The 144,179-nt window shown below is 42.6% G+C and overlaps 1 protein-coding gene and 1 long non-coding RNA gene across 6 annotated transcripts; both read right to left on the reverse strand.

The window, feature by feature from the left end:
• Positions 1 to 38,859: 38,859 nt before the first annotated feature.
• Positions 38,860 to 105,357, reverse strand: nkx2.1 (NK2 homeobox 1). Of its 4 annotated transcripts, none has more exons than XR_013579486.1 (4): positions 104,852 to 105,357; positions 103,265 to 103,888; positions 84,461 to 84,725; positions 38,860 to 38,940 (listed from the first exon to the last, which is right to left on the reverse strand). XR_013579486.1 is itself a non-coding variant. In XM_078562776.1 (3 exons), exons 1-3 carry the CDS (start codon positions 105,228 to 105,230, stop codon positions 84,718 to 84,720), a joined length of 1,011 nt encoding a protein of 336 aa, XP_078418902.1. In that variant the 5' UTR covers positions 105,231 to 105,357; the 3' UTR covers positions 84,335 to 84,717. The 4 variants fall into 4 exon arrangements, 2 of the variants coding, with proteins under 2 accessions (XP_078418902.1, XP_078418901.1); XR_013579485.1 differs by lacking the exon at positions 38,860 to 38,940 and adding an exon at positions 53,522 to 54,057; XM_078562776.1 differs by lacking the exon at positions 38,860 to 38,940 and having other exon boundaries at positions 84,335 to 84,725.
• On the reverse strand, positions 92,473 to 101,989 carry LOC144693204 (uncharacterized). 2 transcript variants are annotated; one of them, XR_013579487.1, is made up of 4 exons: positions 101,742 to 101,989; positions 99,201 to 99,339; positions 98,788 to 98,893; positions 92,473 to 93,076 (listed from the first exon to the last, which is right to left on the reverse strand). It is a non-coding gene; the product is annotated as an uncharacterized LOC144693204 (long non-coding RNA). The 2 variants fall into 2 exon arrangements; XR_013579488.1 differs by lacking the exon at positions 92,473 to 93,076 and adding an exon at positions 93,909 to 95,160.
• Positions 105,358 to 144,179: the final 38,822 nt, after the last annotated feature.

Consider the following 144,179-nt stretch of genomic DNA (forward strand, 5'->3'; position numbering starts at 1 on the left):
GCTGTCCTCTTTTGAAGGGCATTGGTGCTGATCACCACTGCCACCCCACTGCCTCCCATGCTGGATTAGTGATGTTGTTGCACTCCCTGCAGCCAGAGCAAGGGTACAGGACATCACAGTGGGCCTCTGTGACATCCAAAAGGCTTTCCAGGGAAGCGTCACTGAATCAGGGGGCTGCAGTCTTCTTGCCTTTTGGGGCTATGTCTTCTGTGCAGCAGTCCTGGGCTGTAAGCACTGAGAGGTGTGCACACGGCTACACTTTAAATATGGCGGCCGGTGTGATGAAGTGGCGAGGTGATGGCATGGTGAGCGAATGAGAGCCCACCTGCCATCAAAACAGCGTGTTTCCAGAAATGCATGATTAATAAGGTGAGATTGGGATGATACAGCGTGAAAACCCACCATTGCAGCTGGTGGGAAAAATGTTCTTTTTCCCGCCCACTACCATACTAGTGCAAATCTGGGACGAATCCACCCTTTGTCACTTTATAGTCTGAAAATGTATTCACTTTCACTGAATAATGTGTGATGGTGTCTTTCAACTTCATTTACAGGCTTCCCAAGGCCTCCTCCTCCATCCCCGCCCCAACTCCCAACTAACAGTTCAGCTGCACACATCCGGCCCACAAGTGATTCTGGAGGGAAAAGTGTGTATGTGGCAGGGCCTTTCAGAGCCTTGTGCAAGCACTCTCTCTGGGTGCAGAGCCTACTTCCATCACACTCATCTCAGTGTCCCGAGCATTTTCAATGCTGCCTGCTGGGATTCTCTTTCAGTTGTCCATCTGAGCTGACCTGCATCTCCGCCCATCCGCTGACCACATTCCCATGCAGCACCTGTGCCCGCCTATCAAGAGGCTTCTTTCACTTTCGATTTTACAAGATGGTTGTTGTGAAGTATGTTTTCAGCTGCCACATCCTTTCCCCTCCCCCAGTCACCCATGTCCTGTCCCCCATCTGTTGAACCCCCACCCTGGCATCACTTTCCACCTCCCCACAGACACCTACCACCCAGAACCCTTTTCTTTTCGGGATGCCCAGGTCAATGTGCATATTCCCCATCTTCCCGAGAACCCTATCCCCATCCACATTGATCTCCCCAATCTCCTCCTTCCCACTCCAGGGTCCATGTCTGCCTCCAAGTCCCCACCTACCGCCCTCGCTGTCCCTTTGACTGCTACCGTCGCACCTTCACCCTCCCACCCTACTACCTCACTCTGCCCCCTCTCATTCTCAACATTCTCTCCGACCACGCCCACCCTCATTTCACTCCCAGGAGGCAGTCATTGTCACAGACCCCTCCCTTGCACATTCACCTGGACATCACCCCCTTACTCCTTCCTCTGCCTTTACTCCTTCCTCCTCCTTAACTCCTTTGCCCCTCTGAACTCCTTCCTCCCCGCGGAGCCCTTCCCCCCTCTGAACTCCTTCCCTCCTCCAAACTCCTTCCCTTACACCTTCCTCCCCCTTACACCTACCTCCTCAGTTGCTGCATTCTCCCCCGTTACACCCTCCTTCACCTCCCTCCCCCCATCCCAACCTTACCCCCGACACCTTCATTCCCATCTCCCAACCTCATCCCCTGACACCTTCATTCCCCTCTCCCAACCTCATCCCCCAATACTTTTATTCCCCACTCCCAACCTCACCCCCCTGACACTTTTTTTCACCCTTCCCAACCTCAGCCCCCTGACACCTTTGTTCACCCCCTCCCAACCTCACCCCCAGGCACACCTTCCTCTCCCAATCAAACCTCGACCTTCCTCTCCACTCCTCAATGAACATCCATAGCAAACCATGGCCAAGACACTGATGTCCCGAAGAAGACCCCAGACATCAACAGTGACCTTCCACCTTCACTGAGCTGCTTCATAGAGGAGCCATGTCCATCAGAATCCACACAGCATGCAATTCCCGTTCCTCCAGGGTCCGGTAGTTCTAGGGCTCCAGCATCTTCTTGCTTCTCAGATGTCTGTGATGTAAGCATGCCCTAACAGTAAGTCCCAACTTCTGCACGTCACTCTTGTCAAGACGTGTTCTGTGCCGGCATGTTTTCCCGCCAACGTGGGTGGTAGATTTGACGTGGGGGGATGCTTCCGGTGAGCAGGGCTTATAATTAGATGCAGATGTATTAAAATGACATTCCTGACGTGCAGTGGTGGGAAACACAGCCCGCCATTGACAGGTTTAGTGGACGATCACAAACTGGTTTCATGACGTCATGAAACCGATTTTTGGCCTTGCTGCCCCTTGGTCCACTCAAGCCCACCATGACACCCGACGCCAAGGGGGATGGAAATTTCCGGTCATATCAAACTTAAACAAAAAGCATAGAATTGGGCAAAGATGGGCGCAAGTCAGAAGATTGGACAGAATATAAAGAACAGTAAAGAATGTGGAACAGATTAATAAGGAGGGAAATATTAGAGTTTCAGAGGAAGCTAGCTAGGAATATAAAGATGGATAGTAAGAAGTTTTGTAGATATTTAAATAAGAAAAGAGTTTAAAAAATGAGCCTTGGTCCTATAGAAAGTGGGTCCAGGGAATTAATGATGGAAAATAAGGAGGTGGGAGATTTTGCATCAGTCTTCACTATAGAGGGTCAAGTAATGTACCAGAAATAGCTGTAAATCAGGAAACGGAAGCTAGGGAGGAACTCAGGAAAATTGCAATCACCAGGGAAATGGTATTGAGAAAATTGTTGGAGCTTCGGACTAACAAATCCATGGGTCCTAATGGACTCCATCCTAGGGTCTTGAAAGAAGTGGCTAGTGATAGTTAATGCTCTGGTTTTAATTTTCCAAAATTCCCTGAATTCAGGGATGGTTCAATTAGATTGGAAAATAGAAAATGTAACTCCTTTGTTCAAAAATGGGGGAGACAGAAAGCAGAAAACTAAAGGCCAGTAAGCTTAACATCTGTCATAGGAAAAACATTAGAAGCTATTATTAAAGATGTTATAGCAGGGCACTTAGAAAAATTCAAGGCAATCAGGCAGAGTCAACGTGGTTTTGTGAAGGGGATATCATGGTTAACCAATTTATTGGAGTTCTTTGAAGGAGTCACATGTGCTGTGGATAAAGAGGAACCGGTAGATATGCTATACTTAGATTTTCAGAAGGCATCTGATAAGGTGACACATCAAAGGTTATTATGGAAAACAAAAGCTCATGGTGTAGGTGGTAACATATTGGCACAGATAGAAGATTGGTTAGCTGATAGGAGGCAGAGGGTAGCCATGAATGGGCCTTTTTCTGGTTGATGGGATATAACGAGTGGTGTGCCACAGGGATCAGTGCTGGGCCTCAACTTTTTACAATTTCTATACATGACTTGGAGGAAGGGATGAAGGTATGGTTTCTAAATTTGCTGACAACACAAAGCTAGGTAGGAAAGTGAGTTATGAAGAGGACATAAGGAGGCTACAAAGTGATAGGTTAAGTGAGTGGGCAAAGGTCTGGCTGATGGAGTATAATGTGGGAAAATGTGAAATTGTCCATTTTGGCAGGAAAAATAACAAAGAAGTACATTATCTAAATGGTGAGAGGTTGCAGAACTCTGAGATTTAGAGGGATTTGGGTGTCCTAGTGCATGAATCACAAGCAGCTGCAGTATGCAGATACAGCAAACAATTAGGAAAGCTAATAGAATGTTATAATTTATTGTGAAGATAATTGATTACAAGAGTAGGGAGATTATGATTCAGTTATTCAGGGCACTGGTGAGACCACATCTGGAGTACTGTGTACTATATTGGTCTCCTTATTTAAGGAGATTTAAGTGTTAGAAGCAGTTCAGAGGTTTACTAGACTAATACCAGGAATGGGCAGGTTGTCTTCTGAGGAATGGTTAGACAGGTTAGGCTTGTATCCACTGGAGTTTAGAAGAGTAAGAGGTGACCTGATTGAAACCTTAAGATCTTGAGGGATCTTGACAGAGTAGATGTGGGGAGGATGTTTCCTCTTGTGGGAGAATCTAGAACTCGGGGTAGTTTAAAAATAAGGCGTCATTCATTTAAGACAGATGAGTAGAAATTTTTTTCTCTCAGAGCATCGTGAGTCTTTGGAAATCTCTTCCCCAAAAGGCGGTGGAAGCAGAGTCTTTGAATATTTTTAAGGCAGAGCTAGAGAGATTCATGATTAACAAGGGGGTGAAAGGTTATTGGGAAAGGTTATAGCAGGAATGTAGGGTTGAGGTTACATTCAGATCAGCCATGATCTTATTGAATGGCGGAGCGGGCTCAAGGGGCTGAGTGGCCTACTCCTGCTCCTAATTGGTATGTTCATATGGAGGTGATCAGGAACAAATGTAGAGGGAAAGAATGGTATAGGATACACCGCTCCAGAGGGAAAGCTTGAGTCCAAACTCTGCTACAGAGAGCCCAGCCTTTAAAAGAAAACTGATCAATGTTAACTAGTAATGGCTGGGCGCATTAGAAGGCACTCCAGGGAGCCACTGCACCATGCACAGATTGTGGAGGAATCCACTACCAACTTAGATGGAGTCATCACATTCTGTAAATGAATTTTTTTTAAAATCACACGTAGTATTTTGACAATGCAGAAAACCGCAGAGCATCTGGTAGGCTCTACAAATGCTGGAGTAAGTCCCTCAATCATGGTGCCTATGGTGACAGCTCTGACAAGTCCTGATGGAAGCTCAGAGTACGATCAATCAGGTTTTGGGCGCCACTATTTCCACAAATTTCCACAGTTTGCGTGAAGGCACAGATTGTGGCTTCAATGTTGTAACACCCCTCCACAGTCTTCACTCCCACAGATCAGTGAGGTGCAGCACCATGCAAATGTCAGTGAAGCCATGGAAAGGCTTTCGCTCTTCTCTCTCACTATATATGTGGAAGTAAAAACAGCAGGAGGCATCCTGAAGGCTGATGATACTTTGCCTTCATATTCTTTAGGTCTTTGGAGGCTGAGTCAGCTAAATTTGCTGCTAATTTAACTCAGCTCTGCTCAAATTACTGCTCTGCATTGGGAATTCCCTTATTACGCTATGTACAACAGGAGGATGAAGATATAGAACAGGCTAGATAGTGATGTATTACAGAAGATATCACTTTGCTTTGTGTTGATACACACTCATCAGGGTCTGCTAACAAGGAGATCATACTTATGGGTAGATTTTGACTTTGTACAAGGGTGTAAAGTGGGTGATCAGCAATTTTAGATCTCTCCTGATTTTTAAACACATTGATTCAGGGAGCTGAGACTACTTAGGATGAGTATTTCCCAGCTTTCCCCAACCTTATATTGATACCTCAGTGCCAACCGTGCCCTCTCCCATAGGCTTGTCTGCGTGCCTGCCAGTGATTTACAGCACCTTTTCATCACGTAGCCTCAGGATTTTCAGCACTCTTTCACCTCTTTGGTTGTATTTATGCGGCATTAAGAACATAAGGAATAGAGCAGAAGTAGGCCATTCAGCTCCTCAAGCTTGCCCGTCATTCAATAAATTCATGGCTGATCTGCCAAAGGCCTCAACTCCTCTTTCATGCCAGCTCCTCATAGCCCTCAACTCCCCGATATTTCAAAAATCCATCTACCTCCTCTTTAAATACTTTCAGTGATCTAGCCTCCACAACTCTCTGGGGTAGAGAATTCCAGACATTCACTACCCTCTGAGAGAAGAAATTCCTTCGCATCTCAATTTTAAACGAATGTCCCCTTATTCTGTAACAATGTCCCCTAGTTCAAGATTCCCCCGCTAGTGGAAACATCTCCTCAACATTTACCCTGTCAAGCCCCCTCAGAATCTTGTACGTTTCAAAAAGATCACCCCCTCATTCTTCTAGACTTTAATGAATGAAGGTCTAACCTGTTTAGCCGTTCTTGATAAGTCAACCCCTTTATCCCAGGAATCAGCCTAGTGAATCTCTTTTGAACTGCCTCCAATGCCAGTATATCCTTTCTTAAATAATGGGGCCAAAACTGTACACGTATTCCAGGTGTGGCCTCACCAACACCCTGTACAGTTGTAACAAGACTTCCCTATTTTTAAACTGCAACCCCCATAGGCCAAAATTCCATTTGCCTTCTTAATTACTTGCTGCACCTACATGCTAACTTTTTGTGTTTCATGCACTAGAACACCCAGATCCCTCTGTGCTGCACTTTTTTTGGAGTCTCTCTCCATTTAAATAATAGTCTGCCTTTTGATTCTTCCTACCAAAGTGCGTGACCTCACACTTTACTACATTAAACTCCATCTGCCAAGTTTTTGCCCACTCACTCAACCTATTTTTATTCCTTTGTAGATTCCTTATGTCCTCATCATAACATGCCCTCCCACCTATTTTTCAGCAGCCAGGATTTTACATTCGGCGTGTGGGGGCAGGCTCGACACGCCAGAACGTAAAATGACATGTGATGTATCGTTCGGCAGGCGCGCAGCCCTATTCAGGCTATTAAGGAACTAAATAATTTTGAATTTATGCTGCCCGTCCAACCTAAGGTTGGCGGGCAGGCGAAAAGGCCAAGTGGCCTTTACATTTTTCAGGAAACCTCGTCCACGAGTGGGACGAGGTTTCCTAAAGCATTTACAAATTGAATAAAAACTTTTTTTGAAAATTAAAACATGCCCCATCTTATGTGACACAGTCACATGAGGGTACATGTTTCATTAAATTTTTATAGCATTTATTTATTTTTTTTGAAAGCTCTTCAATCTCCCTGAGGCAGTTCCGTGCCTCAGGGAGATTGAAGCACTCCTTCGCGCACGTGTGCTAAAGAGCGCTGGACCAGACTCTCCTTCCTCCCTCCACCCGCACAGGTAGCACTGTGCCACCACTCACATATTACGCTGGGCCGGCCTTAATTGGCCCGCCCATGTAAAATGGCAGTGTGGAGCCAATCGCGGGCGGCAGGCAGCTCTGCAACAGCCCCCACCCGCTCCTGCCGAGCCCGCCCGACGTAAGAAAAATTCAGGCCAGCAAATTTGGATACATTACACTCTGCCACCTCCTCCAAGTCATTAATATAGATAGTAAATAATTGAGGCCTAGGACTGATCCTTGTGGCACTCCACTAGTTATGTCTTTCTAACCTGAAAAAGACCCATTAATCCCGACTCTCTGGGCAAAATTTTCTGCCTGTCGGGCAGGCGGGCCCAACCCAATCTCTGGCGGGTGGGGAGCCGATCCCCGTCGGAGAAGCGGGCTGCGCTGCCATTTTATGCCAATTAATGCCCGCTCAGCGTGACGTCCGGCTATGCACTTCCTGTGCGGGTGGGGGTTTTCCCCAAAAGCGAGAGTGTGCTCTTTCGCGCATGCGCACGAAAGAGCGCACATCTCTCTGAGGCAAAGTGCAACCTCAGGGAGATCACTTCCACTTTGAAAAAGATTAAAAATAGAAAAATAAAATTCCCTAACATGTCCCCCTCATGTGACAATGTGACATGAGATGGGACATGTTCATAATTTACACTATAACTTTATTAAACTTTTTAAAACCCTACATGAAACCTCATCCCGCCGGTGGATGAGGTTTCATGTTTTATCTATTTGCTGCTGGGGCTCCTGGCCTGCCCACCAACCTTAAGGTTGGACGGGCAGGTCCTTTAATTGTATAAATGATCCTGTCAATGGCCTCAAGTGGCCATTGACAGGTTGGCGGGCCTGCCCCTGCCTTCCTGAAAATTTAAATGGGGTGGGATGACATCGGGTGTCCCGCCCGACGTAATCCCGCGTCATTTTACTCATCGGCGAGCGGGCCCTGCCTCCTGCTCGCCGATGGCAAAATTCTGCCCACTGTCCTCTGTGTGTTAGCCAAACCTCAATCCATGCTAGTACATTACTCATTAGTTATAAACCAAATTTTTCTTAAGAGGAAGAGAAGGTAATATTAAGGGCATGTGAGAGGTAGATACTTTTCCCCTTATAAGCGCATGCATGTCATAATGATATGATTTGGAGGGTCATAATCCCTTTAAATGAAGTGTCTTGAGGACTAACAGTAGCTGATGTGGCAGTCCCTTGTGTCTGGCACATATCAGTGTATTCACAGTATTCTCAGTGATCAGCTCTATTCACCCCTTCTCCAATAATGAAGTTGCCAATGCCAGCTCACAGCAGAACCTGGATAATATTCAGGCCCAGCTTGACAAGTGGCACTTGACATTCATGCCACAAAAGTACCAGCTAAGGCCTATTCTGAACAAGGGAAAGTCCAGGCACCTTCCTTCAACAGTACCATCTCACCAAATTGATAACCAATAGTATTTTGGGTGTCATCATTGACCAGCTGCTGAACTGAACAAGCTACATCAACACCATGGCTATAAGAGCAGTGGGGAGTCTGAGTACTTTGCAACAAGTGACTTACCTCATGACCCCACAAAGCCTCTCCACCATCTACTAATCTCATAGTATCAGTCTGATTAAATATTCACTCGCTCGGATGGCTGTAACCGAAGCAACACAAAAAATTCAACACCATTCAGCATAGAGCAGTTTGCCCTCCGTGGTCAGGCTAGGTACATTTTTTATCGTAAAAATATTTGGAGGTCGGCTCCATTGCTCAGGGGTTGATTGGTTGATTGCAGATGTCTGCAGATGAACAATGGAGTTTCAGTGGGTTTGGGGCAGGAGGTGCCAGGATGGACTCTAAGTGCCTGTATGCCTTGTCAAACTCTGGCAGAGTCAGCGATGGAGGACACCATGATTTTGGCATAAGAACCAGCATTGTGACCCAAGAATTTTGGGGTCTAAGTGACCTAATGATCATCCATATAGGTTAGTTGGCAAAGCAAAGCAAATCCAGCTCCTAGTGTGAGTCAGGGGAACCATCCGCAGCCAGAGTGGCATTAGGGTTTCAATACCCAGGGAAAAAGGAATAGAATATCAGTGTGAATCCCCACTCACAGGGCAGAATCTTAAGGTTTGGAGCTGGAGATGAGTACATGTAATTGGCCATCTGCTCCTGTCAGAGGCAGGAAAGAAGGAATGGAGATGAATTTATCAAAGTGGCATGGCTGCTGGCTGGCAGCTGGGTCCACACGCCGAACCTCCAAACTCCCTACTAAATGGTCACTGGCTGACAAGGCATAATGCAGAGAGTCTTTTCATCAAGTCAAGGCTATGTTCTCCCTATAGTGTGTCGATGGTAATGGAAGCAAGCTGACAATTGCCTGACAGAGGGCTCTTGCACATGGCTTTCATCATCTGGGTCAATGAACAATGTCTCCAAGTGCAGTCATGTATGAAGGGGAGGAACACCCATCAGTGGTCCTCCAGGATGTCCTTCACCTGGAAGGGGTTAGCTGGAGATGCCACATCTACACAGAGGCCAAGCCAAGGGCTTAGCACTGGCTTGTAGATAGTGGGAAACCTGTTAAGCATATGCTCAATAAATGTATTAAATAGATTCGTTCACAGTTCTAAAGTGACATCAAGGAAGCAAGCTGCAGGCAACGCTGCCTTGGTTGTGCTCTTGTAAAAATGAGGAGAAGAAGGGCCTGTTGGAGATTGGCACAGGGCCAGGAGGAATAGAGGCCTGAGGGATGGGGGCAAGAGGGAGTGGGGCCCTGAGAAGTCCAAGATTCTCCCAGGAAGGGGAAAATGCAACAACGACCATTGGACCGGATGTCAACGAGCCACATGAAGAGGCCATAGTAGGGGTACAACACAGCAGACTGGCCTGTGACAACCTGGTAGATATCAGCTTCCAGGAGGACTAAGGTGCCAACATTTTTTTTACAATTGTTTGTTTACTTGCCTTTGCTGGCTGGAAGGCCCCAGTACCTTTATGCTCACAGACGGTGAATAACACTGGTTATTCCGGCTCACCAATGGCAGGAATCGTGGCAGGCGGGGGCAGAAAATTTACTCTGATGGCAAAAGTTAGCTTTCCGTTGGCAGGAAAATAAATTATTACCCTCCTGAATTTCATGGCGGGTCAAGATTCCTGCTGCTCCAATTTGGGAACCATATTTGCATCCCTTTGCATCTCATGAATGCTCATTAAAAACCCAGCTCACCGGAATGACGTTCTCCCTCCAAATCTAATTGCCTGGCCAGTGGATAATTAGACCGGTCTGATTCATGACCGGATGTAAGTGGCTTGCACCTGGTCACCTTCACTTCATTCATGATTTGAGGTTTGGATACGCAGTGTTTGCCTACCTTTCACTGCATTGCTGCCGTATCTTGTGGCTGCTCCAACTCAGTGGCAAGGCTGCTCACTGTTAGGCAGGACCAACAGGAGGGGAAGAGGTGGAAGGCTGAGGCATGGCTGGGGGGTGTGTGACTGGAGCCCGGGAGGAAAGGAGTGGACAGTGACACATGACTGGCGGGGTGGGGGGGTGGGGGGCGGGTGGCAGTGATGACTGGAGGACAGGAGGGAAGGGGAATGGGTGAACAGAGACACATGATTGGTGGGGAAGATCTGGGGTATGCGAGGGCAGGGGTGGACAGAGACACATGACTGGTGTTCTATTGGTGGACGGGAGGGAAGGGATGAATAGAGACACATGACTGGGGCTTGATTGGAGGACAGGAGAGAAGGGGTGGACAGAGACACGTGACTGGGGGGCGGTGGTGAGTGCAGGATGGAAGGGAAGGGGTGGACAGAGACACATGACTGGGGGAGTGACTGGAGTACGTGAGGGAAGGAGTGGATAGGGACACGTGACTGGGGGGTGGTGACTGGAGGATGGGAGGGAAAGAGTGGGCAGAGACACGTGACTGGCGGGGGTTTTAAAGGAAGAGTGGGAAGAAGTGTGAGTCAGTCCTGGGGGCGGGACCACAATGTCAGGGCCAGAATGTGTCGTCACAATCTTGCGTAATGATGGCCTCATCCTTGGAAGGCTAAGCAGGCCTAAGAGGCTTGTGGCTGTTCCGTCATGGGATTAGAACTCCACCAGCACTTAATCTGCACCAAGTAGATATGGCGCAGTTCTTTCAAACATAACTGCCAACATTTCACTGCCTATGACAGCCTTCAAGAGGCAGGAACGCCACTGCAAACATCAATGCACTCATGGCACTTTGCCTGGAGCATTGCAAGGCATCTCAAGGAGAACAATCATCAGTCACTGGTTATCGCTTGACCGTGTGAGGACGGATATAAATCCAGACAGTTGCATCTCTCAAAATAGCATCCCTCATGCATGAATAATGTTCCAGCCTCATCTTGATACTGAGCCCCCAGAAAGACATTGCTCTTCAGGATACCGTGATCTGTCACTCTACATCATGCCTGCAAGTCAAGTTACCTTTGTAAGCACACAGAGAGCTTCAGCAGGACCATTGTCTGATCATTGACAAGCGCTCATGATGCCTTGGTATCTGGGAGAGACGTGGCCCAGTCAGTCTCGACACAGCATTGAATGATAACTTAGTGCTATCGCTAATACTAAAGAACACTCAGGAGAAGTACAGGAGCTTCGCTCTCATCCCATTACAGACCTCCACATTTTCATTCCACAAGATGGCAATACGTATGAAGAACTGATGGCACCCGTCACATTCAGAGATCCATGTTGATTGCCCTTCTGAGAGTTAGCACAGGGATCCTGTCAAGTTCAGGTGCAAACTAGCATCTATACATGTGGTAGGCCAGCATCATGAGGCTAGACACACACCTATAACATCGCATAGCTGTGGCCATCCAGCAGACATTTCAAGAGTTGCCAAGTGCAAACTAGGTCCATTGATTTCCATCATGCATGTGGAGAGTGGAACTAATATAAGGGTAATGTTTATCCGTAAATGTGGTTATGAGTAAATGCTGCAGGCCAACAGGAAAGGCTGAGATCCCCGACGATTACCTAAACTACACCCCATCCAAATCTGACAGTAATTACATGGAGGCCTTTGAAAAGTGCACTTGGTTGGGATGACTACAATGCCAGTTGTGATAAATACCTATAACATACACAGAAAACAGACTTCAGTGCAGCTGCATCAGGATAGAAAAAAACTTTCCGAGATCTATACTCATGAGGCTACATTATATGATCCTCTAACGCAAGGCTTACCTATGCATTGTTCAACCACCAAGTTCATATAAGAACTGGCTTTGTTCATGTCGCTTATGTGGACATAAAGCAACTGACTGAGCTGAGATTGAGCAAGACAACATAGATCTGAGGGATACAGTGGGAGATATTTGAGAATTGGGTGGGGAGCGATGTCATCTGTTACACTGGGATGATCTTGGAATATTGCATCACTTGGAAAACCCATTCACTTGCTGAGACTTTGAGGCAGAAAAGTGAAATATATTTACACATGTACGAAGTATATACAGTGAGTGAACACCCATGCCATCACTGTGCTCTCCGTACTTCTTAATTTTTCTTACCCTACTGCTACATCTAGGCTTAACTGACCACAGGACATTGAAGCAACTGTTAGGAAGGTTGAATCCATGAGACTAGCAAACGGTTAAATTCAAAATATACTTACAAGTGTGCAGACAATGAGTGTACATTCATGCCGCCTGTGTATATTCAATACTTCTTAATCTTTTTTTTTGCCAACCACTACGTCTAGCTGCAGCCCTGATATCAGCACCTGAAATGGAGGCAGCCTGCTGACTGCTATGCCCTGTTCTCTGAGATGACTCCGGCAGGCATCCTCTAGTGGCCTGATGCCTCGAGGGTCATGGCCTGCTAAAGGTATCCTGCTCAGGTGCAGACGCACCGTCCTCGGCCTGACCTGCTGGAGGTGATGGAATCACTGGCAGAGGGGAGGTGGAGTGGCTGGGCACCCTTGGAGTGTCCTGGGTCGATGCCCCCATGATGCCTGGCTGCCACACCTCCCCCTGTGGGTGCCCGAGGGCACCGCCCCTGACTCCTTGAGGAGAAGGGCACTTGGAGCGATGGAGTGCAGATCTAAGCACCCATCCAGCAGAAACTGTGCGTTCTGCTGGACCAGGGTCTCCAAAGTGTGCACCACCCTTTTCATGGAAACAGCCATATGCTCACATGCTGGAACCACAACAGCAGAAAGAATGTGGACAGACTCCTCCAGCTTTCAGTCCAGTCTGTGGACGGCCTCTGGCAACTCTGCGTGATGTTCTCCTGCCTGTCTCTGCATCTCCAAGAGGTCTCTTAGGGCCGAGTCCAGAGGTTCATCAGCCGATTCAAGCTCAGCAGGGACCTGTTCTCCAGCAGTCCTCCGAGTCAAAGACTTCAGCTGCCAATGCCTCTGTCAGCGGTGGACCTGTATCGGTGATGTGCTCACCAGATTGTGTCCCCAAGCCTACTCTAGAACCAGAACCCACTGAGGTGCGTGTATCTGCGCTGGTGGATGGTGCAGGTGAATGCCGTAATGGTGCTTCCTCTGAGGATACTGAGGCTTCCTCCTCAGAGGTAAGCTGGGGGCTGAGGCTGCAGTGGGGCCCTCTGGATATCCTCCCCCATTTCTTGCTGATACCTGGAATAGAGAAAAGAGAGATTTAGTGATTGACTAAGCAGGCTCGTACATTAAAGATCACTCACAGTCAATTTGCATATATTGGATCTGGAGACTGGCTGCATTCTCATTTGGTTCCTGGGGAGTCCGATCTCACCTTCCACTTAGGCAGGATCAAGCTCCTTCCCAGCAATCTCAACAGCCTGCTCTTCATAGATGCTGAGCGGATGAATTTCTGACGTACCCCCTCCAGTCTTGGACCATTCACATTTATTATTGGCTACCTTGTCTGGCAAAAAGGCAGAAGGATTGATTTGAGACCAGTGGGTGAATGAGCAGAAGCATACATGCCTATTGCCACAGCTGAGCCTTCCCCAGCAAGTGATTTAGAAGTCATTTGTCCTGCGACTGATATAAGATTGAGAGCTAAAAGTGGCTGGCACACATTCAGTGCTGATGTCCCATCTGCTGGTCATTTGTGACATCCCTGTGCACTCTAACCCTTAGACAGCCTGATGCCCTTATGGCAGTGTGAGTTTGCAGTGAATAGATAGTGCACTTACCCTGACAGAGTGCAGCAGATCATTCATCCTTTTCCTGCACTGCAAGTCGGTTGCTTTTTGGACCCCATGGGTGCTAAACACCCCAGTGACCTCCTCCCAGGCCACCATGGTCAAGTGGGAGAACCTCCTGCTTCCATCCCATGGAAAAAGCACCTCCCACCTTTCCTGGATGGCCTGGAGGAAAGGGAGCAATCGCTGAACCATGGGGCCATAGGTTACTTTCTTCTCTTAGACATGTTTGTTCACACAGATCCAGTGCCCCTGGCCTACAGCTAGGTGTAAAGGGGCATGTGAAATACTAATAAGTGAACTAGTATAAAGTCTCAACAGACAGGGTGTGAATGAAATTTGCATTTGAAGATCAGTGGAGAGGTTTGGTTTTCAAAGAGAGATGGTAGGGTATTTACAGCTAACAAGATAAAGAAGGAAGGTTGTTACTTTGGTTTTTCCCAGAAGTGCTGGCCATAATGATAACATAAAAGATTTTTATATTATGGGAAAAGTAAATTACAAAGACATGTGGGAATAATGGGATTTACAGATTAAAGGGGAAGAAACATATTTAAAGAAGGATAGAAGGCTGTGTGGGGGGTGGCTTTGTAATACCTGAAAGGTACACCATGCAAAACAAACTTGGGGAAAAGCCTCAGCCACTTTGCAGAAGTCTGCTGATCCAGTAACCAAAGATGTGTTAAAAGCCTTTGGAATTCCACTGTTGAGTGAGTGCTTGTGGTAACCTTGCTGGATTGTCGCCAAAATTAAAATCTATTTTGTACTGTTGCCTTAACGGGGGTGTATAGTTGGGAGTCTAGTTAACTAGGAATTTTGGGAATTGTTATAATATTAAGTAACCATGTAATTGTAATCTTGAATACGTGTTTTCTTCTTTTCTTTTGTTAATAAATGTTTTAATTTAATTTTTAAAATCTTTAATGCTGTTGGTGGACTCATTACTTCTGAATTCAGTGCACAAATCTTCTCATAATAAATACAAATTGCAAATCCATTGTGATCGTGTGGCAGGGTTTCCCTTGTGGATTTGGTCAGCCTGGCAAATACCACCTGCCATATCATAACAAAATTGGGGGCTCTTTGCGGGATATTCGAAATTCCATGACTGGCTTGGAATTGGTGAATCTTAAGGTTCTGAGTACGAGAAGAACATTGATCTCAGGAGTTGGTGTTGAGGGATTTTAAAGTGGTGAGACTGAGAATATGGCTTTAACCATTGCTAAGACTTTTCTGGGGGTAGAAGATATAACCCTGATTGGTTTACAAAAAGTAACTAAGGTTAAGTTAACAGAATTGGCAGATAAGTTGCAGTTAGGCTTAACCGCAGGGGCAAAGAAAACAGGCATCATTGAAATTATAGCGCAGCATTTGAAAGTGGAAGGGATACCGGAAGCTAGTGAGTCTGTTGAATTGGCCAAGATTCAATTGCAAATGTAAAAACTTGAATTAGAGGCAAAAGGATAAGAAAGAGAAAGAGAATTAAAATTGAGAAGGCTAGAGAAAAAGGAAAGAGAACGAGCGTTTCAAAGGGAAATGGAGGAAAAAGAAAAGGAAAGAGAAAGATAATACAAGCTTAAAAGGCTGGATTTAAAAAAGAAATCTCAGATGCTGAGGAAGGTTCTGATGTGGAAATGACCACTTTCGACTTAAAAGCCAGTTGGGAGATGTTTAAATTTGTGCAAGCACTTCTGAAGTTTGAAAAAAGGAATGTAGAGGTGTTCTTTATTTCGTTTGAGAAGATAACTAAGCAGATGAAATGGCCACAAGAAATCTGGACATTGCTTTTGCAGTCTAGGTTGGTAGGTAGAGCTCATGAAGTATATGTATCGCTGTCGGAAGAGGTATTGGTGGATTATGAGGCAGTAAAAAAGGCTATTTTGAGAGCATATGAATTGGTTCCTAAGGCATACAGACAGAAATTTAGCAATATAAGAAAACAGCCTGGTCAGACTTATATTGAGTTTGAGAGAGTAAAACAAAGTAATTTTGACCGGTGGATGTTGGCATTAAAGGTAGAGACAACATATGGAGCTCTTAGAGATGTAATTCTTTTGGAATAATTTAAAGATTCAATTCCTTCGGTAGTTAGAACTCATGTGGATGAACACAGAGTTAAAACAGCAAGGCAAGCAACAGAGATGGCTGATGATTATGAGTTAGTCAATAGATCTAAACCTTTTCTCGTCACCCTTTTAAATCTAAGAAGGATAGAAAGTGGGAAGGTGAAAGGAAGGTAGTTAATCAAGTAAGAGAAGGAGCAGTTGAAAATTTTCAGGAAGTTTTGCCTCAGACTAAAAAGGAAGGTGCTGAGCCTAGAAGTAACACTCAAAAACTTATGGGCAGAGTTTTATGTCCCATGGGCAGATGCGTGCCCAACCCGGACGGGTGTAAAATAGCGTGCGAAGACTTCGGGTAAGTGCCCTGACATCATCGCGCACTCGCATGATATTTCAGTTGGTGGGCATGAGCGGGTGCCAGAGCCGTGCCCGCCATTAATTAAGAGGCCACTCAAGGCCATTAAAAAACCAATTGACGGCTATTTTTCATTGTTTGTGCGATTTCATGTTCGTCACACAGGCAAAACGGGCAGGGGCCAACTGACAATTTCAAAAACCTCATCCATAGGCAGGGTAAAAGGGGTCAGCAGCATTGCAAGCGTCAGTAGTGAAGGGTTTGGTGCATAGTTTGCTGCTGGTGACTTACTGGCACTTGGCAGCTTCATCTCTGTTTGGGGCTTCATTGTTAGCATTTCCAGGAGCTTCATTGTACTTCCAGAGCTTCATTGTTTGCATTTCCTTCATTTCAGGTCCCCTCGGTGTCTCCAAGGCTCCCTGAGTGTTTGGACTGTGTGGACCCTTCCAGGTATCAGACAGCTTTCTGTTACGCTGGTAATGGGGGTTGTGGTCTCTGCTGGTTGCACTTCCTCTGAGGAGGAAGAGAGGAACAGAAGGAAAAGGAGGCCAGGTGTCCCAATGCAGCTTCCAGGGGAGCAACCTGTGGGAGGAGAGGCACAGGCACAAGGGGCACAGGGCCAACAGGAAGTCCAAGGCGGAAGGGGCTGCAGTAGACGCCACTATCCTGCTGCCAGGGTTTACAGGTGGTGAAGCAGCTACCACAATATGCCTGAGGTGCAATTTCGAAGGAGGCTCCGCCTCTCAAGGGAGACAGTGACCTCCATTTGTCAGATGATTGGGCCTGAGATCAGCTCCGACTGTGTGGGTGGACGTCCCATGCCAGTGGCTCTGAAGGTCACAGTGGCCCTCAACATCTATGCCTCTGGCTCTTTCCAGGGCTCAGTGGGGGATCTGTGTGGAGTCTCCCAATCAGCTGTTCACAATTGCGTCAAGCTGGTGACTGAAGCTCTGTTCAGGCAGGTACTGACCTTTATTCTTTATCATATGAACAAGGCCAGCCAGGCTGAGTGAGTCAGAGGCTTCGCGGCCATTGCTGCCTTCTCCCGCATCCAGGGTGCAATTGTCTACACACATGTGGCCATCAAGGCGCCAGCGGGTCAGCCGGGTGCCTTCGTTAAGATGAAGAGCTTCCACTCCATGAATGTGCAGATAGTGTGTGACCACAGGATGCAGATTCTGCAAGTCTGTGCAAGGTACCCTGGCAGCTCCCAGGACACTTACATCCTGAGACACTCCCAGGTGCTGAGGCTCTTCAGTGCTCCAGCCCGACTGGATGGGTGGCTGCTGGGTTAGAAGGGCTTCTGTTGAAAAGGTGGCTCATGGCGCCTCTCCACCACCCAAGAACAGAGGCAGAACAGTGTTATAATAGGAGTCATGCCTCCACAAGGACGGTGATAGAGAGGACCATAGGTCTTCTGAAGATGCGCTTCCAATGCCCGGGCCGTTCAGGGGGAGCCCTACAATATCCCCCAGAGCGGGTGTCACTGATAGTGGTTTCATGCTGCGCTCTCCACAAGGGGGGACCCACTGGAGAAAGAGGATCTTGACGCAGCTGCATAAGCCACAGATGATGAGTCCAGTAGTGAGTCAGAAGAGGAGCACGGTGAGGAGCACGGTGAAGGTGTGGAGGCAGACCTTGGTAACCTGCAGGGAGGCAGGGATGCCAGGGACACCTTGATCCAAAGCTCCTTCAGCTCGGCTACCAAAGATCAACTTCAACCTCACGCCAGGGCTGCAGCCTCCAACCTGGATGTCGGAAATGACCCTTTCATTTGCACCCAAAGCCCACTCAATGTCTGTGCAATAAATTATCCAGGCACTCTCATCCAGTATTACATGCCAGTGTACCCTGCACCAGTAGGAAAAAAGGTGAAGCATACTCAGGCCATCAAAACCAAAGAAAATTTAATATTATCGTCAACCTGAAATCATTATGACATTACAATTACTGGTATTGATATCCAAACCAGCAGACATATAAATCAAACATAAATGAACAGAAAATCACCCATGAACTGTCCCCCTCATGCTCAAGGTGCCTTAAACTTACATTTGGGAGTGCTATGTCTTGGTGGCAGCACCCCCCCCCCACCGCCCCCCCGCCCACCCCTTGCTGGCAGCGGCATTGGAGACAGCCTGTTGACTCTGCTGTCTTATTGGCCTTGATGACCTTGGCAGTCGTCCTCTGGCCAGTGGAGCCTGTTCTGGCCCCACCTAGGAAGAAGCGGCCAGTGCCACGGCTGGCATCTCCCCAGTCACCGCAGCCTCATCAGATACCACGGTCGCTGGCAAAGGGGCGGAAGAGCTGCACTGTCATCCAGAGTGCCGTGAGAGGAGCCCGCAGAGATGACAGGCAGCTCGTGCACCTACATGAGGTCGCTCTGGACCTCCCTGCACCAATGTGAGGTCATTCTCTTCTTCCCTGCTCACCATGGATGGACGGGCACCTAGCTGGGATACCGGGTGCCTCAGCCATCTCCCACACTGGCACTGACCACCTGAGGTCATTGCCTGTGTGAGGGCTTGCAGTTCCGAGTGTAGCCCCAAGGACCCCTGATTCTGCTCCTGGAGCTGCCTCTCCATGAGAACCGCCACTCTCTCAATGGAAGAGGCAGTGCGTTTGGCCATGAGGGTCAATGCAGTGCTCACACTCCGCATGGACTCCTCCACAATGGAGACCATGGCACGCAGATCCTCACAGATCTCTGCCAGATCCTCCCACACATCCTGCTGGACATCCAGCATCTGCCAGCTAATGGACGACTCCAGAGGCTCATCATCAGCCTTCGACTCAGCATCGTCCTGGTCTCCAGCAGTTCTCCAGCTGTCAGCGCCCTGGGCACTCTCTGCCTCAACATGCACCTCAAGCGAGTGTGAAGTGCCTGCACCAACATTCCAACCACCAATCTAATGCCTACTGAGGTGCTGGTGTCTGCGCTGATGCCTGCTTCAGCGAGCGGGTGTGATGCAGGTGCAAGTGAAGCCCGGTGGTCCTCTAGCATCAGGGGTGGCCCTTCGGGGTCTAGGGAGCGAGTGCGTGCAGGTGAACCTAAAAGGGAGAACAAGGATATGTCATTAGTTAAAGTCATCATAGTGTCACTGCGCATGCCAGGCACCCTGGTGAGACAATGGAGATCTGCATCATCGTGCCATCATCTTTCAATGATCAGCGGGAACTCCAGGTTCGAGGCTCCCATCAATGAAGAGACTACACTAGAATGATTGCACAATCCAAAAGTCTCACCTCTGTGCACTGCACTCTTACCTTCGTCTGGCACCCCCACCTCTCCATGACCGGTTGCACGGGGAGTGTGCCAGCTCTTCAGCTCTAGAGCGTCCTGCTGGAACCTGCTGAGCTGCAGCAGGTTGGGCGAGCCTCCGCCTGTACGTGCCCTCTCTGCTTGGTTATGGCTCGACCTCTCCTGAAAGGACAGATGAGCATTGATTAGTCCACTCTCCACGTGCAGCACCATTGCAGCCTGGCCAACCCCAGCTGAGGAACACCTGGCAGGGCACATCCAGGTCATGACCCTTGAGCCGCAAGGCACTCAGTCCATGGCTCACCCCCTTGGCCAGCTCCAGTGTGATTGACAGATGGCATTCAGACTCTAACACCCCTGAGATCCACAGGGGGGTGGCCACACTTTAACACTTCTGCACACTGCCCCATGCCAACACAGTACACATCCTCCTGAACGCAGCAGGTCATTGTACCTCTTCCGGTACTGCACCCATGTGTGCTGCACCATGTCATGGCTGCTCACCAGTGATGCCACCACCTCCCATGCCCCCTTTGTAAGGAGAAGGGTGTCCCTCCTGGCTGCCATCTGCTCTGGCAGGACCGCGAGGCACTCATCCGAAAAGCAGGCGGGCCAAGTGCCCACCCGACCTGCCCTCCCACCTGGTATCTCCAGCTGAACTCGACTCCACCAAGACAACACAGAACAGATGTCCTTCCATGGCACCCTTTCTGGGGCTGTCTGTGCCATTTTTAAACCAGCCCCCGGGTTACCATTGGACCAGATGGACGATAGGCTCCTGCCCCCGCTCGGCCCTTACTGACCAGTGAAGAGCTGCGTTTTTCGCTGAGTGGGCCTTAATTGGACCACCAGCGTGAAATCACAGTCAGAGGCCGATCGCAGGTGGTGGGCCATTTCCCAGCCGCTCTCAGTCCCGCTGACCGTGCCCACTCGCCGACCTCAAAATTCAGCCCTATGTATCTTCATTGTAATAAGGTTGGGCACATGAAATCAATGTGTTGGAGGTTACAGGGAAAACACATTTCAGCGGTTGGAACGCAAAAAAAGTTCTGGAAATAATAATACTGTGGGTTCTGAGATCCAGGAGCAGGAAAAACCAATGGTTTGTGTACAGGTGAAGCGAGACTAATCAGTGGTGGTAAAGAAGTGGGAATGTGTTCACAATTTTCCCAAAGGAGTGCTGAAGGGCAGGTTACAGAAATGTTTAAAGATTTTGTGTGTGAAGGGAAAGTCTTTACATGTGTACAGGGTGGAGCAGGTAAAGATACTAAAATTTTAAGGGATATAGGGGCTAGTCAACCTTAATGTTGTAGGATAGTGCTAATTGTTGTCCAGAGGGAATATTGCAGGAAAAAGTGATAATAAGTGGAATTCATGGAGTTGCTAAACCTATTCCATTGTGAAAGGTGAATTTAAAAAGTAAGTTGAAAACAGGTGAGATGATTGTTGGAGTTGTGGAGAAATTGCCCATTGCAGGTGTTCAATTTATCTCAGTTAATGATATAGCTGGGTCACAGATGTTGGTGATGCCTACAGTAGTCGAGCAGCCTGTGGAGGTGCATTCAACAGAGTTGTTGCAGGAGGAACATCCTGGATTGTTTCCAGATTGTGTAGTAACAAAGTCACAAACTCATAGGTTGAAACAGGAAGAGGAGGAGTTTAAAAGGCAGGGGAAGAATACTGACATTCAATTAGCTGGACCTGTCCTTGAAAAGATTGTGCAGGAAGAGAAGGTTGAAGAGAATAAGGTGGAAGTGTTTAGTTCAGTTAAATTGGTAGAGTTACAGCAAAAGGATTCACAAATAAAGAAGTTATATCAAACAGCTTATTTGGAAACAGAGGCAGAATGTATTCCAGAATATTATTACCTTAAAGGTAAAGTGTTAATGAAGAAATGGAGGCTGTCTCATGTTTCAGCAGATGAGAAATGGGAGGTAGTACATCAAATAGTTATACCATCTGGATACAGAAATAAAATAGTGAGAGTAACTCAGAAATTCCTATAGTGGAACATTTGGGAATTAGGGAAACTCAGGCAAAATTACAAAAATATTTCTATTGGCCTGGATTACATGAAGATATATTCAAATTCTGTAGATCATGCCACACATGTCAAGTGACAGAAAAACTTCAAGCAATGATTAAACCTGCACTGTTAATTCCAATTCAAGCATTTGAGGAACTTTTTACCAGAGTCCTGACTGATTGTGTGGGGTCCCTCCCTCAGACTAAAAGTGGAAATCAGTACTTGCTGATAATCATGGATGTATCTATAAGAGTTCCAGAAGGGATATCTTTACGAAATTTTACAGCAAAGATAATTGTAGAGGAGTTGACTAAATCTTTTACAAGATGTGGTTTACCAAAAGAAATACGGTTGGATCATTGTTCGTATTTCATGTCGCAGCTGTTTAAAGAAGCAATGAACAGTCTGGGAATAAAACAGTTTAAGTAATCAGCTTATCATCTTGAATCACTAGGTACTTTAGAGAGATGGCAACAAACTTTAAAAACCATGATGACAATTTAGAGTCAACACTATCCACTGGATTGGGATCTGGGGATTCCATCCTTGTTATTTGCTATAAGAGATGGTCCTAATGAAGCAACAGGATTTAGTCCTTTTGAATTAGTCTATGGTCATGAAGTAAGGGGACCACTTAAGTTGATTCAGGAGAAACTAGTGGGTCAGAATTCGGAAACTACTCTCCTGGATTATGTGACAAACTTCAGAGAAAGATTGAGCAGAGCATGTGAACAGCTAAGGAACATTTAAAGATATCACAGCAAGTGATGAAGATAAAGGCAGATAAGGGGGCCAAAGCTCATATTTTTGTTAGTGGGGAAAAAAGTGTTAGTTTTGTTACCGGTGTTAGGTGAACCATTAATGGCAAGGTTTAGTGGGCCTTACAGGATTGAAAGGAAACTGAGTGAAGTAAATTATTTAATAAATACTCCAGATAGAAGAAAGAAGCAGAGGGTGTCTCATGTAAACATGCTTTAAGAAGCACTTTGACAGGGAAGCTGACCAAAAGGAGGTATTAATGGTGGTAGATAAAGAGAGAGATAGAAATGAAAGATTCTGAAATTGATTTTTCTCTAATCAAATTGGACAATGAGGGGGTACTTGAAAATTTGAATTTAATATTGAGTTACCTTCCAGACAAGTGTCAAAATGATTTGGAAAAGCTATTGCAATCACACAAAGCTAATTGTGGGAATAAGCTGGGGAAGACAAATTTAGCCACACATGATGTAGATGTGAGTGATTCAGTTTCAATAAGGCAACATCCTTATAGATTAAATCCAGCAAGATTATCTCAAGTACAGAAAGAATTCAAATTCATGCTTCAGAATGACATCATAGAGTCTAGTTGCAATAGCTGGAGTTCACCAAACGTGATGGTAATAAAGCCAGATGGAACATGTGGATTATCGAAAAATAAATGCAGTGACAAAAGTGGATTCATATCCCATTCCATGGTTGGAAGATTGTATTGAGAAAGTGGGACAATCAGAGTTTATCACAAAGATTAACTTGCTGCAAGGATATTAGTAAATACTGTTACCGGAGAGATGTGATGCCAGATGGACTATATCAGCTTAAAGTTATGTCATTTGGTATGAAGAATGCATCAGCAACATTTCAAAGACTGACAAACAAAGTAATTGCAGGACTGAGCAATTGTGCTGTTTATATTGATGACTTGGTTTTCAGTCAAACATGGGAGGAGCATTTGCAATATCTGAAAGAACTGTTTGATCAACTGCAAGAAGCTAATTTGGTAGTGAACTTGGCTAAGATTGAATTTGCAAAAGTGCAATTTACATATTTAGGCCATAACCATTGGACATGGCCAGGTAGCTCCATGAGGTGTGAAAGTAAAGCCATTGTGAATTTCCCCGCACCTAAAACAAAATGAGAAGTTTTGAGATTTCTGGGCATGAGTGGATTTTATCAGAAGTTTGTATCAAATTTTAGCAGTGCATTTGCTCCATTGACTGAACTACTGAAAAAGAACAAGAAGTTTCAACGCCAATGAGTTTTGGACTGCTTTTGATAGTTTAAAAACTGTATTGACGAATACACCAGTTTTGGCAGTTAGGCTAAGCAGTTTAAGTTGGTGGTGGGTGCAAGTGATTTGGATATTGGTGCTGTGTTGTTGTGAGAAGATGAAACTGGAATTGAGAAGCCAATGGGATATTTTTCACAGAAGCTGAATGTACATCAGAGAAGATACTCAACCATCGGAAAAGAGACTCCAGGTCTGGTGTTAGTGTTGCAGCATTTCGAGGTTTGTGTTGCAAGCAATTCATCAGAAACAATTGTTTATACAGATCACAATCCTTTAAAATTTCTGGACAATTTTCGAGACTGAAGTGTGACACTGTTCAATTGGAGTTTATTACTGCAACCGTTTAATGTACAGATTTTACATGTGGCTGGAAGAAAAAATTTAATTGCAGATGCATTGTCGAGAGTTTAAAGTTCAAAAGAAATTGGACATTTAAAATGTGGACACTGGACTAAAATTACCTCTGTTGATACGAAGGATGTGTACAGATTGTTATGTCAATACATGCACCTGGTAATGTAATAGTTGTGTATGTAGATAAATATAGTAAGTAGGGGAGGTGGTGGCATAGTGGTATTATCACTGAACTCATATTCCAAAGACGCCAGAGCAATGCTCTGGGGACCTGGGTTCAAATCCCAGCATGGCAAAAACCCATCTGGTTCACTAATCCCCTTTAGGAAAGGGAAATCTACTGTCCTTATCTAGGTACAGCCTACATATGACTCCAGATCCACAGCAATGTGGTTGACTCTTAGGGATTATGTGGTTGAATCATTAGGGATAGGCAATAAATGCTAGCCTAGTCAGTGATGCCCACATGAACAAATTTTTTAAAAGTTATGTAAGATGGGTTAAGAAAATGAAACTGTCTTTTAAAATTATGATGGTTCATTTTTCCATAAGGATAGATTATTTTATTACACAATTATATTTTTCACAATATATTGTAAAGTAGGCTTGTATTTGTGGATGGTTCTGTCTGTATGGCTGATTTAATAAGATTAGAGACGGATAGACTGCGAGGTTGGAATTATCAAGAGTTAGGTGTAAAAGGGCATGCAAAATGTTAATAAGTAAACTAGGGTAAAGTCTCAACAGATAGGCTGTGAATGAAATTTGCATTTTTAGATAAATGGAGAGGTGTTTGGTTTTCAAAGAGACATGGTAGGATGTTTACATTGCTGGATTGTAGCTATAAATTTAAAATCTAGTTCAGACTGTTGCCTGAAAGTGGGTATGTGGTTGGGAGTCTGGTTAACTAGGAATTTTGTGAGTTGTTATAATATTAAGTAACCATGTAATTGTAATCTTGTATATGTATTTTCTTTTTTTCTTTTGTTAATAAATGTTATAATTTAATTTTTTAAATCTTCAATGGTGTTAGTGGACTCATTACTTCTGAATTCAGTGCACAAATCTTCTCATAATACAAATTGCAAAAATCCTTGTGGATTGATCAGCCTGGCAAATACCACCTGCCATATCATTACATGGGTGCCCTTTAAATATGTGCCCGGACCTTTGGCCCCATGAGGTAACGGCAGGGTAGATGACTTCCTGCCCACCCTGCCATGAGATTCACTGTGTTCTGCACAGATGCATAAATAATGAGGTGAACAGTGCAAGGTAGCACATGTTCAGCCATCCTACTGCCCATTGGGAATCACTTCAACTTCCCCACTGCCATTGAACTTAAACTTCACAGCAGAAGATTCTGCCCATAATTTCTATCTAATGATCTCTGCGAGAATATATACTTATATTGATGTCAAATGAGGACTGGATTTGGATCAGTCATGATGCTATTCATTGCTATGACCATGGCCAGGATTTTTCGGCCCCATCGTGGTGGGACCCACCACGGGGGATTCGGTGGCCCAGCCAAAATTCCATTGGCTTTAGGCAGGACTGGACGATCCTGGCAGAGGGCGGGGCCTAAAAATCCTGTCCCATATAACCTGTCAACACCACTTGGGCAATGCATTAGAGGTTACACACTGACCACGAACAATAGTCTAACAGGACTGAATAGGGCAGGAGAAAACTTGGCTATAAAAGCTTCTTAATAGCACCAATTCTTGCAAATGCCCATTATCATCTATTGCAATCCCTAATCAGCAGAGATGTGCAGCAAATTGATCAGCAACTGTGCTTAATAAAATAGTTTAGTGTCAAGTTACAAGTTAGCACTTAGCCTGAAAGATATTTTTGATGCATTGGAGCGAAAAGCACACAATTCAGAAATAAAAGCAAACATCAAAGAGTTTATAAACACTATTCTACAACTGCAGCTTCACATCATAGTGGCATAATGCTGTGATGATGTAATGCATTTGGAGTTTTAAATTGAAAACATAGAACATAAAGCTTATTAGTTCGAGTATTCAAGAGAATTAGGAATTGCTGTAGCTTGCTTAGCATATTTAATAATTATTCCATTTCATGTGGTGTGTTAATATTAAAAAAAAATCAAATTTTAAAATCATATCATTTTCATACAATAAGGAAGTGTTTAACACTTGAAGTGCACTTATCTCATTGACAGGCTTTGCCATATAGGTCAAGGATACTTCATAATGCACTGAAGGAACTTCTATAATTGCTTGAGTTGTTTCATATTTTTACTAAAATACTCTGACCTTTGGACTGTATTCATCCTGCCACTTTCACATCAATTCTAAACCGCTTCAGGAATGCAGGAGCAGAAGTAGCAAATAAATTGGAGTGAAGCCAAGTGGTGTGAACCATAGAAGCTCACTGTAGAGGTTAAGGCTATTCAGCCTATCATATCCATGTCAGCTCTTTGAGAGAGCAACCCAAAATTAACCCCAATGATCTTCTCTCCCTGTGGCCTGGTATCCTCCCTGGCTTCAAATATTTATCTCATTTTCCTTTAGGAGATGCAATGGTTTTTGTCTCAACCACTTCCTGTTGCAAAACAACCTGCTGCATAAAGAAATTTCTCTTAGCCTCACACCTCAGTCCCTTGTTATCAATTTAAACTCATGACCCCATTGGCACTAACTCCACAGTAGAGGACATAGTCTTTCCTTATTTACTTTAACAGAATTTTATAAACTTCCATTTACATTTTCACTTAGCTTTCTCTGCTCCTGTGGAAATATTCCCCAGTATCTTAAGTCTCTCTTCATAGTTTTCCATCCCTGCTATCATGCTGATGAATCTAAATCGTATGTTTAAAATGGCTTTAACGTCCTTTCTATAATGGGGTGCCTAGAACTATACACGGTACTCTTGTGTCCTAATCAGTAATTTGTATAATTTCACTATTATTTCTTTACTCTTATGCTCGATGCTTTTTTTTAAAATTGCTCTTTTTTACCTGCTTTGACATTTCTTACACTTTGAGGGAATGATATATTTTCACCCCTAGGGGCAGAATCGTCCCAGATGTACACTAAGTACAGTTGCGGGTGGATTTTACCCACTGGCCACAAGGCGGCTTTTCACGCTGCATTAATTATGCATTCCCAGGAAACACGCCGTTTCCATGGCGGGCAGGCTGTCATTCGCCCGCTACGCCATCACCTCGCTGCTTCATCACGCCGGGCACCCTATTTAAAGTCTAGTCGCACACACACCTCTCAGTGCTTCCAGCCCATGACTGCTGCACAAAAGACAGGGCCCCGAAAGGCAAAAAGATGCAGCCCCCAGGCTTAGTGACACACCCCTCGAGCGCCTTTTGGGCACAGAGGAGGCTCACCGTGTTGTCCTGTACCCCAGCTCGGGCTGCAGAAAGGGCAGCTGCATCGCCAATCCAGCATGGGAGGTGGTGTCAGTGGTGGTCAGCGCCCATGCTCTGCAAAAGAGGACAGCCAACCAATGCTACTCCAGGATGAATGGTCTCATCCCTCTGCCAGGGTAACTCACTCTTCTTATCACTCTCAACTCACAAACCAATCACACATCCACAGGAATCTCACACCTCAAGGGACAACAGCACTAACTCTCAAACACACCCTCACATCTCTGTCAGGCTCATATCCTCTGCAGTTCGCATCCTCATCCTGTCCATGGTTCCGCTCACCACACAAACATTCCATGCAGATGGAGAGAGTGTGTCCTGCTCATACTCTCTCCATCTATTTCCATGCAGGAGAAGCCTGCTCACATCAGCAGGGAGGGGTCTCAGACCGAGGTGGAGTGAACCACATTAGGCCCCTCACTTACGTTGAGGAGTGGCCATCGCGCTGACTGGTGAGGACGTGGACCGTGCCTGTGAAGACGGTGAGGCCAGCGGCGAGCACCCTCCTGAGGATCCTGCACCACATCATCCCTCTCTCAACGCAGCTGTGAGTGCTCTCTCTCCTGCTTTTGACTCTGCTGCCATGCGCTAATTATCTCTGCTTTGGTTCACAGGGAGACTTGCCAAGCGACTGACCCCCTCAGCCAGCCAGACCCTCAGCCCCATCTATGTCCTCACCTCCAGCCAAGAGGACACCACCTCCATTGAAGAGCTGGAAATAAGCAGCCTGAAAGACTCATCACAGCGCTTACCCACACCCTCCACCTTGTTGGGAAATAGATCTAGAGCAGGCTCGGGGTCACTGCATGGACACGCATCCACAACAGCAGGAGGCAGGTTCGGTCAAGCTCCCCGATATTAAGGGGACTGCTGCAGATCAGGCATCGGTGAGGTCTGGGTCAGATGATGAGCCTCTGGATTCTGCCTTCCAACTCATCCTGGAGAGTCTGCAGAAGGCAGGGGAATATCACACAGAACTGTTGGAAGCTCTCAACAGATTGAGCAAGGTGGAGGATTGCATCTGCCTGCTCTCTGGTGAAGCGGTTCCCACATGTGCGGGTATGGAGGTCTCATGGGGAGGATGGCAGATGCCATGGAGACCCTGGTCCAGCAGAACGCGAGGATGCGCACAGACTAGCACCCCATTGTGGGAGCCATGGGTGAGTTCCAGCAGTGGCAACACGAGAGGGAAAGGAGCACCTCAACATCCCTACAGGTGCTCCTTCCCCTCAATGAGTCAGGCCAGGGCCTTTGCGCACCTGAAGGGAGGAGGAGTGGCAGCTAGACACCCCTGGGTCATCCACTCAGGAATCTCAGGCTGTCCTCTCCCTCCGAGTTCCCTTTGCCTGTGAGCCCCTCAACCTCGTCCTCCATCACCGCAGAGGGAGCAGCCGCCCCACGAGTAATTCTGGAGGGAGGAGTGTGTGTGTGACAGGGCATTTCGGAGACTTGCGCAAGCATTCTGCCACACACGCGGGTCCTTCCTGTATCACAGCCATCTCAATGTCTTGAGCATTTTCAATGCTGCCTTCTTGGGGTCAGCTGAGTTGACCTGCATCTCCACCCACCCACTGATCACACTCCCATGCAACACCTGATCTTGCCCACCATGACTCTCGTTTCACTTTCAATTTGGACAACATGGTGCTAATTCAGTTTTACTTTCTCTCCCCTGTCCTTTATCCTCCCCCAGTCACCCATTTCCTTTCCCCCATCACAGTTGAACCTACTGGCATCACCTTCCATCTGCCCTCCATGACCTACCGGACACAACCCTTTTTGGTCGGGGATGTCCTGGTGAACGTGCACATTCCCTTCCTTCCTGAAAATCCCACCCCCATTCACATTAGCCTCCCTGACCTCCTCCTTCCCACTCCCAGGGTCTGTGGCTGCCTCCGAAACCCCACCAACCACCTTCATTGTCCCTTCTACCGCTCCCATCGAACACTCACCCTCCCAACCTACTGCCTCACTCTGCCCGACACATTCATTCCCCCCTCCCAACTTCACTACCCCCCGACACCTCTTCTTAGACCCTAGATCCTAGGCCTTCCTCTCCCACCCCCTTGACCACCATCCATTGTGAGTATCAATGGTGACTTTCCAACTTCTGTGAGCCGCTTCACGGCACAGCCATGTCCATGAGAATCCACCCAGCATGTCATGGATGTTCCTCCAGTGTGCAGTTGCTGTCAGGCTTCAGTATTTTCTGCTCCCTGGATGTCCGTGATGTGAGCAAGGCCCTGGCGGTAAGTCCCAACTTCTGCACATTGCACTTGTCAAGACATATTCTGCACCAGCGTGTTTTCCCGCCAGCTTGGGTGGACGATCCAGCGGCAGGGGGGTGATGAGTTCAGCAGGCTGGCCTTATAATGATATGCTGATGTATTACAATGAGGTTTCCGATATCCAATGGCAGGGAACGCGGCCTGTCATCGACAGCTTGAACGGACAGTCGCAAACTGGTTTCACGATGTCGTGAAACCGATTTTCTGCTTTCTCGCCATGTTGTCCGCTCATCCCACCGAACATGCCCAATGCCAGCAGGACTGATGATTCCGCCCTAGGTCTCCAGTTTACCTATACCCTTCAATAACTGTATATTTCTGTTCTTCTTTTTTCAACTGGAATGTATTAAAGTGAACATTTATTTACCTTAAATTACACTTGCCAACTGTCTGCCCATGCCTATGTCTTCCCAGCTCTTTTAGAGAACATCTGCTGGCTCTTACACTCCTCACTTCTTTCTCAAGCTGCCTACTTTAATGCTTTCAGGAATTTTTGAGTTTGTATTCCCTGAACCCAAATCATCTCTAAAACATGAAACAAAAGTGGACCCAACATTGACCTTGCGCTATGCAAGGTTCACCCAGCCTGAGTAACATCACCATAACTTTGTTTCCCATACATCAATCAACTTTATATTCATGCTACAACATTTTCCTCTGATACCATTCATCTGAATTTTTTGGCAAGCCTCTTGTGAGACTGATGAGTACCTTCTGAAATTACATATATACCCAAATGTACTGCATTCCCTTTAGATGTCCAAACAGTCACTTTTTCAAACGCTTTTATAAACATATTAAACATGACTTGACTTCCATGCTAGCTGTTCTAGATTAATCCATGCATATTTAAAAGTTTACTACTTTGATTTTGATTATGGTTTCCAAGGCCACAAAATTTGATTGCGGGCATGTGTATTTTTGGCACTATGAATGCCATTTCTGGTCTGAAAAGCCATCCGCCTCTCGTGCACACACCTCTGGTGTGAACTGGGCTGGACCCCATTTTGGGTAGGTTGTTAGAGCAGGTACTGAGAACACGCACTGGAAGTATGCAGAGTAGGCTGTTCCTATGAGGGGTGCAAGCTGGCATTATGTAATATAGGCATCTAGAGTTAATTGGTACTAACCTCTCTTGATTTTGTGCCCCATCGTCAAGCATGCAGCCACTCAGCAGTGCGCTTGATGCTGGCTGCACACTACAATCATGGTGATGAGCAGGCAGTGCAAAAATTGTGTTCTGCCTGCATCAGATGGATTGGGCACAGGTTGATCGTGCTTCACAATCCTTGTGCCTGTTTTAAGGCTTTATTGAATTTTGTGGCCAAATAAGTTATCCACAACTGACATTAGACTAAATAGCCTATATAAACCTGGTTTATCCTTGTCTCCATAATCAAACAAGTGTGTGACACTAGCTACTTTCAAATCCTTGATACAATTTTTCTCTTTAATCAGAAGCTCCATTATCCTTCCACTGGCTAGGATTTTTGCCACTAGAGTTTAGTGACTCATTCATCTCAAGTTCTGCTAATTTTCTGTCAGAACTAATTCTTTCTCTATGGTCATCAGTAACAATTGGCCTTTATCCCCCTGTAGTACAGCCACAGTATCACTTGCACTATCATTTGTAAAAATTGATACAATATATGTATTTAATACCAGTGCTATATCATCATCTCTGAGTGTTTTACATTTCATATGTTATAAAGGTCCTTACTATTTCATTTTATATTATCCGCTAGTCTTCTTTCATATTCACTTTTAGCATTTTAATCGTCATTCATCTTCCTACAACACATTTCATATTCCTTATGAATATCTTTATTATTGCTCTTCCTAACTTTATCATATGCTTCCCTTTGAAGCTTGTTTAGTTTTAGGCTATTTATCCACACAGCTCTATACTTCACCCTTTTCATCATATGAGAATATATATTTTATATTTTGGGGTTTAAGTCCAGTTGCATTTCAAATATTGGATTTCTTGTTTTAGAAACTTATTTTAGAAATTTATTTGCAGATGTTTTAAATGTTATGAGAAAACAGATACCCCTGCCCCTAATGAAAACAGAAGATGCTGGAAATACTCAGCAGGTCTGGCAATATCTGCGGAGAGGGTTAACAGTTCAGGTTATGACCTTTCATGTGTCCATTCCTTTCGAATACTAAAAGTTATTCATTCATTCAGTAGGCTTGTAACCTTTGTTGCTGATCTCAGTGCAACCCCATGGAAATGTACAGTCAGTGGTATAACTCCAATCTGCCAGCTCCAGGCAGTAGTCCACAGACGTTGACAGCTATCATTGAACTGTAGTTATCAAGTTATTTGTGTGATTCATTTTAAATAGTCCCAAGGGATGTCAACCAAAACAGGCAAAAGAAGCCTCAATTTAACATTTCACCTAAAGGACAACCCTTCTCATAATGCATGACTCTCTCACTATTTCACTGGAGTGTCAATTGAGATGATGTAATCATGCCCTGGTGTGGGGTTCAAATTCAACCTTCTGACTCAAAAGTGCTACCAACTAATCCAAGCTGACACACAAGACAAATTTCCCCCAGTCGCATCAACTGACTAATATGGGAGTTAGAAAAAGTGTCATATTTGTGCAGTAGAAGATATTTTACTAATGGCATGTTATTAGAGCAAAGTAGAAAGTGCTTTACTCTGTAAGTAACTTATTATTATTGGTCAGATAATAAGAAAACAAATGAGATGAATGATAAATAACAGTGGTATCTTGGAAAACTGGGAACCTTTGAGGCTTACCTGCTTGGGGTGAGGACCTCATAAGCTGTTCAAAATGTGCCTATTAAAATGATGCAAGATACTTGTGTAATATGGCTCCAATAAATGCAGTGCTGCTGATATTGTAACATCACACAGACCCCATTGCCTTCAGGTGTAAAGTGTTAAAATCAGACTATAAATCTAAATTTAAAGAAATTAATCAATACAGGAAAAAGCTCAACCCATTTCTTGTGTTTAAATAAAATGTTTCAGCAAGGTAAAATATTTACTTCAGCAAGAGGGAAACATGATACAGCAAATAAGATCAAACTCTCTGCTCTTCAAAAATATTGGTTTAGTTAAAAGTCAATGTTTACCTAGGTTTAGGCTGGTGAGACAGCATGATACAAATCATGACAACCATCATCCAAACTGGCTTTAACTTTGCAAATAAATCTTTGGTGTATTCACACTGCAAAAATTTAGTGATGGTGCTAAGCTGAAACTGCTTTGCACCAGTAGCAAACTTGGGAGCGTAAATCTGGTAGATACCAATGCAAAAACCGACTCCAGTGTCAAATGGGGCCCTGTCATTTGATTCAGGCTGTATCTATAACATAACTGTAGTGTCAGCGGAAAGCGGTTTTGCTTCACACCAGTGTTGAAGTTGAGTGTAAATGCACCTGTAAGCTATTAAAAACAACTGCCAAAGTTCATAAAATGCTTCGAGTTTGTATGTTGTGCTAAAATGTTAAATATTTTTGTTAAAGCAAGGGGTGATTAAAAAAGGATGATGAAAGGAAGTCTTCTGAGTTGAGATACTCAGGGCTGGATTTCCCCATACAAAACTGAACTATATTGTGGCAGGACAAATAGCTTGGCAAGGTTATTGTCGCCAACTCACCCAGTCTCAAAATTCTTCCCCTGCCTCTTCTTGGATCACTGCTTTCCACATGCACCACATGCACCTCTTACCAGTGACCAAAACTGCCAGACTAAAGTTGGCAGTAGACTCAAGAAAACAGTAGCTGCCTGGGCCTAGCAGGGCCTACCATCTCTCCACATTGGCTCCAGCACATATCACTCAGGCCTCAATCTCAGATTTTGTGATCTCTTCTGCCTCCTTAATTGGTGTGGTGTAGGCCTTTTGATGCTGCAACACTGTCCCCATTGTAGCATTGACTGAGAAGATGGAAAGAGACAAAACTAATGTCAGCAAAGAGACACTCTTGGGCATGGTGCAGCATTGTCGCCGAAGAAGAAGCCTTCCATCGCTATGGTTCAACATAATGGCCTGGATTTTCACCAAGTCAGGCTGACTCAGGAGCCCTTCAAAAATCACAGGTGGGTCCTGATTCCAGGTGCATGCTGCAATTTTAAAATCCTTATCCCTGTTTTTAAATCTCTCCATGGTCTTTCCCCTCGCTATTTCTGCAATCTACTCCAGCCCTACAATCTTCTGAGATCTCCATGCTCCTCCAGTCTGAATTTAATCGGTCCATCATTGGAGGTTATGCCTTCAGCTGCCTGAGATCTGAGGTCTTAAATTCCCTCCCTAAGCCTCTCTGCCTCTCCTCCCTTAAGACATTACTTAAAGCCTCCTTCTTTGACCAAGCTTTTAGTCAGCTGTCCTATTATCTATTTATGTGACTCAGTGTCAAATTTGTTTGCTACAGCACCATGAACCACCTTGGGACATTTTACATGAAATACCAATGCTGGGAGCCACACAGGATAAAGAGCAAGGCCAGGAATGGAGCAGGATAAAGAGCGAGGCTGGGAGAAGAACATGAAAAAAATGAGGTTGGGAGTGGAGTGAGTAAGAGTGAACCTGGGAGAGAAGCAGGATAAAGAGCAAGGGCGGGAGCGGAGCGGAATAAAGAGTGAGGCCAGGTGCGGAGTGGAGTAAAGAGCGAGACCGGGTGCAGAGTGGGATAAAGAGCGAGGCTGGGAGTGGAGTGGGTTAAAGAGAGAGGCCAGGTGCAGAGTGGTATAAAGCGCAAGGCCGGCAGCAGCCAGGATAACGATCAAGGCCAGATATGGAGCAGAATAAAGAGTGAGACTGGGAGTAGAGTGGGATAAAAAGTGAGATCGGGAGTGAAGTAGGATAAAGAGCTAGGCTGGGAGCGGAGCGGGAGAAAAAGCAAGGCTGGGAGTGGCTGGGATAAAGATCGAGACCAGGTACAGAGCGGGATGAAGAGTGAGACTGGGAGTGGAGGGGATAAAGAGTGAGACCGGGAGTAGAGGGGATAAAGAGCGAGGCAGGTGCGGAGCAGTATAAAGAACAAGGCTAGCAACAGCCAGGATAAAGATCAAGGCCAGATATGGATCGGGATGAAGAGTGAGGCCGGGAGTGGAGCGGGATAAAGAGTGAGGCCGGGAGTGGAGCGGGATAAAGAGTGAGGCCGTGAGTAGAGTGGGATAAACAGCGAGGCCAGATACAGAGCAGGATAAAGAGCAAAAGCGGGAGCGGAGTGAGATAAGGAGCAGGGTCAGGCACTATAAAGATCGAGGCCAGGAACGGAGTGGGATAAAGAGTGAGACGGAGATCGGAGTGGGATGAAGAGCGAGGCCGGGAGCAGCCAGGATAAAGATCGAGGCCAGATACGGAGCGGGATAACGAGTGAGACCGGGAGTAGAGTGGGATAAAAAGTGAGGCTGTGAGCGGGAAAAAGAACAAGATTGGGAGTGGAGCGGGATAAAGATTGTGGCCAGGTAAAGAGTGGGATAAAGAGCGAGACTAGGAGAGGAGCGGTAAAAAGTGCAAGGCCAGGAGCAGCTGGAATAAAGATCGAGGCCAGGAACGGAGCAGTATTAAGGGCAAGACCGGGAGTAGAGCACAATAAAGAATGAGACGAGGAGCGGAGCAGTATAAACAGTGAGACTGGGAGAGGAATGGGATAAAGAGTGAGACCGGAAGCAGTGCAGTATAAAGAACAATGCCAGGAGTGGCCGGGATAAAGATCGAGGCCAGGTACAGAGCGGGATAAAGAGCAAGACTGGGAGTAAAGCGGGATAAAGGGCAAGGCCAGGTGCAGTGGGGGATAAAGAGCAGGGCTGGGAGCGGAGAGGGATAAAGAGCAAGGCCAGAAGTGGAGTGGGATAAAGAACAAGGCCAGGTGTGGAGCGGGATAAAGTGACAGACCAGGAGTGGAGTGGGATAAAGAGTGAGGCCAGGAGCAGAGCAGGGTAACGGGTGAGACCAGGAGTGGAGCAGTATGAAGAGCGAAGCTGGGAGTGGCCAGGATAAAGATCGAGGCCAGGTATGGAGCGGGATAAAGATCGAGGCTGGGAGCAGAGCAGTATAAAGAATGAGACTGGGAGCGCAGCGGGATAAAGAGTGAGGCCAGCTACAGAACAGGATAATGAGCGAGGCTAGGAGCAGAGTGGGATAAAGAGTGAGGCCGTCGGTGGAAAGGGATAAAGTGCAAGTCTAGGAGCGGAGCGGGAACAAGAGCGAGGCTGGGAGTGGAGTGGGATAAAGAGCGAGGACAAAGTGTGGAGCATGATAAAGAGCATGACTAGGAGTGGAGTGGAATAAAAAGCAGGGCCAGGAGCGGAGTGGAATAAAGAGCGAGGCTGGGAGTGGAGTGGGATAAAGAGTGAGGCCAGGAGTGGAGTGGAATAAAGAGCGAGGCTGGGAGTGGTGTCGGATAAAGAGCGAGGCTGGGAGTGGAGTGGAATAAAGAGCGAGGCTGGGAGTGGTGTCGGATAAAGAGCGAGGCTGGGAGTGGAGCGGGATAAAGAGCGAGGCCAGGAGTGGAGTGGAATAAAGAGCGAGGCTGGGAGTGGTGTCGGATAAAGAGCGAGGCTGGGAGTGGAGTGGAATAAAGAGCGAGGCTGGGAGTGGAGTGGGATAAAGAGCGAGGCTGGGAGTGGTGTCGGATAAAGAGCGAGGCTGGGAGTGGAGTGGGATAAAGAGCGAGGCGGGGAGTGGAGTGGGATAAAGAGCGAGGCTGGGAGTGGTGTCAGATAAAGAGCGAGGCTGGGAGTGGTGTCGGATAAAGAGCGAGGCTGGGAGTGGAGTGGGATAAAGAGCAAGGCTGGGAGTGGAGTGGGATAAAGAACGAGGCGGGGAGTGGAGTGGGATAAAGAGCGAGGCTGGGAGTGGTGTCGGATAAAGAGCGAGGCTGGGAGTGGAGTGGGATAAAGAGCGAGGCCGGGAGCGGAGTGGGATAAAGAGCGAGGCCGGGAGCGGAGTGGGATAAAGAGCGAGGCCGGGAGCGGAGTGGGATAAAGAGCGAGGCCGGGAGCGGAGTGGGATAAAGAGTGAGGCCGGGAGCGGAGTGGGGTAAAGAGCGAGGCCGGGAGTGGAGTGGGGTAAAGAGCGAGGCCGGGAGTGGAGTGGGATAAAGAGCGAGGCTGGGAGTGGAGTGGGGTAAAGAGTGAGGCCGGGAGTGGAACGGGATAAAGGACAAGACCAGGAGTAGAGCATAATAAAGAGTGAGGACGGGAGTGGAGCGGGATATAGAGCGAGACCAGGTGCAGAACAGGATAAAGAGCGAGGCTGGGAGTGGAAGGGGATAAAGCACGAGGCTGGGAGTGGAAGGGGATAAAGAGTGACCCGGAAGTGGAGGGAGATAAAGAGCAAGGACAGGTGCGGAGCGGGATAAGGAGCGAGGCTGGGAGTGGAGCGGGATAAAGCACGAGGCCAGGTCTGGAGCGTGATAAAGAGCAGGAGCAGGTGCGGAGCACTATAAAGAGTGAGACTGGGAGCGGAGGGGGATAAAGAGCGAGGCTGGAGCAGAGTGAGATAAAGAGTTAGGCTATGTGCGGATTAGCATAAAGACCGAGACCGAGAGTAGAGCGGGATAAAGAGTGAAGTGGCATCAAGGTGAGGCTGGGAGTGGAGCAACATAACAAGTGAGGCCAGGAGTGGAGTGACAGGAGACTGTCTCTATTGCTGTCTGGGAAACAGGATTCACACAGTGATATCACCACACAAAGAACCACGTGGGGATAGGTCTACAGGTAAGCATTTAATTTAATTTAATCTTATTAACCTATAACATAAGCTAGGTCAATTAATTAGCATAAAAATTAGAAGTAAGCCAATCTAATAAAGAACATCGACTTTAACTTATCTTTTTATACATTCTAAATTCATAATTTATCATGTAATTGCGATTGACGTTTAATTCATCCGACCTAGGGGGGTAAAATTAAAATTAAATGCAGAGAGATAGCAACATTAAGAGATTCCTAATTTTTAATTCAATTAATATTTGAAGCATTTAGATAATAAGAGTTAAGTAAAACATTTAAGTTGTGAACCCAGCACAAGGGAAGGAGTTAATTGGTGAATGGCTGGTGATTGTTTGCTTAAGTCTTGAGTTTAGTTCTCTTAATTTACTTAATTATTTAATAAATAGAGGCATGGCAAGGTGCATCAGTCCTGTAAAGTGCACATTCTGTGCCATGTGGGAACTCCAGGATGCTTCTCATGTCCTGGGAAGCCACTTGTGCAGGAAATGTCGTCAGCTGGAGGAGCTCGGGCTCCAGCTTTTGGAGCTGGAGCAGCAGTTGGTACCATTCTGGTGCCTCCATGAGGCTGAGAGTTACATGGAGAGCACATTTCTGGAGGTGGCCACCCTGTACCTTAAGGGTATTTAAGTGGAGAGGGAATGAGTGACCATCAAGGAAGAACAGGCAGGTAGTTTGGGAGCCTTTTGAGTGCACCTGGCTGCCAACCAGTACTTAGTTCTGAATAGGAGAAGAGCAGTATATAGACTGAGATTTGGAGTGGAGTGCAGCTCTGGCTTTGTTAGTCCTACCTTTCCCCCTTGTGAGAATGTACTTTGACTGTAGTCAAACCACTTTTTTCTTAAAGGTAGCCCTCTGTTCTGTTTCAGGCTTCCCTGCCAATTATTGATTCCAATGTACCTGAGACAGGTCCGTCCTCACCCCACTGAAATTGGTCCTTCTCCAATTAAGTAATTTTACTCTAGATTGCTCCTTTTATTTCCCAAAGCTAACCTAAACCATATGATATTATGATCACTGTTTCCTAAATTTTCCCCTGACACTTGATCCACTTGACCCACCTCACTCCCCCAGGTGCAGCTCCTAAACACATTTCAGAAACTGTTTTCTCTCTCTGCTCTTTACACTGCTATTATCTCCGTCTACATTAGGATTATTATGGTTTCTAGGTGTCATACAGCCAGACCAGGTCCACGGCACCACAGGTGGCTAGGCTGTGCAAAGTGGGAGAAGGAAGTTTGGGAAAGTAATTGTGAAAGGGGATTCTATAGTTAATGGAACAGCCAAGCATTTCTGTAGGTGCAGATGTGATTCCAGGATGGTATGTTGCCTCCATGGTGCCACGGTCCAGGATATCGCCGAGCAGCTGCAGAACATTCCGAGGTGGGTGGGATAACAGCCAGAGTTCTAGTCCATATCAATACCAACAACACGGGTAGAATGATGTTCTGCAGGTAAATTTTAGGGAGCTGTGGGGGGTGGGAAACATAGAAGCATAGAAAATATGAGCAGCAGTGAGTCACTTGACCCTTCGAGCCTGTTCGCCATTCAATATGATTATGGCTGATCATCTATCTCAACACCATACTCGTGCTCTCTCCCCATACCCCTTGATGCCTTTAGAGTCCAGAAATCTATTTCCTTCTTAAATATATTTAGTGACTGGGCCTCCACAGCCCTCTGTGGTAGAGAATCCCATAGGTTCACCACCCTCTGAGTGAAGAAGTTTCTCCTCATCTCAGTCCTAAATGGTCTAACTTGTAACCTGAGACTGTGAACCCTTGTTCTAGACCCCCCCCCAGCCAGAGAAAACATCATCCATGCATCCAGTCTGTCCAGCTCTGTCAGAATTCTATACGTTTCAATGAGATCCCCTCTCACCCTTCTAAACTCTAGTAAATACAGGTCTGGTCGACCCAATCTCTCCTCATACAACAATCCTGCCATGCCAGGGATCAGTCTGGTGAACCTTCGCTACACTCCCTCGATTGAAAGTATATCCTTCTTAGGTAAGGAGACCAAAACTGTAGACAATACTCCAGATGTGGTCTCACCAAGGCCCTGTATACCTGCAATAAGACATCCTTGCTCCTGTACTCAAGTCCTCTCACAATGAAGGCCAGCATACCATTTGCCTTCCTAACTGCTTGCTGCACCTGCATGCTTGCTTTCAGTGATTGGTGTACAAGGACACCCAGGTCCCTTTGTACGTCAACATTTCCCAATCTATCACCATTTAAATAATACTCTGCCATTCTGTTTTTCCTGCCCAAGTGGATAACTTCATGCTTATCCACATTATACTGCATCTGCCATGTATTTGCCCACTCACTCAATTTGTCTAAATTAACTTGAAGCCTCTTAACACCCTCCTCACAGTTCACATTCCCCCCAAGTTTTGTATATGTCACCTAGAAACCATAATAATCCTAATGTAGACGGAGATAATAGCAGTGTAAAGAGCAGAGAGGGAATTATATTTAGTTCCCTCATCCAAACAATTGATTTATATTGTGAATAGCTGGGGCCCAAGCACTAATCCCTGCGGTACTAGTCACCACCTACCACTCCAAAAAAGACCCATTTATTCCTACTCTCTGTTTCCTGTCTGCTAACCAATTCTCAATCCATGCCAATATATTACCCCCAAGCATGTGTTTTAATTTTACACACTAACCTGTTAGGTGGGACTTCATCAAAAGCGTTCTGAAAATCGAAATGCACCTCATCCTTTAGTTCTCCCTTATCTATCCTGCTAGTTATGTCCTCAAAAAGCTCCAGTAGGTTTGTCAAACATGATTTCCCTTTCATAAATCCATGTTGACTTTGCCTAGTCCTGTTGATATTTTCTAAGGGCAGAATTCTTAGCTCAGCAGGAGGGTGCACGCCCCACCTGATCAGACGCAAAATCGTGTGAGATGCGTCGGGCAAGCATCCCAACGTCATCCCGCGCTCGCCTGATATTTCAGTTGGCGGGCGCGCTTCCAACTTTTGCGAGCGCCCACCGACAAGAGATCAATTAAGGCAATTGAAGGTGCAATTGTCTCCGATTTTTTGTGGTCCATTCAACCTTACGGTTGGCAGACGGGCAAATCGACTTTGGATTTTTTATGAAACCTCATCCACATGAGGATGAGGTTTCCGTTATTAAATGAAAGAAAAGTAAAAATCCATGGACAGCATTTTTATAATGTAATGTTCAAGTGGCTGATTGCGATTCTTGCATATTTTTTTTTCCTGGGGCAGAGTTTTCTCTTCAGTGTACAGAGGGCGGACCCCGCACGCCAACGCGTAAAATGACGCGCGGTGACGTCAGGCGTGCGTCCCGACTTCACCGCACGTCATTCCGATCTCTCGTTCAACAGGCGCACACCAAAGTCGACTGCGTGTCCGCTGAACTGTCAAAGGCCTGTTAAGGCCATTAATAAACCAATTAACCAAATTGACAGGGCTGCCCGCCAACCTTAAGGTTGGCGGGCAAGTGAGGAGCCTAAGCGGCCTTCGCATTTTTCATGAAACCTCATCCACGGGCGGGATGAGGTTTCATGAAGGGTTTATTAAATTAATAAATATTTTAAAAACATTTTATAAACGTGTCCCAGCTCATGTGACACTGTCATGAGGGGACATGTGTAAATGATTTTTAACTTTCTTTATTTTGAACTTTCAAATTGAACTCGATCTTCCTGAGGCACGGAGCTGCCTCAGGGAGATTTCTGCGCCCTTTCGCGTGCATGCGCAAAAGAGCGCAGGCCCCGACTCTCTCCTCCCTCCACCCGCACAGGTAGCACTGAGCACTACTACTGGGTGCGCATCACGCTGGGCGGGCCTTAATTGACCCGCCCACGTAAAATGGCGGTGTGCAGCCAATCGCGGGCGGTGATTGGCTCCGCGCCTGCCCGCGCCCGCTCCCGCCCGACAGGCAGGAGATTCTGCCCCCGATTCTAAAAACTTTATTTAATGCTTTTCAGATCTTCAGCTCCCTGAGGCAGCTCTCTACCTTCAGGGAGCTTTCTATCAGTGCTTGCCCACACTGACGTCAGCGCCCACCCTCTTCTTGCCCCCACCCCAGCAGCGCTGAGCTGCTCAGTGCGCGTTTCACACTGGCTGGCTGTTAAATGGCCAGCCAGTGTGAAATCAAGGCTGGGGGCTGATCATGGCCGGCGGTCTGTTCCTTGACCACTCCCGGGCCCGTCGATCACACCCGCCCACCGACCTAAAGGTTCAGGCCTAAGTATCCTGTTATCACATTCTTTGTAATAGAGTCTAGCATTTTCCCTACTATTGATGTTAGGCTAACCGGTCTGTAATTCCCTGTTTTCTCCCTCCCTCCTTCTTTAAATAGTGGGGTTATATTTGCCACCCGCCAATCTGCTGGGACTGTTCCAAAATCTACAGAATTTTGGAAGATGACAACTAATGCATCCACTATTTCCATGGCCACATCCTTTAGTACTCTGGGATGTAGATTACCGGGCCCTGGGGGTTTATTGGCTTTCATTAATTTCTCCAGCACTATTGTTTTAGTCATTCTAATTTCCTTCAATTCCTCCTTCTCACTAGACCCTTAGTTCCCTAGCATTTCTTGGAAGTTATTTGTGTCTTCATCCATGAAGACAGAACTAAAGTGGCTGTTTAATTGCTCTGCCATTTCCTTGTTCTCTATTATAAATTCTCCCATTTCGGGCTGTAAGGGACTTGACATTAGTCTTCACTAATCTTTTTCTTTTTACATACTTATAGAAGCTTTTACAGTCCACTTTTATGTTCCTTGCTAGTCTACTCTTATACTCTACTTTTTCTCCTAAATAAATCTCTTGGCCTTCTTTTGCTGAATTCCAAACTGCTACCAATCCTCAGGCTTGCTACTTTTTCTCGGAACTTTATATGACTCCTCTTTGGATCTAATACTATCCCTAGTTTATTTTGTTAGCCATGGTTGGGCTGCTTTTCTTGTTGTGTTTTTGCACCAGAAAGGAATGAATAACTGTTGCAATGCATACATTTGTTTCTTAAATATTAGCCATTGTCTATCTGCCTTTCAATGAAGTTCCCCAATCTATCTTAGCCAATTCATGCCTCATAGCTTCGTAGTTTCCTTTGTTTAGATTTAGGGCCCTAGCTTCAGATCACACTACTTCACTTTCCATCCTAATGAAGAATTCTATCATGTTTTGGTCGCTGTTCCCTAAAGGACCCCCCACAACAAGGTTATTAATTAACTCCTTCTACACAATACCAAATCTAGTTGGTTCCTCGACATACTGGTCTAAAAAACCATCTCGTACACACTCCAGGAATTCATCCTCCACAGTATTATTGCTAATTTGGTTTGCCCAGTCTATACGTAGATTAAAGTCACCCATGATTACTGTAGCACCCTTGTTACATGCAGCTCTAATTTCCTGTTTAATGCTGTCCCCTGGCTTATCACCACTGTTTGAAGGCTGATAGAAAACTCCCAATGTTTTCTGCCCCTTGGTGTTTCTTAGCTCCACCCAGACTGATTGTACATCTAGATTTTCTGAGCCAACATCCTCTCTCACTATCACATTGATTTCATCCTTAACTAACAACGCCATGCCACCTCCTTTTCCTTTTTGCCTGTCCATCCCAAATATCGAGTACCCTAGGATATTCAGCTCCCAGCCTTGGTCACCCTGCAGCCATGTCTCCATAATTGCTATCGTATTGTAGCAGGACCTCAAAGTTAGTAACCTCTGGATTACTCCCAGCGACACTCCTACAGGAGATTATGTAGATTAATGTATGGTTGGAGGGATGGTGCAGAAGAGTCGGCTTTAGAGTCCTGGGACATAAGGACCAGTTCTGGGAGAGATGGGGCCTGTGCATACCATGTGGATCTGCTGGGACCAATGTCCTCACAGGGTAGTTTGCTGGAACTATGGGAGAGAATTTAAACTAATTGGCAGGGGAATAGGAACCAAGATGTAGCTTTAGAAAGGAGAAACAAGGGCTGGAATTTTCCATTCTGGTGACTAAGTCCAGTGGCAGGTGGGAAAGTTAGTCTGATTCCCACCGGGCGGCAGGATGGCTGAAGACGTGCAATCTTCCGCTGGTCAGCTCATTTGTTATCCATCAGCGAGGAGTTCGGCTAATCTTATGGCAGAGCAGACAGGAAGTGGCCCGTCCTGCCATTACCTCATGAGGTCGAAGGTCCTGGTGCCATATTTAAACGGCACCCGGACAGACATCACTCACTGCAGGCCAAGAGCTCTGTATTACTCCTCCAGAGTCTTTGTGGTTGCAGCTCATACTGGAGAAGCTCACAGATGTGAGCAACTACATCCCAGGACGTACAGCATTGCCTCTCGCTCATCTCTAGATAAGAGCACCGTAAGCAATACATCCATGGCCGGGCCAATGCTCACTGTTGCAGTGGTCCATGTTTGCCAGCATCTTGAGCTTCTAGAGGCTCTGCTTCCTCTTGCTGCTCAGGCCCTTACTCCTCAGGGCCCTGTGTCAACCAGCGATGGGCCCTCCTTCCCCTCATCTGGATGTGAGCCATTAACAAGGCAAGGTTGACTGCAGCCTGTATCATTGACACCTTAGTGGATGTGTGAAAAAATTGACATGATACATTTAGTGAGCACATCCTTTGCAGGTTTCTCTCCATCTTAAAGCCACCAGGCAAGTGCTAAGCCCTTCAACTGGTCTCCACCAAGATAGGGCATCCCCACCCCACCCCTTCCAGGTAAAGGACATCATGGAGGACCAGAGATGGGTTTTCCTCCCACTCATACATGAATGCGTATGGAGACATTGCACTTTGACCAGGTTGATGAAGGCCATGTGCAAGAAGCCTTCCTCTGACACTACTGAACTTGTCTCCACTACCCTCAAGACTCTATAGACAGACCATTACCTTGGCAGCGTAGAAAGACTAACCACATGAACCCTTGTCAGCCACCAAATTAAGTGCCCCCACTTGCCACAAAATATTATGTGGGGTCAGACTAAGAGGGAATACACTAAGATCTAATTCTGTGTTACTGTCCATATATGTAAAAACACTAAATGTGGTAAATAAGGCTGGTGAGCTACCGGTGCAAATTACCACATGGGAATATGATGTTGTGGGAATAACAGAGGCCTGGCTCAAAAAAGCAGGACTAGGTACTAAATATCCCTGGATACAAGGTGTTGAGGAGAGAAATGGAAGGAAAGAAAGGAGGAAGGGTGGCAACATTGATTAAGGAGCATTTTAAAGTGCTGGAGAGAGAGAGAAGACTTCCTCAAGGGGTCAAGGCAGAATCTATTTGCTTAGAATTAAGAAACAACAGAGGTGCCTTTATACTATTGGGTGCACTCTATAGGCCAACTACTAGAAAAGATATATAGGAGCAAATTTGTAGAATAATTCCAGAGAGGCACAAGAGGTATAAAGTTGTGATAATGGGGGATTTTAATAATTCTAATATAAACTGAGATAATAATAATGTAAAAGGCAGAGAGGGAAAAGGTCTCTGAAGTGTGTTTAGGAGCTGGTTCTGGGGAAAGAAATGTGTCAAGCGGTTCAAGTGTCAGGGGAAAATTTAGGGGGCAGTGATCATAAGGTTTAGACTAGATATGGAAAATGCAAGGACCAATCCAGAGTAAAATTACTTAATTGGAGAAGGACTAATTTCAGTGGGGTGAGAATGGATCTGTCCCAGTTGATTGGAAGACAGATCTGTAATAGACCAATGGGCTACCTTTAAGGAGGAGGTGGTTCGGCTACAGTTAAGGTACATTCCCATGAGGTAGAAAGGTAGATTAAACAAAGCCAGAGCTCCCTGGATGACGAAAGAGATAGAGAGTAAGATGAAGCAGAAAAAGGGTCCGTATGACAGATGCCTGATTGATAATGCATGTGAGAACCAGATCTGATATAGGAGGTATAGAGGGTAAGTGAAAAAGGAATAAAAAAAGGCAAAGAGAGAGTATAAGTAGAGAGCTACCATAAAAGGGAATCCAAAAGTCTTCTATAGCCAAAAATTTTTTTTTTTTTTAAATAGTAAGGGTAATAGGAGGGGTGGCATGATTAAGAACCAAGAGGTTACAAGGAGATCAAAGCTGGCAACTAAATATTCAGGCGTATGTGACTTTTTGAAAGGACAGACAGGAAGGAAAGGGTGGTGGAGTATCTTTATTGGTACGTGATGGAATAAGTACGATAGCAAGAAATTATCTTGGATTGGAAGATATAGAATCCACATGGGTGGAGGTAAGAAATAACAAAGGGAAGAAGACACTGGTGGGAGTAGTCTAAAGGCTTCCTAACAGTAGCTATACTGTTGGACAGAGAATAAATCAGGAGATAATGGAGGCATGTAAAAAAGGCAGTGCATTAATCATGGGTGACTTTAATCTTCATTTAGATTGGGAAAATCAAATTGGCAGAGGTAGCCACGAGCAAGAATTCATAGAGTGTATTCGGGACAATTTCCTAGAACAATATGTTGTGGATCCAACCAGGGATCAGGCTATTTTGGATCTAGTAATGTTTAATGAGGCAGGTTAAATAAATGATCTTAGAGTAAAAGATCCCCTAGGAAGCAGTGACCATAACAAGGTAGAATTTAGCTTTCAGTTTGAGCGTGAGAAACTTGGGTCGGAAACAACTGTGCTAAACTTAAATAAGGGTAATTACAAAGGAATGAGGGCAAAGTTGGCTGGAGCGGATTGGGAAAGGAGTTTAGAAGAAAAGACAGTTGATGAACAATGGCAGACATTTAAGAAAATAGTTCATGACTCACAACAAAGATATATCCCAGTGAGAAAGAATGATTCTAGGGAAGGGAATAAACCAACCATGGTTAACTAAGGAAGTTAAGGATAATATCAAATTGAAAGAAAAAGCATACAATGTGACAAAGATTAGTGGCAACCAGAAGATTGGGAAAGTTTTAATAACCAATAAAAGATGACCAAAAAAAAGAGGGAGAAAATAAACTTTGAGGGTAAACTAGCAAATGATATAAAAATGGACAGTAAGAGCTTCTTTAAATATATAAAAAGGAAGAGAGAGGCCAAAGTGAACATAGGCCCCTTAGAGAATGAGGCTGGGGAAATAATAATGGGGAACCAGGTAATGGCAGAGGAGTTGAATAAATACTTTGCATCAGTCTTTACGGTAGAAGACACTAATAGCATTCCAAAAGTACAAAATAATCAAGGAGCAAAAGGTGTGGAGGAAATAAATATAATAAGTATCACTAGAGAAAAAGTACTAGGGAAACTAATAGGGCTAAAGGCCTATAAGTCCCCTAGACCTGATGGGTTGCATCCTAGGATATTGAAGGAAGTAGCTACAGAGATAGTGGATGCACTGGTAGTAATCTTCCAAGAATCCTTAGATTCTGGAAAAGGCCCAGAGGATTGGAAAACTGCCAATGTAACACCCTTATTCAAAAAGGGAGGGAGACAAAAAACAGGTAACTGTAGGCCAGTTAGCATAACATCTGTCATTGGGAAAATGTTAGAGTCTATTATAAAGGATGTAACAGCAGAGCATTTAGAAATATATAGTATAATCAAGCAAAGTCAGCATGGCTTCGTGAAGGAGAAATTATGCCTGACAAATTTATTAGAATTATTTGAGGAGGTAACAAGCAGCATAGATAAAGGGGAACCAGTAGATGTAATATATTTGGATTTCCAAAAGGCGTTCGATAAGGTACCGCACATAAGCCTACTTAATAAGATAAGGGCCCATGACATTGAGGGTATAATTAGCATGGATAGAAGGTTAGCTAAGTATTAAGGCAGTAATAAGCAATAGACAGATTTTTAATCAGTGAGGGAATCGAGAGTTATGGGGAAAAGGCAGGAAAGTGGAATTGAGGATTATCAGATCAGCCATGATCTCATTGAATGGTGGAGCAGACTTGATGGGCTGAATGGCCTACTTCTGCTCCTACATCTTATGGTCTTATCATCTAAGAGGTGATCTAAGCATGGAGGCAGAGGGCATGGCTGAGTTGCTAAATGAGTACTTTGCAACTGTCTTTACCCAGGAAGATGCTGCTGGAGTCATAGTGAATGAGGAAGTCATTGAGATACTGGATGGGCTAAAAATTAATTAAGAGGAGGAATTAGAAAGGTTGGATGTATTTAAAGTTGTTAAATCATCAGGACTGGATGGGATGTATCCAAAGATGTTGAGGAAAGTAAGGGTGGAAATTGTGCAGACACTCGCCATAATTTTCCAAACCTTCTTAGATACAGGGGCAGTGCCAGAGGACTGGAGAATTCCAGATGTTACACCCTTGTTCAAAAAAGGATATAAGGATAAGCCAGCAGCTATATGCCAGTCGGTTTAACTTCAGTGGTGGGAAAGCTTTTAGAAATAATATTCTAGGACAAAATTATCAATTGGACAAGTGGGGACTAATTAAGGAAAGTCAGTATGGATTTGTTAAAGCCAAATGGTGTCGAACCAATTTGTTTGAGCTTTCATTATGAGGCAACAGAGAGGGTAGATGAGAGTAATGTGTTTGATGTGGGCCACTTCTAACAGGCATTTAATAAAGGGCCACATAATAGGTTTGCCAAAAAAGTAGAAACCCATGGAATAAAAGGGATAGTAGCAGCCTGGATACAAAGTTGGCTGAGTGACAGGAAACAGAGAGTGGTGGTGAATGCTTGTTTTTCGTTCTGGAGGAAGGTATACAGTGGGATTCCCTAGCGGTCAGTACTAGGACCATGGCTTTTCTTGATATATATTAATGACTTAGACTTGGGTGTACAGGGTGCAATTTCAAAATTTACAGATGACACAAAACTTGGAAGTATTGTGAACAGTGAGGAGGACTCCAAGAGAACATAAACAAGTTGGTGGAATGGGTAGACATGTGGTAGATAAAATTTAATGCAGGGAATTTGAAGTAATACATTTTGGTAGGCAGAATAAGTAGAGGCAATATAAACTAATGGGTACAATTCTAAAAGGAATGCAGGAACAGGGAGATCTGGAGGCATATGTGCCTAAACCATTGAAGTTGGCAGGGCAGGTTGAGAAAGTGATGAAAAAGACTTACGTGATCCTTGACTTTATAAATACAAGCATAAAGTACAAAAGCAAGGAAGTTCATAATGAACCATTATAAAACACTGGTTTGGCCTCAACTGGAGCATTTTGTCCAATCCTGTGCACCACACTTTAGGAAGGATATGAAGGCTTTAGAGAGAGTGCAAAGAATATTTACAAGACTTGTTCCAGGGGTGAGGGACTTCAGTTATGGAGAAGCTGGGGTTATTCTCCTTCGAGAAGGTTGAGAGGAGATTTGATAGAGGTATTCAAAATCATGAGGGGTCTAGACAGAGTAGATAGAGAGAAAATGTTCCCCTTGGTGGAAGGGTCATGAACCAGAGCACATAAGTTTAAAACGATTGGCAAAAGAATCAAAGGCAACATGAGGAAATATGGTTTTACATAGAGAGGGGTTAGGATCTGGATCGCATTGTCCAAGAGTGTAGTGGAGGCAGATTCAATCATGGCTTTCAAAGGAAATAATTGCAGGGCTGAGGGGGAAAATCGGTGTAGGGCTAGCCAAATTGCTCTTAGAGAGCTAGCATGGACTCAATGGGCCAAATGGCCCCCTTCTGTGCTGTAACCATTGTATGATAAAATGTTATATAAATGTAAGTTATTGCCTAGTTAAGCATCAATAACAACATACAGGATGTTGATGGTAGAGAATAAAGCAATGGTGATGGTGTTAAAGGTTAAACAAGGTGATTGGACTTCCCTTGTTAGAAATTTGGCACTTATGTGGCATTAATGTTATCCTCCACATCAGCCCAAGCCTTTATCCCGTCTATCCCACTGTAGCCTGGCATAAGCTGCTTTCTACTAAAGAATGGAAGGAAGGCTATTGAAGTTGCTGATTAACTTTGCTGTTGCTTAACTTGAGCACACTGCCCTAAGAAACTCCTGCAGCAATGTTCTGGGGCTGTGATTAGCCTCTGATAATCACAACCATCTTCTGTGTGTCAGGTATGACTCCAGCCGGGGATTCTTTCCCCTTTAACTCTCCACCCCTACTGAGAGCTTTGTTTAGGTTTCTTTGTGCTATGAATACTGCCTTGATATTGAGGGCAGCTACTCTCATCTCTAATTTGGCATTCAGTTCTTGTGTCAATGTCTGAATCAAAACAGTGATGAGATCTGGGACAAAGTGGATCTAGCAGAACCTAAGCTGAGGATTGGTGAGCAGGTTATTGATGAGTAGGTGTGCTTGCCACTATTGTCGGCTTCTTCCATCACTCTGGTGATGACTGAGAGGAGAGGAAGCTTACATGGAGTTTGGCTTAGGTATATGGGAAGGTCAGCCTTGCAATAGTCCTCTTTTTTAAAAATGGCACTTTTATCAGTTATTTAATCAATCAGAAACAAAATTCATTGTCTTGTTGGGTCTTTTCAAAAGAGATGTTGTCTACTGACAGAATAATGTGCTGCAGGGAACTAACAAGCAAGTTGGATTGACAGCCAGTCCTATAATTCAGGTTCACAATCAGCCACTACAACTACCAGCTTGCCCAAGTTAATCAAAAGTTTTTTTTAAAACTGAAGGGCACACTGCTTGATGGAGGAGAGGTCTTTCCAACCTCCCATTAAAGCCCTCTCCTCATTGGATTCTTAATCGCTCTATGCCAAAAATTTTCTGATTGTTTATCTTCAACACAAGAAAGAAAATAATCTTAATCTTTACCGAACTATTAGCAGAAACATTGACAGACAAGAAAAAAGTGGTGGTCTAGCTTCTTTAACTAAGCTTAAAGAAAGATGGTTTTCTATCACTTGATGGGAATCACAACAAAATATTTGCATCCATCAAACATATAACAGGAAATCTATTTTAAGTTTAAAAACTTTTCTCTTTTAAAAGTAATCACTCCATACCATACCTAAAGCACTTTGTCATGTAAAGAACAACAGGATATACTTTACATAAAGTGTTTAGGGTTATCACAATCACTACAGCAAAGTTCTTAAAATATCTGTAAGTCGGTAATGTGACAGTTAACTGCTTTAGACATTTGAGTTCTATAGTGTTATCATTAACTGGTAAAGTACTTGTTTATCTTCCATTACAATTTGTACAGTTTTAAACCATTAAGAAGAGGAGCATAATTGCTGACAAGCCTGGACGACTGCAGAAATCACTTCCTTGTTGACAGCAATTTTTCTCCTCGACCTAAATGTCACAGATTTCTGATTTGTGCAGATCTGTTATGGACTCATCAGTTGATTTACTGCACCTGTCACCTGTGTGCTAGCATTCTACTCAGGATCAATTTACATAACCTCATTTAATGGTTCACAAATCATGCCCATTAAGCCCAGCTAACAGGAGCTGAGGGTTCTAATTTACTCTGCCTTTCACAGCAGGAAATTGGGAGGCTGGAGTCTGTGGATAAAGAAGCAGGTCTTGGCTTTGATTGTTGATTGTGATGGTAAATGTATGGATGATTAGAACAGATTTTCACTTTATTGATTTCCTGCCAAAATACAGCATGTTATAATGCAAAAGGGGGCCGTTTGCCAGCAATGCTAAAGTGACAGTTGTGTACTTGCTCCAAGTCAAGATGCTACTTGGAACAACATAAAATAACAAATACTGACAACAGTAACAAACTGGGATTTTTGTTCTCTATAATTTTTGGAAGTGTACGTGAAAGTAATAATAAATCTATATTTTATAAGGTTGATTAATTCTATGTTTGCAGTTATATTTTTGTACTGATATCTCAACTAACAAGCCTCCTTTATATTGTCTGGCTGCCATTAAAGAGCTCTGTGCATGCTTACACATACATCTATGGTTCTACACCCAGTTTGAATAAAACAAGTGCCCATGTTCTCAAAACATTCAAAAAATGCTGCTTAAGTTTCTAATGAATCAGGTGGTGTAATAGGCAATCAGGCACTAGAGTTATATCCTTTATGTTGTAAAGCCCAAGCTTCCCCCATAGACTGTTAAATTGTTATGTTCTGGAGATAGATAGGGACTTGAAGTGACTTAGATGATGAAAAGTGGAAGAATAACTGTAGCCAAAAATGTCTTCATCCGACAGTGCTCTCCGCTCCCGTAAAAAGTTGTCATTCATTCAATTTAATTGAAATGACAGATTTTAGATAAATACTTCTTACATTTTGGAGAAACTTTGCAATTTCCAATAAAATTCTATTTATGCTAAAATCATAATTTACAACCACCAGTAAAGAACAACAACTGTGTTAGCTAACATATTTGTAACAGTGAAAAGAATAGATAATTTTGACAAAAATTTCAGAAGCTTACAACACTTGATCATATTCTCTACTCAATTTAAAAAATGAGTTAAAACAACAAGACTCTGACAGTAGTGAAAAGTATTTTATCAGTTTGACCACTGTTTTAATTTGACTCACGATTACAGAATTACATGAACTGCAATCATTAGTCCTCTAAACAATTCATATTGCTCTTATGCGATGATTGGATTTCCCTTTTGAATGAAATGCTTTTATTTATAAATCCTTTAAACTTTCCTTGATATTAAGGTATTGTCACACATGATGAATTATTGTAAGCATGTCACCACATAGTGGAAGTCAAGTACAATTGAATGATACTCAGTCAGAATTAGATTTGGCATGATATTCTAAAAAAAGGATTCAATTCAGAGTTTCCACTTGCTTCTGTTAAACTTGTCACTTGTAGGTGCTAGAGTGCTTGTTGTGTTAGTTTAATTAGTCAACAAATTGTTCGCTACTTGATTGCATGGTTGATCACATTCTTGATGGAGATATTAACGAGTGACAAGAGTCTCTTACACCATGGACTAAAAAGAAGATAAGCTCCTCTATATTATTCCATTTGGCACTGCCAATGTTTATTAGATCATGTGCCCCACATGCAGCACGCCTAAAAGTGAGAGGCAAGAAAAAATTCACAGGCTTATGCTCATCTGAGTCTAAAAGGAAGGTCACTGAGCAATTGGTGTGCGAGGAGTGTAAATAAGATAAGTGTTTGCTCCTACGATGCCTTAGAAATTCATTATTTGCTACAGTTGCTCCAGATATCCCTTTGAGCTATTTCACTTAAGGATAATTTATGGCAAGAACAGAGTGGTTCTTGAAAGTACTATAGCAACTGGAGCTGAATGCTTAGTCTACAGGCCACATACACAGGCAAGAATGGCCTGCAAATTGCTTGTATTTGTATTCAAAATAAAAAAGATGAAAACAAAATTGCTTTAATATTCTATGAAACAAATGGATTTACTTCAATATAAACGCAATAGTTAATTTACTGTCACTTTCTGTTTTGCTGGTACAAATTACGATGTTAATAAAACTCTCTGTAGAGCTGTTGAATGAGAATCATCGAGTCAGACTTCACAAAAGGATTTCTCTATTCATGTTTTGGCAAGACTTAACAACAAAAGGGAGTGGATCCTTTTCATGTTATAGTTTTTCAAAAGTATCTGTGAATGAGCTCACAGTGCCTTGACTAAGGCATGGATTTTTGTTTTTAGCATTCTTCCCTTAAATTAGATGAATGATCTTCATTATCACCAACGTTTGCTGTAGATACAGTTTATGAAACAACAAAAATCTATTTTTCTGAAGTTTTAGTGTACGTTTCATGAACCTACTTTTAAATTTAAAATATGCACACTTTAATCTAGATGATGTGCAAGATAATTCAAAAACCAATATGGAAAATGTGTCACATTTAATTAGGCTTACCCAACGAGATTTTACATTCATTCACATTAGGGTCCCGAGGAAATATGGCATTTGGGAGAATTTGCTTGGGGAAATATTGGCCACAATTCTCATTTGAAATAAGTGCTGTGAGATCTTATTGTACAGCAAAAGCTCATGCCAAGTACTTTTGAAATTTTATTATATTCTACCGCAGTTTTGTTATGTGAAATGGAATCAACTTCTAACTAAATAGTTCAATTTTGTTGATAGCAAACATTAATAAAATGTTGTTTGAAGAGGCAATGATATCTTATTGAAGCTATGAAAGATAGCACAGGAGTTTTTTTTACTGTGTATCAGTGATTACACTTTTGAAAATATTTCAAGCACAACAATTTTAAAATCATCTCATCCTATAGTAGAATCTCAGTTTTCCTTTTCTTGTTGGAACTTGACAACAGAAAGAAATAAACTGTCACTCGTTTTCCTTGTGCAGTTTGATAGCCAGACGCTGCCAGTTGTTGCTAGGGTAGTCATGCTGTTAAATTAGGTTTAATGAACAAGTAATTGCTTTATATATAGTGAACAGTTTCAAAGAAAACAAGGATTCTAATTGATTTGCAATTTGTTTGGCACATTGCATTGTCCAGTGTACTATTGATTAGTCTTCTGTATTTCACACTGCATGTGTTTCCCTTTATTAAGGGAATAACAGGTTACTGATTACTTTCCTCCTGGGTTTAATGTAGCGGTTAATGTCTACTTTGTTCCTGTGTCATGTTGCAGGGCAGGGACGAATAATATGCAAGTGGGTGGCCCTTTGCTACGAAAGTTCCCCACTGATGTGAGCTGTGTATTCCATGGCATGTTGAAAGGAAGATCACTGAAAAGGGTTAGAATAGCAAGAGTCACAGGTTATGGCCTGTACAAGACCAGCACAGGACTGCAAACTTAGCTTTTCACATAGGGTGTCAGTGCAACATGGCATTAGCAAGCATTTTTTTTAAGACAGTGGCATAACTTCATGACATACATTCCAGAAAAATATCAGAAAACACCAGGAGAAAAAAGATATTCTCAATGAATAATCAAATTAATATATATATATATCATTAACATGTTAAATCTACAAATTATGCGTAATAATCTGAGTAATTTGGGTTTAATATTCTGGAATTGTGCATTTAAATCTCAAAGAGACATATAATGCAGAAATTGTTTTTAATAAATGTATTTTTGTAAAACTATATTTTGGATTAAAGTGCCTGTTGAATGTCTGAAATTATTACTTATTCTTTGGAGCTGTGCAGAAAATATCTGAACAAAAATAACTAATTGTGCAGAACAATAGCTACCAAAATACAATGATTAGGTGAAGTAAACTGTAGTCTGTGAACACTGAATTGCACGTTAGCTAATTGTTAATTTTAGCAAATGCTATGTCTAATTACTGTGGCACACATTGGCTATTAGCATGACGCCCCACCACCTGCTTTTCTTATGAGCGGATTTCTCCATTGCTGGCAGTAGTGCAAGTAGTACAATTATTGGCTATCAGTGGTGCAATTTTTCAGCTATTCTTTTGTGTGAATTGAATAAAACATAATGGCATATTTATTAGAGGGCAAATAGCCATTTGTCACCGACAGGAGATTTATACTTGAGAGACACAAAGTGAAGTTATCCTTGGTAGTGTAGATTTAAAGAACTAGTGCAAATTCAACATGTTTATTTTTTGATGTATGAATGGATACACTCTAGTCAACTACCGCTGACCAATAATCTAAGCTTTATCACCTCTGATGCTTATACAGACTCAGGAAAATAAAGTTATTAATTAAAATTCCTTTGCTAATGTATTTTAATATAAAATGATATGGGTTTGAAAATTATTAGGACCTATGTAGGAAACTGAGGGACAGAAAATTGGACTGAACTGTTTATATTTAAAATATGACTAGATAACTCTCAAAGACCTAAAACCAGGAAGTATAAAGAACCCATAAAAGCTTACATTGTTTGGGAAATACAGAATAAATTGCATTGAAGTTCACCATGACTATTCACACTTGAAAATTAAAAGGCATGCTAAGTTCACAGATATTACAATTAGCTTCTTCACACCGGGTATGAACAGCACGGAGATTGTTTTGCATGTTTCAGCAGATTTAGTCAGTTTAATTGACCAGAAAAAATCCAATAAGTCTGCACATGGGGCATGTAATACACACCACTCATTGCTTTCATAAATAAAATCAGCGGAACACCAGTGGTATAGAAACCCAGATTTGTCAAATGTTCCTTGTCTTGAAGAGCATGAACCATCTTACATACAGTTTACTAGAAACTTGACATGAAACTGACAGCTGGGCATCTATTTATTAGCTGCCTTGAAAAATAATATGTCACAATAATGTTTTTTATTTATAGAATTAGTTAAGTGAATGCTTATTCTTATTTGATTATTTATTTGACAGTAATATACACCTGAATTAAATTCTATGAAGACAGAGTATATTGAGCAACCTCATTAACTATAGAAAAATATTAGATACCAGTATTGAATAAAACTGCCAAGACTACAAAGTTGATAAACATGATATCAGTACTCTGTTATAGTTATTTTTAACCAGCACTGAATCTGGAAAATAAAAACTAACAGTTGAAGAATTATTTTGTTGTGACAGCAGAGAACTGGTGGTAAAGTAATAGATGTATGCAGATTAAGCAGTACAAAAGAGGATTCCAAGGTATATGCTATTTTCTATCATTACATTAAGGACAGTTATTCTCATTTCACAACTGTAACAAAATTTGGTTATTGTATAAATAATGAGGAACATAGATATGATTTATTGTTTCCTATGGCTACGCTTTCATTTTTTGCAATATTAGGTAAATTCAATTTTAACTTAAAATGCTTCATTGTGATATTAAATAAATATATATCAAGTTTGCAGTGAGTAACAATTATCAAACTGATCCATAAACACGAACCTTTCTACAACTAGGCCAAAGGAAATTACTGTCTCCATTGGGCAGTCAATCTTTTAAGGTATTTATCTCATACACTTGAAACAAACATTAATATTACTGCAATAAAACTGCTCAAATGCCAGGTGTGGTTTCATACTATGTAAGACAATAAAAATATTCATATGTTCACAAACAAAATACATACATCACAACTTTAAATAGAAAATATTTTAATTCTGCTTACTCTGATCTTTATTTCCTTCTATTCTTTCCCCATTTTACTTTCTTATCTTATTTTAAAATCTTACTTCAACTCTTTTCCATCTAACTTAATCTATCTATTCTAACATGTTTTTTTCTCAAAAAAGAAAAATACTTCATCTTACCCATTTTCTTCTCCCTTTCTATTTTGGAAGAGACAGCAACTTAAAAAAAAAACTGACTTTCAATGGCAGAAAACCAGCTCCCCAGTGCCATATTATCACTGAATGGCAGCCTTAAGGTTAACACGGGACTAAGACAGATGCAACCAGCTTAATCTTTAATATCAAATCCAGAGGGCTTGATACATGCAAGAAAACCTTGTTCATGGTAAGACGGAGGTTAAGTGTAGCACTATTTCTGACTATTATTGGTGGCTTATCCTTAGTGCCTTTCTTTTTCCATTGTTATTTACAGCGACAGTCTGATTATCTCAGTTGCACTGCACTGTCCCACTGTACAGAATCTCATAAAAGTATTCAAACACCAAAATCCACAGTACAAATTTGTCTTTATGTTGAAAAATGTTCAATACATAAATTTTGGAAATGTGGTAGAAGTATAACCAATAATATATATAATATTAATTTAAGATACTTAATGAATAGAATTTGTAACCTCTAATAGATGAGGCTCTACATCACCCCCTTTGTAAACATTTGCTTTCCATTGTATATAGTCAGCCATTTTCAAACTTTTATCACCAGCAATAAAACAATTGGACTTGGGAACTTAAATATTTAAAATTGAATGTTTAGTTACTACAAAATCAGTGTCAACATGGTGATTTTGCATCATAACACTACAAACCCCCTCCAAGGTCCACTTGTTCAGAATGTGGGCTTGATTTTGTGGTTGTAATGTCAGTGAAATAGTCAACGCTGTCTGTACAACAGCAACTTCTAATATCTGCACAAGTGCAGTTAAATGGAAGTATCAAGAAGTTGCTATAAGTGATTCCCTGCTCCTCCACAGCGTGCACTGTTGAAGTCCCTGCAGATGACAATCTTTACAAATCACTTGAACTGACACGAACTTCCACTTTCATGTTGTAATTAAATACCCCTGAATAAGTTGCACCTTGTGAATGAGGTGTAACTGGGTTTTTAACTACACACTAAGTCATAACTGCTATTGAACAATCATTCTGGTCCTAAGGAATCAATTTTATATTTGTGGACTGTCAAATTTTCATATTAAGATAAAGAAACAATGGTTTTTAACAATAAAAAACTACTTTATGAACAGCATTTATAATTCAGTTTCAACCTTATTCCCATATATATGCCCAGGTCTTTATTTAACTCTTGGTAAAATATATAAAAATTGAAGGATAATCAGTGCACTTTACTTCCTACCTTGCTGCCTGTGAGAATTCCTCAATATGATTGGTTGGTTACCCTGCTTGATGACATCACTATTGCTGGATGCCTGGTGGTCTTCCCACATGGTGGTGAACCCATCACTAGATCTTCGTGACAGCTTTCTTCAAGGTCAACAGCAAATACCATCAGTTGCCACTGGCCACAAAATCTGGGCCATTGGTTTTGTCTGAAATTGTGCATGCCTTGTATGTAAGTATTCAGCAAAATCATCATCAATTAGAATTCCAAAGACTGAATTTTATCAGTAGCTACGAAGCTCCACTGTTAGGACCGAAAGCAGGACCGGATCCCACATGGCAGCCAGCAGCACCCTGGAGTGGCATTTTACCAATTGCAGCTGAGTAACAGGCTGCCCCTGAGATCACAGTCCAATTTAGGGTGGTGTGCACCTCCCAAAGCTGCTAACCCAATTAGCAGTTTAGCAGTGCCACTATTGAAGCTGGTCACTGCTGAGGCTACAGTATGAAGGAGAAGGCGCATCCATGTTGGGGCACCCTCAAAAACAAAGTAAGTTTATTTTAAGGAGTTGGGGGCCAGTCAGTAAGGTCTCAGCGATTGGTCGGTGGGGCGGGACTATCTTCAACAGTGTAGGCATAGGTATAAGGATGGCCATTCCTGCTGGGACTGCCCTCCATTGACAATGAAGCAGCCACAAAGGAGGGCCCCCCAACATCCAGGGAACTCCCTGGGAGGCCAACAGGGTTTACGTGGCAGTCTCTTCAAAGGACGGCAGCCACCACCCCCCCACCCCCCCCCCCCACCCCACCCCCCGCCCCCCACCCACTGCCAACAAATTGCTGAGAGAGGTGGCCCTTAATTGGGCACAAGTAGTTCAACTGGCCACACTGTTGGCAGACACGCTGCTGAGGTTCCCACCACTGGTAATATGCCATGGTGGCCAGAGGACATTGGGCTTTTGTCCCGATGCTTTCTCTCATCATATTACCAGACCTCTTGCCTCCCAGGCATCTCGAAAGGGCTGGCAAAACCCAGTTTGATCAGGGGGATTTGAAGAACCATAGTTTCAAATTATCATAAACAATCTCAAAATCCCAAATTCAATCCCTAATCTATGCTAAATTATCTGATCTGAACTGTGGTAGCAATGTGAATATATCGTTTGGGTGCAGTACACACAAACCTGGCAAAGGAGAAATTTGTCCATCTTCCCATTCTTGACCACTGCTAGAAGGAAAGTATGGGTGGAGCTTTCAAATGCAAGAGCATAAAACAGGCACTGGGAGGAAGGTTGTTTATTTAAATATGCCAGTAAGGCTGCATGTCTCACACATTTTATCTCTGTTCCAACTTTAATGCTGGCTGGTCGGGTTGGCAGCAAATGGGACATGAGGACAGCTGTATGGAGAGACATGTGCTCTTCCAGAACTGGTTGTGGGTCAACTCAAGGGTGGATTTACAATGAAACACACAGTGCTGTGGCATGGGGCCCCCTAACGATAGGGGGGCTCCAAAATGAATGAGTTTCAAAACATTCAAACTGGGTGCGCGAACTGGTGCTGCATTTGCAAAGTTAAAAAGGGAAGTGCCAAGTAAATGAGTTATTTTGGGACCGGGCCCCTTGTGTGACGGGAATGACAGACACCCGGGGTGGTCTGGGCAATATCTTTGCCTCTGATCAGCTACAAAAACATACCCGAAGGAAACACTGTTCAGATGCGCTCGCTTTATGACAAATGATCATTTCACAAAACGGCGCTGACTCGGTCTCTGTCAAACCTTCACACGGTAAATCGTAAGACTCCGCAATTCCGCCAGGAAAGCAGTGCTTTGAAAAGTAAGTTTGAAAGGAGATTGAAATGTTCAGAAATGAAATTAACAGGCAGTATTGCTCCTTCTCCAACCAGATTGCCACATCAATTATATTTTCCTTTTTTTTGAGAAATGCCTCTCCTCCCACATACAGGGCGGAATCGTCCCAGATTTGCAATAAGTGCAGTAGCAGGTGGGTAAAATGATATTTTACCTGCTGGCCGCATGGTGAATTTTCACACTGCATCACCTCCATTCCCAGGAAACACGCTGTTTCCATGGTGGGCGGAGTCTGATTCGCCTGCCACGCCATCACCTCACTGCTTCATCACGCCAGGCACCACATTTAAAGTACAGCCGCGCTCAGTGCTTCCAGCCCAGGACTGCAGCAAAGACAGCATGGCCATGAAAGGCAAGAAGACTGCAGCCCTCGAGCACCTTCTGGACACTGTGGAGGAACATTATCACTATGGCTTGGTAGGCGGTGGCAGTGGTGATCAGTGCCAATGCTGCACAGAAGAGTTGGCCATCCAATGCAGATAGAGGATGAATGATCTCATCCGTGCAGCCAGGGTACGGCAACCATCTCATCACTCTAAACTCACACACTCAAGCCCATCACACATTCACTGGCATCTCACTCACTGCCAGCTCAAGGAACATCACCAGCCATTCTCACACACACACCCTCACAGGTCCATATGGCCTCATCTCCTCTGGAGGCTGTCCCCTCAGGCATCACCATCTTGAGGCCACTTGCACAAATCAGCATGTGCCCCCACACACACTGGGATACCCTCTTCCCCAGTACAGCCTTTGCCCTGCAGCCTCTTCCCTTGCCTGAGGCCACTTCTCCCCCTTTGTCGAGCAAGTTCTAGCCCTTCAGCCATTGAAAAGTCACACACATATGGCTGATCTGGTAGGTAGAGACCTGCCGTGAGCCCCCCTAAAAGTGATGTGGTGCTGTTTGTGAAACCTGGCACTGATGACTGCAAGAGGCAAACAAGCCTTGAGGCCCTGAGAGAAATGCAGCCTATTAAGTGCATGTCAGCGTGTTTTCTCGCCAACGTGAGTGGATGATCCAGCAGTGGCGTGGGGTGGGGGGGGGGGGGGGGGGGGAGGCGGTGGCTGTGGTTGGGGCAGGGATGAGTCCAACGGGCAGGCCTAATAATGATATGCTGATGTATTACAATGAGGTTCCCGAAGTCCGATGGCGGAGAACATGGCCCCCCTCACCGGGCTGAACAGACAATCGCAAACCAGTTTCACGCCGTCACGAAACCAATCATGCCATATTGTCTGCTCACGCCACTGAACGCGCCCAACGCCAGTGGGCACGGAAAATCCTGGCCACATTCTCTGTCACTTGCATGCCACTTGCTAACAAGCCTAGAGCAGACCGCTAGGGACACATGGTGAATCAACTCATTTTACCCTACAATAGTGAAGTCCGTCCGCTCCCCTCAGCCCATGATTGCCAATGCAAGTAGGGAGTTCACTCACTGGTTGTTTGAATGAATAGCCGGGTCCACAGGCTAAAGGTGTCAGCAGTGGCTCCTGGCTAGCAGTCTGGCCTCTGGGTCAGATGGTTGTGGGTTCAAGTCCCAGTCCTGTCCAGACAGACATTCCAGGGAAGTGCTGGCCTGTCAGAAGTGCCACTTGTGGATGTAAAAGATCCCATAAGGCTATTTCGAAGAAAAGCATATGAGTTACTCTTGGTGTCCTGGCCAATATTTATCCCTCAATCAACATCACAGAAAACAGATTCTGGTCACTATCACATTGTTTGTGGGATCTTACTGGGCGCAAACTGGCTGTGGCGTTTCCCACATTTCCACTTCAAAAATATTTCATTGGCTGTATAGCTTTGGAACTTCTGGTGGTCCTGAAAGGCGCTATATAATTGCAAGTCTTTAAATTTTGGTATGGCTATGAGGTGGTTTTAAAATACCACCCACCAGGCTGGGACAGGAGGAATTGTAAACCACACACATGCTTACGGCTAGCTTCTTACCTCAATAAGTTAGACTCAATGACAGGAAATAAATAGAGGCAGATTTGACTGGCACTGCTCTGGGCTACATCGTATCAACTGGTTTCATTGTCACATCTTCAGAATGATTCCTTGGCTCTTACTCCAGACATCATGTCTAGCACAGAGAGACACCATAAACTGGATTGTAAAACAGACCATGGTTGGATGTTGGAGGGAAGATGCTGGGCAGTCTCAGAGCCTCGCTCTGCACATTCCTGCTCTCTCTTAATAATCAGCAAGCTTTGATAGGGTGGGGGGGAAGTTTCAGTAAAACCTCGGCCACTTTGGTCAGAGGTTGAAACATTGACCTCGAGCCAAGTTTTAATTTGATTTTAATTTAAATGATTGTAACGCAGGTTGGCCTGAAGCCACAACAGCAGCTCATGCTCTTTCACTGAGCGACAATGTTACGAGATTTTCCAGTGAGTGATGAGATCTCAGTAAAGTGCAACGCTTCTCAGGTCTCCTAGGTAACCGATGTGTTGTCAGTGCTGTTTTGCCTCAGTAAACTGTTGGCACCGGAGCAGGGCTCCAGTCTGCTATCTCCATCCCTGAACAAAATTATGCCAACAGACTGACATATCGATGTTCCGAGTGGATGTCTAGTCAGCTTCCCTCTCATACCTGCAGACACTCTCTCTCCCTCTCTCTCTATGTATAATTTGTCCTTGGTTTTTGCTTGTCCCGTCAGCAAGTTCCCTGTTTGCTTCCCTTGCGTTACAATATTTACCATCATTCAGACAAGAGGTGAACTTGGATTTCAACAAGGCAATTATTATTACAGGCTTTTTTTTTACAAGTGAAGAAGCGCTGATCAATTTGAATATTTTCTTGGCTTTGTCTTTCAGGTCCTAGGGGAATAAAGCTGAGCACAGGGTCCCACTAACTGTAAGTCCACCACTGGGTCAGGTGGAGCAGGAAAGTTTCCCTGAGGTGCCCCATGCAAACCTACATGATAATTAACCTCGCAACTCCTCATCTCTGACCCCATCACTCTCCCAACCCCCACACCCGCCCCCCACCCGTGCTCAACGCCAACACAACAAACCATGCTGTACGATATGTGACTGCAGTCTCTACCCCAAGCAACATGATCCTGAGTCAAGGCTTTTTTTGGGGTGTTCCCCACCTGGCAGAGAGCCAAGCGTATCAATCACACTGGTTTCCAGGTGGTGACCTTATTAAAAAAAAACACACTGTTGTGGAGATAAACTCCAAAGACAACTCCTCACCCCTGCTTGGAAATTCCTTCACAGTAATTATAGGTGCCAGTCTCTCTACAAAATTCATGGCATTTTGGTGAAACTGACCGACAAAAGCTGAAAGTCATCACTTTAAAATACGAAACTCTCACATGATAGCGTACAGCATTGCTTTTATACTGAACAACCCAAGATAGTGAGTAGCCTTGAAAGCACACCTGAGTCTCCACAGCAGATTTTCTTTCCTGGTCTTGAGACCTGTCACCCTTTAAAATAAGCCAGAGTTCCAACACTTTATGACTATCCAGTGTCCCTACTGGAAGCAGCACATCCATCTGTGATAAATCAAATGACAACAAGATCTGACTTTGCTGTGGCGCACCTGATGTTATTCCTACTCTAGGCTCACACACAAAGAAGATGCACTGGGATGAAGTATCAAAGGATTGTTTTGTACCCTAGCATGAGCCGCTATCTTCATGAGAAAAACATTTTTTTTTATTCCCTAAATAATATTCAGTGGTTACAGTAACACAGTGCATCAGGGTAACAATGTATGGTTTGAACTCATAACTTGACCAAGAGCTGCTGATTTTGTCTCCCCATCATGGACTGTTATTGATTCAATCAGCTGCTTGATCTGCTGCACTTCCAAAATTTCTTTCAATGAACTTCCAGCAAAAATATATGACACCAAGTTGATCTATTACAGTATTGCTCATGATAAAGTTTTTAAATGTATATTGTTACTACAGAGGAGTCACTTTCAATGGCCATTGCTTGTAATTGCCCTACGAAAGAAAAAAAATGCTTCTATATAGTATCTTTGACAACCTCAGGATGTCCAAAGCCATTGCAATCAATGAAGTAATTTTGAAGTCTCATCACTTTTATAATGTAGGAAACGTAACAGCAAAAATGCACACAATATGCTGCCACAAACAACAATGTGTTAACAACCAGATAATGAGAGAGAAATATTAACCAAGATTCCAGGTAAACTCTCCTTCCCTTCCTCAAAATAGTGCCATGGGATTGTTTGTATTCATCTGAGAGAGTAGGCAGGGCCTTGGCTTAACATCTCATCTAAAAGACAGTGCCTCTGACAGTGCAACAGTGGGAGTGTGAGCCTAGATTTTAGGCTAATAGTGTTCAAATTGCACATGGCCTAAGGTTTAGATAATCGCGTTCAAATTGCACATATCAAAACCCATTTATATTAATTCAGTGCATTTTCTGCTGGTGTTTGATCAATAGAAATTTGTTTCGTTGATTAGTTTTGTGCAGGAATCTCCATTCTTGTTCATTGGATGAGCTAGGCTGATCGATACTTTAAATACTGACCAGTAAACAGCTAGTTAAGCAGCTGCCTCACTCTCCTCCCAGTGTGCTGTTCTGAATGTTGATGCCTTTAGTGTTCATCCTGTTTTTGATTAATTCATTTTTTGGCTACAGCAGACATATTGAGCAGAACATCTAACAATTTAAACTGTTAAGTCATTGCTGCAATGATCATTTGGGTCACAGTGTATATGATGCACGACTCATATTTATGGATTTCCTGATATCCCATGGTTTGTCTGTGTTACAGACACATATTATTTTAAAAGAATAAATGGTTAAGTTTCCCCTTTGAATTAATTGTTTTATTTATGCCTCATATAATATATTTTAAGTGAATTAAGGATGTGGGCAATCAAGCAGTTCATCAAAAAGTGTTAAGAGAAAGAACAGCAACGTGTATGGCAGAGTAGGAACAGTTAACCAAGTTAGAGTTCCATACACTACTGCATGTAGGATAAGAAATAAAACAAATGAGTTACAATCTCAAATTCAGCTCAAAGGGTTCAATGTTGTGGCCATTACTGAGAGTTGCCTACAAGCTGGCATGATTTTGAGTTGAATATTCAGAAAGTACAAGGAAATTGGGAGAGGAGGGAGACTAGTAATATTGATAAACAACACAATTATAGCAGTAGGAAGAAGGGATTTTAGTAAGGATGATCAGGCAGAGGGGACACTATGGGGAGAGTTAAGGGACAACAAAAGAGACAAGGCCCTGGCAGGGGTTTTCGACAGACCTCCACAAAGTAGTGATGTAGTTGGGGATTTATAAATAGAAATCAAGACAACAGCAGCAAAAATAATGTGGTTATAATGGGAGATGTTAACTTTCACAGAACTGCTTAATAAAGGCAATTAGTTTCTAATGGCCACAATTTTGCGCTGTCTGAGTGGGCACACGGCGCATTCGAATGGTCGCAAACTGGAGCAGGATGATGTTGGGAGGACGTCCCGACATCATCGCACCGCCTTGCAATATTTTGGTTGGTGGGCACGTGCGCAAGTCGGAACTGAGCCCGCCGACATTTAAAGAGCCAATTAACCCCATTTAGAGACCAATTGACAGCGATTTTGAGTGGCCCATGTGCTTTAACGCTCGGTGCTTGGGCCAATCAGCCTTCACCTTCATGTTTTTCATTCATTCTGCATCAAGGAGGGATAAAAGGCCCAGAAGATGTTGGTAAGGTGAGCAGTTTTGCTGCGAGTTGTTTGGAGTTCGTGTAGAGATCATTTCTGGCACTTTTCTTGGTGTTTTGGATAACGCTCTGATTTTTGAGCATTTGCAGAGGCTCCCTGCAAAAGGTCCCCTTCAGTACAGAAACCTGTGGAACCATCTGGACAAGTGGAGATTGTGCATTCAGTTGGAGGGACCTCCTCAGAAGAGGAGGAGAGGGCCAGAAGAGAGAGGTACCGATGATATTCTGGAGACAGTAACAGCATTACAAATGAAGTGATAGGTCAAAAAATTTGAATTTCAAAGCTGCTCCATGAGGCTCTTGAGCACAGATTTCCTGTCTTCTGCGAGCTCCATTGAAGTCCTCCGCCCACACCCTTACTGGTCCCAGTGCCCGTCCTCTTCCCGCCCTCTTCTCGCCTCGCTGGCATTGCTGAGCCTGTCTCAAGACACATTTCATGTTGGCCAACAGTTAATTCGCCAGCCAGTGTGATACTAATGTCAGGAGTTGATCGCAGGCGGGAGTGGATTTCACACCCACGTCCAGACCCACTGATCGTGCTTGCCCGACGACCCTAAAATTCAGGCCGTAATATATTTGAGACAATTTTCCAAAACACTGGCTGAGACTTTGCAGTTATTACAATGGTGAAACCATTAGTGCTTGCCATCATTACTACTGTGAAACTGACAGCAAATTCTATTGTCCACACATGCACAGTTAAACGTGGAATCCAAATATTGCTGTCCGTAATTCCTTGCTCCTCTACAGAGAGCAATATTGATGTCCCTGCAGATGCAAATCAATTAGGAATCACTGAAGTCCCTTTTTATGTTGTAATGTCACTGTTAAAGAAAGTGCAAGTGCACGATGACGTCATCACACGTCATTTTACGCTCGTTCGGGTCAGGCACATGCCCACCCAACGAGCGAAAAATTCTGGCCACAGTCTCCCTGGTACCATTTATGCCCTGATCTTTATTTTCTGTAAAATTTATAAAACATTAACGATATTCAATGCTTTTTACTTTCTGGTTTACTTCTTAGATGATCAGCCCAGATCATATTGAATGGCGATGCTGGCTTGAGGGGCTGAATGGGTTACGTCTGCACCTATTCCTTATGTTCTTGCGGTTTGAAGAGAATTCTTCAGTGTGATTGTCAGCTTACCCTGCTTGATGACCTCAAAATTTGTTGTTGCCTAGAGGTATCCTTGACTTGAGGTCAGATTCAAAATAACATTGTGGAAAGGTGAAATCCTCACCACAGAGATCGCTAGATCTTGGCAGGCAACTTTCTTCAAGGACGGCGATGAATATTCTCACTTCACCGCAGATCACAAAATCCAGGCTAATATGTTTTAGAACTGATAAGGGGTAAGACCATATTAGATTTAACGTTGAATAATGCATCAGAATTAGTTAGCCGTAAGGAATCTTCTTGTAAAAAATGATCATAATATGATTAAATTTGAAATTATATTTGAGAAGGAAAATGGAGAGTCTCAAACTAAAGTTTTAGATTTAAGTAAGTCACACTCTGAAGTAATGAGCAATGAATTGACCACAATAATCTGATCTGCACTGTTACCAGGTAAAACTATAGATGAAACGGTTAGAAGAATTCAAATAAGTATTTGAGACTATACAAAACCAGTACATACCTCTAAAAAAGCAAAGACTCCATTTGTATAGTTAAACAACCATGGCCAATAAATGACATAAGACACAGTGACAAACTAAAAGAATAGGCTTACATAAATGCAAGCAAATGTAGATGAAGACCTATAAAAGGGATACAAAGATGTGCAAAAATGGAGTATGGAAAACAACTTGTAAGGCATATCGAAGCTAACAGCAAAAAGTTTTACAAATGTAACAAATGTACTAAAAGAATGGTTAAAGATCAGTGGACATATTAAAGACAAATACAAATAAAGTTTTAATGGATAATAAGGAAATTTTATACTTGTTAAATTAATTATTTTTAATCCATTTTCTTGGTTGAGAAACAGAACAAATTGGTAGTGGCAGAAGGGTACCTAATAATAAATCAGTCAGGGAGCTTAGTGGATTTAATATAAGCTTCAAAAAAGGTAATGGAAAAAGTAACAGGTCTGATCAAAGAGATCAGCTTATACATGTCCAAATGCTGAGTCACTCTATCTCTGACGACAATGTATTGATTTGTGAACAGTAGGTCATGTCTAACTAATCTAGTTGAATTTTTTTGAGGTGGTCACAAGCATGGTGAATAAGGGATTGTCCATGGATATTGTCTATATGGACTTAAAGGCATTCAATAAGGTTCAGCATGAGATGATTAGCAAAAATTAAAGGCATGGAATTGGTGGTAACCTTGTGACATGGGTTGGTAATTGGTTGGGTGTCAGAATAGGGATAGAGGGAACATTCTCTGATTGACAGGATGAGAAAATGAGACAGGATGTGATATTCCCCAAGTTTTCAGATGGCACTAAGAAGCCTAGAAGATTATGTAGGTGGGAGTTGAAGATTATATAGGAATATAGATAGACTATATGGTTGGAATAAACTATGGCAAATGGGGTTCAACACTGGTACTTCCCGGTCAATGGGCAAAATTTTCCTTGCTCCTGGAGCAGTAAGCTTAGAGATTAAGACAGGCCAGAAAGTAACAGGGAACCTCATTGGGATGGCTCCCCAAAGCATTCCCACCACTGTGGAAGTTTCCCTAAGTAGAGGTAATTTAGGTGGTCCAACTGGCCCTCACCACCTGGTGAGTTCACCAGTTCATAGAGGTGGTCTCTCTGCAGCAGGCTGGGGGGAGCCATCGGACCTGGAGGCTCCATGCTCAAAGATGGAGCTGCAGGCAGGAAAGACAGCACCATGGGCCCACCGAGCCATCTCAAGGGGTTTTCCCCTCTGCTGAGGAGCCTGCCTATCTGAATACTTATTTTAAGCTTATCTCTCAGAGGGCACCTTCATGTTGAGTCACCCTTTTGATCTCCTACTTGCCTCAGCAGCATTCCTTCCGGCGGGACTGCCAAGGCTTCAGAGCTGATGGTCCTGTGATTGGATTGGGAGCTCAGAGGTGGACAATTAGGATGCCACCTCCGGGAAAAATCTTGTGCCGGTACTGATGCCAGAAAGTGTGTTTGCGAAACCCCCATATGGTTCCAACGTTGGGATCCCAGGATGTATAGGAAAATTCAGCCCATTCACATAGGAGCTGGGAAAGACAAATTGGAATATTTTCATAATAGTTAGAGACCAAGAGCAGTGGAGAAGTAAATGGATGTGAGTGTCCATTTGCATAGATTATGAAAACCTAGTGCACAGATACAAAATGTAATCAAAAAGACTAATCAACAAGGCTAACAGAATGTTGATCTTAATTTCAAAAGGTTTGGAATACAAAAGTAAGGAAATGATGATTCTGTTCAGAGTTGGGAGTACAGTGTTTAGGAAAGATATATTGGCCTTGGAGCCATAAAGGAAGTCTGGAACTCTCTTCCCCAGAAGGCATGGATGCTGCATCAATACAAATTTTCAAGGCTGAGATCAATAGGTTTTGTTAGGTAAGGGAATATGATTGGAATAAGCTAGGGATAGGAAGCAATGGCAATTGAATGGAATTGAGGCACAGATCAGCCATGATAAAATTGAATACTGAAACTGGCTTAAAGACTGTTCCAATTACTTCTTGTAGCCCAAGAAAAATCATTTTATATCACTCTGTGGTGTTATTTTATCAATGTAATTCATTGCTCATGTCATGTTTCAGTATATTTTTAAAATCCACAAAAGGCTACAAAAAATGGCCACCCGAGGATCACATGACTTCTCTTATGGATTGAAACACTCCCCTGTCTCAAGGGCGAACTAAAGGGATCTTTCATACTGATGTTGACTCAATGTTTTTTTCTGAAACTAATTCAGAAGGGTAATTTCAAATTGATGGGTCATTCAGGTGCAAGGACACTAATGGGGGGGACCTTCTCCCCGTCGAGTGGGCTGGGCGGGAGAGGGCAGGGACGGGCGTGCAGCTGATCGCCACCCACAACCGGCTGCGCGTCACCATTTTACATGGGCAGGCCAATTAAAGCCCGCGCACCCAGAAGCGCTCAGCGTTACCTACGCAGGCAAAGGGGAGGAGGGAGAGTCAGGGCCTGTGCTCTTTCGCGCGCAGAAATCTCCTTGAGGCACAGAGCTGCCTCAGGGAGATTAATTTAAGTGTGAAAAATGGAAAAAAATAATTAAAAAGTTATTCAAACATGTCCCATCATGTGACATTGTCAAATGAGATGGGACATGTTCATCAATTTACATAAACCATTTTATTAAATTAATAAAGCCTTCATGAAACCTCATCTCACCCGTGGATGAGGTTCCATGAAAAATGCGAAGGCCGCCAAGGCTCTTTGTCTGCCTGGCAACTTAAGGTTGGATGGGCAGCCCTTACAAGTGTCTCAATTAGCTGATTAATGGCCCTAATAGGCCTTTGACAGTTTGCCGGGTGAGCAGCCAACTCTGGTGCATGCCCGCCGAACTGAAGATCAGAATGACACGCAGTGATCTCGGGACACATGCCCGACATCACCGTGTGTCATTTTATGCGTCAGCGTGCGGGGCCCACCCCCACACTCCGACCAGAAGATTCAGGCCTAGATGTCTCAAAACCTCAAGGCGTTAAAGTCATCACACAAGATGTATAATCGACCTAGACACTCACCTTATTTGGAAAAGGGCTTTGCACTAGGAACAAATCATATGATTAGACAGCCATTTATGTTGCTTGCTTTTAAAATAGCAAGAAGCTGTTCTGGACAGCTGGATTCCATCAGACAGCCATTGAACCCATTATACATCAACTAAGCAGTCACGGTAATAAACAGCCATTCCTTGACTGTAGGAGGGCTGACCCCAACCTGTTCAAACTTCAAGTTCACCTGAGAACCAACCTCCTGGAAAGTTGACTACAAGATGCTTCGCAGATTACGGAAAATCCTCTGCTTTACTAGCCCTTCATTTCAATCAACTCATCTGTGAAACTACAGGCCTGCTATGAAAGAGACTGAAACAATCATAAATTGTAATTTTTTTTTTCTCATCTGTATCTAATCTTTGTGTGATAGTGGGGCTGGGTCAAGTGAATGAGACATCCCATTTAAACCTCACTGGGACAAGTGTGTGATGATGAATAACCTTATTTTTAAAAAATCACAAAAAGCTTGCTGCTGGAATTATTTAAATTGCGACAATTACTCTGATGGTAAAAAAACACATAACCCTCATATATAAAACACACAATGAACACAGCCAGTAAGCAAATACATACTGTCTGTGACAAATTGGATGCTGCAATGTACGTTCAAATCCATTGCAAACAAGCCAAGTCTGATTTTAAAAGAATTGAAAGTGAAGAGGAAAAGCAGCATCAAGCCAAAATTATTGAAACAAGAAACAAAAGGGATTACATCACTAAGCTTCGTTAGTACTAACAATAGAAAATAAAATGGTGATGTCGGTGTGAAAGCATTTCTGCAAGAGGAGGACTTAACTTGGCAAAAATTAGTGTCCCTAAACTAGAACAGCTAAAAGCCAATGCTAAACAGGTAGTACTTAATGTCCGCCATAAAGTACAGAGACCCAAGATACTAAAGATGCTGTCTGAACAGCTCGGCCTCAGTCCAAATTCGGAACAGGCAGAAGATACTGAATCTGAAACAGATCAGATTACCTTAGCCAAAATTCACCCAGAAGAGTAGAGGAAGAGTCAGAGTTTCAAGCAAGAAAGGAAAAGGAGGAGAGAGAAGCCCAGGAGGAACAGGAGGCACGTGAATTCCAAGAGAGGCAGGAGGGGTGTGCTTTCCAGTTCAAAATGCTTGAAAGGGAATTACAAGGGCAGAAAGTTCAGGAACCAAAACAGATTACAGCAGCTAGGGAGAACCTGACTTTACCTTGTGGTAATTTAAATGCTCTTATCCCAGAGGCAAATTTTGATTTGCTAAGTAATTCCCAATGTGTCCCCAAGTTTGAAGAGGAGGATATGGAAACTTTCTTCACAGATTTGAAAAATTAGTAGCTCAGTTACAATGGCTAACAGAGTTTTGGATGCTCCTGATACAAGGTCAGCTGGTAGGAAAGAACCATGAGGTTTATTCCACATTGCCTGCTGACAGCTCTACCAGTTATGATCAAACAAAGGCTCATATTTTCAGTGCCTATGAACTTGTACCAGAGGCATTCCATCAACAAATCTCATGAAAAACCCACACAGATCTTCTTGGAATGTGGAGAACTAAACAGATAACATTTGATGGGTGGAGCCGAACCTTAAAGAATAACCCCCCGCTACAAATGGTTAAGAGAAATAATGCTGGTAGAGGAGTTTAAAAACTGTCTCCCATACAGAGTCAATACTCACATAGAGGAACAAAGGGTTTCCAAAGTCAGAGACACAGCTATCATGCTCGATAACTATGATTTAACCCATAAACCTCGAAACAAAAACAAACTTGAAACTGGTAACTCTTATTAGGGAGAGACAGGAAGGAGGTAGATGGAACAAAAATAGACTCCAGAGGAAAGGAGAGTAGGGAAGACAGGCAGATCAATCCCCAACTTTAAAAAGAAAGAGCCTGGAAAGCAAATCAGCAGGACTTACCCGGTTTGCGACCAGTGCAGCTAGTCTGGAGACATAAAAGAAAAATGTTAATTTGCCAAGAAACCAACAGGGGAGCTGCAGTGAGAACTGTGTCAATAGTTTTAAAAGCACCAAGCCCAGACTCAAATGGGATGGGGATAGGACAAGTTGCCTACCAATGCTTCTTATACAAAGGGACAATGATTTCTTTTGAATCACAAGCTCCAAGAAAAGAAATAACTATTTTCAGAGATACAAACACTGCTTGTAATGAAGGCTGCTGAGTTGCCATCCTCAAACAGGACAAACACTACAGTGCTATTAAAGGGGCATGCTGGCACATGCATGGACATGCATGGCATCAGACAGACATTGAACCCACTACACGTCAACTAAGCAGCCACGGTAATAAACAACCATTCCTTGAAAGTGGAAGGACTGTCCCCAACCTGTTCAAACTTCAAGTTCACCTGAGACCCAATGCCCTGGAAAGTTGAATACAAGATGCTTCGCAGATTACTGAAAATCCTATGCTTTACTAGACCTTCATTTCAATCAAATCATCTACGAAACTACAGGCCTGCTATGAAAGATACTGAAACAATCATAAATTGTAACTGTATTTTTGTCTCATCTGTATCTAATCTTTGTGTGTGATAGTGGGGCTGGGTCAAACGAGTAAAAAACCATGTTTAAACCTCTGGGACAAGTGCACGATTGTAAATAACCTTCTTTATTTTAAAAAATTCACAAAATGCTTGCTGCTGGAATTAGTTATATTTGGACAATCAGTCTGATGGTAAGAAAACACACATGCCTCACAAAAAAAAACACTGATCATGGGCAGTAAGCAAACATATAAATACTGTCCAGGACATGATAATCTCATGGTTAACAAGGACCAATAAGCAGCAGTTAGAATTATAGGAAGTTTACAGCACAGAATGAGGCCACTTGGATCATCGTGTCTGCGCTGGCCGAAAAACAAGCCACCCAGTCTAATCCCACTTTCCAGCACTTCGTCTATAGCCCTGCAATTTACAGCACTTGAGGTGCAAATCTAGACACCTTTTAAACTGGTAGAGGGTTTATGCCTCTATTACCCTTTCAGGCACTGAGTCCCAGATCCCCACAAACCAACGGGTGAAAATGTTTTCCCTCATCTCCCCTCTAATCTTTCTACCAATCACTTTAAATCTATGCCCCCTAGTCACTGCAGTCACTAGCTGCAATGTTCCAGTCCTAGCAACATTCTTGTAAATATCCTCTGTACCCTCTCTAATGCAATTATATCCTTTCTGTAATGAAGTGACCAGAACTGCACAAAGTACTCAAGCTATGGCCTGACTAATGTTTTATATTGTTCCAGCATAACTTCCCTGCTCTTATATTCTATACCTCGGCTAATAAATGAAAGGATTCCATATGCCTTCTTAATGACCTTATCAAACTGTCCTGCTATCTTCAGGGATCTGTGGACATTCACTCCAAGGTCTCTCACTTCTTCTACATCTCTCATCCTCCCATTTATTCTGTAATCCTTTGCTTACTCAGTTACCACAGATCAATCATGGATTCAGTTTTGTTTGCAGGGACAGATCAGAATGCTCAAAAAATGAGAAGCAACTATGAAAATTCCAATGGAATTACTCTGTCAGGAATGGAATCCATGGATTTGCATTTGTCCAGATCCACAGCAATCAAACACAGAATATGAACACAATTGCAACTAATGAGGTTAATAGAGACACAAGTACAACAGCTACATGATCACTAGGTACTAACGGGGTTACTAGAAAATGTCACTAAGTTAGAAAAGGTACACGGTCACTCTCCATGAAATTAATGAAAAGAGGCATACAATATTGTTTTTATGTTATCCTATCTGATAGCCTGTGGCATTGCTAATGAATAGTCTGGAAATTAGAGCACAGTGTACTTCCTGGGAGTGGCAATCAGCGTCGGATTGCCACTCCGTGCCCAATTGCCTGCCTCAAATTTTTTTCAATGCAATCTTGCCTCACCTCCTTCCTCGGGCCCGGCGACATCCAGGAAGTGCAGCGCATCCCCGGGGCCAAGCACAAACTGCAGAAGAGTCGAAGTGAAGGGGACTCCATTGTTATGGCATCAGCTGCCGTAAAACAGGTAAGTTTATAGGTCCATTGAAATTTAAAGATCCTTGAAAGGCCATGGAGGAGGTAAGTGGATAGGATTTGGGGGGTGGGGGGGATCGGAGGTCGGGAGGGTGTTGGAAGGTTTTTGGAGATCAGGAGGGGTCGGGTCCAAGGTTGGGGGGTACGGAGTTAAGGCGGGTTCCCGGGAGGGGGTGGTGGGGGGGCATCAGGCCTCAGTGGGACGGGGGGAGGATGTCAGGCCTTGGGAGGGATATCAGCCTGGGGGTGGGTGAGGCCTCAGCATGGGGGTCAGGCCTTGGGGGTGGGGTCGGGCCTCAGAAGGGTGGGGGTTGGGCCTCGGTGGGGTTCAGTCCACAGGTCGGATTGGGCCTTGGGAGGTGGGGTGGGGGGAGAGTGTCGGGTCTTGCGGGGAAGGGGGAGGCGGGGGCGGTTGGAATTTGGGTCAGGTCAGGTTGGGCCTGCCGGGGAGTTGGGGGGGCGGTGGTTGGTGGGGTGTGGGCAGAGAGAGTCGGGCCTCAGGTCAGGTTGGGCATGACGGATGGGAAGGTGTTGGACTTCGTGGGGGCGGGCGAAGGTGTCAGGCCTTGGTGTGGGGGGACTGTTTGGCCTTCATGGGGGCAGGGTACGAGCCAGCAGGGGGATGTGGTGGAGGATAGGATGTCGATCCTTGGGAGCGTGGAGGGCTTCGGGGGGGGGTTAGAGGTAGGGCATCAGAGGTAGGGCATCAGGCCATGGTGGGGGAATGTAGAAGGGAGAGGTTGTGTCCGGTCAGGTCTGCAGGGGGTGGAGGTGAGAGTTGAGCCCACCATGGCTGAGAGGGAGTAGAGTCCCATGCGGGTTGGGGGACTCACTTGCAGGTGGGGGGAATCCCATGGGATGGATAGTCAGGGGGTGGTGGGAGACTCCTGGGGGGTTGGGGAGTCCCGTGGGGGATAGGGGAGTAGTCGGGGGGATGGGGGGTCAAACCTGTGGGGTTAGTCCCATGGGGGTCGGTGTGTACAATAGTTACCCAGAAGTTGGAAAAGGTTTTAATCCTTCTAACTTTATCTGGGTAACTATTGATGTAACCCAGTTGGAACCATCCGAGTTTGTAATTTATATCACATTTTTGGATGGTTCCCAGCACAGGACAATTGCCCATGGAAGTTTGCACTTCTGGGCAATTGCCATGCAACCTTACCTGTGAACTTCTGAAGGGGATTCCCCACACATCTTTGGGGTACCTCCCCCTGCCTCCCCCCCATATGACACTGGGGAGCTCGGATGTTATGGCCATATGATTGAGAAATACTGTACTATACTGTGGGCCTGGAGGAATAGTAAGTAAAACATATCAGGACGATGCCAGATTGGCCTATGGAGCATAATTTTCCTGTCCAGTACTGCGTTAAACATGAGGAGAAAGTGGCCACCTTAATCTGCTTTTTGACTTACAGTTGATTTACAGTTTAACACTGGCGCCTTCTGTGAAATGTAGCAATGCCACCATCAGCTGACCCTCAATTCTAAGATGACGTCTGCTCAGGGTTGCATGTTTTAGACATGGGTCTTCATGTGACTGAACAAGCCAATTCTTGACCTACATATCTTTGAGCACATGGGAGAGGATGTTCCATGAGGTAGTGGAATCTGGAAGTGCAGGATTTACTTGCTTTTCTTTCCTTCTCTTCTGCCGCTCTTCTCTGCCTCGTCGTTAAGATGTTGTGACTCAAGGCATGATGCAGCTTGATGGACAAGTTATATGAACACGATATAGTACATCAGTGTCACAAGTCCACTCAGGGTTCTCTTCATTTGGGAAAGACCCAAGTACACAATGGAACATGAGGAAACTCGATCTCCACAGAGATGCATTTTTTTTTTACATATTCTTGGTTATTTCAGTCAATCCTAATGCTTTTATGATAATGGATTTAGTATGTCTCTATATACATGTGATACATGTACAAAAGACCTTCAATACATAAAAAGATCCAATATAATCATAATTTTATAATTTATCATTTGAGGATTATAGTTGCATTTCTGTTACAAGGCCGGAATTTATTGCATATCCCTGGTTGTCCCTGAAAAGATGGTGGTTAGCTCCCTCCTTTAATTGCTGCAACCCATGAGGTGAAGGTGCTTCTACAGTGTCGTTAGCAAGGAAGCTTCTTGAAGGCATTTTTAACATGCAGTGGCTGACTTTATAAATAATTCTAGTTCTTTTTTTTTACAGAATTGTTTAATTTTAAATGTATATTACTTTATAGATATTGCTTATAATTACTTATATTTTCAGTTAGGCCAGAAAGCAGCATGGTGACCAAAATTAACTTAAACATGAGCCATACGGTCAGCTTTGTCCAGAAATGATGTTACCAATCTCGTACCCTCAGAAAAAAATGAGAATTTCATTTTTTGATTTCTGAGCAGGATTCTCGATGTTGAGTTTAAGCTCCGTGAGGCTACATGAATGATGCAGTGTGTTTATTTAACAGTGGTTATTTTAGACAATCCTGGTGTTTTTATGACAATGGATTTAGCATGTCACTATATACATGTGATACATTGTACAAAAGACCTTCAATACATAAAAAGATCCAATATAGTCATAATTTTATAACTTATCATTTAAGGATTATAGTTGCATTTCTGCAGAAAATTAAAAAACAAATGCATGATTAGATGAAATTGAAAAATACTGACAGTGTTGCATAAGTGACATATTATTTCTGAACCAGTTTTTATTGACTCTTGAAATCAGGTGATGTATGCAAATGTGTAGAAAAATGGCAGCATATTAAACTTCTCCATCATGTTATTTATAATCAATAATCCGCAGAGTTCCCAACACATGCTTTGATTTATACTCCATGTGTGCATGTCTACCTCTCTGTGCCATCTCTCATTATAACTTACTCTACAGCAAGAAAACTTTAACCATTATTTTCTATGACTGTACAATGTGCACAACAATCAGCCTGCATTAATACAGAACCTCTCAACTGCAATATGATTAGCATTGCAGCACGGCAATTGCATGTCAGTTTGTCTTTGAATTTATCTCATCTGTTGCAATGATGACATCATAAAATACAATGTAGATTGCTAATCATAATAGATGGTCACAGCAAGTTGCCAAGCAACAGTTCAATTGAATGGCTCTTTTGACAGTGCCAAAGTCACTTAACTCTCATCATATTATATGAACTATTAAATTATAGCCTTATTACTCACTCCAATCATTCATAATTCTATACTTTTCAAAGTTCACTTTTGACTTTTATGCCATTATGTAGCAAGCTCACTGAGTGCATTGGAGACAATGTGACATCTTTTAAAAAATAGTAAAAGTGACAGTTTTGGAGAAACTGCCTAATGCTAAAAGCCTTCAGCTCCCCTATCATAGTGCAACAATTCTAGCCCTCATTCCTCTCAACCGCCATTCTACACGCTGGAGTAGAATTTATGTCACAATTTTTGTTTTATTCATGTACAGGATGTGAGCTTCACTGGCTAGGCCAGCATTTATTGCCCACTCCTAATTTAAATACCCAATTTTGACTTGTTTTTGAAATTAGGTTGACAGAAAATTAAACTTTTACTTTAATTGCTATAATACTTTTGGCTAGATGAAATATAAAAAAAACCTATGAATCTATAGAATACAACATAAAGGCAGGGTAAAATTTTTTTATCTCAAACCTAATGTTATGAATGTTGCTTACTCTATGGGGAGAATTTTCCCCCCTGTCCATCAGGACAGTCTTAATGGATGTATATAAAATTTCAAAGGCCATGGAGAAATTAGAGGTAGGAATTTCAGTTTAGTGCAGAAGTTGAGTATTCGGGTTTACTGTTTAAAGTTATGCATACCAAAGTAAACATAGGTGTTCCAACAGAAAACCTTCAAAAGTTTAAAACACGATTAGGGGAATTCCTATCATTAAATAAGAATCAGAAATATTAATTTTAGAATCATGGTAGGGAAATGATGGGAGGATCGGAGGATTGGAAGAGTTGGCTAGATGAGGCTACTGTCTTCCCCCTTCCAAAATATTACTATGTTATTATGTTACATATTTAAGGCCTCATTACAGAAACACAAAAATGTAGAAAAGGATTATCAAAGGTAACAAAATAATTTATGGAAGATTGAAAAGTACAGTTTCTTTATGCCTGGCTCTAAAATAATGTTTTCTATATCCAGTCAATCTTTTTATAATGAAGTGCTTTGGCCCAAGTAGTGTATATTTATAACTGGGTCTTCTAGTTCCACCTAAATAACTTCATTAAATCACTCTTACAATCAATTCTTAAAAACATTATTTGGAATATCCCCTGTTATTTTCCCATGGAGTAGAATAAAATGGCGATGTGTAAGTGGGTAGGGTGGGTGAGTGAGTGAGGTGGCTAGGTGGGTAAGTGGGTGATTGAGTAGGCGGGTCTGGGGGGTAGTCGAGTCTGATCATAGGTGGGTAGGCGGCTGTTCAGGGGATAGTCGGATGCGGACGTAGTCAGGTCTGACCTGCAGGGGTAGTCAGGTGGTCAGGGAGGGGGCTAGTTGTGGGGAGGTATTTAGGTGGTCAAGGGAGGTTATCGGCTCTGGACGGGAGAGATTGTCGGGTAGTCAGTGGGGTCAGTCGGGTGGGGGGAGTAACCAGGCCTGGTCAGGGAGTTAGTTGGGTCATCGGGACAGTAGCCAGGGGATACCCAAGTGGCCAGGGGGTAGTCGGGTGGTCAGGGAGGTAGTCGGTTGCTTGGCAGGGTGGAGGGGGCATTGGTTGTGATGCTCAGTTGAGTTGCACAGCTGTTAGACCAGGTATTAAACTGTGTAACATTTCAAGGGTAAGTATCCATTTTCTCTACCTGACTTATTCTAAACGCCATCCTTGTGCGTGAGATATTTGGATCTTCTCACTTTCATTCCAAAATCATGTATAGATGGAAAGAAATTGCTGTGCCTGACCAACTAGCTTTATTTGGAATAGAACTCTGGAAATAAATCAAACTTTCTAAATTCACAGCTGCATGATTCAAAATTCAATGGTTTTTAACGGCCAGTTAACAACCAGCCAGCATGAAAGGTGCGCTGAAAGGCTCAGCGCTGCCAGTGTGGGGGTGGGAGGAAGGCATGCGCTGAAGTCAGCGCGGGGACAGGGAAGCACGGGATGAAAGCTCCCTGAAGGCAGAGAAATGTTTCAGGAAGCTAAAGAATTTAAATTCAATAAAAACAGATTTTAAAATTAGGAATAAATGCCCACGCATGAGAATGAGTCACCTAAACATATGGGCCAGGATCTTTAGGTCAGCGAGCGGGGGCAGGGCCTGAACTCCTGACATTACCCTGACCCATTTCAATTTTCAGGTCGGCGGGGGCGCAGCTGAATCAGCTGTGCGCCTGCCAACCTGTCAACGGCCTATTGAGGCCATTTAAAAAGTAATTGAGATAATTAATGTCCAAACATTTTTATATCTTTTTAAATTAATCTCAGAAACCTCATCCTGCCCTTGGATGAGGTTTCCTGAAAAACGCCGCCTGGCTGATTCGCCTGCCTGCCAACTGTAATGTTGGACAGGCAGTGAGAAACCCCAGTTAATTGCGCCATTAATGGGCTTAATAGCCCTCTTAATTGTCGGTGGGTGCGCTGCCAACTCTTGGGCGCCCGCCGACCGAAATATCGTGCAAGTATGCAATGACGTCAGGACGTTCACCCAACGTCATCGGGCGTTATTTCATGCTCGAGCCTGTCGGGCGCACGCCCGTCCGCCAAGTGAAAAATTCTGCGCACTTTGTTCAAACGTTTCTTTTGGTTGGTGTCTGTAAATAAACTGAAGATTTAATACATCTCCATAGCTTTAATGGGCTGCTATACTGTCACCTGCAGCCTTTTTATTGATAATAGAGCAATGGTCAATAATAAAAGAAAGACAAGGGTCAAGTTGGAAGGTCCTTGAGAGGAAAATTAAAATAAAAAAGATGTTCAAACGATAGAAAGAAATCAGCAAATGTCTAAACCTGCCAGTGGCCAAGTCTGCAGCATAAAGCCAAAGCACAATTAGTCATACACCTACAGTAATTTCCTGGTGCCATACAAAATCTTGTCTAAAATCAGAAATTGCTATTTCTAAACATTTATTCCAGCAAATGCTGGCTAATTGCTGCAATGGTCATTACATAATGAATAATTTTCACTCAGAAAAAGAAAGAAGGGAACATTTTCTCTTTTTATTCCGCCGTGAAGCTCTATTCAGTGAATGTTGAATGCACAGCGTTTCACTGAAACATTTATTATGCTGAGAGGTCAAGTATTACACAGCATCTTGTATTACGCTTTGCATGCTAAGTATTTCACTTCGCCAATTGACCCTTCGGCGTACTTTGCTATACAACTGGCTAAAATGCAGGACAATTAGCAATACTTTTGTTACCAGTTAACAATCAGAACTGTCAAGGCAAGTGATTGCATTTACAGTACTTTTTCACGAAATTGCTGATTGACACATTCAGCCAGCTCAAAACTACATGGCACCAACAGGTATAAGGAGCTTCCTACGAATAATCTTTGAATGTTCATAAAAATTAAACATGGCTGAATAATGTTTAAGTTAAAAGACTAACTGTACATTTTAGCTAATTACACACATTAAGAAAAGTGAAGTGATATGCTTTGAAAGCATATGGCAGTTTTACTTGTAATTTTCATTTGCTGTGGTTTTATAGAATTAAACATTTTAATTTTTTTTAACTGAAGATTTTATTAAAAGGACAATATTTTCTGGTGGGATGTTTTAAACTAAGCACTACATGAACGTATGTATATCATGCAAAGCATTTAAGCTAAAAAAATTCTGTAGACACTTGTTAACTAACGTTTTTGTATAGCTCTGAAAAGCTATGAGCTCAGGATTTGCCAAATGCTCTGTTGCCCATTAGCAGGCCAGGTGATCTCCCAGCTATCCATTTGTTAGGAGAAATTATTTTATCACAATATCCTCGACCTTGTAGTGGTGATGCATTATTGTCAACTGTAAAAACATGTTATGATACTGTGCTCTATGTTAACTAGGCTAATTAAAATTAAAATAGTTTGCATGATGCTCAAAGATAAACTCCATGCAAACTCTGGTGTTGGTTCTCTCAGTTACTCATGAAAGACATAATGAACATTAAATATAAATCCCATGGTTTTAAACATTGTGAATGGTGAATGGGTCAAATAAATAGTAATTTTAAATGTACATATGTACAATAATGAAACATTTTTGTTATGTATAAAAAATTAGCTATTTCCAATTAGATAGAGATTCAGGAATGGGTAGAAGACCTCAATGCAGACACAACAATTTTTTTTCTACATCTGACTTAATTTAAACAATAAAAGGAGACAGCATCACTCTCTTAGCATTGCACCCTCAATACAAGTAGCATTTGAATGTAAATGAATAATTCTGTTAATTGAAAATAAATTCCAAAACCAAATCACTTTGAGCCACATACATTGTATTCATTTTTATTAACTGATTAACTTGAATCATAAGTTTACATTAAGAATCACCTTTTCCTACCAATTATACATTTCATTATATTTAAATATTAAATATCACTGCTCACATTCTGCATTCTGTTGCATCTGGTTGATGTGCTGGGTACTTTAACTTTTTGGTCATCCACTAAAACACCACAAGTGAATGGTGAAAAATGTAGTAGTATAAAACATTTTCCAGTAAACTCAAGTCATTTTTCTCCATATGAAAGTATACTAAAAATTACAGCAATTCCAGTAATATAACTTAATTACCATTAGACTAACATTCTTGATAAATGACTATGCTTGTGGTGAACTGGCACTCAATTAACATGAATCAACTACATTAAACTGAAAAAGTCATTAAGATCAGTGTGACTGCATACCCAAGTTATAATTCTGAATTATTATTGCTGATGGTAGGATTTTTAAAAAGTCATCTTGTAACTGTTAAAGGTATGTTAAAAACATTAGACCCTCTGATGTTCAAGTTTTACTTTTCTCTGAATTCAGACCTAAAAAAAATACGGTAGCTTGCTGTGCTTTTCCAGATCAGAAGTTCATAATCAGAAAATAAAGCTCTAATTAACAAAAAAAAATTAGAAGGAACAAATAAAATACAACAATTTCCAAAACTAAAAAGTGATAGTTACTAAACTTCTCCTGCCCTGAATAATTCATTTTACAAGTGTAGATTCTCATTCCTTCAAAAAGTAAATTGAAATTGGAAATATTTTTTGAAAAATGTATTTGTCTGTCTCTTTAAACTCCTAGCCTTCATCCCACCTTCATTTTCCAATCTTTACTTAATTTTCTGGACATTATTTAAATCTAATTTATATTTTCTGCTTTATACTTCATGCTTCAGACTCTGCATATCTCAGTGAGGATTCTTCAATCTGCCTGGTTGATGCTTGCCCTGTTCACACATCTCACAAATCCCCTGGAGAGGGCACTGCACTGGAAAAAGGGCTGCCTTACAGTAAATCTCCACTGACAAGTCTACAAAATGTCTGTGACAACCGTCAGCAAGGTGAACGGCAAGCGCTGTTCCTTCAAGGCTGACAGCACTATCTGAATCAATATCAAGGCTGTTTTGATTATGCAAAATTTGAGTCTACATTTAAGATATGCACTCATATTGGCTGAAACATAGATTCGTCTATCCAGGACCACTAGCAATAAATATATTCAGTATAATTTTGTCTCTATGAATTTAAATTCAAGTGTCAGAACATGTTTTTTAAAATATTGTTCCTTTGCTCTTTGTATGGTACTGTACTCCAGACTATTTAATTCTTACATTGTTTCTTTAGCTCATATTTCATTTTATTATTGCCAGGCCATCTCTTTATTAACATTTATTCTACAACTTTTGAGGAACCCATTCATTTAAAAGCAGCCAATGCAAAACTACCAATCAATACCAAAACAATCAAATGATTGATCTTTTTCTCCCAAATCCTTTGAGTTTTAATGTTACTTGCCTACCACAACATAACTTAAAAATTTAATTTAGAATAAACATAAAAAGTTCAACAATAGAGAAAAATAATAAAAATATCAATCAACTAACTCATTCTGAAATCTGCCCCTCTCATCGGTAAAAACCCAACTTACTCTAACCGAACCCTCATTAGCACCTGTTTCTATATCTATGGCCAGGATTTTACGGCCCCACCGCGGTGTGTCTCTCCCCCCCCCCCCCCACCCCCCCGGTGAGCCACTTAAATCTCAATTCAGTTCGGCAGGACCGTAACATCCTGCTGGGCGGGAGGGGCCGTAAAATCTTGGCCTATAACATTTTAATGTCTGCTTAAAGTGTTAACTTAATAAATTTAGTGTGATCAAGGGACCTTTGTGAATCAATCAAAAATGGAATTGTGTTGGCTCTTACATACGAGCATAAGAATTAGCAGCAGAAGTAGGCCATTCGGCCCCTTGAGCCTGCTCCATCATTCAATAATATCATGGTTGATCTGTTTGTGTAAAGCTCACATACACCAGGAGCCCAGGGGTGGACTTTACTGAATTCTATGATGAAACTATCTCTCCCTTGTCTGAATGGGTTATTTGGACAAGAAAAACTTGCCCAGGAATCTTTCTTCAGTGACTTTTAGCTGGGGAATGCATAATCCTACTGAACAGCAACTCCCAAAAGGCTTCATCTCATCAAAAAAGAGAAATTATAACAGCAGAAATGTGTTAATTGTTGAAATGATGAAAGTGGCTCTCTTTGATGTTGAGATTTGAAGGTTTTGATTCGGGAGGAACACCAAAGAAGATTGGTACCATTTGAGACTGAAGAATACTCTGTAGTAAAAGTGCATGGACCCAGCCAAATGGAAGGAAAGCAAAAGTGTATGTAATGATCATTTTTTTGAAACCCATCAACCATGATGCAAGCCTAAGATGTGACTATTTTTTGTGCCAAATTTATATGCCATACTTTCCCTCAAGATTGAGGTGGCAGCCAAGGAACAGAAACTTAATTCTGAGGCATACGGTCAAAGTGCTCCTCTGCTGTTAGTGTGGTTTCTCAGTGTGATCAGTAATCTTGGTTGCAGAAGATAGCTCTGTTCTGTTAAGAGCCAACCACTCAACGCTTCTTCTTCATATAACGCAGGCATGATAGAATGCCACACAATGAACACATCACTGCTGCAGCCTGAGCAATAGCTACTTGTGTGCATAATGATCTTTCTTGATCAGATGGGATTAACATGAAGAATCCTGATACACACAAGGTGCCACCTATGATGCCTTGCACTTGATGGAACCCTACTATGTGCAGTGAAAACTGTGTATCCTGTGCAGATTATATCACTTTTCCACAGGAAGTGTGATGAGAGTGATACCACTTACCATTTATTTGATATGTGAACGCACTGCAGGCTGTGTGATGTGCCGTTGACTCCTGGATGGCTTGAAATGATATAACAGCATACAAGCTTCATGCTGTGGTAATCTTCAATTCTATGGAAATAACCAACCCTGAGCTAGATGTTGTCTTCAGGCCACTGTGCAGGTGTGGTGAAGGCTGACCTCCTCTGACAGGCATTTTCTCCCTCAAAATCCTCTACAAAAAATACTACCTTAGACGGGCAGATAAAAGTCCATGATTACCCATCTGAAAAAAATCATTTAGACAATAGATTAAAATCACAGTTACTCCAGTGACCAAGGGACAACTGAACATTGAATATGCTATAAAATCATACCTGCAAACTCATTAAACAATTTTGTGTTTCTTCAAAACAAGATAGTGTGCACCATAACAATAATATAATGAACAATAGTTGCAATTACTGTGTCTGCACCTTTTTTAAGTGCTCACCAACTAATTTAAGGCATTCAAAAAGTACATGTCAAGCTATTTTGTGAACAATTTCATTTGTTGATAGAGTGTAGGGAGTTAACAAAAGTGACAATCAAATGCTCGAAGCTCTGGTACAAGAACCTAGTAGAACTGGAAGTAAATGGCATGCATGAAGAAATCAACTAAGGTAAGTTAAATTATTAATATGAATGAGGAAGTGGGAGAGACTATATCAAAGAGGGAGAGACTGTAATCAAGAAAACAGGCTGATCAACATTCTTCCCTCAACCAACAATGCCACAAACAGATTACCTGGTCATTCATTTCACTACTGTTTGTGCACTGTTTTTCTACATAGCACTTGAAAATAAATCACTTGAGTATGAGTGCTTATGGATGTCCTAAGAGGTTTAGCATGTGCAATATGAATGCAAAATCTTTCTTCCTCTCAATGTTTTGCTATCAGACAGATCAATGGACAGGTTAAGGGGATTTCTGCATCATAGGGAACAGATGTAGTAATCAAGGATCATGCTGGTGGTACTCACGATGATGCATATCCAGGTCATCAAACTTTGCAATTTACAGCAGATATCCATTAAGAATGCAGGAATAGGCAACCTGAGGTCATGGAAGCTTCAGGGTCTAGTGATCTACAGGCTGCGAATTCAGACCCCATAATTAAATATGTCTGATAATTTATGGGTGAGCACCAGGTAAAATAAATGTAAAGTTCCCAGATTGTCATAAAAACCCGACTGATTCAATAATGTCCTTCACCTCTACCCAGCCCATCCTTCAGGTAACTCCAATCCAACACAGCATGGTAAACTCAATGTCCTGTGAGCAAAGAACACAGGCCAAGAGTTTCACTTCTGGCTGCAACTGATGACCTATATACAAATTACGACCATTTTGAAAAGTGTTTTCTCTTCCCCAGATTTCCGGTCAAACTTATTTGAATATCGGAGTATGCAAATCTGCCATGAACCAGCGCAATTGAGCAGCATTTTAAAAGCTTCACTTTAAAAATATACCTTGATATATTTAAGAGTTGATGTTACTTGTTACTTGGTGCAATTTCATTAACATAATTGAAAATGGATTCCTCACAAAAAAATAAGCATTTTTAATCCCAGTGTCACTCCACCACCTTTGAGTAACACAATTTTAAATCAATGAAAATGGTTTTCAAAATTGTGCAGAACCATTTTCTGGTTACATTGGGATACTGCTACCTTGTATAATTTTTAAAAAAACATTTTTTTTTGCCAATTTCGGGCAAAGGGAAATTCTGTCCCACATTTTTAAAGTCAGAACAGCACAGGTCCAGAGCTGTGACTCGACAACACCTGGAGATCTCTTGCTATAACGTGCTCAGTAGGCTGGCAATGAAACCCTGCTAACCGACACATTTAACCTGTCACAAGTAGATCACTGAAAAGTAGTGGTAGACTGGGTGGCTGATAACTCTTTACGCAAGATCTGCTCATTTCAAAATCAGTGTGGCTTATAATACGCTGAGCATGTAGGATTTCCAGCACCAGTAGCTTATATTTATTGCATTTTTTTTTTGTAGGTAAAGGCCAACAATCAAATTTGTCAAAATCTTTGGAAGGAGGTAAGCTGAGTGGCCTACAAGAAGATCAGGCCCACCCAGTGAAAAAATATTAAATTTTGAGTAGATGACACAACTCTTACTTTATCCTCAGACTTTTCAGACACATCCTCGATTCTTTAAAATTGTTCTGCCTAAATGGTTTTGGGTGCAGGTGGGAATGCACCATGCACCTTGTGTACCACTTCACAGGCTTCTTTTTCTTACTTCTTTTGGTCCTTAGCCAATTACAAAACAAATGATACACTGAGTCAAATTTCTATCAACAATCAGGGTTGGAGCTCTCTTCAGTGGTGGATCAGCTCTCACAAGCAAACCAATTTGCAGACACTGTTCTAATGCCAGTTATAAGTGAGGATTATGAATGCAGTACACATGTAATGACTGAATATTATAAGATGGTGCACGCTGAATTTAAATATCAATTATGCCAGCATTACCTTTCCCAGTAATTTTACCACAGTGATTCAGTGCTTTAACATCTGACCAGCCACTTCATTCAGGTATCACTTGTGTAGTGATAAAGATAGGCAAAATGTGTGCTGAACTGCACTCTTATGTTAATGGACCTAACACATAAATAGTGCAGAGATGAATAATAATGCCATCAGTAAATTCCAGACATAAACTTATCAACATCCACTCCAATGTATGAATTTAAGTTTTTTTCCCTATATCATACAATTCATCTGCTAACAGATTTTCTTAGAAACAAGGAACCAACAGCAAATGGAATACAAATAAATGGGATTGCACTAAATTAAACTAGTGCAGATTTCTACAAAGGAAAGGACACAGTCCAGAAACTGACCTGTATGGGACTGCTGGCACAAACTGTCCATGGGAAATAATCCTTGCATTGGAACTGGTGTGCCTGTACCACATCCAATATGTGACCGTCAAGCTGTAGATGCATGCTGAGCATCGTCAGCAAATCAGCATTTGATTTGGAGCCACTGTGTCACTGGCAGCATCACTTAAGTTGGTCCTGGGAGAGAGAGGAGTGATTGGGAGGAATTAAAGCAATTTGGAGGGATGGGGGCAATCAGAAATGGGGCAAGAGGATGAGAAAGGGGCAAGCAGATGAGGCATTATAGTGGAGGCAGGAGAAGCACTCCTGTCCTTCCCAGCTCCACATTCAGGTAAGTTTTTTTTTAACAAACTTGCCTTTTTGTTGGCGGTCTCCAGCAGTTCCTTTTCAGACTGCTCATTAGGCCACATGTAGGCCATGTTTTCCTGAACGCAGTGTCCAAATGCTGCCTACTTTTGAGGCAAACCAATTTTGCAAAGTAGGCCTCAAGGAAGCAGTAAGCCTCTGATTTTCCTATGCAAAGAACCCAATGCTCATTTCAGCGCTAGTGATGGATGACTCCTTTTATGCCTTCAACAAGTGTCACGAATGTGGCTCATCACCACCTGCTCAAGGGCAATTAGGAATGGGCAATAAATGCTGGCCTTGTCAGCGACGCTCACATCCCAATGATAAACAAAACAATTTTAAAATGACTGGGTATTATTGAGTATTTCCATGAGCCTGGTCTATTTGGGAACAGATCCCATACCTTTTGTATGTCAACTGAAACCTTAGAACCACGAGGAGCAGAATTGGAAAATCTCACTTATCAAGATATCAGATCGAGGAAAGAGGCCAATTGAACTAAAACACTGAATAAGTAACTAACCTATCTACGAAAAACTCTTCTATAAATTTAGAACTTTTGCTCAGCAATCTGCCCATGTGCAGTTTGCAACTGCCTTGTCCAAACTCTGTCCCCTCCAAAATATTGATCCGAATTGCCTATAGGCAATGAAGAAATTTTTAAGTGGTTCTTTAGATACATCTGCTGCAGAGGTCTAACTTGAACAGCTTGCAGGAGGCATCATTTATTTTTAAACAAACTGGCTAAAATACTAATTAATTGGCTTAGGAATTTTAAGTCTTTGTGAAAGTATTCAGCAAACTCACAGTAGACCCAGAAATAAATTCATAAAACAACGCATGTTGACCTAGAAACCTTTCTCAAATCCAACTTCTAAGGATTTCATGTTGCATGGAAATTTCTGAGTGTGGCACTGCCAAAAACGTATGGTGTCGATGGTGACATTTCCTATGTACTTTGTTTTAGGTTGCCCATACCTTATATAGGTCAGGAGCATTGGCTTAGGCTTATTTAAGGATACTTTCAAAATGCTGGCAGCCTTTTAATTCTTCTTAGCAGAAAAATATTTGATTATTACAGTTTATTTAAACTATTTGTAAGGCTGTGCATTCCAAAAGAGACCAGGATATGGCAGTTGGTCAATAGGGGATGTCAAATCATGATGCTTCAGGCACAGTGATTGTGTGAGGCAGGCCCATTGATCAGATGGTCTTTTCCCACCAGTCATTTTTGTATCTTCATATGTAAGAGAGTCTTGATGATGCTTTTCTGCATGTAAGCAGAATATTTTCATTGGAGAGTCCCTAGGCCAAGAATGGCTCCATCTTACTAAGGTTTCCCCTTTGAAGAGATTGGTGTGGTTGTATTTTGAATTATGTATATATTACTTGGTATTATTCAGCATGCTCAAGTCTTATGCCAACAACCATCGACTGCATCTCAAAACGGTCAAATAAATTTAAAGCCAAATTATATTCCATAAAAATGGTATGTTGAATGAAAATCACATTTGACTTTCCTTCTCTTTTACATTTCTAATGTTAGAAAATAACTATTGGCTATTTACAAACATTAAAATCTGACTGCTATTCCAATGCTAACTAGTGGTTCTCCCTGCACACATTCAAATAAATGTGCATAAAACACAACTTTGCTTCAACATAGAATAATGAAGAATTGTGGTATAACTGGCACTCACTCTCAAAACAGAGAATTGAGGTAAAACTGCATTCTTTAAAGTCCCAGTTATTTAATGAAATTGAATCTTGAAGGACATTCTAGTGTGCCTTCATTATTTAGAATGTGTTATAATTTCCCTGACAGATATTCCCAAATCACACTCTCATTAAAAACTTAAAATTATCATAATGCTTTGATTTTTCACCACATCACTGAACAATGCAAAGAAAATAACTTCCATGTGTACACAACAGCACAATACATGTGAATGATCCAGGCACTGAGCCTCCAGAACACTTGTAGAGAATATGATTTTACCATTATTTCAACAAGCAACTCCTGTGGGAGGATCAAATTTGTAGTGGCTACACAACTTACAACACTAAGGAAAGCACTTATATATACAGGGAATTATTATGGCATCATATTTTGTAAGCTTTCATAGTGAACCCTCCGTAATGGAAGTGACTGGAATTTCTACACTAATTTAATAAACATTAATAGATGGCTAGCAGCCCAATGTAAAATAATAACTGAATGATTCTATTACTGCAAACTGTAAAAGTAAAGCTTGAGTGCATATCAACACAATTAAAAAACCAAAATCCTGCCAATACCTTATACCTTTAATTGCAGTTTTGTCTATTTACATCACAGGACAAACATATGAAATTCTATTTAAAAAGTTGGTTTAAGATGCTTACCACTTATTAGTTCCACTTTTGGGTAGTTCTGCTCTTCAGCCATCAGAAAATTAAATTCAAACTGTACTATATCAACAATAAATGCAAGAGCAAAACCTGACCTTAAACTGAAAACCATTAGGTAACTTGTACCTAGATTCTATTTATGGCATTTTTAAAATTCTTTCATGGGATGTGGCATCACTGGCAAGGTTAGCATTTGTTGCCCTAATTGTCCTTGCACTGAGTGACTTGCCACACCATTTCAGAGGGCAGTTAATAGCCCACCACATCACTGTGGGTCTGGAGTCACACGAAGGCCATGGTAAGGATGGCAGATTTCCTTCCCTAAAGGACATTAATAAACCAGATGAGTTTTTTTTAACAACAATCAACTATGGTTTCACAGTCACCATTAGTGAGACTTGTGGCAGGGTTTGAACCCTTGCTCCTAGGATATTAGCCTGGGCCTGGATTACCACTGTGCCACTGTCTCCCCTGAGGTATTGGTACATATTATCTCATACAATCCTCATCTGGTGTCTCCTATCTATCCAAATTTGTGCTCTCTTCCACAATTTGCATGTTCCTACTTTTAAGTTTTAACAGAATAACGTTCAAAGTATTCATAACTCATGCTATTTATGTAATGATGGAGAGTAAATATCACCGAATATCTCCATCAAGAAAATGAGTAACCCAGCAAGTATCAGCTTTAAACTCCAAAGACCCAACTTGTTTTCCGGTGTATTTGTACTGCAAGTTAGCGTTAGTCCAAAGCGATTGGACCGTCACGCCAGCAGTGAGTAACTCAGGAGGCAGGACTGACTAAATTCCAGAACACGGTCGACTGAGTGTAAATCCTGCGCCATGACAAAACCTGGTGTGCAAAATCTGTTAGACTCCATGAACGCTGCAAATCTACCTAACCCTAACCCTTAAATTAAATATTTGGAGAGCAGAGAATTCTCTCCTCCACACTTTCTAAGCTCTGTGCTAAACAGGACAGTTAACGATCCTGGAGGCAAGTAATGTACAGTAAGCAAAATTGTAGTTGGCAGGAAGCTGTGCTGCAGCATTTGGTCTCAAACCAGTGGATGCAGTGTAAATGCGCCCACAATCGAGTCCAATCCTATCTGTACTATAAACTGGCTCGTTTTTCAAAACAAAACTTAAGCTTTTTTTTTAAAAGAAATGGCCACGTGTTCCTCTTTCCTCGGTACAGCTCATTGGATCCTCTTCTGGGCTTTTGTAATCAACTCACTATGACAACCCGCCGACATGTCCGCGACTTGGCTTGAGTGACAAAAATTGCAATAAACGCGCCTCATGGAGTCTGTAACCAAGTGTCACCCAGCACCACGTGTTGTTGCTGTGACTACCGTGTGGAAGCTGGAGTGAGCAGGCGCAGTAAGTTCCGCCGGCTGCTCCGCCTGCACTCAGTGCTGGTGACTGCAGCTAACCGCGCTGCAGACGCAATGGAGAGTGATGAAGTCCTAGACTATCTCTACTTCTTCCTTCAGAATTGACAGGGTTTAAGTAGTTCATTCATAACAAATTCACCGCAATATGCACTTTGACTTGGTATTTCTTCCCTATTTCATCGCAAAAACTTCCCCACATGATTCGGTATATAATTTTCATCAATATAAAAACAAGCTGGCCTCCTCTTCCCAATATTTTAACCACCTCGTCATGTGAAATATTCCACTTTTCTCCGCGCTTTTTTAAAAATTCCAACTGGCTTCCACATATTTACAATATATTCAACCCATCCAGTCGCACTTGAACAAGTCACAGAAAGAAACGTATTGACCCAAGTATTTTTTCTTTGGAATATATTAAATATTTGGGAAAAAGTAGTATTTATCGGTTTTAACTTTGCAGTAGTAAATGTTGTTAATATATAAGATTTTTTCCCATACAAGTCGTGTGTTTCCTGTAAAACACTTTAACCTTAATGCTTGGGGTATTTGTTGATTTTCAGAAATGGAAACATGACACTCCGTAACTGTCTTGTCCTTACTTTTACTTTAAACATACGTGGCTAAGTTTGTATCACTGTAATTTTAAACACGTCAAGTAAGATATTTTGTTTTCGTTCTAGAATCGAAAATAATGCAATTATTCTTATAGACAGGGGCTTCTCTACAGGACACTGAAAGCAGTCTTTTCCTGCTTGTAATAGTTGTGATTAAAATGTATATTTTTGGAAATAAATTAATGCGTCTGTTACTCATAAGCTCCGTTTAATAAAATGACGTCTTAATGTCATCACCATTGTATATGTCCATGGAAGGTTTTGCTGTCTAGTGACCTTATTTTTGAATTCCCTGTATTAAACCGGTATCAATTTTACTTACTTGCATTTCCCCATACAAATACAAAACAAGGAATGCTTAGAATTTGATGTCATTTTAAAGCATATATTTCAAATCTTATTGAAACCAATGACTTGTGACTTTAAATAAAAATCCTTAGTTATACAAAATAAAACAACTGTTTGACATAAGTTCAGGTGTGTTGAGATATAAACTGGTTACTTCCGAAAATTCTGTTTCCCAGAATAGAATCACAGAGTGATACATCAAGGAGCCATACTTGTTAAACATGATGTTATCCTTTTTATGTTGACCTTTACATGAAACCTAGAATAATATATTCACCCTGCAATTCGCAAAAATCTAAGACAATTGGCCTTCTGTGGGATGAGTACGAACCAAAACCGCTGGAGTACTAGAAAATTAACGTTGTCTTTATGTCCTAGAATGTAATATATATGTGTGAATTTTCGGCTTAAAACCCCGGGGATTAAATTAAAAATGTTACAATAACCGGAGTCACACACTACTTTGGCATTCGATGTGTACAAAGTGGCAATGGCGGTATTAAACACTCCGATCATGGTCAAAACTAGTAATTCCGCTCAGTTGGTAATTAAAGGATGGAATGAATTTTTTCTCTACTTTAGTGCATCTCCCAGTATCCAGTAAGTCTGCACGCAGTTCCTTTTATATACTTCTAGAATTAAAACAGTGATTCCGATAGTAAACTGCGCCCTAACATACGTGAATTGAAACAGCTGGAAAGATACATCCACCACAACAAGCAAATACAACATGTAGAGGCAGAGGACGCATGCAAAGCTATTCGGGAATTAAATTGCATATTTCTAAATTAGAAACATAAACCATGAACTTCAACAATTTGGTCCATTTATTAAAATTTATCTGACGTTCGTTGATCTAAAGCAAGGCAAATAGATAAGAGCAGGAGATAACACTATGATCTGTGTGTGCGATCACCGTAATTGTAGCGATAAAAAATAAACGAGAGCAAAAAACATACGAGGCTACAAAGTCATGAACCGAATGGACCTTTCGTATAAACTTATCGCTTGTTGTGTGCTTATGGTGACACCTATATCCTTTATTCTGTATGTGGGTTTTGATTGGAATATGAATTGCTTCTATTGATACGCTTAATGGAATATGTTATTGGGAAGTAGTGAGTGGCTGAAATACTTATATGCTTCGGCAAAATTTAAAAGACTGTCCATTAATAGCGATGACTACCCTGTCACTTAATTTTCTACATTTCACGGGAGAAATTTTGCAACGTTGTACTTTGAAGATCATCACTTAAAATGCTCAGAAGAATCAAATACAAATGGGGTGGAAAATGTAAAATATATCGATGCATACATTTCAATGAAGGCATCTTAGTGATCCATTGGAGTAAATAAATGACCATTGTCAAGCACGCTTTATTATTCGTTCAGTCAAGTAAGCAATGCATTCATTTTTGTGGAATTGACTGTTCTCCTTGTTTTATATATATATATATACTAATTTTAAGTTTACACACTGACAACAAAGCTACACAGCTGAACCGATTAAATAATGCACTTATTAATTATTTGGAAAATATTTCACATGTTAATATTAACAAAAGCTTTTTCTGGTTACTTGTTATGTACAAATATTTCAAGTTCCGTCCATTTAAAAAGGCACAAAAGCACAATATTAACATATATTAATCCCTTACAAAGCCTTTTCAATGTTAATTTGTGCTAAGAGTGGTAAATCTTCCATTTAGTGACAGTAACGTCAAATAAATTATGAAGCCTTTGTATAATTTCACGTAGAATTAGAAAGATGGACAAAATATGTTTTGGGGAAAATTTCCTAAACAGATCCTCCCAAGAACTATATATTCCAATAGTAATGTTATTCTACGTGCATTGATCTGTATAGTAATTGATATCATGGTTGTTTTAAGTATAGATTGCTTTGTGGTCAACATTACTGGGATCTTCATTACAGATTGTTTGCATTTTTCAAAATGTACAATTGAAATTGGTCACGAAGTCAGTTTTTAAGCATTTTCAAAGTTTATAGTGACACTGAAAATTTAGTAGGAATGAAATATTGATATTTTAATATAATTTAGCTCCTTCAAATACCTTTGCTTTTGTTTTAATGCATTAAGTACAAATATTACTTTCAGTGTGCATACGTACCTTTTTTACTACTCGATTTAATTAATTGAACAATAACTCAGATTTCATGACGAGTTTAAGACATATACAAAGGATGTCTGGTTTATTAAAAATAGTTTAAGACACAACCAATAAAGGTTGCCTAATAAACCAGTTAGGATATAACGCAAGAATACCGCTAAATATTATTTGCTGCAGTTTTAAGGCGAACTACAGGTGACATGCATTTCAATAAAGTATTAAAGAATATTTGGTGGCAAATGTACTCTTGTTTTTCTAATGTTGTTCATCTGTTCATCATTCCCTCAAGAAGATGCAGCAAAGCCACTTCTAGTACATTTTCTTAACATATTTTGTAAAAAAAAATTCTTGTAGATTGAGAACGGTAAACAACTTGCATGAATTGCAACTTTTCAATGGGAATAGTCGCTAATTGTTTTGATTTTCGGACAAATTTGAAACAGAGCTAGATATACGAAATATCTGCTGACCATCTTGAGTTTTACACACAGTCGTTGAAGGATGGAGAGAGATGAGTGCATGCACGCTTCCCACAAGTAATTTCCAACAGTTACAAGCAATCCACCGAGACCACACAGAGAGTCTAAAGAGATGCAAATATAATCCGTGGTCACTCTACAAAGCTTGAGCAAAATGTGCCAACGCCTAATGGAAAAGCAATCATTTCTCAATCATCGGCTGCTGTTAAGATTCCATTAGAAAATTATAGAAATAGGATCTGTTTATGTACATGTTAGAGAACGATCTGGCAAAATCACAGCTTCAGTGTGAGTGGCAATGGTGCATAAACGCTGCCATTTTGCCGAAGTACGGAATGTATTTACACTAAATTCAGAAAAGAATCTTTCACTTGAAGCACCTTTGCACTTGAACGCATGCTGAATACAGCTAAACAGGATACTACTATGCCCAGTAACTACATTCTGAATATATTCACATTTTTGAAAGGATTTAATATCAATAGTTTGATGTATTATGGTTAGATAACAACGTTGTTAGTCTGGTAACAATGTTGTTCCTGTCCAGCTCCTAAGTGGTCATCATTATAGATGACCCTGTATGGTCGATGGTCGGAAATATGGCTAATCACTAGATATAGTTAAAGTGAAAGTGCTTAAAAGCTGAAAAACGGACTTGTTCGTTTTCCACGATATCAATTCCTTTAGGAACGAAAGAAAAAGAAAACTCGTTTACTAATCCACTCCCCCATAAATAAATACATTTTAGCTGCTAATATCTAAAAACTTCAACAGGTTCGATTACAATTAAATAATACAAAAAAGCTTATAATGGGCAACTATGCCAAGATGCAACACGTTGCCAAATGTGCAGATCTTTACTAAAGCCTAGTATTTGTTTTAACCCCGTTTTTAGATGAGTAAAATTGAAAATGCAATGCAAGCCGTCCAGTTTTGTGTTGCAGGAAAGGAACAATATTTGTCAACTGACACTTCAAAGTAAAGGGTTCTCGTGTGCTAGACAAAGAGTGGTGCTCCAGGATTGTAAAATATAGCCCCTCAAACTGAAATACTTTTTTTGTTTTGTCCAATCTATTCATATAATTTGTAAATATTAACGAGTAATCCAAGATTGAATCAACAAAACCTTGCATTTTATAAATGAGCACCGCTGTATTTTAATTAAAATAATGAACACAGTGCATTCTACAAGCCATTACTGCCTTAAATATGTGAACCAGTTACCTTAAATTGAATTATATTAACAGGTATAATGAAGGACTGACGCATCCGAGTAAACCTGGATTTAGGTAGTAATCAACATACTGTACCCCGCAAATGGAACCGCAGTTGCTACTAACTATTTGGAGATTGCAAATATGAAATGACAATGTGGAGGTACAATGATATATGTGGAAAAAGTGGTCATAGAGGTGCAAAGTTAGATGTGGCACCCGAGAGTTCACAACTAATCTCTGGAAGTGTGTATTATGAGACGAAATTCATAATTAAGTTTCCTATATTATCGCCCTAAAGGCAGGAGATAGGCATGTGAATATTTTTAGTTATAAAACCTTAAGTATATGTTCCCAACGCCTATCACGACTTTCCATTCTGTATTCATTCTGAATCATTCACCATCCAGAGCTTTCATGATTGCAAATGTGCCTGTTTTCAAATGGAAATAAGACACAAACTGATTATGTGTGCTGAATCCGAATCAGCCGTTGCAGTCTTCTGAAAACCCGCACTGAAAAGAAGCTGGCTGAAGACCTGTGCAACCGGGCCTTCTTATCTGAGTGGGGTCGATCTATTTTCCAACTTTTGCCATTTGTGAGTGTCTCTGCTAGATAATTACACTGCCATTGTAAATTGCCCAAACAGAAGCCAGAGAGTGGTGCTCTTCCTCGTCTGGGTCTTGCTACTGATTTTTCCAACAATAGCTTCAATGACTTGCATAGAAACGCCTTATTGAAGTGAACAAATGGTAGCGACATGTCTCCGCGGGGAAAAATGAGAAATCATGAGTTTTGAGTTGTTTGTCACTGCTGCAATCTTTACACAAATTTGACTACCATTGATTGTACCCGAACATTTTATCTGCTGATAGACTTATGGTGCAGGATCAGAGAAATAGCTCAGTGCTGTTAAAAGGCTATATCCGAACGTTACTGTTACGTAGCTTTGCAGAGTTGCGCTATTGAAGAAATAAACAATTGCATCGCAGCTTAACATTTTAATATTAATAAAACTAATTACCCAACCATTAATTTTTTTTGCAAATTTCCGAATGTAAGGTGATTAAAGCTGGAACGTTAATGTTAAAGCCAATTAATGTCCGTTCAAGACCAATGGAGACAAGCTGATTTCAAAGTAATTCCCTGTGCCTGCCTATTAAACGTCCTATAAAAGATAAATAGACATATAACTAAAACAATATGTATTTATCTCATTGTTTATCTGCATTTTGAAATGTGAAGACATGAAGTATAATTTCCATTAATATAATTACATTTCTTCCAAAACAAAGTTTTATTTCTATACAAGAAATTGTACATTTATAAAGTCGTAAATTGCAGTTACAGCTCTTGCTGCATTTCCTAACATGGTCATCCCGTTTCCTGTGAAGATACTTTTGTCAAAAATTTATACGAAGGAGGGTATGATGTACAATATGTATTGAATATAATGTTGCACAACCTACTGCGGGGGTAGTAGGAATTTCGTCATTTTAAATTATAAATTCCGTCCGAAAGTATCAGACTCTGCCCAATAGTTGTAGCAGTGCTTAACATGGTTGATATTCTCGTTTCGTGATTCAGATGAAACGCGAATTATCAAAAAAGACACCGATGATAAGACATCTTCTTCGTACGGGACAATTACTATAAAACAACGATAACTGATATTCACGAGGTCACAATGCTAAACCCCCCATTCCAGCTGAACGTTGGGCCTTGATAAGCGCTAGTAGATTTTTTAATACTATTTTCATACACAGTGTGAACTAAAATCACTAAGCAGCGTAGTCTACCTCCAACGAAAATTTGTTAGCAGTTCACAAATACCCAGAAGCAAACTGGGTTTTCTTGTGTCTGTTTTCACACTGTCTCGTAGGCCGCCAATTTTAATCAGTGTTTCGTTTCCAGGTCAAACGGGAACACTTGAGCGCCAATGCTCGATGATTTGTGGTCATTAGTTTCGGTACCACTGCCTTAACGTAAGGCGGTTTAACACTAGTTTCATCTCTGTGAAGCTTTGAAAACTGGCTATTTCGCCTCCCTTGGTTTAGAACATAACCCCAATGGAACAATCTAGAAATTCTACCCATCGTTGTTTCCGTCTTGAATGAATAGATTAGAAGCAGCAATTATGAAGATTTATCTAATGCCTAAAAATAATGACGCTAACTGTACCATATTATTTACTGTTTTGCTACATGTCCTTACAAAATCTTGCTAGATTAAGTTTCGTCTCCTGCATGACTGGATTTTCCGATTTTCGCCAGAGTTCCGTTTTACTCCATCCATTATTACAAATGCAAACAGAAAACATAAACCTCGAGACTAACTACCATAATATGTTGTTTCAAATCAAATGGCATATAGAGAGAGAAAAAGTGAGAGGGAGAGAGTGATTTGCCATTCCTCTGAATTAAAGCATAATTTAGATCTTTGGAGTTCATACATTTTAGAACAATATATGTTAGAACAACATAAATAACAGGATCAGATTAAACTCGAAACCATTACCTGTTTGAATTTGCCAGGTAAATTCCATTATCGAAGATGGTGCGCTACCCGTAGCGATCACGTTTCTGCTTGACAAGCTTGCCGAGAAATTAACGGCCTATTTGTTCTATTGCACCTGGAAAATTATTCAATCGATGAGATTATGCTACGAGCAGTACAGTTTGTGTTATGGAAATTTTAAATTTCAATTAATCTGGCTCAGGCGGATGTATGATTTCAATAATGGTTGCCGTAAACTAGAAATTTTCGAGGTGGAAAAATAAAATTATTCTCTGCCGTGTTTATGTTGAAGGAACGATTTAGAATTGTAATTTAAGAAAGTTTGGTGTGTGCTTCCGCATTGAGGGGGCAACTGTAAATATATAAACTTGAAATACAAGAAAGTGCAATTAGGTCTCTCAAAGTTCTTAAACAAGAAAAAAAAACATTACCCGGGTACCACAATCTGGAAAGATGTCAGTTGGCCACGATGACGGATAATAATTTTCTTTCTGAATCCTTGGTTATTAGCTCAGTAACAAACTAAAAGCACTACGCTACTTCAGAACATTCCTTTGGAAATAAAAAAAAGTAATAAAATTTCGTGAATTTAAAGAATGAGAATCTGAATTATAATTTTCAGATGCAGAGTTCCAAAAATGTACTTGAAGGCCATGTCATGTTCAAATCTTTAGTTACGAGTAAATGTGGAGGCCGCTGTAGAATAAGTTTAAAAAGTGTAACTTTCGTTCATCACTTGGTTCTCCATCTGAATTATACCGACGCCGAGCTCCGGTGTATTGCAGTTATAATTCCTCCATTTTAATGTTCTATTCGAGAGAAAAAAAACCCAAAATATTCCAGTTGCATAAACATTTTCCCATCTGTTTCTAAATCCTTAGGCCTCGTTTTTTAAGTCTCTGTACTATTCTACGCTACACTGACATGTATATTGCTTCACTCGTAATCCTCTACTTGGGTAATCGTTGCTAATGTATTATTTTAAACAACTGGTGCATTGCGTATGTATTTTCAATATGACTAGAAAGAGAAGAGATTTTCTGCAAGTTTTGCAATGGACCGCAGCCTTTCATAAGGACAGCATTTGTTGACTTGAGGAATTGTACAATTCAGAATGTTGTATAGAACGTTTGGAAGTACAAGTATTCATCTGAATATAAATTCATATGAAGCATATCAATTCTATCCTTGCCTTTAGTTGTAACATCCTTTGAAATACATTCCGCCGACCCTATAACGCTCTTAAGTGTATATTTTCGGACTTAAGTGACGACGTATAATTCTGGAAACACGTATAGATTTGCCTCCAAATCTAGATTATAGAACAATAAATACACAACAGTCGTCACTTGACAGTCAACTGACCGCTTACCTTTGCTTTTTTTTTATTAGTTCTTACTTGGGACAAGGAAAAAGAGCTTGCATAAATTAATTCCAAATCTTTAAAAATTAATTAATACTTCTATTGCGATTTTTTCATTTGTTATAAATAAAAGGATGCAAATTTGAAACGCTCGATCCCTTTGCATAAACGCGGCATGTATTAACTCACCTTTTTTAACAAACTCCGATGCTTTGACCTACCTGATAGCTTCAATTTTCCCAGATCATTCTGTAGCACCCAGACAATGGAAAATCTCTAAACACTCTGTGACCTTAATTTAAACAGCTCCCAGATCAGCTGCATCTTTATGCATTCATCAGCGCGCAATACTTGGGTTAAAATAAAACAAAATAGTAATGGTATTTTTAATAACTGGAAATCCACTCAGTGCATGCAAAAATATCTTAATCGGAATGCTGTCTAAACCTTCTCTTGCAGCATTTACTGGGCAAGTGGGGCCTTTAGTGTTTACCCCTTAACTCTGCCATGTTTGTGAATACCATCTGTTGAAAAACCTAAACCTGAATTATCTCTTGAAGAAACCGTTAAAACTTAAAAGTTAGAACAGATTAATATATCGCCCATAAATTTCTCTTTGGGGTCTTCTCGGTGGAACTCATCCAGCATGTGCCCATGAAAGATATTAAAATGTGTCACTGCAAAGGGGTCTCCACATCTTTTTTCAGCATTATAAATATGTAACAATGCAAAGGTCCCTTTAAAAGGCTCTTTTTCTTGATGTGTTACGCTTAAATAGCATTGAGCTGAATTTATAAAGTGAGGTTGCTCGTCAGTAAATTTGGAAGGGGGTGAATGCCTACCTTAGTCGTAACAGTTAAATTGATTTCAGAGAGACTATGATGTCAGACATTTTGGCTCTAACAGAACACCGCAATAAAGACACCAGCCTATGTTCTGCAAATAAGTCAGTGTGCTTCATCAAAACGAACCTTGTAAATGTTTGATCTTCTGTTGTTTAAAGGGCATTTAAAAAGCATTAACTGCATTGTTAATTTTAGTGTAAACATCGATCACCACTGTTGTCTGTCGGTGAAACAGCACTTCGTTTGCTGTTAAAATTTCTATCACTGAGGTTTGTTAATAATCAAACATGAAACGATCCACGTCATAAACGGAGAGTTTATCTTTTGTGCGAAAGTGCGCCTGACCTTTTAACACTGAACAAACTCGATCCTGCCACAGGATGAAGAATCAAATATAGTTTCGAATTCAAATTATGTTGGCCATTTCCTTTCCATGGGCCTTTCAAAGGGATCGCTCTTTCAGTCTAATCGCTATATTTCCAATTCCGATACATAACATTATTAGAATATTGAAGCTTTTTCAATTACTCAAATTTTGTATTCAAATCGTTCAACAGTGAGGATGACTGACGGATTCAGTTGCCCACCAAACTCTTGCTCAGAATGAGTCCCAGCGCTGTTAATACCTTTGAATAAAATTTGACAGGTAAACTGATTACTGGATCACGTATTTTGAGCATGTTTAATTCTCGTCTCGAAATGTGCGCATACTGTCACTAAAAATACACACATTCTTGCGAGCTTACTTTTAAAACGGCAAGTGCAGGCCGTGCGACACGTAGATCTTTGCCTTTTGCCTACAGCAAACAACTGAGATTTCCTTAATGCCAAAACAAACAGTGTCTTCCATGGAGAAATCATTCTTGATCGTTCTAATTGAAATGCACTTTGGCCTCATTAACTACTTTAACTTTAATTCACTCTGTGGAATTAATTCAAAATAAATATCGGGGAAGCGCTCTATGTTTTCACATCATTACTCGGATCCATTCCACAGTTTACGATCAATCGACAAACTGGACTTTCTAACGTTTGACATTTGTGGACTTTGAACTGTTGGTCACCAACAGCGCCAGTAACAAAACCGATTATTCTAACCGTAATTAGAATGTGGGGGTTAAAATTAATTTACATCACGCTTTAAAATACACTAAAACTGAATCAAATGTGTCTCAGTTAAAATTACATGTAAACCTGTCTATACAAAAAGACAGCATAAAACATATTGACAAGAGAATATCAAAGTATTTCTACGTGTCCTTACAGTAAATGGTAAATCAAATATAATATCCGATTTCTTCAGCTTTTAGATATCGAAGAGGCTTTACCTGCGCCGTTAAAAAATGAGCAGGAAAATCATGGGATATTTCGGAGATTACCTTTTGAGGTAACTGGAACACGTTATCCATTATCTCCTTACCTGCTTTATGTAACTGAAACTATAAATTCGCTACAGATACATTGCGATGAATTCCAATTGCGCGACACAGATAGGGAAATAGTAATGGTGAAAAATAAGGGAAATGTTCAATGATCTGCAATAAAACAGTTGTGGGTATTGCGGTTTAGGGTTTCATAATTTATTAGAATCTCTCAGAACTATATTTATACCAATGATCTATTTTAAGTTACAACAAAAACGACTTTCTTACGCCGGCAATAACGAACAAACTATCAAATACTGTACACGCTGAGTCCATCATGAAAACATTTTTACAGCATAATATACAAATTACTAAAAACTATAAATTCGGCCCAGACATGTGCATTTTACAGAAATATACACCTACGTTTTATAGTAAAAACTAAGAAAATGCCAAGTCGTGTTAAATAAACCTATTTCCTTCCTTTCCGAGGAAAGGATTTTACTGGGTGTCACATTTTTGTTAACTATTATTTTGCGAAAGCGTCATTCTATACGAACCCCACAAAAAATATTATGTTTACAGATCTTGCATATGGACAGATCTGTGTTGCGTAAGGTTCAGCCTATTTCTGCATATGGAGCAATCGCTTTCACTGTGATATAAGTCCAGCCAGCAACATGTGCATTCCATGTCTACAAAACAAAATAAATTTACAGCGTTTTGCCATCACTTCAGCCGGAGCCTCCTCCTATATTGATGCATATCTACGCAAATTAGTACCTGGAACACTTTACCAAAATACAGCAGATATGGATCAATACAACATGGTGTTAAAACACAAGCCAAGTGAATCATTCACCAGGTCCTACCATACAGTAAAGTAGAGCATGACATGGCTGTACCATAATCAGAACTAGAAGAGTTTAGGTGAGACAAACTAGTGACGTGGCTTTGGATAGACGAAGGACTTCCTGAGGTTTGTCCTAATTCGGATGTCTGGCCTGTGTTATTTGCTTGCTGACTTGGGCCGTGAGCAGTGCCATTGGTAGCCACTGTGATTGATGTGTTGGTGGATTGCTGTTGCTGGCTCTGCATGGTCGTGGTTGGGGCATTGACACCTCCTTGACATGGTTTGCCATCTTTAACCAGGACAGGCACAGCTACTCTTCTCGGAGATTGTTGCTGCTGTTGGCAAGTGCTGTTGTCCTGCTGCATGTGCTGCTGAGCTGCCTTGTCTTTAGCTTGTCGCTTCATCTTATAGCGGTGGTTCTGGAACCAAATCTTCACCTGAGTGGGCGTGAGATGGATCATACTGGCCAAATGTTCCCTTTCAGGGGCTGAGAGGTATTTCTGCTGCTTGAAGCGCCTCTCTAACTCATAAACCTGGGCTTGCGAGAAAAGCACTCTGCGTTTTCTCCTCGGTGTACTCTGGAGTGGAGCCATGGGTTTGCCAACGTCTCCAAGAGAACCCAAAGCGCCCATTCCACCCATGTTCATTCCTGAGGACGGGGTCATGAAGCGGGAAACTAGAATGGGGATTTAAAAAAATCATCTTAGACAAAGGCGTTTACAATTAAGTGTGTACATGTTTTTAAAAAAAAAGAATACATAAGGTATATTTCAGCACAGATTCAAGAGCCAAAACCACATAGCGGTGTTCTATAAAACTAACCAATTAAATAAACATATTCAGATCTTTCTTTTCGTGCGGTAATTTTGAGTGCTCTGATTCCATCTGGTAGCTTTAAAGGAAATGGGTTTCTAATATATATTTGCGAAGGATTAAGAATTTCAGGCACTTTTACAAAAACTGGGCATTACAAAAAGGTTTAGTTTACAGTGTAAGTTTTTTTATTTCTTTGACAGGTAGTTTTGCCAAGTAAACTATAAAGGATTATATGTATTTCATTTGGGTAGAAATGCTGTTGCGGGTTTCAAAGAGTAATATGTACATAACTTTAGGAAAGTGCGTTAGATTTATTTAAACATTTTAGACATTTATCAATGTAGATAACAACACCACTTCATTGTGCACGAAGCAAATATTCCTTTGCAATATCATTCCCACATTGCTAATGCGTGGTTTAAATATTTAAATACTTTAACCTGGCCTCATTAGTACAGTGCTTTAAACACAAATAAAGCGCCTTGTTTTGAGAGAAATGTTTGTACTGTAGGCGATAGGATAATTTAAGCTGCCCCTTTTTACACCACAAAACACACCGACAAAAACCACGTGAAGTAAGATGAAGCTATTTGAAATCCACCTGAGTACTAACTGTACCATGTATTAAGACCATTTCCTTGCTCCGACCGTAATGAAAAATCAAAACATGCAAACCGCCTGAATTAAAAACACATGACATTGGAAATAGTGCTTTTAAGCACCAATCCCCCAAAATTTTGTACACTTGAAATATTTTACGGGTTGAATATCTTGCCGTATAACCGACTAGTAGTGTTTATTAGAAGCTAATTATTCCACTTACTGGATGAAAAGCGTGGATCCGGATTCGTCCCGTACCAGCCTGTCGCACTTGCACTGTTCCTCATGGTATCTTGGTAAGCAGGAAGCTCGCCCATGTTGCCAATATTGCTAATATTGCCGTTGCAGTAGCCTCCCATAGCAGCGTGTGAAAGCTGGGGTACCCCGTGTGACATGTGGTAGGTCGCCGCAGGGACCGACGTATTATGTCCGATCGGGTGTTGTTGCATGCCCGGCTGGGAGACCTGTGGCTGCCGGTAACTTGTCAAGTGAGCTCCGAGGTTACCCGCTGCGTCCATGCCAACTTTCTTGTAGCTCTCCTCGATGGGGCTCAAAATATCTGAAACTGAGAAGGGCGTAGTATGCTTGGGGCTCATCGACATGGTTCAGCAGCGAAGTAGGCAAATTTGTTGAACGGATAAACAGTGTTATGTTAGCGCCGATCTTGTGGACGTACACGTAAGAGAATGATTGAAGTCCGCCTTAATTGTATTAAGTCGAGGCTATAGACCTGCGAGCGCCTAGCTTTTGTTTGTTGTAGCCAGGCGCCAGGTTTTAGACAGACAGGAGAGGCGGGGCATGAGCGCAAACGAGCAAACAATAGAACTCAACATCTTGCTAAGATAATTAGGTAACATGCTGATGGCAAGGTAAATACTTTCGAGTTTACCTAGCCAACATATTTTACTTTTGTGAAATATTAAATAACGGGCTATTTGAAGGTATTCGTTAATTCAGTGCATTACCTTAAAGGATGTACAAAGAGGTCTCATTGCAATATTAGTGGTTATGTTTACGCGAAGGTCAGTGTTTAACGCTGACTTTTGATACCATAAAGCCAGGGGATAATTGTACTTCTAGATCGTGTTTTCAGTCTGGTTAAATTATACTTAAGCAATGTAAAAGTGCACTTGCTACCTAGGAATAACTAAATATCTTTAGTCAGAGTGGCAGCATAAATGCTTGTTCGCTTTGTGACTATGCTCGATATTAATGCATAAGGATCATTTTGCTTCAATTCAGGGCTCTTATTCAGTAGCCAAAAAGTCTTTCAGGAGAAAGAAGGCTCCCGCATGAGTTAACATCGTTCAAGTGTAAACCTCTGCCCTGATTGTACTTCACATCTCCTGGAGAGGCGAGATTTCCGCAAGATTTAATGTTAGAATTTTATTCTTGAACCCGCATGTTGCATGTCCCTTTCAGCGCTGAAGCATATATTTACTGTGAAAAACTCAGCAGGTCTGACAGCATCTGTGGAGAGGAGCACAGTTAACGAAGAAGCTTCTTCTTGTCCCAACCCCCGCCCACCCTTAAACCAGTTTATATTTCACCCCTTTTCTATTTTTCCTTAGTTCTGTTGAAGAGTCATGCGGACTCGAAACGTTAACTGTGCTCCTCTCCGCAGATGCTGCCAGACCCGCTGAGTTTTTCCAGGTATTTTTGTTTTTGTTTTGGATTTCCAGCATCCGCAGTTTTTTGCTTTTACCATATATTTACTGTGACCATCCCCGAGATATCTCACAGCTGCAACATTGACCTTACATTTTCCGACGCAAAATGCACGGTTTGCACATTTTCGTTTGAAACAAGATAACTTGCAACAAATCACCAAAAGTATTCTGACTGGCATCTATATAATCCTTTGAAAATGTTAATGAATTTTAGATAACAGATATTCCGGTCATAAATCAGATTGGCAATAGGTATTTAAATGTCTTGTTCGCTTAGCCGAAAGCTTGTAAACCATCGTACTTGTACTGTGAAGTATTTGCGCCGTTTGCAATCAATTTTTAATCTATTTGCAAAGAGTTTGCACTAATACATGAAGAGGTATATCTCTAGCTTACGTGTGTTCTATTGATTCCTATGTTAATGATGATTTCCATCCCTCGCCCGTCACATGCAAATCCCCAAATATTTTGGAATTTATTATGTAACATCGTACGTTTTATCACAATCACATTTCTTATATTGCAGTTCCAAGTAGATAATGTGCTGTTTTATGAATTAATTAATTTTAAGCCAATCTTTGTTTACTTTACAATACAAGTGTAAACAAACGAACGAGCACAACCGGTAGAAGTGGGATGGCTGTCAGAGATCGGACATTATTCCATGTTTAATATGGTAAGCCTAAAACCTACTAACCAGCACAATTCCAGATTTAGGATGATATATTTGTTTGTTCTGAATCAGCCTCCAATTTACCAATAGCCAGTCATTGCAGCACTGCATTTAACATGACGACTTAAATGCACATTGGCTGGTGATTATCTGTTAAAGATTGTATAATATGTAGAACATTTTTCAATTGCTTGATTATTCGCGTAACGGTGTGAAAATTGATTCTTCTTTGCCAATATTAATGTGTATTACTGCTTGAAGCACTGGAACAGTTATTTATTATTGCATGAATAATGTACGCGATCTTACCCTATTATTGACCCTATTCTCTGCCCGGCTGTTATGTATTAACCAAGGAGGGATGATGTGCAATGTGCAGGTTCATACAATCCTTGTTTTAGAATGGTGCAGTCCTTTCTGTGGTTACGCGTACTTCATGGAGGGCTGCATGGAGATTGTTCAATAGCTTCTGACCTTACACAATCCATTTGATAACACTCGAGATGTCGTACAAGGCTAGATAATATTGTCAATCAAATGGTCCCAAACCTAATGCAAACGGTCCGCCAAGACTAGGCTGTTTTACTGATGTGTGCCAATTGGTGGAACAAGGCTGAAACGAGCTCGTTCATATCATGCTACATTTAAAGAATAAATGACATTAAATTTGAACCGTCATTCGCAGTTACACGAAATATGGCATTATGTAATATATATTTTCAGCATTGTGTATTTCGAATGAAAGTTCAGTTTGTCTCGTGTTTCTATGGTCTCACTTTTGAGAATTATCACCATGTAGACGTGAGAATTATAACACTAACCACTGTCATTTGAAAACTGATTGAATTTTTTCTAGCAGTAGTTGTGGTATTAAATTTATAAAATATAGCATTCTAATAGTTTTAGCAGAATGACACTGTTATGTTTCACCTGGCATTAAGCGACACAATGGTCAGATCCACAGAACCGAAACCCTTTAATTGCCTTTTAAGTGTAATTTGTGTTATTGTAGTGAAAATTGTAATAGCGATATAGCAGCGTGTACGCTAATTTAGGATTTTTGAGAGATGAAACATGCAGTGAGCTGTTTTAATCATTGAGCTATGTTTTGCTGCACCATGTGAAAAGGACGTTCAATCTTACATCAATGTTTTAATGTTCCCCCCCCTCTCCAATCGCAACAGGCTGAATAGCGAACAGACGAATTCATTATGCTTGAAAAGTTCAAAATAAATTTATTGAGTGTGAAGATGTTCAATTATATTTTTGTAGACATTCAGAAACGCATTTCCAGATAAAGTTTTTTCCCCCCAAATGTTGCGTATTCAGTTTGTGTAAGTGTGATTCTCCACCAGTGTAAAATATGTAGATATTTCACCAGTGGAAAACTCTACTACTAAATTGCATTTTAAAATACATATTGAAACGTAATCACTGCAATCTTTTATTCGTATAAGAGGGAGTAAATTTGCACAAGCCATTTGTTAAAAAAGTTTCTACATTAATCAATAAATAATCAGATTCCCACAGCCCACACTGAATGTGGTAAATATATGTATCAATTCCAGCCCTTCCATCAATGCACATATATATTGCATAGATAACTTTTGAAATACAATCACTTTGAAATATGACAAGCAATAAATGTCTCCTGGATCGGGTTTATAAGTGGACATAGGTTGATGAATTGAGGTGCCTCGGTATATACATTCCGCGTCTGCGTCAGAACCGAGCTCGAGTCCAGTTACTATTACCCAGATTTATTAACTTAGGGTGAACGTGGCGTGCCGGGTTTTAAAAGCACAGACATAATAACTTTCTAATATTGGTATCTGCTAGTTGTCACACACTGATTTGACCAGAGGGTCATCATGTTAATAAACTACCAGCTATCAAGTCCACCATAACCGCACATTGATACTCAACACATGCGTTATCCAAAAGTTCATAACTATTAGCGCATATATGGAACCACAAGGGAAAGTTGTTTTGATTGTAATACATGCTTGCAACAATTATACATCCTGCACTTGCTCGATGATTAACTCAAGAAAGTAACATCAACAAACAACTGAATTAATTAGCAGAACGCGAAACCAATAGACACTATACACGACAGCGCAGAGCGCTTCCAAATCACAGCACGTTCTACTTCGCGACTTTGTAATTCTCAGCAGCCCAGCAACAATTAGTAACACTGCAGTAGGTCGATAGCAACTGAGACATGCCTTTGAGAAATCCCATTTAATGGAAACTGAACGCGAACAGCGGCCTCTGTTGATGGTTTCTACTTACAATTTATTTAGGGGGGAAAGTACTGTGTGAACCCAATTATTCTCTTTCTCTTCATCGCCAAGTTTTACAGGCAGATATCATTCAGGCTTCTTTTGGTGATAGAAACGGACGAGGCGGTGTTCTGTGGAACGTTTGCTGTAGAGAAAAACACAGTTGTGATTTGGCAGCAAGATTAAAACCAGTTTGTTTTTCAGTCTGACATACCGTTGTTTTCTCTAAACCCGATGCAATTCCAGAATGTTGCCAACAGATGTTCTTATATTATTTTTATCAGAACACAGGAACTCTGCTATCCTCAGACGATGGTGCGTGCCAGTTGCCAAACTATGTTGCTCGGCGGCCGATGTACCTTTATTGCAAATAGTTTGCTCCTCTTACAATTTGAGCATTCACATTAACAAAGTGGAAAGAGGAACTTCCCTTGAAATTTACTGCCACATTCAGTATTTTAAGCATCTCGTTTTCATCATGGGTTAATCTTAGCTGAACGACATCTTCTAAATCAAATTGAAATATACAGTGCCACTCAACTCATTTCGATTGTTGGTAATTCTGTCTAGAAATCTTAACGCAGCACAACATTAGGTCAGAACATTTTGTGCGAAGTTAAGGTAAATAATGAGATTAAGTGGCAGATTCGAAGTTCTATCGTAAAATAGTGGCACAAACGCTGAACGTGTGTAATGTATTTGTGTTAGTGGTGCACGTTTCGTTTAAAAAGGTCAAACAAGTTTTAATGAAGGGTCATCATCGACCTGAAGTGTTAACCCTGTTTCTCTCCACAGATGCTGCCTAACCTGCTGACTATTTCCAGCATTTTCTGTTCTTATTTCAAGCAAGTTAGCCTCATCCTACCTCATTTGATCATGATGATTTTAACATGTTTGCCGGCGCTAATCTTTTCAATGGCTGTAAAATCACGCCGAAGTTAAGGTCATTTTACTACACAATATCTGTAAAATACAGTGTTTTAGTTTTTCTTTAAAAAGGGTAAACAGAAGATATATCCTGTTGATCATCGCGGCAAAGGAAATCAAGCCTTAATTTTCGGCACTGCACTACGGGACCATTGCAGATAATAGATACGGTAGTAAGGTTGAAATCTCTTTTCAACCAGTACTGTGGAATATATCCTTCGATTTTAATGAAAATATTTAAGACAGTTCAATAAAAGAGATCAATTGAGTATATAAAGTACTGTGCTTTTCGGTTAGAGGTTTATAAGTTTTAAAGAGGAAATCCGAACTAATCAACGAGGTCAACGCTTATGAAAACCATGCTCCCTTTGGGTTTGAGGTTACAATAAAATGAGTGATAAATTTAGAAAATTAACATCGCATGCACTGGTAAATACAAACTTTTATAACGGAAGGATTCGAACATAATGACGATCCCTCCACACAAGCTACATGGGCAGAGGTGCACCGCCGACTTCCAAGGATATGTCGAGCCCTCGCTAAATTATATGCTTTTCTAAATTATTACAAAATATTTGTCCTTTAATTGAACTCTAAACCTGTGTCTAGTTAAATAATTCCCAATTAAAGTGCCGCTCGGAAGTGGGTTGATTTGACATAAATCCATCATTTAAGGTTGACTTTAAATATATTTCCATAAAAGGATGCTGTCCTTCAAAGAAACACGTGAATATACATTTAAGAGTCAGAATCATTTGGTTATTTTAAAAGCTAGAAAGAACTGTACAGCAATTGCCTGTTTATACCACCTCGAGGGGTCCCAGATTTCTGAGACGCACCTTAGAGCAACTGGCTATGTTAAATATTTAGAAATGGCTTAAGTAATTGTTGGGCAAAATCACACCCTTAGGAAATATAAAGCAAAAATAAGCTGTCGAAATTGGCTTCGGTTTGAGCACCAAGGGTTTCATAGAATATATAGCATAGAAATAGGCCATTCGGCCCAAATAGCCTCTTGCTGGTATTTATACTCCATACGAGTCAAGTTGTATTTTTAAAACACTTCCGTGCTAAATAATTCGCAAGCTGAAGGCTTCGTTTCAGAAGGATTTAATTTTAGATTTGCATCTTTATGCGTCCTTATTAAACGCAAACTTTAAAAAAAATTACTTGGTCCGACAGCCTACTTTGCAGATCCGAGTTCGCCCATCCAGCAAAAATTGTGTTGTCCTTCCTATATTTCACACTTTGATGTTTTCAGGCATCAATAGAGATTGCATATCTTCCCGGTTTCAAAGTAGTTTGGGTTGGAGCGTAATTCAAGCTATCCATGTATTTTATATGTAATACATGTATATATAATATATGAATAGATTGAATAAAATTCCAACCCAAACGACTCCGAAACCGGGAAGAGGACGAACAGTCACTGAAAATATGATAAAAGATTTACACTTTATTGATCTATTCGGCCCTGGCCGAACGCAAACCGAGAATCACTGAGCAGGGTATTGCTAAGTGCCACTTGCTAGCTTTTCTAATGAGAACTTCCATTACTTTGGTGATGACTGAGAATAGATTGATGTGGTTCTAATTGGCTGGATTGACTGGATCCTATTTTTTGTGGACAGGGCATACCTGGGCAACCTGTGCGGTAGATGTCTGTGCTGTAGCTGTGCTGGAGCAGCTTGGCTAGGTGCACAGCTAGTTCTGGAGCACAAGCCTTCAGTACTATTGCTGACCTGTTGTCAGGGCCCTTAGCCTATGCAGTATCCAGTGCCTTCAGCAATTTCTTGATATCACATGGAGTGAATCAAACTGGTATCTGTGATGCTGGGAACCTCCGGAGAAAGCTGAGATGGATCATCCACTTAGCATGTCTGGCTGAAGATATTTGAAAATGTTGCAGCCTTGTCTTTTACACTGCCATTCTGGGCTCCCCCATCACTGAGGATGAGGATGTTTGAAGAGCCTCCTCCTGCAGTTAGTTGTTTAATTGTCCACCACTATTCATGGATGTAGCAGGACTGTAGACCTTTGATTCAATCCATTGGTTGTGGATTGCTTTACTCTGTGTATTATATGTTGCTTTGACTGTTTAGCATGCAAGCAGCCCTGTGCTGTAGCTTCACCGTGTTGGCACCTCATTTTTAGGTATGCCTGCTGCTGCTCCTGGCATGCCATCCTACACTCCTCATTGGCTTGTTAATAATGGTAGAGGAACAGATATGCTGAGCCTGGAGGTTACAAATTGTGGTTCAATACAATTCTACCACTGTTGATAGCCCACAGCATGTCATGCATGCCCAGTTTTGAGTTGCTTGATTTGTTCTAAATCCACCCTATTTAGCACAGTGGTAGTGTCACACAGCATAATGAATAGTATCCTCAGTGTGAAGGGGGAACTTAATTTCCACAAGGACTGTGTGGTGGTCACTCCTACCAAAACTGTCATGGATAGATGCATCTGCAAAAGGTAAATTGGAGAAGGCAAGGTCAGGAAGGTTTTCCCCTCTTGTTCATTCTTTCACTGTCTGCCGCAGGCCCAGCCTGGCAGATATGTCCTTCAAGACTTGGCCAGTTCAGTCAGTAGTGGTGCTAATGAGCCACTCTTGGTGATGGGCATTGAAGTCTCCCATCCAGAGTACATTCTGTGACCTTGCCACCCTCAGTGCTACTTTCAAGTGGTGTACAACATAAAGGACCGCTGATTCAGTAATTGCTGGTGGTAAACAGCAAGACATTTCCTTTATGAAACCGTGAGACTTTCTGGAGTCCAGTGTCAACGTTAAGGACTCCCAGGTCCACTGTGATGGTGCCAAGGGATGGTGAAAGAGGAGCCTGGGATATTGGCTCTAAGGTATGATTCGATGAGTATGATAATGTCAGTCTGTTCCTTGACTAGATCGTGAGGCAGCTTTCCAATTTTGGCACTAGTCCCCAGGCGTTAGTGAGGAGGACTTTACAAGGTCAACTCGGCAGGGTGTGCCTTTGATGTTTCCAATTCCCAGATCAATGCTGAGTGATCATTCTGGTTTTATTCTTATTCAACTGTATTGCAGGGGTTAGATACCACCGAGTGGCTTGCTAGACCATTTCAGAGGGCTATTCAGAGTCAACCACATTGCTTTGAGTCTGGAGTCACGTGTAGACCAGACCATGTGAGGATGGCATTCCCTAATTCATTAGTGAACCAAATGGACGTTTACTACAATCTGGTAGTTTCTTGGCCACCATTACTGAGACTAGCTTTTTATTCCAGATTTATTGATTTAATTTAAATTCCACCAGCTGCCACGTTGGGACCTGAACTCTTGTCTCCGGTGCATTAGCCCGGGCCTCTGGATTACCAAATATGGAGCTAAATTATAACACTAATAGAAATGTCAGTGAACAGATATCCGTCACTTTTTAAAAATACTACAGCTTATTTGATTGATTTTTGCAGAGGTGGATGTATCTTTTTTAGTTTCAGTGTAAGTTTTAGTCCAGGACATCATGCTAAGTAAGTTATGGGTTCCAGCCCTATTCCAGCGGAATACAAAATTCTAGTCTACTCTTCAGTATCACATGTAGGGGCTGGTGTACTCTCCGAGCAGCCAGCTTTGGGATGAAAAGTTAAAGCAGCTGCTCTCTCAGGTGGACGTGAAAGGACCATGGCACTGTTGGGAAGAAGAGAGGGTAATTATTCCCGTTGTCCTGGCCAATATTTATCTCTCAACATCGCTTAAAAACACCTTGTCAATATCGCATTGCAGTTTGTAAGATGTTTGCTGTGCTCAAATTGGTTACCACGTTCCCTGCATTACATCAGTGACTATATTAGCTGTAAGGCGCTTTGGGACCTCCTCATTTCGTATAAGGCGTTGTATAAATGCAAAGCTTTCAAGTGTTTGCTTTACATTTGATTGGAAAGTAAAGAATGGGAGCTAAACCCACAATCAAAGACGTTCTAAAATATGCATTTAATAATCTATATGTAGAATGCTATATTCATATTGTTTGGTGAATGTAGCTGGAAAGCTTATAAACATTGATAAGTGTTTCGCAGACCTCATTGATACCACAAGCAAAACTCGGTATATCTGGAACGGGAAACAGAGAAACTCCTTCCTTCACTAATGTAAGAGAAAACGGGGAACACAACTAGAAGCTCATGGGCTAGAGGCAAAAATCGTCAACGGCTTGTTTCCCCCTTCTTAGCATTACACTTTCGCGGGATTTAGTTTCCAAAATGTCATTAACACTCTCTTAATTCAGACAAATGGATCCAAGTTTGAAGAGAGCTCTGAAAAACAGTCATACGGACTCGAATCTGTTTTTCTCTCCACAGACGCTGTCAGAGCTGCTGAGTTTTTCCAGCATTTTCTGTTTTTATTTCAGATTTCCAGCATCAGCAATATTTTGCTTTTATTGAAGAGAGTGAACGTTGTTTCTTAAGTATTTCACTGTTAACCATTTAATTCCCATGGCTTTCCAGAAGACGAGGCGATTTCCCATGGTTTTGATAAGGCATCGAATGGGATGATTTCTGGGTAACAATTGGCATCAGAAAAGAAGCAAAAACGAATCGAGTTGATGCCTTGTTTTCTGAGTGCTGTGCATTGAAAAATTTTTTTCAATACCAGAACTCGCCTTCATCTCCATTATCGACAAACCTCAAGTTTCTATAGATGTGTGGGGCATTATTTGCAACTGTGCTGCCGAGATTCTGCAATTGCAAAAAAATCCACTTTAATTCGCAATATGGGAAGCCCCCCGTTTCCCCCTCTTTTGTTGAAGCGGGTAAATTCTTAGAGCAAATGGAAGGTTGTGTTGTCAAGGATACAAACCAGACTTACAGAATGCTCTATGTACTTTCCTGAAACTTACAGTGTCAATAATACCTGGTCACCTATAATTGCCCTCGGAGTCTTAGAGGAAACTGGAGGATTGCTACTAAGTGGCATGCATATGTCATCAGAGTGAGTGAGATGGCATTGCTTAATGGTCTATTACTATGCCCTTCCTAGTATTGCCAACTGCATTACTATTGCAAATTTAATAGTGGCCTGAATTAAGCCTGAATTTTACTGCCACATTCAGGACACTTGTTAGGCAATACATTTGGTGCCGATATTGCACCATTATTTATGACCGCTATTAAAGATATACTACATATTCCAGGCACAGACTGGTAACTGGACTATGATGCGCAGCTCGTAGACTTAAATTATACTGTCATTGCATTGCGCTAAATGACGAAAGAATACGGCACAGTTTTCTACTCCTTGGTTAAACTTCCCAATCTTCTGTTGGTGCCACGACATAGTGACATCATGTTGAACATCAATATTACAATTCAGTAGTAAAAGGACATTTTGGGTAGACTCTGATTGTAGAACCGTCTGGTTACCTGCTGAGTTTTTCCAGTTTTTTGTTTTGGATTTCCAGCATCCGCAGTAGTTTTTTGTTTTTATCTCTGTGGTAAACATTACTGATGGCAGCCCCATAACATTGACAAACGTTTGATCCACCGACCTGCTTGCTAAAAAGCTCTGGTATCCACTAAATTTTGGAGCATACCAGTGATATGCATGTACACAAACAGGATGATATATGGCTGGCAAAATTGAGGCACATCAAGTGCTGATTCACCACAGATATAAGCAGATATAACAGGGCACTATGTATGTAGTTCTGGAAAATTATCATTGAATTAAGTTTATAGGACGACTGTGTTTTAAAAGGAAAGCACTGTCACCTGACATAGGAAGGGGAAAGTGCAGATCAATAGCAGTGTATTGTCACCTTCGATAGAGCTCAAATGGCCGAGATAATTGGTCCAATCCGTGAAGGGCCCATAATAAATCAGGTTTGGGGTTTCCGACGTCTGGTGAAATTTGTAAAACAAATCACTCAGACCCGAAGTTGTATCAGGTTCAATCCCTTTTATTCAAGATTTGGGGGATCCATTTATAGTGCCATCTTCAGGAAATTCTCCTAAAATAAAGTAAAAGATCCTTCGGAGCAATTTGAATCCCAAATGGTGCGTAACAGATCCACTACATGCAAGTTACGGAATAACTTATAACCAGAAATTGGCGACAAATCTAAAACGGAAATTTAATGCTTAAACTTCTTAAAAGCTGAGTTGCAAATTCAGAACAGACAAGCATAGAACATTTTTTGTTTCCATTTATTTGGAAACACAATAGGTTAATGTAACAGAAAGCCTTAATTAAACTTACATAGGTTACATAGAATTAAATAGAACTGAAATATGGCATTCTCTTGTGATTCTGGGTCCATGTCTGTGTTCATGTTTCAAAAAAGCCTCCTCACACCCTACTTCATCTAACCCAATCAGCATAAGTTTCGAATTCTTTCTCCCTCAAGTGTTTATCTAGCTTTCCTTTAACTGCATTCATGCTATTCGCTTCCATTATTCAGTGATGCACCAGTTTCATATTCTAACCATTCTCTGGGTAAAGAGATTCTCCCTGAATTCCTTATTGTTTTAATTGGTGACTAGCTTATATTTATGGCCTTACTTTTGAACTTCCCCACAAGTGGAAACATTTTTTCTATGTCTACCATATCATGCTCTTTCATAATCTTAAAGAGTCAGGTCACTCCTCCATCTTCTCTTTTCAATCTTTTCTGATGGGTATAAATTTTTAGCTCTAGTATCATCCTTGTAATTTTTTTTTGCACCTTCTCCAGTGCTTCTATATCCATTTTAAAATACTTAGATCAGAACTGTGCAGAGCACTCTCAGTGTGGTCCAACCAAGGTTCTATATAGATTTAACATAACTTCTCTGCTTTTCAATTCTGTCCCTCTTGAAAGTAAACCTATATAAGAAGAAAAATGAATTCCCTTTGCAGTGTTCATTCAATGGTTCAAAACTGACTCCATATTGATAGTAACTGTGATTTCATTGAATCATAAGTGAAACTTAATACATTACAATATTCAAGCAACAGTTTGCAAAGAACAATTGAGAATTTTAGATTATCCATTCTATAGACTTTTGGATAGAAGGCATTGCCCGTTCCTTCTACTCACACACACATCCTCATCTGTCTGGTGTCCTTCATGCCCTATCCATGCTGCAAATGACTCAACTTTACTCAGGTATGCCCCAAAAACCTACATACATTCATATATTTTCCATATACCTCCATTCTGGCCAATTGTAGACCCAGGAATCTCTGCGACCAGGCACAGGTCTTGGGCCTCCCTTATCTGTTTTATAGCCCAAGCACAAGTTTTAACTATGCTTGTTTTATGTTTCCATGGTAATGACAGGACCTTGAGGACAACAAGTTCTAATTGTAATTAGTATCTATTTTTAACATCATTTTCTCTAATTCCAACAAAGAAGAAATAAGACAAATGAATAAAACTATACCAACTGAATAAAATCTATTACCGGCAATCTTGATATCAAGCTGTGGCCTAACAAAGCTTAATACTTAAAGTTAGTAAAATGGATTTGGTTAGTTATGTTTCAAGACTCACAAAAGTTCAGATACGCTCCCTCCCTCCCTGCACACTCCCCCCCCCCCCCCCCCCCCCCACCGCAAACGCAAGGGCGTAAAAGATAAGAACTATAGACAGCTCTTGTTCTTTCGCCTCATGTTTTTTGGGCAATAATTGTATTTTTGTAATAACAAGGCCACTGGTGAAGCACACCAGTATTTGCAATCAGCAGTTATAGACTGAAAAGAAAGAACTTGCGTTTATTTAGTGCCTGTCATGACCAAAAGGTGTTCCAAAGTGCTTCATAATCAATAAGGCACTTTCAAAGTATTCAAAGTATAAGTCATTGTTGTAATATAAGAAAATACCACAGCCTAGTTGTGCATAGAAAGGCCTCACAGACAGCAATGAGATAAATGACCAGATAATCTATTTTCATAATGTTTGTTTAGGATAAATGCTGTCCATGACAAATGGACAATGTTCTATGATTCACCTTATTGCTGAAAGCCAATTTATACTGGTGATTCCAGTGTGTTTCTGGTTCCAAATCAGACCTGTGTGCCCAACTTCGGATCTGGTGCATAGTTCTAGTGAGGTGGTCATGTGACATTACAAAGCCAAGTTCTGCAGTGCACCAGACCTCTCCGTCAACCATTCATATTATGCCAAGGAATTTGCAACTGTGCTGTGAAAACCCAGCATTCAAGCATTTATTTTGCAGTGACGAATGTGCAGCAGCATCAGATTAGTGATCTGACTCAACAGTTATATTGGCACTTTAGCATTGCATGTAAGTGGAAAACATTTTGCTTCAATGCCAAAGATGTAGTATAAATCTACCCTTAGCCCATCAGCAAATCTGACACTAACTTTGTTTCTTAATAGTGATTAAAAGGTTTTAAGTAAAACATTTGCGTTCACATTTCTGTTGTGTTTAGCAATGTTCTGTGTAAACCAGAATACTAGGTAAACTTACATTCCTTTTGTTATCAGATCAACACTTATACATTTTGTCGGGTAGCAGTAATTCCGCACATTATACTGTCTGCTTTCTAAAACTGTCCTAAACTTGCAGGTTTGAAACGAGGGTTTCATGTGGTACAGGGGAACATTGGGCCAAGCTAATAAGTTAGAATGATTCATCACAATTTTTAATGGCTTTATCTCTTTTTTAGATACCACTTTCAAACTCTTTCGAGTTATCAACAGTCACAGATTGCAACTCTTTCGAGGACAATCACAGTTCTTGGTTTCCGGGAGTGGGACATGAACCCACAACCCTCTGATTCAAAGGTGAGGGTGCTATGAACTGAGCCACAGCTGACACCTCAAATTCTTTCAAGTTATCAACAGTCACAGATTGCAACTCTTTTGAGTACAATCACAGTTCTTGGTTTCCAGGAGTGGGACATGAACCCTCAACCACTTTCAACATGCAAAAGGGAAATCTGTTTCCAAACCATTGATGAAAATGGGTCGGTAAAAGAGGGGCACTACTTGCATGTCATGTTAAACAGTAATATATCATGTGTCCTGCATTTAGATCTCTCTGGCAGATATTTTAACTTCGCTTTCTTGCACTATTGTGATTTAAACCACAAGTCTTTTCATTATGCATTAGTTTCCTCCTCTGCATTTAATTTCACTGTTTCCATAGTGTATTAATAAACAGAATACAAATATGATAATTAGTGCAACATTTTGAAAATGAAGTCACATCAACATTGATTTTTTCTTAAATATAACCCTCATTGTTGCCCTTATTTTAATTAATTTAGTATACTTTTTACATTCTGTGATTTTTTAAATAATAGAATCTTAATAATTGATCTTAGCGAAGCAAATAGTATCAATTTTTAAAAAGCGCTGCTTGGTAGGCTTGTCAACGACACCCCCAATCATTTTGCTGATGATTGAAATTAGATCGATGGGGCGGTAATTGGCTTGATTGGATTTGTCCTGTGTTTTGTGGAGGACATACCTAGCCAATTTTCCACATTGTTGGGTAGATGTTGTAGCTGCACTAGAACAGCTTTGTTAGGGTCACAGGCAGTTCTGGAGCACAAACTTCAGTACTACAATGTAGCATAAGGGTCTGGCACATATAGGTTAATATGGAACTGAGTACAGTACTTCCCACAAGGTGATATAAGAGAGCACATGACCTGCACCCAAGGTCAGTATAGTGTTGAATAGAGCCATGTGTACCAGCAAGCATGAGGACAGCTCCTAGCTTGTACCCTTTCTTTATATTTGTAAATAGTTCTAAGAGCCAATAAAGACTTACTGTTAACCTACGCATGACTATTAATACTTCTTCAGACCTACTAAACTGTACCCGCTATCCAACAACATGGTGGTAGTTTGTGGAAAAACCCAAGACCTCACAGAAAATACAGAGAAAAACTAAAATCTTGGAAGATTGAGCAAAAGAAAAATTAGCAAAGCAGTCTGATCTGAAAAGAAGCTTTGGAAGCAGGGTGCAGAGGAAAGTCTGGGAAGAGTGCCCTCTGCAGTCACCATCGCCGGGAAGCAGCCCGGGAAGAGTGCCCTCTGCAGTCACCGTCGCCGTGAAGCAGTCTGGGAAATGTGGCCTCTGCAGTCACCATCACCGTGATGCAGTCTGGGAAAAGTGTACTCTGCAGTCACCATTGCTGGGAAGCAGCCTGAGAAGAGTGTCCTCTGCAGTCATTGACGCTGTGAAGCAGTCTGGGGAGAGTGTCCTCTGCAGTCACCGTCGCCGGGAAGCAGTCTGGGAAGAGTGTCCTCTGCAGTCACCGTCGCCGAGTAAAAGAAACAAAGAGTGACATCACAGGAAACCGTAAGTTCATTGGTCGGTAAGTAACTGCTAGTTTGAACTACCTATTCTAAGTCGATTTCAGATTAAGGATGACTACTGGGGCCCAGGATAGGAAGCCTAACACTTCAGCTTCAACTCAGCAGAGAGAATGAGTTCCAGTTGATTTTAAAAAGTGTATTTTGAATCTCTATTCTAGCTTGCTTTCAGATTAAAGGTAAATAGGAGAAATATTTTACATATTGATAAACTAAAGACCAGTAGGAAATTTAAAAACAAATTGAAAAACAAATTAAATAAAATAGAGATGAAGGGCCAGGCGATGTGTTGTAGCTGCATGACATGGGAGCTGGTGGAGCACATTGTGATTCCTAGTGACCACATCTGTAGCGAATGTTGGTTGCTCAAGGAACTCCTGCTCAGAGTTAATGAGCTGGAGCTTTGGACACTGCGACACATCAGGGAGGGGGAGAGTTACCTGGACACTGTGTTTCAGGAGACAGTCACACCCCTTAGATTAACTATCTTAAATTTGGCCAGTGGTCAAGGACAGGAGGGTGTGACTATGAGTGAGGCAGGTAGAGAGATCCAGGGAGTAGCACTGCAGGAGCTTCAGCCCTTGCCCTTATCCATTAGGTTTAAGATTCTTGCTCCCTGTGTGGCCGAGTGGGGACAGTAAGGGGGATGAGCAAATTGACCATAGCACTGTGGTACAGGGAGCCATTCAAGTCGGGGGGAGAAGAGAGAAATGTAGTTGTAATCAGGGATAGTATAGTTAGGGGAATAGATACTGTTCTCTGTAGCCAGGATCGAGAGTCCCGAAGGCTGTGTTGCCTACCTGGTGCCAGGGTTAAGGAAATCTCATCTGGGTTGCAGAGGAACTTGGAATGGGGGGGGAAAGATCCAGTTGTTGTGGTCCACGTAGGTGCCAACGATATAGGTGGAATGAGGAAAGAGGTTCTGCTGAGGGAATACGAGCAGCTAGGGGCTAAATTAAAAAGCAGAACCAAAAAGGTAATAATCTCTGGATTACTACCTGAGCCATGAGCTAATTGGCACAGGGTCAAGAAGATTAAAGAGGTAAATGCATGGCTCAAACATTGGTGTGGGAGAAATGGGTTCGAATTCATGGGACATTGGCACCAGTACTGGGGAAAGAGGGAACTATTCTGTTTGGATGGGCTCCATTTGAATCATGCTGGGGCCAGAGTCCTGGCGAATCGCATAACTAGGGTTGTAGTTAGGGCTTCAAACTAAATAGTGGTGGGGAGGGTTCAGTTGCATGGAAATATAAAAAATCAAAGTTTAAGGAGAGGGTAAGAGTGCAGGTTAGTGACGAGGCTGATTGTTACCAAAAAGTGAAAGGAAGGGACAGAGTGTGTAAATGCCATATTGCACCAAAGAATCATATAAGAGTAGGGAAAATTGACAATAGGGCAAAATTAAAGTCTCTGTATCTGAATGCATGTAGCATTTGGAATAAAACTAATGAGTTAACAGCGCAAATAGAGATAAATAGGCATGATTTGGTGGCGATTACTGAGACGTGGATACAGGAAGAACAGGTTTGAGAGTTGAGTGTTCAAGGATACTCAGTGTTTCAGAAGGATAGGCAGGAAGGAAAAGGAGGTGGTGTGGCTTTGTTAGTAAAGGAAGAGATCAGTGCTATAGTGAGGAATGATATAGACACTGGAGAGCAAGACGTAGGGTCAGCCTGGGTAGAAATAAGAAATAGCAAGGGAAAGAAGTCCCTGATGGGAATAATCTATAGGTCCCCAGACAGTAGTTCAACAGTAAGGCACAGTATAAACCAAGAAATACTGGGAGCATGTAAGAAAGGCACGGCAATAATCATAGGTGATTTTAATATGCATATAGACTGGATTAATCAAATTGGCAAGGGAAGCCTCGAGGGAGAGTTCATAGAGTGCATTAGAGATTGTTTCTTGGAGAAATATGTTGTGGAACCAACCAGGGAGCAGGCTATTCTAGATTTGGTTTTGTGTAATGAGATGGGATTAATTAATGATCTCATAGTAAAGGATCCTCTAGGGAAGAGTGATCATAGCATGTTAGAATTTCAAGTTCAGTTTGAGACCAAGAAACTTGAGTCCCACACTAGTGTTCTAGAGTTAAACAAATGTAACTACATAGGCATGAGGACAGGTTTGGCCCTAGTGGACTGGGCAGGAAGACTACAAGGTAGAACAGTTGATGAACAGTGGCAGATATTTAAGGAGATATTCAATTCCTCCCAAGTAAAATATATTCCAAAGAGGAAGAAAGATGATAAGAGGGGGAAAAAGCATCCATGGCTAAGCAAGGAAATTAAAAATAACATAAAGGCAAAAACTAAGCCATACCAAATTGCAAAGGTCAGTGGCAGGATGGAAGTTTGGGAAACTTTTAAACATCAACAAAAAGTTACTAAGAAAATAATAAAAAGAGCAAAGGTAAATTATGAAAGAAAACTAGCGCAAAATGCAAAAACTGATAGCATAAGCTTCTACAAGTATATAAAAGGAAAGAGAGTAGCTAAAGTGAATGTTGGTCCCTTGGAGGATGAGACTGGGGAGTTAATAGTGGGGAACGCAGAAATGGCAGAGACGCTTAATCAATATTTTGCCTCAGTTTTCACGGTGGAGGACACCAATACCACCCCAATAGTAACAGGGAGTGCAGAGGGTATAGAGAAGGCGGAACTTAGAACAATCACTATCACTAGAGAAAAAGTATTGAGCAAACTATTGGGATTAAAAAAAATTCTTTCGAGTTATTAACAGTCACAGATTGCAACTCTTTTGAGTACAATCACAGTTCTTGGTTTCCAGGAGTGGGACATGAACCCACAACCTTCTGATTCAAAGGCGAGGGTGCTATGGACTGAGCCACAGCTGACACCTCTATTGGGATTAAAGGGTGACAAGTCCCCAGGACCTCATGGCCTACATCCCAAAGTCTAAAAGGAAGTGACAGCAGAGATAGCGGATGCATTGTCTATAATATTTCAAAATTCCCTGGATTCTGGAAAGGCTCCAGTGGATTGGAAAAATGCTAATATAGTACCCTTATTCAAAAAGGGGGGGAGGCAGAAAGTAGGAAACTATAGTCCAGTTAGTTTAACATCTGTCATTGGGAAATTGTTGGAATCCATTATTAAAGAAGTAGTAATGGGGCATTTGAAAAGTCAAAATGCAATCCATCAGAGTCAAGATGGTTTTCTGAAGAGTAAATCGTGTTTGACTAATTTGCTAGGGTTCTTTGCAGATGTGACAAGCAAAGCGGATAATGGGGATCTTGTAGATGTAGTATATCTGGACTTCCAGAAGGCCTTTGATAAGGTGCCACACAAAAGATTAATCCACAAGATAAGATCACACGGAATTAGGGGTAATGTATTAGCTTGGATAGAGGATTGGCTAACCAACAGAAAGCAGAGAGTCGGGATAAATGGGTCTTTTTCTGAATGGCAAGCTGTAACGAGTGGAGTGCCAACAGGGTTCGGTCCTTGGGCCCCAACTATTTACAATCTTTATTAATGACTTGGATTCAGGGATAGAAGGTACTATAGCTAAATTTGCAGATGACACCAAAATAGGTGGAAAAGTAAGTTGCAATGAAGAAATAAGAAATTTACAAATGGATATGGACAGGTTAGGTGAATGGGCCAAAATTTAGCAGATGGAGTTTAACGTGGATAAATGTGAAGTTATCCATTTAGGTTGGAAGAATAAAAAGGCGACTTATTATTTAATTGGAGAGAAACTTCAGAATGCTTCAGTGCAGAGGGATCTGGGTGTCCTCATGCATGAATCGCTGAAAGCTAGTATGCAGGTACAGCAGGTAATAAGGAAGGCAAATGGAATTTTGGCATTTATTGCTAAAGGAATAGAGTATAAAAACAGGGCAGTGTTGTTGCAACTGTACAAGGCATTGGTGAGTTCACACCTGGAGTACTGTGCACAGTTTTGGTCCCCTTACTTGAGGAAGGATGTAGTTGCATTGGAGGCGGTTCAATGGAGGTTCACTAGATTGATTCCAGAGATGCGGGGCTTGTCTTATGAAGAGAGATTGAGCAGTTAGGCCTATACTCGCTAGAGTTTAGAAGGATGAGAGGAGATCTAATTGAGGTATATAAGATACTAAAGGGGATAGACAAAGTAGACATGGAGCGGATGTTTCCCCTTGTGGGGCATTCTAGAATGAGAGGCCATAGTTTTAGGCTAAGGGGTGATAGATTTAAATCAGAGATGAGGAGGAATTACTTTTCTCAAAGGGTTGTGAATCTGTGGAATTCACTACCTCAGAGTGCAGTGGATGCCGGGACACTGAATAAATTTAAGGAGGAGATAGACAGATTTTTAATTAGTAATGGGTTATGGGGAGAGGGAGGGAAATTGGAGATGAGGCCAAAATGAGATCAGCCATGATCGTATTGAATGGCGGGGCAGGCCCGAGGGGCTGAATTGCCTACTCCTGCTCCTAGTTCTTATGTTCTTATGAAAAAGCTCCAAAGAAAGGCTTGGAAGCTGAAGGCAGAAATTTAAAATTCCTCACTACAGTGGAAGACCACATTGCACATCCTTTGCAAATCCAGCTTGAAATCTCAGAGCACACAGTCAGCAGATCAGGGGTGAGCTAAATATTTAAAAACTCCAGGAGCAACAGTTTCATTTGGCAAGTGGGGGGCAGGTCCCGCTCGCTGACACATAAAATGACGTGCGGTGACATTGGATGTGCGTCGCGATGTCACCGTGCGTCATTTAGATTGTCAGTTCAGTGGGTGCGCAGCCGACTCAGCTGCGCGCCTGTCGAACTGTCAGAGGCCTATTATGGCCTGTTAAAAACTAATTAACTCAATTTAATGAGCTGCTTGTCCAACCTTAAGGTTGGCGGGCTGGCGAAGAGCCCAGGCAGCCTTCGCATTTTTCATGAAACCTCATCCGGCGGGATGAGGTTTCATGAACTGTTTTAAAATCTAATAAAAATGTATATCCCAGCTCATGTGATAGTGTCACATGAGGGGACTTATTTTAAAAGTTTAAAAATCCTTTATTTTAAAATTTAAGACTGAAACAAGTCTTCCTGGGCCAGCAATTATTGCTCATCCCTAGTTGCCCTTGAGAAGGTGGTGGTGAGCTGCCTTCTTGAACCACTGCAGTCCATGCGATGTAGGTACACCCACAGTGCTGTTATGGAGGGAGTTCCAGGATTTTGACCCAGCGACAGTGAAGGAATGGCGATATATTTCCAAGTCAGGATGGTGAGCGGCTTGGAGGGGAACTTCTGGTTGGTGATGTTCCCATCTATCTGCTGCCTTTGTCCTTCTAGATGGTAGTGGTTGTGGGTTTCGAAAGTGCTGTCGAAGGAGCCTTGGTGAATTCCTGCAGTGCATCTTGTAGATGGTACATACTGCTACCACTGTGCGTCGGTGGTGGAGGGAGTGAATGTTTGTGGATGTGATGCCAATCAAGTGGGCTGCTTTGTCCTGGACGATGTCAAGCTTCTTGAGTGTTATGGGTGCTGCACTCATCCAGGCAAGTGGGGAGTATTCCATCACACTCCTGACTTGTGCCTTGTAGATGGTGGACAGGCTTTGTGGAGTCAGGAGGTGAGTTACTCATCGCAGGATTCATAGCCTCTGACGTGCTCTTGTAGCCACAATATTTATATGGCTAGTCCAGTTCAGTTTCCGGTCAATGGTAGCCTCTAAGATGTTGCTACTGGAGGATTCATTGATGGTAATGCCATTGAACGTCATGGGGCGATGGTTAGATTCTCTCTTGTTGGAGGTGGTCATTGCCTGGCACTTGTGTGGCGTGAATTTTACTTGCCACTTGTCAGCCCAAGCCTGGATATTGTCCAGGTCTTGCTGCATTTGGACATAGACTGCTTCAGTATCTGAGGAGTTGCGAATGGTGCTGAACATTGTGCAATCATCAGCGAACATTCCCACTTCCGACCTTATGATGGAAGGAAGGTCATTGATGAAGCAGCTGAAGATGATTGGGCCAAGGATGCTACTCTGAGGAACTCCTGCAGTGATGTCCTGGAGCTGAGGTGACTGACCTCCATCTTCCTTTGTGCTAGGTATGACATAACCAGTGGAGAGTGTTCCTCCTGATTCCCATTGACTCCAGTTTTCCTAGGGATCCTTGATGCCACACTTGGTCAAGTGTGGCCTTGGTGTCAAGGGCAGTCACCCTCTCCTCACCTTGGGAGTTCTGTTCTTTTGTCCATATTTCAGCCAAGGCTATAATGAGGTCAGGAGCTGAGTGGCCCTAGCGGAACCCAAATTGGGCGTCTGAGTAGGTTATTGCTAGGCAAGTGCCACTTGATAGCACTGTTGATGACCCCTTCCATTAGTTTACTGATGATCGAGAGTACACTGATGGGGCAGTAATGGGCTGTGTTTGATTTGTCCTGGGCAATTTTCCACATTGCTGGGTAGATGCCAGCATTGTAGCTGCACTGGAACAGCTTGGCTCGGGGCAGGGAAAGTTCTGGCACATAAATCTTCAGTACTATTGCCAGAATATCGTCAGGGCCCATAGCCTATGCACTATCCAGTGCCTTCAGCCATTTCTTGACATCATGTGGAGTGAATTGAATTGCCTGAAGACTGTCATCTGTGATGCTGGGGACCTCTGGAGGAGGCCAAGATAGATCATCCACTTCTGGCTGAAGACTGTAGCAAATGCTTCAGCATTATCTTTTGCACTGATGTGCTGGGCTCCTCCATCATTGAGGATTGGGATATTTGTGGAGCTTCCTCCTCCAGTGAGTTATTTAATTGTCCACCACCATTCATGACTGGGTGTGGCAGAACTGGAGAGCTTAGGTCTGATCTGTTGGTTGCGGGATTACTTAGATCTGTCTATGCTGCTAATGCTGTTTGGCGCGCATGTAGTCCTGTGTTATATCTTCACCAGGTTGACACCTCATTTTAAGGTATGCCTGGTGCTGTTCCTGGCATACCCTCCTGCGCTCTTCATTAAACCAGGGCTAATCTCCTGGCTTGATGGTAATCATAGAGTGGGGGATATGCCAGGCCATGAGGTTACAGTTTGTGTTCAAGTACAATTCTGCTGCTGCTGATGGCCCACAGTGCCTCATGGATGTCCAGTCTTGAGTTGCTAGATCTGTTTGAAATCTATCCCATTTAGCACGGTGGTAGTGCCACACAACACGATGGAGGGTACCCTCAATCTGAAGGCGGGACTTCATCTCCACAATGACTGTGAGGTGGTCACACCTACCAATATTGTCATGGACAGATGCATCTGGGGCAGGCAGGTTAGTGAGGATGAGGTCAAGTATGCTTTTCCCTCTTGTTGGTTCCTTCACCACCTGCCACAGACTCAGTCTAGCAGTTATGTCCTTTAGGGCATGGTCAGCTCGGTCAGTAGCAGTGCTACCTAGCCATTCTTGGTGAAGGACATTGAAGTCCCCCATTACATTCAGCGTCTTGCCACCTTCAGTGCTTCATCCAAGTGGTGTTCAACATGGAGGGGCACTGATTGATCAGCTGAAGGAAGGCAGTATGTACTTGTATGTAAAGGTAGTCAGCAGGAGGTTTCCTTGTGCATGTTTGACCTGATGCCATGAGACTTCATGGGGCCTGGAGTCAATGTTGAGGACTCTCAAGGCCACTCCCTCCCAACTGTATATCATTGTGCTGCCACCTCTGGTGGGTCTGTCCTGTTGGTGGGAGAGGGCATACCCAGGGATGATGATGCTGGAGTCTGGGCATTAGCCGCAATTTATGATTCAGTGAGTATGACTTTGTTTGGCTGTTGTTGGTCTAGACTGTGGGACAGTTCTCCCAATTTCAGCACAAGCCCCTCAGATGTTAGTAAAGAAGGCTTTGCAGGGTAGGCTTGGCAGGGTGTGCCTTTGGCTTTACACTGCTGTGTGGTCCACCCAGCTTTATTCTCATTCAGCTATTCTGCAGTATTTTGATACAACCATGTAGCTTGCTTGTCTATTTAAAGGGCTGTTAAGAGTCAACCATATTACTGTGTGCCTGGAATCACATGTAGACCAGACCCAGTAAGGATGGTAGGTTTTCCTCCCTTAAGGGCATTAGTTACCCAGATAGGTTTTCACAACAATCCGGTAGTTTCATAGTCACCATCACTGAGATTAGTTCTTTATTCCAGATTTGTTAACCGGTGAAATTTAAATTCCAACATTTGCTGTGATTTGAACTTGTGCCTGTGGAACAGCAGACCAGGCTACTGGAATAATAGTCCAGTAAAGTTACCACAATGCCATCATTTCCGTTTACTAATGCGCATGTCAAGTACTTTGTTAAGTTACTATATTACATAAATGCATACTGATGTTGTTGTTGTTTTGCCAACACTCCTATCAAACATGTGGCAGCAATGCATGCGAAGATATGAGGATCTTTGGCTCAGGCAGCTCTTACTATGTAGCATTCTCTAAAATATAGGTCTGGTCCTCAATTTCTTGAGTTCAGTTTCACCTCAATGCCATTAACTTTTATTGTAATAATTGACCTATATTACCACATGCAGGTTCAGGTTAATTAGAAGCATTACATGGCTTTGTTGGGATTTTTTTTACCTTATTGATTGCAAAAGTTCATATCTAATTACTTTCACCCAAGCCTTTCTGTCCTGGTTTGTGCTTGTTAAGGTCAATTAATTATAATTGACATTGATGGTTTCTGTTGCAGCTACAAAATTATTCATTTCACCAGAGCTAATTTGAGATATTATTCCTATTATATGTGCTACAAAGGTGGTAAAATCAGAATCAGTTAATATTTGTGTACTTATTTCTAAGAGGTAATTACAGCTTTTCAGAGGTGCAACACTCATGTTAATGTGCATGGTAAAGACTGCTTTGCAGAAAGTTGTATGTTTATATATTGATTTTAATTCCATTTTTATTCATGCTGAAGTTCTGCCTGTCCCAGGTATTGCAAAGGATGGACCTGGCTAAGCAGTTGGACGATAGCGAACCATCAATCCCTTGTGGAAAAGTTTATGCAGAAAAACACCTTTGACCACAAGCCTAAATTCCCTTAAGAAGGTGGCGGTGAGCTGCCTTCTTGAACCGCTGCAGTCCATGTGGTGTAGGTACACCCACAGTGCTGTTAGGGGGGTAGTTCCAGGATTTTGACCCAGCGACAATGAAGGAACGGCGATATATTTCCAAGTCAGGATGGTATGTGTGGCTTGGAGGGGAACTTCCAGGTGTTCCCAAGCATCTGCTGCCCTTGGCTTTCTAGATGGTAGTGGTTGTGGGTTTGGAAGGTGCTGTCTAAGGAGCCTTGGTGAGTTCCTGTAATGCATCTTGTAGATGGTACACACTGCTGCTACTGTGCATCGGTGGTGGAGGGAGTGAACGTTTGTGGTTGGGGTGCTAATCAAGCGAGCTGCTTTGTCCTGGATGGTGTCATGCTTCTTGAATGTTGTTGGAGCCGAAATCCCTGCATTGTATGCCTGACATTGAATGTACATTGTGAATATCAAGAGTATTGAACTTGTATTGAGGCACCTCAGAGGGGAACATGCTGTATAAAGAAAAGTTGAATTCTACTGCACTTTCTGTAATTTTCAATTTGAAGTGTTTTTGCCCTCAGGCCGTATGCTTGACGTGATCTGCATATTATAAATATCAAGAGTATTATAATTGTATTGAGGAATCTAAGAGTGGAACATGCTGTATGGAGCCAAGTTGAATTGTATTGCACTTTCTGTAATTTTCAAGTTGGAATGTTTTGTAATGTACTTTTACAAATTTTATTAATAAGATATACTTTTGAAAAAATGAAGATGGATATCTGTATCATGGATCAGAACAGTTTTCTACATTGTATACCTACTGGTGATACCACAGGCAGCAACCGCATAATGATCTTCTACTGTGTCCCACTTGAGAAGAATCACTATTGCATTAGGGACCTTTCAATTCCTCAAACTTAAACATGCAGGCCAAAATCAACTGCGAGTTGAATTGACAGTGGCCAAGTTAATTTATGTAGGAAGCTCACAGTTGCCAGAGTAAAGAAACTTCTCTTGCTAGTTTTAGCTGGATTAGAACCAGGTCCTGCAGGTAAAAGAGGATTGTTCTTTACCTAGCATGCTACATTGGCCTTCCGGAGGTTTGTTTTGCTGCAAGATTCAAATCTAGAAATAAGAATAAACTGATCTCTTACCATGTTCAATATGAAACAGTGATTCTCCCCAGAAAGGCTTGATCTTAAGCTAAATAGTCAATGGATTATATAATTGCATCCAATTATGCTGAGTTCTAAACACTCTTACGTACTGTGTGATGGGTATCATTTAACAGCAGCTTCTGGGTGAAAGAATAATTTTGTAACTGAAGGTATAGCTTTTTCTACTGCCTATCAGGGGTCACATGATTGTACTTGGAGGCTCCGACCAACGAGCCCTAAGCATGGATAATCCTGGGGGGGGGGGCTTCTTGTCGAGGACCTGGATCGAGCATGTAGCATCTGAAAAGCTCTCTGTAATAAAGTTCTCTGTTTCTATTTGAAATCTGTCAGGTACGTCAAGTATTACAAATAATAACTATGATTTCACAACTAGAATATGTTTGTAGTAAACATAGGACAGAAAGTCTAATTTCAGGGAATGACTACCAACCAAGCAAATTATCAGGGTCTGCAATCAGGGGCATAGACTATAAATCTAATAAAATTATTCAATGCTGTATGCTTTAGGTTTCCAATTTTCAAGATTTTCAGTTAATTTCAACAATTTTTAATTAACATCGAAACTTGTTTTAATATTCCTTTATTTAAAAAGTCTGAAGTACAGCTAAACCAGGTGAAAACAAAATTATGTAGTTTCTATTATGACTAACAGCCTGAAGTTAGTAGGGGAAGTATCAGTTTTGAATGAGCAGTACCTAATTTATACTGCTTGGTTTAAACTTAATTTTCCTGATCCAGATTGTGCTCAGGAAAGTGTGCTAATGAGCATGTGTAGAAGTCTTTGCCCACCAATTAGAGATTGCAGCAAGAGTGGAATACTGTCTAGACATTTAAGTCAACTCATGGTCTGTTGAAAAAAATCTTCAAAAAGGCCCAATGGAACTCCTGGGCACCCTTAAAGCCTGACTAGATATTACACTGGAATCATACTCCATGTGATGACAAAGCCAGTGGAGCTGTGGGTGGAGAATAGAGATTATTTCCACTGGAAATGGCACATCAAGTCAGCTAGGCTCTGACTTCTATTTTAGCTTTACTGTCAAGTGGAATCCGTTTTGCTGTAACACAGGAACTTCAATATAAATGTACCTTAACTGTATACTTCTCACTATGTAGATGGGAAAAAAACCCATTAAAATAAAGGCAATGGACCACTGAGAACGATGAGGTGAAGAGTCTTGGAGGGCTATTGAACGGAAAGTTAGGATTATGGAGCAGAATTTGAGTGATCAGTTCTCTTGACATTTGCACCCTGGTAACACAGGTAGGGAATTAAAGAGAATCAAAAGTTTTAAAAATAACATTTAGTTTATAATAGGTTTCATGGGGGCCCCAGATCTGGAGTCTGGCACCAACTAAAATGGATTATCTAAGTGTCTATATATGTTCTTTATACTCTCAGTTTTCAGTGCAGATTGTGACACAGATCATGTACATGAATGTTGCAAAATAAAGCTTACACTAAGGAAATTCCATTGGACCAAATTAAGTTGTTGTCATGTCTTACTATCAAAACACGAAAGTCCAAAATAGTACTTTCAATTTACTACAAATCTTGGAGAAACCAAGTTATCAAATCCACTCTCCCTAAATGCTGATGCTACATGAGATATACTCAGAACTAACATAGACACTTAGCTTATGGTAAAAAGGCAGCATGAGATAAAGATTGGTTCACAGTATACTCTGAGGAAATTACTAGCTACTAGTTCTTGAGCAAAATGCACAGCATAGTTCCACCATGGAATAAATCCCTCTCCTGTGACATGCAAATCTCAGATCAGCCAACACCAAATTGCAATGAACAGAAGGGAAATGTGTTTAAATATATTGGCTAGATCTGTGCAAGAAGATACAAATGTCCTGTGAAAATGAAAACTTAAGATGGAATAAAGAAAGCAATAGGTCCTTCAACCAAGATTTTACCACTTAAATTGAGCAATGAAAATATTTTTACTGACAGACAAGCACTTGCAACTCTGAGTCAAATATTATCATGTACTTTATTCACATGGAACTGCTATTTCAAAAATAACATTAAATATGATTCCTAGGTGTTCGACTATCAGGCAAGTTAATATGAAGCCATTTAGAATTGTGCTTGGAAAGGTAATCATCACCCTAGCATCAGGAAAGATGGAGGAAAAAATGGGATTCCAATTGAAGTACTGAAGCAAAGATGACAACGTGTGCTTAAACATCTTCACAATGCTTAATTGTGTGCTGGATGAAAGGAGGAGCACTACAAGACATTGAGGGTGCCAATATCATTCGGTTGTACAAAAATAAAGTAGATTGGAACAATTTCAACAACTAAAGGGGAATTTCTCTTCTTAATGATGTCGGCATGGCATTTTGTGGGTCACACTTACAAGATTGTAAATATTTGCTTAACGTATTTTTCCAGAGAGTCAGTGTGGTCTCTATATCAGTTGATCAAAAATCAACAAGGACTTAACATTATTTGCAAGGAAAAGGTAAAAAAAAATAGGGAAAGCCACTTTACATGACCTTTATGGATCTTAATAAGGCTTTTGATCTTGTCATCATCAAGGCTCTTTGCTGGTTGAGGGAATGAGGTGGTTGTCCCCCCAGTTCTCCTCAGTCAGCTTTGATTCTTTCATGAAGGTATGAAAGCTATGATTCAGTACCACGGAAATTAATCTCATAGGCCAGAATCTTCGGGTCGGCAAATGGGTGTGGGCCCCACTCGCTGACGCGTAAAATGATGCGCGGTGACGTCAGGCATGCATCCCAACGTCACTGTGCGTCATTCAGATCTTCAGTTCGGCGGTCACGCAGTGGAGTCGGCTGCGTGCCCACCAAACTGTCAAAGGCCTATTAAGGCCATTGAAATTCCAATTGAAATAATTAACTGAGCTGCCCGTCCAACGTTAAGGTTAGCAGGCAGGTGAAGAGCCCAGGCGGCCTTCGCATTTATCATGAAACCTCATCCACTGGCGGGATGAGGTTTCATGAAGGTTTTTAAACATTAATAAAAATTTTTAATAAAATTCATAGACATGTCCCAGCTCATGTGACACTGTCACATGAGGGGACATGTCTTAAATTTTTTTTTTCCTTTATTAAAATTTTAAAAAATCAAACTAATCTCCTTGAGGGAGCTCTGTGCCTCAGGGAGGTTTCTGTGCTCTTTCGTGTGCATGAGGCCCTGACTCAGCCTACTCCCCCACCCCCGCACAGGGAGTGCACAGTGCTTCCGGGTGCACATCACGCTGGGTGGGCCTTAATTGACCCCGCCCATGTAAAATGGCGGCACGCAGCCGATCACAGGTAGCGATCGGCTGTGCGCCCTCCCACACCAGCTCCTGCCCAAAGCAGGAGAAAATTCTCCCCATAGTTTTGAAATCTGTTGCGGTATCAAACATGGATCTGCTTGGCACTAACACTCCTTGGTTTAGTCCTCTCTTTGCTGCTTCATTATGTTTTCACATCTCATCCCAAAAGTGTATTAATCCATACAAGATCAGGTGGAAACTCTTTAATATTGCATACTTAAGATCAAAAAGTAAAATCACGCATCTTGACAACATAACTTCTCTTCAGTAACAATGGAGGGCATGTTATGGATAGTGAAGTCCAATCTAAACAACCTTGCAATAGCACAGCAATAGCTTGCAATGAGTTTGGACAAACCTTCAGTATAAGGAAGAAAGTGATAACATGTTAACAACACCAGGGCCAGAATTTTACGCACTAGTTGTGGGTGCGTATCCAACTTGGAAGAGCATTAAATCTCACGAGAAGATGTCGGGTGCGCGTCCCAATGTCATCGCACATTTGCGTGATATTTCGGTCGCTGGGCATGCACGGTTCTCAGAAGTGCACCCACCGACAATTAATCAGCCGCTTAAAGCAACTAAGAGTGCAACTGAACTCAATTTTGTGTTGTCCGTGCGATTTTGCACTCGTTGCATCGGCCACACAGGCGGGCAGCCAACTCGTTTTTTCACTTTCCTCATCCACGGGTGGGATAAAAGGGGAGAGGAGCATTGCCTGTGTGAGTTGTTAGGATTCCAAGTGAGAGTTTGCTGCTGCTTGTTTGCTGAGATTTCAGCCCTTCTCCTGTTGTTCCTTCTGAAGAGTTTGCTTTGTTAGCTTTGTTTTGAGGACTCTGTTGTTTAGTCAGCTCTCTTGAAGCATTTCTGCCGTGTGCAACTTTCAGTGCACAGGACAGTGCCACCTGCATTTCAGCAGATGGGGATTATGTACTCCGCTGGGGGGGCCTCCTCCTCTGAGGGAGAGAGGGGCAGAAGAGAGAGGAGGCCAGGTGTCCACAGGCAACATCGCAGGACATACCTGTGAGAGGAGAGGTGCAGGCACAGGGGATGTAGGGCCAGCAGGGAGAGCAAGGTGGAAGGGACCACAGAAGACGCCACTATCCTGCTGTGCACAGGCAGTGATCTAACTACCTCAACATGTCTGAGTTCTGGTGCCACAGGAGGCTCTGCCTCGCTAGGGGCACCGTGACATCAATATGTCAGATGATTGGTCTGGAGATCATCTCCAACTGTGTGGGTGGGCACCCAATGCCAGTGGTCCTGAAGGTCACAGTAGCCCTCAATTCTTTTGCCTCCGGATCATTCCAGGGGCCAGTGGGGGGTCGATGTGGTGTCCCAATCAGCTGTCCACAGTTGTATCAGGCTTGTTACTGATGCTCTGTTCCAATGGGTCCTCACATTTATTCATTGCTGGATGGACTAAGCCAGCCAATCTGACTGAGCCAGAGGCTTTGCAGCTATTGCCGGGTTCCCCCGCATCCAGGGTGCCAGAGACTGCACTCATGTGGCCATCAAGGTGCCAGTGAGTCAGCTGGGTGCCTTCGTGAATAGAAAGGGTTGCCACTCCATGAACGTGCAGATAGTATGCGACCACGAGACCCAGATTCTGCAACTCTGTGCAAAGTAACCTGGCAGCTGCCATGATGCATACATCCTGCGACACTCCCAGGTGCTAAGGCTATTCATGGCTCCAGCTCGGTTGGATGGTTGATTGCTGGGTGACAAAGGATATCCCTTGAAAAGGGAAGATGCCATTCCTGCACCCATGGACAGAGGTAGAAGAGAGGTACAATAGGAGACATGCCTCCACAAGGTTGGTGGTTGAGAGAACCATTGGTCTGCAGAAGATGAGGTTCCGCTGCCTGGACCAATTGGGAGTTCCCTGCAATATTTTCCGGAACATGTGTCTCTTATCATTGTTGTCTGCTATGCTCTGCACAATCTGGCTCTGGCACTGGCAAGGGGGGACCCACTGGAGGATGAGGATAGTGACGCAATTCCACAGGCCTCAGAGGATCTACTGCTGGATCTGATGAGGAGCATGGGCAGACATAGGGTGAGGGTGTGGAGGCAGAGACACCAGGGGGGCTTTGATTCAACACACAGCTAGGCTGCCAAGGCTTCGCTCTCAGTGCAAGGACACTGCCTCCTTCACATACATTTGTGAGGAGGCAATCCCATGACCCCAATGACGCCTCACAACCTCTATAATAAAGTTTGCTGCCCCTGCCGTCTATCATAAGGCACTGATGAGGCCTGCGCCTATGGAAAACATGAAGGACACTCAGGGCATTGAAACAAAATCTAGATTTATATCTTTACCAGAGTTGCAAAAAAGGAACAGAACATAATTTTGTTGCTACTGTCACACAAAAACAATATATAACACTGATGAAATGAAATAATGTCACCCGTGATAACGGTGCACACGGTGTCTTAAACTTACGCTTGCGAATGCTATGTCTTGGTGCCCCTCGCCTCGCTGTCAGTGGTATTGGAGGCAGATTGCTGACTATGCTGCTCTGTTGGCCCTGATGACCTTGGCAGTTGTCCTCTGGCTGGAGGGGTCTGAGCAGACTCCGCCTGGGAGGGTGCGACCAGCGACATGGCTGGGCATCCATCAGTCTTCATGGCCTTAAAAGATGCCATAGTCACTGGCAGAGTGGTGGAGGAGCTGCCGCCCTCATTCAGAGCACTGTGAGAGGAGCCCACAGAGACAATGGGCAGCTCATCCACCCACATCAGGCACGCCTGGAGCTCCTTGCTCACTATTCATGGATGGGCACCTAGCAGAGAGACTAGCTGCCTCATCCATCTCTCACACTGGCAGTGACGTCCTAAGGTCACTGCTGGTGTGTGGGCTTGCAGGTCCGAGCTCGATCCCAGGATCTGCTGATTCTGTTCCTGAAGCTGTCTCTCGAAGAGAGCTGCCACTCTCAGTGGAAGAGACTGTGTGCTCGGTGCTCAGGGTCAACGCAGTGGTCAATCTCCTCAAGGACTCTTCCATGTCAGGGACCATGGCACGCAAACCCTTAGGGATGTCCACCAGATCTTCCCGCACATCTCGCTGGACATCCAACATCTGCCGTCAGATGGACAACTCCAGAAGCTCATCTCCTGCCTTGGACTCAGCATTGTCCTGGTCTCCAACAGCTGGCACCAGGGGCACTCTCTGCCTCCACCAGCTCCTCATGCAAGTGTGCTGTGACCTCCTCACAGTGCACAGCCATCTGAGCCAACAAACTACAGCCCGCCAGCGTCCTTGTATCTGAGCTGGTGGCTGGTAGCGAGAGAGGGTGTGACGCGGGTGGATGTGTGTGTGGCTCCTCCTCCAGTGACATTTGAGGGTCCTCAGGGTCCTGAGTGCCACTGGAGGATGGCTTATCTGAGGGAGGAAGACAATATGTCAGTGGCATCAATCATCACATAGTCAATTAAGGACGCAATTGAAAGCGATTTTTTGTGTCCCATCCACTTTTATGGTTGGCGGACGGGCCGATTGGCCAGGAGGCCTTTGCCTTTTTGCTCAAAGCTTGATCAAGGGTGGGATGAAATTGCCGTGGGAAGAAAATAAAAAGAGATATCTGGGGACTGGCTTTTTATGAGACATGCTTTCAGGTACTTGATTGTGCTGCATGGACGTATTTTGCAGCATTTTTGTTTTGTTTATTCTGTGGAGGTCTGCAGCTCCCTGGGGCAGCTGTCTGCCTTCAGGGAGCTCAATGGAAGCCTAGTCAGCACCTGTGGTAGCGTCGATGCCTGTCCTCTTCCTGCCCCCACCAGCAGTGCTGAGCCTTTTGAGCCGATTATAGTCGGGGGCTCATTTCCTGTCCACTCCCGGGCCTGTCGATCACATGCACCCGATGGATGAAAAAATTCAGGCTAATGTGTGTGCTAGGTGGCCTGGTGAGACTATGGATAGCAGCATCATGGTGCAATGGTCATTGCTGGGTCATTGGGGGCTCTTGATTAGAAGTTATCTTTTGAGATGAGAGGACCCTACATTGTTTGCAGTCTCCGCCTGTCCTGCATCTGTCCACTGGGCTCCTACCTTCCTCCGAAACGTCTGCCTTTCCGCGACCTGATGACCTTGGTGTGCGCTCACACTCGAGCTCTGGGGCGTCCATCTCACATTTGCTCAGGATGAGCAGGTTGGCAACCCCACCACCCGTTCTTGTACACTCAGTGGCATTATGGCTTCTCTTCTCCAGTATGGACAAAGGTCCATTTGTTAGTCCACCCTCTACCTGCAACGCCATACCAGGCTTGCCCACGCCTGCCCCCACCCCTGGGGAAGCAGGTTGAAGTGCCCGTCATATTTTCACACCTGACTCTTATATCCACCCAGGGCTACCAGTCTGATCTCCCAACCTTAGCAGGCACAGGCATATGTGCCTTCTGTTACTCTGTGTCCGCTACCCTTCAAGACTTCACACAGTGCCATGCCAAATCAGTACTCACCCTTCCCAAACACAGAAGATCATTAAAGCTTTCTCGGTACTGAATTGAGGTGTGGCACACCACATCATGCCTGCTGACTTGGGCTGCCACCTCTGCCCAGGCCTTCTTTGTTTGGTGGGGTGACCTCCTCTTGCCATCCCGCAGCATCAGCATGTCTTGCCTGGCACTCACTGCCTCCACGACAATGTGCAGGCACTCGTCTGAGAAGCAGGGGAAGAGTGCCCACCTGCAAGCCCTCCCATCTACGGTGTTGAGTGGGTGCTGATGCCATAACTTGACTTAGATTTGGACAGCTCCCTGCGCCTCCTCTGAAACTCCTGGCAGCCTTCAGGGTGCTACCTCAGCCAATTTAAAACACCCTGGCGGGTCCCCATTGGACCTAGTGCCCACCATACTCTTGCCCCTGCCGGCAGCCCTTCCCAATGGGCAGAATTTTACGCCTTGCAGGCGGGCGTGTGCCCAACCTGATTGGGCTTAAAAAAAGCGTGAGAAGATGTTGGGTGAATGTCCTGACGTCATTCTGCATGCACACAATCTTCAGATCAGCAGATGCGCAGGGGTGTAAGAGCTGCGCCCGCCATCAATTAAAAGGCTACTTAAGGTCATTAAATAGCCTATTGATCCAGATTTTGCGTTGCCTGTGCTTGTCGCATGGGCAAAATGGGCAGGAGAACAGCTCGCATTTTGCAAAACCTCATCCAAGGGCAGGATAAAAAGGGTCTGCAGCATTGCCAGTGTGAGTAGTGTGGAGTTTAGGAGATAGTTTGCTGCTGGTTGCTTATTTGAACTTGACAGCTTCACCTCAGTTCTGAGCTTCATTCTTAGCATTTCTAGGTTTCATTTCAGGATCCAAGGCCTCCAGAGGATTCTGACCATGTGGACCCTTCCAGGTATCAGACAGCCTTCTGTTACCCTGGTAACAGGGATTGTGGTCTCTGCTGGTGGCACCTCCTCTGAGGAGAGAGAGAGGGACAGAAGGGAGAGGAGGCCAGATGTCCCAATGCAGCTTCCAGGGGAGTGACCTGTGGGAGGAGAGGCGCAGGCACAAGGGGCACAGGGCCAGCAATTAGTCCAAGGCGGAAGGGGCCGCAAAAGACGCCACTATCCTGCTGCCAGGGTTTACAGGCGGTGATGCAGCTACCTCAATATGTCCAAGTTGCAATGCCAAAGGGGGCTCCGCCTCTCCAGGGAGACCTTGACCTCCATTTGTCATATGATTGGGCCTGGGATCAATTCCAACCATGTGGGTGGAAACCCCATGCTAGTGGCTCCGAAGGTCACAGTTGCCCTCAACTTTTATGCCTCCGGCTCTTTCCAGGGCTCAGTGGGGGATCTGTGTGGAGTCTCCCAATCAGCTGTCCACAGTTGTGTCAAACTGGTGACAGAAGCTCTGTTCAGGTGGGTAATGATATTTATTCATTTCCGTAAAGATAAGGCCAGCCAGGCTGAGTGAGCCAGAGGCTTCGCGGCCATTGCTGTCTTCCCCTGCGTCCAGGGTGCTATGGACTGTACACATGTGGCCATCAAGGTGCCAGTGGGTCAGCCGGTGCCTTCGTCAACAGGAAGGGCTTCCACTCCATGAACGTGCAGATAGTGGGTGACCACAGGATGCAGATTCTGCAAGTCTGTGCAAGGTACCCCGGCAACTTCCATGACGCTTATATCCTGAGACACTCCCAGGTGCCGAGGCTCTACAGTGCTCCAGCCCAACTGGATGGATGGCTGCTGGGTGACAAGGGCTTTCCCTTGAAAAGGTGGCTTATGACACCTCTCCACCACCCAAGAACAGAGGCAGAGCAGCGTTATAATAGGAGTCGTGTATCCACAAGGGTGGTGATAGAGAAGACCATAAGTCTCCTGAAGATACACTTCTGATGCCTGGACCATTCAGGGGGAGCACTACAGTACTCCCAAGAGTGGGCGTCACTGATCGTGGTTGCATGCTGCGCTCTCCACAATCTGGCACTGGCAAGGGGGAACCCACTGGAGGAAGAAGATCTTGACGCAGCTGCACTGGCCACAAAGGATGAATCCAGTGGTGAATCAGAAGAGGAGCACGGTGAGGAGAATGCTGAGGGCGTGGAGGCAGACCTCTATATCCTTCAGGGAGGCAGGGACATCAGGGACACCTTGATCCAACGCTCCTTCAGTTAGGCTGCCAAAGATCAGCTTTGACTGCATGCCAGGGCTGCCGCCTCCACCCGGATGTCTGAAATGACCCTTTCATTTGTACCCAAAATCCACTCAGCGCCTGTGCAATAAAGTTTAGAGCCACTCACATTCAGCATTACGTACTGGCGTACCCTGCATCAAAAAGAAAGGTAAAGCATACTCAGGCCATGACGACAAAGACAAAATTCATGTATTTTTCACAATCAAATCAAATTAACATAACCATCTCTGGTGTTCATTTCCACACCAGTAAACATGAACAAAACATTACACAACAGAAGATCACCCATGACGAGTCTCTCTTGTGCTTTAAACTTACATTTGCGGGTACTACGTCTTGGTGCCTCCCCCTCGCTGGCAGTGGCATTGGAGACAGCCTGCCTACCCTGGTGTCTTGTTGGCCTTGATGACCTTGGCGTTCATCCTCTGGCCAGCGGAGCCTGTGCTGGCCCCACCTGCGGGGGAGCAGCCAGTGCCACGGCTGGCATCTCCTCAGTCACCACAGTCTCATCAGAGGCAACGGTCACTGGCAAAGGAGCAGAGGAGCTATTGCCATCATCCAGTGCCCTGAGAGGACCCCGCAGAGATGACAAGCAGCTTGTGCGCCAACGTGAGGTTGCTTTGGATCTCCCTGCTCACCATTGATTGACGGTCACCTGGAATACTGGGTGCCTCATCCATCTCCCACACTGGCACTGACCACCTGAGGACATTGCCAGTGTGAGGGCTTGCAGGTCCGAGCGCAACCCCAGGAACCCCTGATTCTATTCCTGGAGCTGCCTCTCCATGAGAGCCGCCACTCTCTCACTGGAGGAGGCAGTGCACTCAGCCATGAGGGTCAACGCAGTGCTCACACTCCACATGGACTCCTCCACAACAGAGGCCATGGCATGCAGACCCTCGTGGATCTCTGCTAGATCCTCCTGCACATCCCACTGGACATCCAGCATCTGCCGCCTAATGGATAACTTCAGAGTCTCATCATCTGCCTTCAACTCAGCATCGTCCTGGTCTCCAGCATTCCTCCGACTGCCGGTGCCCTGGGCACCCTCTGCCTCCACCTACACCTCAAGCGAGTGTGAAATGCCCTCACTACTGCGCACCAACATTCTAGCCAAAGATCTAATGCTGTGCTAGTATCTGCGCTGGTGCCCAGTTTGGAGAGTGGGTGTGACGCAGGTGCACGTGAAGGCTGGCAGCCCTCTGGCATCAGGGGTGGCTCTTCGGGGTCCGGCAATTGGGTGTGTGCTGGTGAATCTAAGGGAGAATAACATGTCATTAGTTTAAGTCATCAGACTGTCACTGTGCATGCCAGGCACCCTGGTGAGACAATGGAGATCTGCATCATGGTGCCATCATCTTTCAATGGTCAATGGGGAATCCAGTTTTGAGGCTCTCACCCATGAAGAGACTGCACAAGAATGTTTGCACCATCCAAAACTCACCTCTGTGCACTGCACTCTTACCTTCATCTGACACCCCAGCCTCTCCACAAAAGGCTGAATGAGGTGCATGGCGCCTCTCCAGCTCCAAGGTGTCTTGCTCGAATCTGGATAGGATTAGGACGTTTCGGGGTCTCCACCTTTCTGCGACCTTTCCATGGTTGTTATGGGCCATCTTCTCCTGAAAGGACAGAGGAGCCTTGATTAGTCCACTCTCTACTTGCAATGCCTTTCAGCCTGGCCAACTCCACCTGAGGAATACCTCACAGGGCACATCTGAGTCGTGGCCCTCGAGCCGCACTCACTCCAAGCAGCCGGGGCTCACCCTCTTGGCCAGCTCCGGCGTCAGTGACAGTTGGTACTCAGGCTCTAACACACCCGACCTCCACGGGGGTGGGGGGGCGGCCAGACCTTAACACTTCAACACACTGATACATGCCAACACAGTGCTCACCCTTCCCGAGCTCAGCAGGTTGTTAAACCTTTTGTGGCACTGCACTCATGTGCATCACACAAGGTCGTGGCTGCTGACCTGCGCTGCCACATCTTCCCAAGCTCTTTTTGTCAGATGCGGTGGCCTCCTCCTCCCATCTCTGGGGACAAGGGTGTCCCACCTGGCAGCCACCTCCTCCAGGAGGACCGTAAGACACTAATCTGAAAAACGGGGGGGGGCCGAATGCCCACCCAACCTGACCTCCTGCCTGGTGTCTCCTGCCTCTGTTGAGCCCATAGCTTCGGTCTCCAGAACGCAGAAGATATGTTCTTCCCTGGCAGTCTTCAAGGAGCCACCTGTCCTGTTTTTAAACCAGCCACCGGGTCGCCATTGGACCCAGCGCCCGACAGGCCCCCACCCTCGCACGGCCCTTTTCAACCATTGGGAAGATGCGTTTCATGCTGGGCGGGCTTTAATTGGCCAGCTAGCGTGAAATCGTGGTCATGGGCCGATCGTGGGCAGTGGCCTGTTTCCTGACCAGTCCCAGGCACGCCAGCCAAGGTAAAAATTCAGGCCAATGTGGGGATGTATTTCACCCTGGTCAGCCCTCAATTGGCCAGCCAGCGTGAAACCGTGTTATTTTGACGATCTTGGGCAGAAGCGGCATCGCGGCCGCTTCCGAGCCTGCTCTTCACGCGTGCACAATGTGTGTGAAATTCTGGTCCAGAAGTTCAATAGCTGAAATTATGCTACAAGTTATACACAAAGTCTGCTACCTAGGAGCAGCTGGATTAGGTAACTTAGGCCTAGATAATGAGCTAACCTCATGAGCAGCTAATGAGCAGCAACCACATTTGACCAATTAACTAAAAATGTGGAAGAATAGCAAATTGTCATTGAACACTAGAATCTACCATGTTCTGGTCATTCTGCTGTATGGCTGTGAGACCTCAAACACCTGCAGCAGGCATGGGAGAAGACTGACTCTTTGCAAAGATCTCTGCTATATTCTAAATGTTAGGTAGAAGGGCAAAGTTCCTGTCACCAAAATACTTGAAGAAACTTAAGTTGTAAGCCCAACAACTTTTCTCAAACACAGGCCCTTTGGTGGCTTGACCATTTATAGCAGAGGGAAAATGGCCATATTCTTTTATGTGAAGATGCTTCAATATTACTAGGCTCAGTTTTAAAGCCATTCACAAGAGGGAGTTGAAAACCTTTAACATCATCACCACAAGCTGAGAGGATGTGGTTATCACCAACCACAAGGAGGACCGTGATGCATCAGGAGTGCAAAGAGTTGGAAGAGAGGTGACTGTGAGAGAGAAAGAAGTAAGAAAAGAAAGCAACAAGGAAAACATGACAGGCTTTATCATCTGGTTTTGTAATTAACATTTGCACCATTTGTGGTCAGGACTGTTGCTCAAGAATTAGACTCTTCAGCCACTCATGATGTTGCAGTATGGTGGAGCAACTGAATTGCTTTGGTGCTTACATCATTGCCTTTTAAGATGGATGGTTGCTATAAAACAAATAAATATCATTTCATCTGGGTAGTTTTACTGGCTCAACTCAAGGAAGTAGAAAACTCATCTGTAATTGATTAGTAATAATGCATTTGGAATGCTACACCCACCCTTTCACCATAACTGCAGAGGCATAGAGAGTGGCACATTGGAAAGTATGAACAGCAGGGATGTTAA

Source organism: Cetorhinus maximus, chromosome 18, assembly GCF_964194155.1.
Source record: "Cetorhinus maximus chromosome 18, sCetMax3.hap1.1, whole genome shotgun sequence".
Classification (NCBI taxonomy): Eukaryota; Metazoa; Chordata; class Chondrichthyes; order Lamniformes; family Cetorhinidae; genus Cetorhinus; species Cetorhinus maximus.

Bases quoted from the DNA above. Each gene is read 5' to 3' on its own strand.
- nkx2.1 (XM_078562775.1), bottom strand. From the start codon at position 105,230: ATGTCGATGAGCCCCAAGCATACTACGCCCTTCTCAGTTTCAGATATT. The intron at 103,889-104,851 runs GTAAGTGGAATA...TCCCCATTCTAG, and splicing joins GGATCCACGCTTTTCATCCA to TTTCCCGCTTCATGACCCCG.